The sequence below is a fragment of the Brachyhypopomus gauderio genome, chromosome 14 (genome assembly GCF_052324685.1).
Source record: "Brachyhypopomus gauderio isolate BG-103 chromosome 14, BGAUD_0.2, whole genome shotgun sequence".
NCBI lineage: Eukaryota > Metazoa > Chordata > Actinopteri > Gymnotiformes > Hypopomidae > Brachyhypopomus > Brachyhypopomus gauderio.
In genome coordinates this window covers 13,087,980-13,209,875 of record NC_135224.1, presented here as the reverse complement: position 1 = coordinate 13,209,875, position 121,896 = coordinate 13,087,980, and the positions used below count along the sequence as shown (strand labels likewise).

The following is a 121,896-nucleotide window of genomic DNA, read 5'->3' as shown; positions in this document are numbered from 1 at the left end:
AGACATTAGTGAGCTAAACAGTGAGCATGAACGATGACCTGAAAATGCTTTTCTAGCACATGGTATGGAATTTAAAATGTCACTGGGATTGTAAAATCACCATATTTCCCCTCATGTGGCTGGATATCCAAGTAACAAACAGACCGCTAAAGCAGCGTAGCGAGCCGCCATGGGCAGGAACGCACAGGCAAAACAGCAATCAAGCAAATCTGAGTGTATCAGCAAAAGTACTTTATTTCACTTACAACTCAGACAATTCTATTATTGCAGATACAGCATTAAATAATACTTGAAAAATAAAAGCGCTCTTTAAGAGCCTTGTACATTACTAGGGTGGGGTTAACCCCAACCCTAGAAATTACTTCTGTAATATTTAAGCCATTGTCCTCCTGTGAAATGAATATTCTATTAAAATGTGTACTGGTACAACCGCATAATTTTTTTCTCAATTATTTTATATTTTTAGATAATTCAGAAATGATGCTTAAACAGAAAAAACACTCAAAAACAGTCAAACTGTGGCTGACGGTGACAGGATGTTCCAGCCATAGTTGTGAGGATGCTCTTCTGGTTAGGTGACTGAACATGCGTGGTGAGGAAGCCATTTTAGATGGACAATGCAGTGTGTATGGATCATGCATTTTTGTCAATTTTGGATTTCAGATGTTCTTTGTAGGCCAAGATGTCCCTGTTCCACTTGGTGATGGTCTGCTTTTCACAAACCCAGATCTCCCGAGCAACCTATGGAGAACAAAAACAAGCTGAAAGTTTGTCTGCATCATTCAAAAATCACAACTACTGTGCAGAACCCGGTGTTCATCGTTTTTTTTTTTAATAAACAAAAGTACCTGCTGGATAAGTCTGAAGTCGTGGCTGACTAGCATCATGCCTCCTTCAAACTCATTGATGGCGTCGGCCAGCGCGTCAATGGTCTCGATGTCCAGGTGGTTGGTGGGTTCGTCCAGGAAGAGCATGTGGGGGTTCTGCCAAGCCAGCCAGGCGAAGCACACGCGGCACTTCTGACCGTCGGAGAGGTTCCTGATGGGACTGACCTGAGATCAGACGCAGTTGCTAGTGTGAGGGGACATTATACCAGCAGACACTTTGGGAGACGTTGCAGCGAATGCTGCAGTTCAGGGTCTCAAATCAAACCAAGTGTTGGGGTCTCTTGGTTTCTGACCATGCCGTATATCTCTGGGCCACAGAAGGAAACTGACCTGCTGTTTGCCAGTGAGTCCGTAGCGCCCGATGATCTTCCTCATCTCCTCTTTCTCTTTGATCTCTGGGTAGCACTTCATCATGTACTCCAGAGGGGACAGATCCAGCTCCAACTGCTCCGTCAGGTGCTGCGGAGGAAGAGACGCTCCAGTTACGCCAACTGTCCAACCCTAACCCACCTAACCATGACCCATGACCCTGACCAACACCACCACTGAAGGCTGCTTTTGGTCCAGTAGTTATTCTGCATCAGTTTAAAACACAGACGACAGAAGTGTGCCGGGCTGCTTGGTTGTACCTGGTGATATCTACCGATCTTTACGTGAGAGTGCTTCCGAATCATCCCGTCAGTGGGGAGGAGCTTAAAGGACAATGAAGACAAAAAAAAAAAAAACAAAAGATCCAGAATTAATCAAGCAAAAACTAAAAATTCCAAGACTCCACACCAACACTGAACTGAGGCACCTTATGCAACAGACCCAGACCACCACTCTCCCCTTCACACACCTCTCCAGTAAGCAGCTTCAGCAGTGTTGATTTGCCAGCTCCATTGGGGCCCACCAGGGCCACTCTGGTATCCAAGTCAATTCCAAACTCCAGGTTTTTGTAAATGAACGGCTGAATTAAAAAAAACATCCAAAACAGAACAAAGAGAAAATTATTTGCACCCAAACATTAGTGTGAGGAGTCTGCTCCAGTACATGGTGTCCAAGGGTGAATTAAAATAAAAATAAAAAAATATATATAATACATTGCTAGGTACTGTTCTCTAGAAAAAACCTTTTGCAGAAAACAAGCAAGCAAGCATGTTTCTAGCATGCTGTGAAATGTAAAACATTTGATGATTGATGGATACAGCGCTGAACAGGCGTGATTGGCGTTCATACCGTATCTTCGGAATATCTGAAGCGAACGTTTTGGACCATGATGACGGGGGGAGGGATCTTCCCACAGGGAGGAAAATAAAACGACAGCGTCTGGACAGAAGAGGCAGCCGCTCTCAACATGAAGTGTCCACCATTTCAGAAGCTGTATTATGACGGGCAACATTCACTCACCTTATCGTTCACTACACGCTCAGTTAGCCCCGACGCCACCATCTTCTGTAGCGTTTTCTCCTTGCTCTGAGCCTGCCGCGCCAGCTTGGCCGAGCCGTGGCCGAACCGCGCGACGTAGTTCTGAAGGGTTCATGAAGAGTCATGTTTAGCAGCAGGAGAAAGATGGAGGGAGTGCGTGTTCTGCTCCAAGAGACCAGTGCAGGACTGCAACCAAAGTAACCAACCATGAGCTCCACCTCACCTTCATGTGAGCCATCTGGTCCTGCTCCCAGTTATAACGCTTCATCTGGTTCTCCTCCATCTCCTCTCTCGTTTTCACATACTGGTCATAATTACCCTTCACAAAGACACAGACATCGTTACAACTTCCCTTAGACCCACGTGTGGGCGTGTGTGGACGTTTGTGTGCATGCACGTTGAGTGTGAGCTCGTTCTTACTGTGTAATATTTTAGCTTGCGTTGGTGCAGGTGCATGATATTGGTGCACACACCGTTGAGGAAGTCTTGAGAGTGGGAGATCAACACCAGAATTCGTTTGAATCTGTAAGACAAACGAGGTTTACGTGCCAAAATAGAGAACGGGGAGTTTTCTAGGAACTCTGTGGCACGGATGTGCCAACAGATCAGATAAACGCTTCGGTGTGGTTTTTGTCAAAGCACCGGCCGCACTGAGAAATGCACTGCTGGGCGTCGGAGCTACAATTCGGCCTTTTGTTCACATCATGTCAGCGAGTTCAAGAATCATGACAGACGTGAGACTGTCAACCCAAGAGATGGAGAGCAAACCTACTCCTTCAGTTCCTCCTCCAGCCACACGCAGGCGTCGAGGTCCAGGTGGTTCGTGGGTTCATCCAGGAGCAGCATGAAGGGCTTAAGGAAAAGGGCCCTGAAGATGAGGGGAAACACACACACACACACACACGCCACCAGGATGAGTTAACACGTATACATACAACAATCACCTGAACATTAAAACAAAGCTGCAGAAATCAGATTTACGCTTCGGATAGTTTTTGTCACCACGCGACCGCAGTGGCGAATTTCCGCCATGTGGCAGCGCTATCATTCGGCCTTTTGTTGCATCATCTTTCAGCAGAACCGAGCTCAGGTACCGTCTCCTGGCAGATAAAGCTTCGTTTGGCTTGGCAGAGGGCGGGGCCTTACCTGGCCAGGGCCACACGCATGCGCCAGCCCCCGCTGAAGTCTTTCAGCCTCTTTCGCTGCATGGCTGCGGTGAAGCCCAGCCCGTGGAGGATTCGGGAGGCGCGCATCTCTGCCTTGTCCGCGTCCAGCTCCTCCAGCCGCTCGTACAACTCCATCAGCTTCTCACACTCCGCTGGGGGCAGAAGGAGGTGCGAGATGAAGAGGTACAGTAAGTAACGTTTCCCCTAATAGTGAGGCTAGAGACCAAAGATCTGCAGTCTGGTAATGTCACTCAGTGCGTTACCACCAACTCCATCAAGGAGAGCAGTTAGAAAGAGGTCTGTGCTATACCACGCCTAGGAAAGGATGCCATTACGAACAGGACGGCTCCCATGAAAACGTGGTCTTTAATTCAAGCGTGAGTGAGCAGTGCGTTCTGCGGTGGAGCGTACAGTCTTCGTGAGCGAGTCTCTCCGCCTCCTTCTCCAGTCTGATCCTCTCCTGGTCCACCTCCATGACACACTGCAGCGCCGTCTTCTCGCTGGGAGCCATCTCGCGCGTCAGGTGGTAAATGTCAATGTGCTCCGGGATGGGCACCTCTCTGAGGCCGATGGCCGACAGCAGCATCGATTTACCTGGTGACAAAGTGGAGGGTCAGGAAGACGCCCAGCCGCACCACAGATGCCCCGTGCACCCGCCCCCATGCGTTCACCAGTACCCACCCAACCCCACACACTCACCCGTCCCGTTCAGTCCGATGAGACCGTAACGGCGGCCCGAGTTCAGCTCCAGGCAGGTGTCACTCAGCAGCTCCTGGCCGTGGAAGGTCAGAGACAGGCTGCTAATATGCACGTCGGTGCTGTTGGGGTGAGAGGCCAGCACCCCCGTCACCGCACGGGCCTCCATCTTTCTCAGCTCAAACTCATCCAGCTCCTGAGTCAGGCTGTCGACCCCTGGCAGGAACATCAGAGCGGTAACCTCCTCATTCAGGATGCATATGAAATCTTATTACATTTCATATAATAATGGTATGCTTTGTCAAAAAAAAAAAAAAAAGTATATTTTTTTATACCAAATGCAACAGGAATAACTGTACAGTTTCACTATAGCCTGAATCAGTGTAGTGGGGGAACAACTTCACAACATATTCACAGGACAGATGTTCTGCCTCCATTTGAGGAAAATCCTGAGTTTGAGGACAGTCCTCACCGTTAACCTCGGTTGTGTCCTGCTCCTGGCCATCAACTCTCTCCCCATCGCCATTCAGATCTTCGGGTTTCTTGGGCCGTTGTCGGGCCTTGGCCGCCTGTTTCTTTTTTGCGGCTTTTTTCTTCGCCAAATCAGACGGCATTGCAGCTGTGGCACCTGTAAGAGGCAGACAAGACAGACGGTACAGCAAGCAAACGTGTAATATCACACAGTGTGTCCTCACAGAAACACCGGCACCCTTTATTCCAGTCAGTACCGAACACACCGGTACTGAACACACGACACGCTCTCCTCACTTTTACTTTCATGGCGTGAAACCGTCGCGGTAATGTCGGCCAGACATGCTGAGGCGGTGGAGCCGCTACCGACGGAACCTCCAGGAGACCCTCCCAGCTCACCCAGAAAACAGCCGTAGATGCGCCGAACGAGCACACGGACGCCGCGTATTGAACCAACGGCGAAGCTGAGAGGACATGTGGCTAATGCGTAGAAGATTTAACGGAGCGGACACGTTATTAGTGCTCGAAGGGCCCACAGCGACGCTCCTCCACGCTAGCCCCGCTAACGCTAACTACGCTAGCCACGCTAACGTTAACCGCGCTAACGCTAGCCCCGCTAACGCTAACTACGCTAATGCTAACCGCGCTAACGCCAACTACGCTAATGCTAACCGCGCTAACGCCAACTACGCTAATGCTAACCGCGCTAACGCCAACTACGCTAATGCTAACCGCGCTAACGCCAACTACGCTAATGCTAACCGCGCTAACGCCAACTACGCTAATGCTAACCGCGCTAACGCCAACTACGCTAATGCTAACCGCGCTAACGCCAACTACGCTAATGCTAACCGCGCTAACGCCAACTACGCTAATGCTAACCGCGCTAACGCCAACTACGCTAATGCTAACCGCGCTAACGCCAACTACGCTAATGCTAACCGCGCTAACGCTAGCCACCCAGTAACGCCGCTAATTAGTCTAGAAACCTTTGGGTGGCCGAAGCGTCTGACCGTGTAGTGCCCGGTGTGGGATTAACGGACAGGACGCTCGTAATCCCGACGGAGAGCCCGGATTACGCGAGCACATCGCGGGTTCGTGGTCTAACGTCTCCGCCACCGGCCGCGTTGCGCTCCCGCGACATGCTCCTACCGGCCTAGGCGGTCGCGCCGCGCTACCGGGGACCGGGACCCACATCACACCGCCCGGACCGACCCGGTACCGAGTCACACTTTTGTTGTAACGGCCCGGCCGGGTGGTGATGGCGGACCGGTCCTCCTCACCGTTACCTTTTGTTCCTCTTCGTCCCGAGCAGCCGAGCAGCGCTAGCGGCACAGACGCGGTCTCATGGCACACATCACAGCGCGCGTGTCCTCAATACCGGCACGCTGGCCAATCACGTTTTGCGGACGCGATGACGCCCCGCCCCCGGGAGTTGGCGCCGCAGCTGCGTGGGCCTGACGTCATGCGATCGGAATTCATGACGACAAAGGCCATATATGTAATGCTGCAGCCCGGAGCCCCGGTGGGCGTGGGTAAAGGGCGTATCATGTGTCAATCATTTTCGAATGCAGCCAATCAGATACTAGACTTTCGTTGTCAATCAATTTTTATTAAGCCAATTATCAGCCAGAGTTAGCTGTCAATCATTTTTTAATGCAGCCAATCATCTTAACAGATCTGCCAAAAGAAGGCGGAAACTGCACGGAGAAGCTCTTTAAACAGAAGTATATGCCGCTCTTACACAAAAGTAGCTGAATAAAAACATTAGAAGAGCCACGACTTTAGACATTTTTAAATCAAAGTTTAAAATACTTCTCACTTATTTTTCTGGAACGGCACTTTAATGTTTTTTTCCCTTTATTGCACGTATTGCATCATTTACATCATACATATATGTGGCGAGTGTAAATTGTTAGCGGAGGGGAGGTGTAAATGGACACAAATTAAGTATTATATCGCAATCGATCGCAAAGTATAAGCGCCTCCGCCGAGCAGAGCGTTGAGGAGCGATTTCGATTGGAGGATCGTGCTCTATTTTTTATTATTAATTTTTAACTGATGCTGGTCCAGCGTGTCGCGTGCCACTGATTATGCCTCGGCGTGCCAACGGTGGCCCGCGTCCCATAGGTTGCCGACCCCTGCTGTAGAGCCTTTGAATATTAAAACCATTGTCGAAATTAAGCTCAGATGTGACCAGTAATGTAGCGCAAGTAAAAGAAGAACACGATCACACAGTCTCATTGAAAATGTAGGAGTTAATGAATAAAGTGCACCAACGCAAAACCCGTGACATAATCCAAATAAAGTTTGAAGACCAGTATTGTTTTGATATAATCAGGCATTGCTTTTAATCCTCATAATTATGGAGAGCTAGCTATTGTATGCTCACCGTGTACATCTTTCGCCAAGAGAAATTCGTGGGCAGAGTTTAATTACATCTTTGCGGGAGTCATTGAGTTGGATTAACTCTGATTTGATCAACTCTGTCCGATAACTCCCAACACTCCATCGTCATTTGATTATATCAAAACAATACTAGTCTTCAAACTTTATTTGGATTATGTCACGGGTTTTGCGTTGGTGCACTTTATTCATTAACTCCTACATTTTCAATGAGACTGTGTGATCGCGTCCTTCTTTTACTTTACTTGCTGAGCTTAATTTCGACAATGGTTATAATATTCAAAGGCTCTACAGCAGGGGTCGGCAACCTATGGCACGCGGGCCACCGTTGGCACGCCGAGGCATAATCAGTGGCACGCGACACGCTGGACCAGCATCGGCAAAAAAATTATTAATAAAAAATAGAGCACGATCCTCCAATCGAAATCGCTCCTCAACGCTCTGCTCGGCGGAGGCGCTTATACATGGCGATCGATCGCGATATAATACATAATTTGTGTCCATTTACACCTCCCCTCCGCTACCAATTTACACTCGCCACATATATGTATGATGTAAATGATGCAATACGTGCAATAAAGGAAAAAACATTAAAGTGCCGTTCCAGAAAAATAAGTGAGAAGTATTTTAAACTTTGATTTTAAAATGTCTAAAGTCATGGCTCTTCTAATGTTTCTATTCAGCTACTTTTGTGTAAGAGCGGCATATACTTCTGTTTAAAGAGCTTCTCCGTGCAGTTTCCGCCTTCTTTTGGCAGATCTGTTAAGATTGGCTGCATTAAAAAATGATTGACAGCTAACTCTGGCTGATAATTGGCTTAATAAAAATTGATTGACAACGAAAGTCTAGTATCTGATTGGCTGCATTCGAAAATGATTGACACATGATACGCCCTTTACCCACGCCCACAGGGGCTCCGGCCTGCAGCATTACCCTTCTCACAAAGGCGGTCGCGAAATTATAAAGTGACGCTTAAAAGCGGATTTCTTTCTACGAGATTGAGTGTCAACAGTGGAAGGATATAAGCATGACCTTTACCTCAGACTGGAGCTAGGCTGATTATTCAAATTAAGATTGTTTTCTTGAACACAAGAAATATACACGATAGCTGTATTAAGTAATAACGTAAACATTAAACATCATTGTCCACCAAATATAAACTGTGTACTTGGAAGCAACATCTAACTTAACAAGGAATACAAATAAGATCATGAATTTAAAGATGTAAATGTTTTGTTCAAAACAATATCAAGTACTTGAATTGTTTCAATTAGTCACAAGAGTCTCAGGAACATCTGGGACCAGGTGCACGGAATAGTTTACACCATATCAATAACACCATAGTTATTTGCTCCAGTCATTTGCTGATGTAACTGTAAGGGAATTTCCCTCAGACCTAGTTGGGGGGGGGGGGGGCAAATTTCAGCTACTGCCGCCACACAGCGGTGTGGGTACCGTCCTGTGCTGTTGGCAAAAGAGTTGCAGGGTTGTGACCTACATCACGTAAGGCGTTCACTGCTTTCTGCAGGGAGGGAGCCCTGCCTGTCACAGGATCTAATCTGGCTGAATAGTAAGATACTGGTCACAGTACAGTACAGTATGCAGTATAACATCATGTGGTTGTACCAATACACAAGTCATGCAACCTTGCTTCTCATCTGCTGTTTGCATGAATGGGAGATCTAGATTAGGCACACAACACGTTAGAAAATGTTACAGGTACGCATGACCTGCCTGCAGGCATGCAAAATCTGTTTGCTTACGGCCATCAGCTCAGAAACAGGACACCCTTCAAGGATGTAGCTGCAGGAACGCAGAACATCTATCACAACTTAGGGAAAATTTGACATACCACAGTGTCGAGGCGACACGTGCCAATGCTCACACAGTCCGAAGGGCACAACTGTAGGAGTTCCACAGTGCTAAACTACTATGATTCTAGGCAATGTCACAACCAAATGCTCAGCCATACACAACAACAGGACGATTGTTTTTCCAGGTAAAGTGTCTCTAGAGACTTCGGCAAGTTACATGTGGGCATGCGGACGACATGCATACCACCATCTTCCAAAGAAGTGGCACGGGTGCTGTTATCCAGTGATGATGGCGCCCGCCTTTCATTCAATGTTAGGGAATAAAACAGAACACATACAAGGCACCCTGCAGAGACAAAGGTGATCATTTTTGGGTCACACACACATGCCTGGGTAATACCACGGTTGTCATCTTTGGGACCTGTGGACTGGCCTGAAGACAGGAACAGGGCTGTCACTTGCTTTCTCAACAGGGGACCCAACATCATTTAAGATTTTCACAACAATATCTCCAGCATTATAGAGCACACGAAACAGGCAGTCTCTGCCCCACTTGAGACGGGTCAGGTCCCTGGGTGATATGGCAGAGTATTTGTAAGAACTGGCGAACTTGGCTGGTCACAGTATGCACCCCTATACTTATAGGTTTGATCTTGTTATTTGTTTGCGAGCCTTGTCTCCTGACTCTTCTAAGAGTTGGGGTAGCACGAGCTACCCCTTTTCGGGTGATTCTCATGAAGCTGCAGGGAACATGTCCAGGACATTTTTTTTTAATCAATACTTAATTCATAAAAACTCTGATATTTTGTGTAAATCAAATAGGGAGTACTGTATGGATCAATTGTTTTCATCATCATATAAAATGATTTTTATATAAATTGAATAAAAAATATATGGAAATTCTCATTACCGTTATGTGTCCGTACCCCTTCTTTCTAATTGTAAGTTAAACCATATAAAAATTATTAATAATATTAAATAAATAAAATAGGGTAAAGTCATTTAAAATCTCTATATTTATACATAATATAAATATTTTTTGTGTTGAATCAAAAAAGGTACTTGATTTTGTACAAAATAAGCGTGTCCGAACCAATTTTTTCTCATTACCGTTTCATGATTTCACCCCCTATAAAAAGAACACTGTGCCTTTTAAATTGATCAGCTATCCCATGATGTATCACTTCAGAGACAAGATTCAAAATGGAGACAAAGTCAGTTGGTCACTCTTCTCTCCCTTTGTGAAATTTGTGTTAATATTGATAAATCTGTCCTCAGTTACACTGTCTATTATCATCACCATTATGGTTTAATACTTATTACTTTTAAAAATATAAAAACATATTATTTCATGAATGGTATCACAATATAAGGCTTTGACATCTGGAAAAGTTATAGGTTGCTAGCATGTTAGCATTTTAAGTTATTTGTGGAATTAGCCAAGAGCATCTCATTACCGTTACTCCATATTCTCATTACCATGCATTGTGAGGGCCATAACGGTAATGAGAACCATTGAGCTGGTAATGAGATTCTTATGTAAGACTGCTAAAAAAGGCATTTAACACATTTTATATAATTTATATTTATTTATTATTAATTATTATTATTTATTTATATCTTTTCTGCCACAAAGTACTAATATTTACTATATCTTGCTCCAAGTGCATAATAAGGTCAAGTCATTGACTCATGCTTAACTTTTAATTTATATATTAATAGTATAATGCTGGAGTTTAAAATGTTATGTTTATGTTAACATTTTTACAAGCATATGCACAAGTTTTGCTTTACCTGTCATGCTACGGCCCCTGCCCCCTCCCCTTTGGACATGTGTTTATGTTGTCTACGTCTAGTCATCTGTACAGATAAGTGTACTTGTGGTATACTTTAAGCATACGAGAAGGATATACCAAGTACATTGATAGCATATAGATGAGTATACTAGTTTTATACTATAAAGTGTACTTTTGAAAACTTAAAATGAACTTTAAAGTATACTTTTATAAACTAGAAATGTTCCAATTTAGTCAGAAAAAGTATTAAATTGGTATACTTTCTAGTACACTTAAAGTATATGTAGTATACTTGCTATACTTATACTGAAGTATACTTAATAAAATGAACTTTAAGTATACTACTTTTTGCTAAGGGAAGGGTGAAAGACTGGGGTGACAGCTTCAGCCCAAAGATGATCACATTGTAGTCTTCAATGTTTACTGTTTCTTTGTCATATGTTTCAATGAAATTTGCTTGTTTCTGGTTCCATATTGTGTTACACAATTGTCTTAACTCGGTTTCATTACCGTTACATTTATTCTCATTACCGTTCTATTGTGTCCTCATTACCGTTATGGATCTAAAATGGTAATTTTTTTTAAAGAGTTTCACATCTTATCATAACTTTTGTTCATTTTACTATAGTATATCCCTCACCTGTTGTCCACATGAGTTTTTGATCAAACAAATTCTAAGATCATTTCCATCAGTTAAAAAATTAAAATATATATTACAAATTGTGTATCGGTAATGAGAGTTGCTTAACTATAAATAAATAAAAAAACAAGATCAAAGTAATTGTCAAGGACTGTGCTGTTAAGTTGATGGGGTATGTTGTGGAAATATGAAATAAATCATAAAAAAAAATTTTGAACCATTGATCTAGCTTCGTCATTTACTGTAACGGTGATGAGAATTATCCTGGCAATAGACATTCTATTTTAGGTTCTCAACTTGAAAAAATGCTGCAATGAGGTGAAATTTTTTTTATGTTAATGTGAAGGTCTTCGTGAGAATCACCCTTTCAGTTTTCTGTACAGGACTAAGGAGTTCCAGATGGTGACCAACGTGACGGAGGACTTTGATGAAGATCTACCGGACCAGATGATGATTAGGGCTGTGACGGTATGGATTTTTTCTTACCGCGGTGAAAGAGCAACGTATAACCGCGGTAACCCGAAAAATAAAATAAAATGAATAAATTATAGTTTATAAAAAAAACATGCACTTTTAAATTAACAAAAACTTAATTTGTCGTAAATACGCAAAATTATGGCCATAATATTGTTAATAATGACGTGAATAACGTTAACTATAAATATCTTATTTTTCCGTCTTCATCATGTAGGCCTACCTTGCAAGACAAACCAACAAGTTCATTTTGTCCGGTTTAAAGTACGATCTAAACGAGGTGGCAATGTTGCCTGCCGTGCTGAATACACACCCCGATGGAGTGCTCGTTACACAAACGTCATATATTTTCTGGCAATGTTTGACAGAAGAGGGAATCCATTTTGATTTTTCCGCCACCGGGCAAGTGGGTCCGAATGCGAATCGAGGGCTTCCTCCTACAAATACGTGGCGAGTTCAGTGTCCGCACCGGGCCAAAAGCCACGTATATCTACTAAACTGAATACATTTAACTGAACTGGGGTGAGTTTCCCAAAACGTTCTTAGCGCCAAGTACTTCGCGTACGTAAGTACGAGGTTACGAAGTACTTCGCGCTAAGAACATTTTGGGAAACTCACCCCTGATCAGTTTGTGTGGAATTCCGACTTGTCACGTTATTCAGCACATAAATACGATACAGATAATATTGTCGATTTATGTTTCTATGCATAAATAAGAGATTGACTTTAATTATCCATCACGGCAAACGGCACGGCATTATCATATGTCCAAAGCCACACTGGCTCAAGGGTGTTAATTATTTTAAATAAAATACGCACTGGCTGTACCGAAGTTCACCTCTGACCACATGACTTCGCAGTATTACAGCAGTATTATGTCTAAATATCTAGTTAAGACAAAACTAGAGTGCTCAATGAACTAAGTTAATCACTGTAACTCCCGAATATCATCTGTAGCGTCTTTATGCGTGTGCAAACGAGGGGAGTCGGAATTCGGCACAACACATGAAAAAAACTCCGTCGTGCCTGCTGCTCGCGTGTGCTAAATGAAAATGAGCACTTTCTTCTTTGAGTCACAACTTTGTCCTACCACCTGATTAACTTTCTGCTCCACCCCTGACGGGTGAAGAAATCTACAGAAAAGCTGCAGCCCATTATAAACCGCATGGTTCAAATCGTGGGGGGAAAAGTAGCTTATACTCCGGAAAATACGGTAATCACGCACAAAAATCCAGCACCCCCCCACCCATCCCCCAAACCCCATTTATTTAATGGACTGTTCCTCTCGTGTACACAGCGATCGCAATGAAAATGTTTTTCCATGTTTTTTTCGCAATGGAAACGATTCCTTTTATAGATAAATAAACCACGGTAATGAGCTCAACACCGCGGTAGGCACTACATAACCGCGGTATTGCCGTAATGCGGATATCGTCACAGCCCTAATGATGATGGGCACGAACTGTGATTCATTCATGTTTCAACATCTGGACGATAATGTGTTATAAATCAACAGGAGTTTTCATGTACCCTCTGTAATGATGTTATGACTGAAACCCTGAATGGTCGTGGTCGGTATTTGATGTAATTTGTCCATAAAGGACAAAAAGGGAGTGTCAGGGCAAAATGTATTTGGTCTCTCAGTAATCATATTCATCAGTATTCATATATGTATTGTCCACACTTAGTAATAAGTGGAAAGCAAATCACAAATTCCCTTACAGTAACTAATTCATTTATTTACACATATCAAATGTTTATGACATGAGACCACAGAATCCTTTAAACATAACATTCTTAAACATCCTGAAATCATGAAAGTAATTATAGGACTAGATGTCCCAGATTCTGGCAAATGACACTTCATAAACAACCATAACACTCATCATATTTTACATGTTTATGGGACTTAAAAACCTTTTTTAGACCACATTAACAATGTCATGATAGCCATCAAGTAAATAAGAAGATGCACCCATCCCAATTTTCTTCCCTTAAAGGCCACAAGATTTGAATTTATGAATACATAATAGATCAATAGTTGTGTCTCCTCAAAAAAACAATGTAATAATGATAGTGATAACTGGACTCATCTATACTTACAGCTTTCGTGAGTGATTTCACCTGTCTAAAAATATTGAAGTATTTCTTTAATGCCATTAATACACTTGCTCACAGCACATAATAGTACTGAAAAAGCATTTCAGTTAAGCAAACAGTGTCTGATCTGAAGTACCAAGACGTGATACACATATCCATAAATGTTTCATTCCAGACTAGTGAAAAAAGACCACACAGTGCTTCAGTTCACAGACACAACAGATGAAGAACCAACACGAGAAGAAAGTGACGCACAACAAAAAACAAAAACATAAACATCTGTTTACACACAGACACATTTGTGTGAGCTACCAAAACACTAACAAAACAAACATTTCCTGGCCAAATCTGCCAGTACACAGGCAGTACACAGCCAGTACACAGCCAGTACACAGCCACTACACAGGCAGTACACGGGCAGTACACAGCCCTTTTCACATTTACATTAAGTGCAGTCAGGAATCATGTTTGGTCTTGAACATGTTCTGTGCACTGTAGCATTAGAATTTGTTGATTCAAAATGTCCTATACATACATACATACATATTCTCTCTCTCTCTATGTGTATGTACACACACGCACACACACACACACACACACACTGCAGGGAAACACCACTCCACAGAAAACACCACTGTTGAACCTTCACCATGATTTACTGTTGAACCTCCAACATGATTCACTGTTGAACCTCCACTATGATTCACTGTTGAACCTCCACCATGATTCACTGTTGAACCTCCAACATGATTCACTGTTGAACCTCCAACATGATTCACTGTTGAACCTCCAACACGCTTCACTGTTGAACCTCCAACATGATTCACTGTTGAACCTCCAACATGATTCACTGTTGAACCTCCAACATGATTCACTGTTGAACCTCCAACACGCTTCACTGTTGAACCTCTACCATGATTCACTGTTGAACCCCCACCATGATTCACTGTTGAACCCCCATCATGATTCACTGTTGAACCTCCAACACGCTTCACTGTTGAACCTCCACCATGATTCACTGTTGAACCCCCACCATGATTCACTGTTGAACCCCCACCATGATTCACTGTTGAACCCCCACCATGATTCACTGTTGAACCTCTAACACGCTTCACTGTTGAACCTCCAACACGCTTCACTGTTGAACCTCCAACACGCTTCACTGTTGAACCCCCACCATGATTCACTGTTGAACCTCCAACATGATTCACTGTTGAACCCCCACCATGATTCACTGTTGAACCTCTAACACGCTTCACTGTTGAACCTCCAACACGCTTCACTGTTGAACATCCACTATGATTCACTGTTGAACCTCCACCATGATTCACTGTTGAACCTCCACCATGATTCACTGTTGAACCTCCAACACGCTTCACTCTTGAACCTCCAACACGCTTCATTCTTGAACCTCCAGCATGATTCACTGTTGAACCTCCACCATGATTCACTGTTGAACCCCCACCATGATTCACTGTTGAACCTCTAACACGCTTCACTGTTGAACCTCCACCATGATTCACTGTTGAACCTCCACCATGATTCACTGTTGAACCTCTAACACGCTTCACTGTTGAACCTCTAACACGCTTCACTGTTGAACCTCTAACACGCTTCACTGTTGAACCCCCACCACGATTCACTGTTGAACCTCCACCATGATTCACTGTTGCACTGTGAATGCACTGTTCTGAGCTGATGGGTCTGCTGAGCATCTTCCACTTTTGAAGTAAAGTAAACGTGATGTGTCTGTCAGCTGACCCCGGTGTCTTCACTCCTCAACCCTGTTTCTTTGTGCTTCTTCAAAAGACCTTGCACAGCTTTGAAGTCTGCCTGGGAGACCTTGCTGGGGCAGTAGAACTACCTTGCTGGGGCAGTAGAACTACCTTGCTGGGGCAGTAGAACTACCTTGCTGGTGCAGTAGAACTACATTGCTGGGGCAGTAGAACTACCTTGCTGGGGCAGTAGAACTACATTGCTGGGGCAGTAGAACTCATGCCTGTCTTGTTGCTCTGCCACAATGTTTGACCCGTGACATGAAACTTCTGTGAGAGAGAGAGAGAGAGAGAAAGAAAGAGTGCTGCTTGAAAGTTTGTGAACCACCCAAACATGGTGGTTTAAACATTTAACCCACCCCCCCCCCCCCCTCCACAAACGAGTGTCTCACATGACTGATGGCAGGAGATTCTGGTCAAGAATTCATTGAAAGTCCTGGGAATTGATGGCCCAGATCTTCACATTTCCATCACCGTGCTTCACTGTTTGGAGGAGATTCTTCTCTTTATATGCAGTGTTGACGGACTTCCAGAAAGCATCTGGTTTGTTCAAGTGCTCTCTGTGTTCTGCGGACTGTGTTCTTTCTTGAGAGCAGAGGCATTCTGCTAGATGTGTGGGTGGTGTGTGGGTGATGTGCGAGTAGTGTGGGTGGTGTGTAGGTGATGTGTGGGTGGTCTGTAGGTGATGTTTCTAGGTGGTGTGTGATGTGTAGGTGGTGTGTGATATGTAGGTGGTGGGTGGTGGGTGGTGTGTGAGTGATGTGTGGTGTGTGGGTGATGTGTAAGTGGTGTGTGGGTGATGGTGTGTTGGTGATGTGTAGTGTGTCGGTTGGCCTTTGCCTGAATTACAATTTTTCTGGTGCTTCTTGGTGTAAGTTTAGCTGGTTATCCATTTTGATGGCAAAGTTACAGTGATGCTGAGTGTCCTCCATTTGTAAATGAATTTTCTTACAGTGGATGGAGCTGGAATCTTCTGGAGATGTTCTTGTAGCTTCCCCAGACTGATGGACTGTCACCACCTTCCTCATGTCCTCAGATGTCTCCTTTCCTCTCGGCATTGTTGATCTGTGTGCTTTACGCCTTTACACACGACGAGGTTTGGTTGGTTTCCTTTCCCTTTTAGTCAGTGTGGCTCAAATCTTTTCCCAAGCGTGTCTCATTTGATTGGTGTGCTTAATTGATTACTTGAGCACTCGTGTTTTCACCCGAGTGTTTTACCTAACTGACTTTACCAATGCAGCTGTGGTTCATTTACTTTGGTTCATTTACAGAAAAATGTAAACTACTCAAGGAGTTTACAAACTTTCAAGTAGCACTGTTATATACTTTATATATATATTCAAAACCACATTAGAACAACACGTACAAACTATACATTACACCTTTTTGCCACCAGTGTTTCTTACTGTTCAAAGACAGTAAGCTCATTGTCCAGTAGATTAACAATGAGCTTACAGTAGTTGAGTCCAGTAGATTGTCCTGTTTACTTGGCTAATGTGCGGCTTAGACGTTTCAGTTCCCATGGGAACGGCGGGTCTTCTTCTAAGTGGTACGCATGGTCAAAGCTTGGTCCAGCTCCTGTCTCCGCTGTTGAATCTGGATCAGAACAAAACACAACAAACGCTGATTAAACTAGTACCCATTACACAGTATACATAAACGACTGCACATTACCCAATACAAATATACTAGTACACATTATCTAATACAAATAAACTAGTATACATTTCACAGTACAAATAAACTAGCACACATTACATTGTGTGTGTGTGTGTGTGTGTTTGTGTGTGTGTGCCTGTGTGTGACACAACAGAACTGTGTGATACAACAGAAAACTCAGGATGTGTTCAGGGTGTGCTCATGTAACACTCCTTTTTTCTGTAATGTTTCACTTAGTATTATCCATTAGGATTATCCGTTAGTATGATCCATCAGTATGATCCGTCAGTATTAAACATTAGTATTATCCATTAGGATTATCCATTAGGATTCTTTGTTAGTATTATCCATTAGGATTATCTTGTATTATCCTGGGTATTTCTACTCTGTTTTTCCCTTTTTAGCCTGTGCATTTATATACTGTGTATTTTACCCTATGTATTTATACCCTGTGTATTTCATGTTTTTGACTTTGTGTACTACAGTATCCAAGTATTTTTCCTAGCTTTGTAGTTTTGGTTATTTCTTGTGCATTTCCTATTTTTTGTGCTTTTTGTGGTATTATCCATTTGTATTTCCATTAGTATTTATCTATTAGTATTATTCATTTGTATTATCCAATAGAATTGATCTATTTGTATTATTTATTAGTTACTGACTACTTTGTCAACTTCATTGTATACATCATTAGTCAGAGCTACAAACCTACATAAAACCTATAATGAGAATTATCTTAAAAACAGTGTGACCTAAAAATGCTACGTCAGTTTAACCTAAAAATGCTACAAGTTTAATATAACCTCACAATGCTACAAGGTCAATTTAACCTAACAATGCTACAAGGTCAATATAACCTCACAGTGCTACAAGGTCAATGTAATCTCACAATGCTACAAGGTCAATATAACCTCACAATGCTACAAGGTCAATGTAATCTAACAATGCTACAAGGTCAATATAACCTCACAATGCTACAAAGTCAATGTAACCTAACAATGCTACAAGGTCAATATAACCTCACAATACTACAAGGTCAATGTAACCTCACAATGCTACAAGGTCTTACAAAATACTCATTTCATTTTAAAGAGCAAGAGGAAGCTATGCTTGTGGAGGTCAGAGGTCAGGAAACTATGATCTTAACCCTAATCCTTCACACTCACCTTCCAGTAGAAATAGCGGTTGACTGCCTCCTGGGACCAGGGTTGGGTATAAAACTCCGCCCTCCGCTCCACGTCGGGATTCTCCACCACGTCAGTCATCAGCTGCAACCAGACAAGGTGCTTCAAGACTGAACCATTACAAAATTTATACAGTCTCTTCAGTTGATCTAAATTAAAGCACATAATACTGAATTTAATTTAGAGAACCATTACATTACATGTAATTACATACATACAGTTTAATTACATTTTATTTAAATATAATGAAATATTATTTAGGCTTAATGTAAATTTAAACAATTAACAAACAAAATTTCAGACAGCAAACAGCTACGTCACTCACACGTGACCAATCAGCATCTCAGACCAAGAGACGCAGCATCTCACTTGACCAGCCAGCATTTCAGACCAAGAGATGCAGCATCTCAGACCAAGAGATGCAGCATCTAACATGACCGACCAGCATCTCAGACCAAGACATGTCTTTGTACTGTATTTTAACTGTTCACATAAAAAAAAAGAAACATACCTATACAGCCTGTAAACTTTCATATATTAGAGAGTCAACAGGGGCTGGGAACCAATTATTTCTATTTCCTTTATTTCTTATGGGGAAAATTGTTTCGGATAGCGAACATTTCGGGTAGCGTCCAACTTTTCTGAACGGATTGTTGTCGTTAACCGAGGTTCCACTGTACTAATAACCAGACGTGGAGATCCATGGGGTCCAAGTATGAGCAGATGAGTGTAGTTTGTTCAGCAGGCTTCGAATAAACGTAGTCTCACCTTAAGGTCCCGGTTCTGGGAGCAGATCCAGTCCTGAATGTAACCCTTTGGATCCCTAGAGAAACTAAGCATGAAATCTCTCTGAATCTTCAGCTGGTTGATGGACTCAATGGTGTCGTGGATCTGAGGAGACATGGAGTAGTGCAGAACAAATTGCAGGGGCAGTTAAGAGGATCCTTGGCTGACCTTCCGGCAGTTAGTGAGGGTAAGCAATGTCTGGCTAAGAAGGACAGAAGTATTCCCCCAGTGTGCTATTGTTTTAACCCTAACCTCTGACCTCTAACCCTAATCCTAACCCCTAACCTCTAACCTTATTGTCATGACGCTCACCTTGTTCTCCAGCGATGCTATTTCCTGTTGATTAGCAGTGGACAGCAGAAATCCCCTCATTTGAGTCTTCAGAGGATCGTCGACCTCAACATCTATGTCATAACAGGCCGTCTTCTTGTGATCACTGGGGTCCACGCTGTTTAATGAAGGGTTAGGGTTAGGGGTTAGGGGTTAGGGAAAGAATTAAAGCCTCCAAGAGAAAGTGAATGTGATTCCTGCTTCCACTCAGGACCCTTCAGTACCTGATCACATGATTGATTACAATTGGGTCGGGAGGCAGCAGCAGGTTGGTGAGCCGTTGTGGAATCTCACAGAACTTCAGACGTGGGCAGTCAAAGATCTAAGAGAAGAGCCACATGGTTGAGCAGGCTGGCGCAACAGTGCAGAGACGTCTAAGCCTAACCGCAACCCCCAACCCCTAACCCCTAACCCCAACCCCTAACCGACATCATTTAAGCACACAGCAGGGGTCAAACATGCCCCATACCTGCTGGAAGTACTTATCACAGTTGATGAACTCCTTCTCATGCGAGTCCTGCAGCGTGTTGGTCTTGACGTACTGCCACAGGGCCTGGACGATGCAGGACCGCGGCTGTGTGTGGACGCCCAGCAGGCGAGCCAGGCGGGGGTCCAGTTTAAACTGGGGCGGCTGCACACGGGAACACACATCAAATACAACTCAACACCGCGAGTACTGGTGCCACCGCGAGTACTGGTGCCACCACGAGTACTGGTGCCACCGCGAGTACTGGTGCCACCGCGAGTACTGGTGCCACCTCGAGTACTGGTGCCACCTCGAGTACTGGTGCCACCGCGAGTACTGGTGCCACCGCGAGTACTGGTGCCACCACGAGTACTGGTGCCACCACGAGTACTGGTGCCACCACGAGTACTGGTGCCACCGCGAGTACTGGTGCCACCGCGAGTACTGGTGCCACCACGAGTACTGGTGCCACCACGAGTACTGGTGCCACCGCGAGTACTGGTGCCACCGCGAGTACTGGTGCCACCGCGAGTACTGGTGCACCCGCTACAGTCCCGACACATTCATGCTTCTCTCCTCACTGTCAGATCAGACAATAACACCATCACCTGCAACCAGGACTGAATGTAAATTTGAGCTCACAGACTTACCATCAGAATGGTACTGGTAATTTAACCATGGCTACTGTACACAGATGTAAAGTCATTGAAACTTAATGGTTCAACAGTTGAGGTTAACCGTCTTTCACGCATAAAATGATTATTTAGTGACAAATCCATTTAGCACGGAGATGGATTTCTGAGGCCTTTTGCAGAATTGCCCTAAGGGATCATAAGTGTGTCATGAAGTGCTCTACAGAAACAATGTCCCTCCTCATAACCTTTTGGCTTGTGAGCTGTGTATCTGTATCATCTGCAATAGCAGCATTGCTCTAGATTGACATGAGGAATAATTAATAATAAAAAGGTTCATAATAATAAAAGGTTTCTGCACACACCTGGTAATCCAGCATAAGGAGCAAAGTGCAGCGTACATTCATATCTCCGGGTCTCTTCACCTGGAAGCCGTCGGTCTCCTGCGTCGTAGGAGTGCGGTGCCACTGTTTTGCACACAGACAACAAAACACACCAGAATTACATTAGGAATGATCTGAAGCAGCTTGAGAAAAACACTTGATGGAGTAAAAACACCTAGTTTGTTTACATGCTGTGCAATGCCAAGATCACAGCAGTTTCAAACAGCACTTTGGGTTTTGGGAGTCTAATTACAACATACTGTTATTAAATGGCTCTGGGATTTTAGATGTAATTATGAGATGAGACTGTCCACTGCTCAGTATGACCGAGGACACAGACGGTTCTTCTGAACTACGGAACGTCGTCTGGGTCGGCCCACTCGGCGCTGGATGGGAACTTGACTCAACCTGCAGGATGTTGGGACGGTGTTCAGAGCCTCTATGTGAGTAAATCAGTCTTAACACATCTTGATGGTTTAAAACAGCACTGAGTGAGAGAAAAGAATCACAGCACAGTGTCCACATCCTCACACATCAGGACAAACACACAATGGAGAGAGGAACTGTGTGATGCGCATGGTGTGTGTGTGTGTGTGTGTGTGTGTGTGAAGGACGACGCAGCAGGTGCATGACCACAAAAAGCTTAAATTATTCAGCAACAACACTCAAACCAAGTGCGTACTAGCTGGTCCTCACCTCCACTAAGTGGTTATCAGGGCCGTACAGGTCTTTGTCAAGCTCGATCACCAGACTCTTGAAGAAGGACGAGAACTTCCGCTTTTGTTTTCCAGGCTACGGAACAGAGATGGACATGAAGATCATATCAGTTTATAACTAATAACACACAGTCACACACACACATACACACACACACACACACATATGTATGAACGAACACACACACACGCACACATATGTACATGTATGCACACACACACAAACATGTATGCACACACACACACACACACATATATGTACACATGTATGGACACACACACACACACACACACATATGTACACATGTATGCACACACACACCCACATGTACACATGTATGCACACACACACAAGTATGCACACACACCCAAACATATGTACACAAGTATGCACCCACACACACACACACATGTAAACAAGTATGCACACACACACATATGTACACATGTATGCGCACACACACACACACACATGTACACATGTATGCACACACACACACGTACACATGTATACACACACACATACGTACACATATATGCACACACATATGTACACATGTATGCACACACACACACACACACACACAAATATGTACACATGTATACACACACACACACATGTATGCACACACACGTATGCACACACACACACACAAATATGTACACATGTAAGCGCACACACATACATATGTACACATGTATGCACACACACACACACACACACACATATGTACACATGTATGCACCCACACACACGTAAACAACTATATACACATGTATGCACACACACACACATATATAAACATATATATACACACACATATGTACACATGTATGCACGCACACACACACACACACAAATATGTACACATGTATGCACACACACACACACACATACACAAATATGTACACATGTATGCACACACACACACAAATATGTACACATGTATGCACACACATATGTACACATGTATGCACACACACACACAAATATGTACACATGTATGCACACACACGTACACATGTATGCACACACATGCACAAATATGTACACATGTATGCACACACACGTACACATGTATGCACACACACGTACACATGTATGCACACACACGTACACATGTATGCACACACACGCACAAATATGTACACATGTATGTACACACACACTCACGTATGCACACACATGTACACATGTGTGCGCACACACGCACAGATATGTACACTTGTATGCGCACACACACACATGTCCACATGTATGCACACACAGATATGTACACATGTATGCACATACAGGTTCAGACAAACATGCATGAACATACACACGCACACATGTAAGTTCAAACATGCAAACATGTATGTACACACACACACACACACACACACACACACACACACACACACATGAACACACGCACACGTGTATGAACACACATACACATGTACGTACACACATGTGTAATAGACACGGGCACATTAATTGGAGCTGTGCCACAGTGCAGCAGTAACGCAGGGGAACGCCCTTTAACACATACTGTCTTCACTCACATCATCCAGGAGTTTTCCTTCTACTCTCAGTTCCCAGGATGCAATGCTGCCCTCAGAGTCGTCGGAGTCAGGTCTGGCAGGGTGGAACGTGTTGGAGATGTACAGTCGGAGTTTACGCTTTTGCTGTCCACACAGAAGACGATGTTAACGCAGACAAGAGTAAGATGTTAAAAGCGTCGTACCCCTAAAAACAGATCTGCTAATCCGGTTAATATTTCAATTATCTCACAGCCAGACTTCATAAAGCTGTTGCAAAGTTTTTGTTTATTCTGACCTTCACACTTGTGTTACAGCATAAACATAAGTTGAAGTATAACATTAATCCAATTCACCAAATCAATATCAGCTTTGTTGTAACGGTTTTGTAATGTTGCTTTGTTTAGGCCACTTATACAATAATGTCTGAGCGAAGCCGACGTTATGCGCCAAATCCGCCAGATCCTGCCCAACCCTCCCCGACCTGAACAAGGAGGTGGTATGTACCTTCATGGGTCTTTTCAGGACCTCTTGAATGTCCACCCGTTTTCTCATAATGGTTTGGTCCAATTTGCGCTCAAAAGCCAGCAGGTCCATATACGCCTGGGACTCAGGTACCAACTCACGAATCTAATGACAGAATGTAAATTAAATGTGAATAAAGGGGCGGGGCACTGTTAATTATGTTAATGAATTTCCTACGGTCTTAATTATGGACTTGTGAACGCCATCACTTTGAACGGCAGACAAACCGGATCAATTTCTCTAGAGGCAGAGCCTGTGCCTCTCCCAGGGCTTAATTAATTAACACAGATTAAGGACTAATTACTCTCTGCTGTCAGCTACCAATGCAAGGATGAACCAATGACTGCCCAGAATTCAGGAATAACACGCATAATCCAACACCCTACAGGCTTTCATTGCATTGCATCATTCTGTCTTACCCCTTTGCTGCACCTCCCAAAAATTTACAAACAAAATCACAAAAACCCAGAGCACAAAAATAGAGTGTGAAACCGAGAGCATGTGCAACATGCATGCCAAGTAACAGCAGGACAAAAAAGAAACACACACACACACACACACACACACACACACACCCCGTCACTAACAGCTGTGCGACGAGACACTCGCTCTGCAGCAGCATCCCGCCTGAACCGTATCATCTGCACCTCCACCTGACGGAGGCGCTCCACCTGAGTCCACACCAGCTGCACTTTTCACATCAGCTGATGGGTCGTGGTGTCTGGGGGATCAGACGAGGCCCCTCCTGTCCATGAAGGCAGGAGCACCACCCGGGACACTGACCCACTTTCTGCACACGCACCCACGCTGGGCTATCTCCACCCTGCACCACCTCTACCCCCACCCTACACCACCTCTACCTCCACCCTACACCACCTCTACCTCCACCCTGCACCACCTCTACCTCCACCCTACACCACCTCTACCCCCACCCTACACCACCTCTACCTCCACCCTACAACACCTCTACCCCCACCCTACACCACCTCTACCTCCACCCTACACCACCTCTACCTCCACCCTGGACCACCTCTACCCCCACCCTACACCACCTCTACCTCCACCCTGGACCACCTCTACCTCCACCCTACACCACCTCTACCTCCACCCTACACCACCTCTACCTCCACCTCTACCTCCACCCTACACCACCTCTACCTCCACCCTACAACACCTCTACCCCCACCCTACACCACCTCTACCCCCACCCTACACCACCTCTACCTCCACCCTACACCACCTCTACCTCCACCTCTACCTCCACCCTACACCACCTCTACCTCCACCCTACAACACCTCTACCCCCACCCTACACCACCTCTACCCCCACCCTACACCACCTCTACCTCCACCCTACACCACCTCTACCTCCACCTCTACCTCCACCCTACACCACCTCTACCCCCACCCTGCACCACCTCTACCCCCACCCTACACCACCTCTACCTCCACCCTACACCACCTCTACCCCCACCCTACACCACCTCTACCCCCACCCTGCACCACCTCTACCCCCACCCTACACCACCTCTACCCCCACCCTGCACCACCTCTACCTCCTCCCTGGACCACCTCTACCCCCACCCTACACCACCTCTACCTCCACCCTACACCACCTCTACCCCCACCCTGCACCACCTCTACTCCCACCCTGGACCACCTCTACCTCCACCCTACACCACCTCTACCCACACCCTACACCACCTCTACCCCCACCCTACACCACCTCTACCTCCACCCTGGACCACCTCTACTTCCACCCTACACCACCTCTACCCCCACCCTACACCACCTCTACCTACACCCTACACCACCTCTACCCCCACCCTACACCACCTCTACCTACACCCTACACCACCTCTACCCCCACCCTACACCACCTCTACCTCCACCCTACACCACCTCTACCCCCACCCTACACCACCTCTACCTCCACCCTGGACCACCTCTACCTCCGCCCTACAACACCTCTAGACCCACCCTACACCACCTCTACCCCCACCCTACACCACCTCTACCCCCACCCTACACCACCTCTACCTCCACCTCTACCTCCACCCTGCACCACCTCTACCCCCACCCTGGACCACCTCTACCCCCACCCCACCACCTCTACCTCCACCCTGGATCACCTCTACCTCCGCCCTACAACACCTCTATCTCCACCCTACACCACCTCTACCCCCACCCTGCACCACCTCTACCCCCACCCTGGACCACCTCTACCTCCACCCTACACCACCTCTACCCCCACCCTACACCACCTCTACCCCCACCCTACACCACCTCTACCCCCACCCTGCACCACCTCTACCCCCACCCTGGACCACCTCTACCTCCACCCTACACCACCTCTACCCCCACCCTACACCACCTCTACCCCCACCCTACACCACCTCTACCCCCACCCTGCACCACCTATACCCCCACCCTACACCACCTCTACCTCCATCCTACACCACCTCTACCTCCACCCTACACCACCTCTACCCCCACACTGCACCACCTCTACCCCCACCCTGGACCACCTCTACCCCCACCCTACACCACCTCTACCTCCATCCTACACCACCTCTACCCCCACACTGCACCACCTCTACCTCCTCCCTGGACCACCTCTACCCCCACCCTACACCACCTCTACCCCCGCCCTACACCACCTCTACCTCCACCCTACACCACCTCTACCTCCACCCTGGACCACCTCTACCTCCACCCTACACCACCTCTACCCCCACCCTACACCACCTCTACCTCCACCCTACACCACCTCTACCCCCACCCTACACCACCTCTACCTCCACCCTACACCACCTCTACCTCCACCCTACACCACCTCTACCTCCACCTCTACCTACACCCTACACCACCTCTACCCCCACCCTGCACCACCTCTACCCCCGCCCTACACCACCTCTACCCCCACCCTACACCACCTCTACCTCCACCCTACACCACCTCTACCTCCACCCTGCACCACCTCTACCTCCACCCTACACCACCTCTACCCCCACCCTACACCACCTCTACCTCCACCCTACAACACCTCTACCCCCACCCTACACCACCTCTACCTCCACCCTACACCACCTCTACCCCCACCCTACACCACCTCTACCTCCACCCTACAACACCTCTACCCCCACCCTACACCACCTCTACCTCCACCCTACACCACCTCTACCTCCACCCTACACCACCTCTACCTCCACCTCTACCTCCACCCTACACCACCTCTACCTCCACCCTACAACACCTCTACCCCCACCCTACACCACCTCTACCTCCACCCTACACCACCTCTACCCCCACCCTACACCACCTCTACCCCCACCCTACACCACCTCTACCCCCGTCTTGTTCTCCCAGGAAAGAAAAAGAGGTGAGGGGTGTGGAGATGGAGGGAGGGTGGGGATGGAGGGTGGGGCAAGGGGATGGAGGGTGGGGATGGAGGGTGTGGTGAGGGGATGGAGGGTGTGGTGAGGGGATGGAGGGTGGGGATGGAGGGTGTGGCGAGGGGATGGAGGGAGGGGCGAGGGGATGGAGGGTGTGGCGAGGAGATGGAGGGAGGGGTGAGGGGATGGAGGGTGGGGCGAGGGGATGGAGGGAAGGGCGAGGGGATGGAGGGAGGGGCGAGGGGATGGAGGGTGGGGCGAGGAGATGGAGGGTGGGGCGAGGGGATGGAGGGAGGGGCGAGGGGATGGAGGGTGGGGCGAGGGGATGGAGGGAGGGGCGAGGGGATGGAGGGAGGGGCGAGGAGATGGAGGGTGGGGCGAGGGGATGGAGGGAGGGGCGAGGGGATGGAGGGTGGGGCGAGGAGATGGAGGGTGGGGCGAGGAGATGGAGGGTGGGGCGAGGAGATGGAGGGTGGGGCGAGGGGATGGAGGGAGGGGCGAGGGGATGGAGGGTGGGGCGAGGAGATGGAGGGTGGGGCGAGGGGATGGAGGGTGGGGATGGAGGGTGGGGCGAGGGGATGGAGGGTGGGGTGAGGGGATGGAGGGAGGGGCGAGGGGATGGAGGGTGGGGCGAGGAGATGGAGGGTGTGGCGAGGGGATGGAGGGTGGGGCGAGGAGATGGAGGGTGTGGCGAGGGGATGGAGGGTGGGGCGAGGGGATGGAGGGTGGGGCGAGGAGATGGAGGGTGTGGCGAGGGGATGGAGGGTGGGGTGAGGAGATGGAGGGTGTGGTGAGGGGATGGAGGGTGGGGTGAGGAGATGGAGGGTGGGGTGAGGGGATGGAGGGTGGGGTGAGGGGATGGAGGGTGGGGTGAGGAGATGGAGGGTGTGGTGAGGGGATGGAGGGTGTGGTGAGGGGATGGAGGGTGGGGTGAGGGGATGGAGGGTGGGGTGAGGGGATGGAGGGTGGGGCGAGTGGATGGAGGGTGGAGATGGAGGGTGTGGTGAGGGGATGGAGGGTGGAGATGGAGGGTGGGGTGAGTGGATGGAGGGTGTGGTGAGGGGATGGAGGGTGTGGTGAGGGGATGGAGGGTGGGGTGAGGGGATGGAGGGTGGGGTGAGGGGATGGAGGGTGTGGTGAGGGGATGGAGGGTGGGGTGAGGGGATGGAGGGTGTGGTGAGGGGATGGAGGGTGGGGATGGAGGGTGGGGTGAGTGGATGGAGGGTGGAGATGGAGGGTGTGGTGAGGGGATGGAGGGTGGAGATGGAGGGTGGGGTGAGTGGATGGAGGGTGTGGTGAGGGGATGGAGGGTGTGGTGAGGGGATGGAGGGTGGGGTGAGGGGATGGAGGGTGTGGTGAGGAGATGGAGGGTGGGGTGAGGGGATGGAGGGTGGGGTGAGGGGATGGAGGGTGTGGTGAGGGGATGGAGGGTGGGGATGGAGGGTGGGGCGAGTGTAGCTCACCCTCTGAGGGAGAATCTTGTCTGCCATCTTCCTTCTCTTGGCACTATGAAGAATAGACAGAAAGACCATGTTACTATGGTGACTGATAGCACAGTCTACAGTCCATCTGCCTGTTCCAGCTGTGTGAGTGTGAGAGAGAGAGATAGAGAGAGAGAGAGAGAGAGAAGAGAGAGAGAGAGAGAAGAGTGGAGAGTGAGAGGAATCAGGAGGAACACTGAAAAAGAAAGATTTTTTTATGCATGAGTGGTAGAAAGATGAAAGAAAGTACGTGAGTCTGAGAGAGAGTGTGTGAGTCTACTCAAACCCACGCAGGCACAATATGAAGTAAAATTACTAGAAGGAAATGAAACAAACCCTAACACTAACACTAACCCTAACACTAATACTATCCCTAACACTAACATTAACACCAACACTAACCCTAACTCAACATTAACACTAACCTTAAATGAAATGAAATGTGCCATATTTTGTCAATTGTGATTTTTTACACCCCAATCGAAATTTGTCCTCCGCTTTTAACCCATCTGTGCAGTCAGAACACACACACACACACTAGTGATTACTAGGGGGCTGTGGATCACACGTGCCCAGAGCGGTGGGCAGCCCTAGCCCGGCGCCCGGGGAGCAGTTGGGGTTAGGTGCCTTGCTCAAGGGCACCTCAGTCATGGCCTGTCTGGGAATCGAACCCACGACCCTCCGGTCACAAGACCAGTTCCCTAACCGTCAGGCCATGACTGCACTGAAAAGCCCACTGGAGCTTTTCAGTGGTTTTTCAGGTTAAGTGAAAACACTGGTGAGTCTAGTCCAGAGTCTAGAGTGAGTTTTTCAGGTTAAGTGAAAACACTGGTGAGTCTAGTCCAGAGTCTAGAGTGAGGTTGTCTGTCCTTCCTATGACCTTGTAGTGAGATGATGACACAGACGTCCTGCGTGTTCACATGCACACGTGTTCTACATTCTCCCAGTCCACGGCACACCGAGGCCAATGCTTCACATCATGTGTGTGGACACCGCACATCTCCACACACACCCACACACACCCACACGTCAACATCTCACAGTGCTTCGCCTGCTGAGATGAGGCCAACTCCTGTGATCCAGTGTGACCGGGATCCCACGGTCCTGATGGCCCCGCACGCGTTAGTCCACCCCAACCCCCATCATCTAGAGCGGGACTTTCCCATGGTCCTGCTCTTCCACCTCAAAACCACACGGTTCCTCCGGGAACGGCTGGTGGAGCGGGAGTGGGGGGAGCCAATGCTTCATGCTTTTACCTCTGGGAAACTGCACCACTGCGTTGTGGACCAGCGGTCTAAGCACTGACCCCATCATGGGGTGAGTCTGTCCCTGGAGATCCCTGGAGCACCACTAGGAGAATGAGAGGCTCCTCCACTAGAAGGTCCAAGCAGGAGCTCTGGCCCTTTCCCTGATGCATCAGGACGTTCACAGATACAACAGTGTTAAACAGAACCGAACCTGCCCCAGAGCAGAGGAAGGCATGCGAGAGTCCTGGACCCACTCTTCCCTTGTGAGAGGGGAGGTTGTTATGGAAAAGCACATTTTATTTATTGCATGTGTGTATTCATGGACACGTTGTAGAGACGCGCTGTGTACCCATGGAGCTGTGCTGGAGAGACAAAGTTCGACTTGCTGAGCAGGTAGGCAGTACTGACCTTCTGGGGCGGTTCTGGGCAGAGGGTGCTTGCACGGGTGTGGTGGGGTTGGGGCATTTCCGGATGGGGTCCAGTGGGTTGGGCATAACCGTCCGGACTGGGGGTGTTCCTCCATATGGTGGGCCTGGGGGGCCCATAGGGGCTCCCTGATGCGGCATCCGGGCCCCTGACATCATGCCTGGACGCTGTGAGAACAATAAGAAATCAGAGAAAAACTACATATAATAACCATATAATAAATCATAATGCCACTTGTAGACACGTGTATGTGTTCCCAGATTATGTTTCTCAAAAAAAAAAAAAAAAAAAAAAAAACCCACAAACACACACACACACACACACAAAATACTGTGCAATATACAGTTAAGGCAGTGAAAACATCAGTCCAGCCACTGCTGTAGGGGCAGGGTTTTGGTTAGGATTAAGGTATGGGTATAGGTTAGGTTTTGGTTAGGATTAAGGTATGGGTATAGGTTAGGTTTTGGGATCTGTCTGAAACCCAAATCCTCCAATAGCAGCAGCCGATCCACTTACCGATCCATTTTCCAGTCCGCAGTTTGAGCTGGACAATAAACGTGCCGTAACGTTAACACGAAACGCACCAGTGAGCCGGACTCCACAGTTTACCTTCAACCCCCAGCAGCTTCAATCTGCAGCTGGCTGGAAAATGTCCGTGATGATGAACTAAAACAGTGATTCTCAACTGGTGGGTTGCGGACAGCTTGTAAAAAAAATTAACTACTCTTCCAATTTTGTATTCGTCTTTTATCTTGAAAAAAGACAGAGGCACATGCCAGGGCTGACAGACTCTACACTCTACACACCCCCTACACCCTGATCTACACTCTACACCCCCCCTACACCCTGATCTACACTCTACACCCCGATCTACACGCTACATCTTGAAAAAAGATAGAGGCACATGCCAGGGCTCCAGACTGCGACTAAAATAAATATTAACTTGCAAGTAATATAATTATTTCAGCATTATTTTTTTATGGGTGAGAATTTTTTGTCATTGTAAAAATATCCACATGTTTCTTTAGAACAGATTTTGCTTTACAAGTTTTCAAATCATGTCCTTCATGCTCTCAAGTTTCGCAACAGATTCACCTTCATACTCCACACATTAATGGTTAATGGTTTGTGCCTCCCCCCAGTAATGGTTAATGGTTTGTGCCTCTCCCCAGTAATGGTTAATGGTTTGTGCCGAGCTGGTTGAGAGGACAATGACAGCTGCAGAAGCTCAAACTCAAAGTCACAGGCCCGTGCGGACGTCCACGGGAGCTGCAGACGCGTGTAGAAGTGCAGCCAACAGCGGGCAGCTCCAGCTACGCTCCCGTGCGGCGCCACGACCCGTTCGACCCGCTCACCCCTCCCAGACGGGGCCCAACCCCAGGGCTCGCGGGCCTGGCTCAATCCACAGTGCAGGAGGGGCAGAACTGGGACGTGAACATGTGGACACAGCGGGGGGACACGAGGTCTGCCTGCCAAGCCCCCGATCCTCAAGGTCACAGTGGAGGTCGGGGTGTGAGCACGAGGGGGGGGGCTGCAGGTGTCACGGAGACGCACCAGGCTGTCACTGAGGAATTGATAGAGAAACAGTGCCAAGTGTAGTTTTGCTCTAGCTGAGGGTGAAAGTACAAACCCCAAACTGGGGGAAACTGGTGTGTTTGAGGCGCAGCGTACGGCACACGGTCATCCAGATCCACTCACAGTGTTCTGTAGTCTCATCACCCTCAAAGGCTGACCCAGATCAGGCATACATACACTTTACATCTTCCCTACACCCTGATCTACACTCTACACCCTGATCTACACTCTACATCCCCCCTGCACCCTGATCTACACTCTACACCCTGATCTACACTTTACATCTCCCCTACACCCTGATCTACACTCTACACCCTGAACTACACTCTACATCCCCCCTGCACCCTGATCTACACTCTACACCCTGATCTACACTTTACATCTCCCCTACACCCTGATCTACACTCTACACTCTGAACTACACTCTACATCCCCCCTGCACCCTGATCTACACTCTACACCCCCCTACACCCTGATCTACACTCTACACCTCCCTACACCCTGATCTACACTTTACATCTCCCCTACACCCTGATCTACACTCTACAACCCCCCTACGCTCTGATCTACACTCTACACCCCCCTACACCCTGATCTACACTCTACACCCCCCTACGCTCTGATCTACACTCTACACCCTGATCTACACTCTACACCCCCCTACACCCTGATCTACACTCTACACCCTGATCTACACTCTACACCCCCCTACACCCTGATCTACACTCTACACCCTGATCTACACTTTACATCTCCCCTACACCCTGATCTACACTCTACACCCCCCTACACCCTGATCTACACTCTACACCCCCCTACGCTCTGATCTACACTCTACAACCTGATCTACACTCTACACCCCCCCTACACCCTGATCTACACTCTACAGCCCCCTACACCCTGATCTACACTCTACATCCCCCCTATGCTCTGATCTACACTCTACAACCTGATCTACACTCTACATCCCCCCTACGCTCTGATCTACACTCTACACCTCTGATCTACACTCTACATCCCCCCTACGCCCTGATCTACACTCTACACCCTGATCTACACTCTACATCCCCCCTACGCTCTGATCTACACTCTACACCCTGATCTACACTCTACATCCCCCCTACGCTCTGATCTACACTCTACAACCTGATCTACACTCTACACCCCCCCTACACCCTGATCTACACTCTACAACCTGATCTACACTCTACACCCCCCCTACACCCTGATCTACACTCTACACCCCCCTACGCTCTGATCTACACTCTACACCCCCCTACACCCTGATCTACACTCTGCACCCCCCCTACACCCTGATCTACACTCTACAACCCCCTACAACCTGATCTACACTCTACATCCCCCCTACGCTCTGATCTACACTCTACACCTCTGATCTACACTCTACATCCCCCCTACGCCCTGATCTACACTCTACACCCTGATCTACACTCTACAACCCCCTACAACCTGATCTACACTCTACATCCCCCCTACGCTCTGATCTACACTCTACACCTCTGATCTACACTCTACATCCCCCCTACGCCCTGATCTACACTCTACACCCTGATCTACACTCTACATCCCCCCTACGCTCTGATCTACACTCTACACCCTGATCTACACTCTACATCCCCCTACGCTCTGATCTACACTCTACAACCTGATCTACACTCTACACCCCCCCCTACACCCTGATCTACACTCTACACCCTGATCTACACTCTACACCCCCCCTACGCTCTGATCTACACTCTACACCCTGATCTACACTCTACACCCCCCTACACCCTGATCTACACTCTGCAACCTGATCTACACTCTGCACCCCCCTACACCCTGATCTACACTCTACACCCACCTACACCCTGATTTCCACTTTACACCCCCCCTTACACCCAGATCTACACTCTACATCCCCCTACACCCTGATCTACTCATAACTCCTACACTCTGATCTACACTCACATCTCCTACACTCTGATCTACACTCACACTCTGATCTACACTCACATCTCCTACACTCTGATCTACACTCACATCTCCTACACTCTGATCTACACTCACATCTCCTACACTCTGATCTACACTCACATCTCCTACACTCTGATCTATACTCACATCTCCTACACTCTGATCTACACTCACATCTCCTACACTCTGATCTACACTCACATCTCCTACACTCTGATCTTCACTCACATCTCCTACACTCTGATCTATACTCACATCTCCTACACTCTGATCTACACTCACATCTCCTACACTCTGATCTACACTCACATCTCCTGCACTCTGATCTACACTCACATCTCCTACACTCTGATCTACACCCCTCTCTTTCTCATCATAATCTCTCCCTCTGCATCTCTGTCCTTTTATATCAATTGTAAACAGAGGTGACAACAGTACACAAAACAACACACACACCTGCACCACCCGGGACCCTTCAGAGTAGCTACACTGTGCAGCCAGAATGCCTTTGTATGTTCAAGCAGCATGTACACACACTCTCTCTCTCTCTCTCAGACACACACACTCGGAGGATAAGCGTGCCCACTCACCACTCCATGGACGAGGAACTCAAACAGTTTACTCTTGGTGTTGTTGTGAGCCCCACGGGCAGAGTCCTCCGTGGCCATAGTAACTGCGGTAGCCCCTTTATTTCACTCCCCACTTTTCTCTCTCGTCTGAGTCCCAGCCTTCCCCCCGTCTGTCTCACCTTCTATTCTCTCCACATCCCCTCCTCCAAATAAGAGAGAGAGAGAGAGAGAGAGAGCACTCCCTCCCCAACATGCTCGGTCTCTCCTCTCGTTTTTAAAGCATGTCAGCATGTGGCCAAAGTCAAGCCTTTTCCCCTTTCTCTCTCTCTCCCTCCCTCTCTCTCTCTCTCCCCCTCCCTCTATCTCTCTCTCTCTCTCTCTCCCTCTCTCTCCCCCTCCCTCCCTCTCAGACTCAGGGTAGGGAGATCGGTGGGTGCACATGGAGGCTGCAGTCGACTCCTTCAGCCTCATGCACATCCTTAGAATTCTGCTAACTAGGCAGGAACTGGGTCAGAACCGTTCCATCATCAGCTCTAACACCTCACATGGGCTTCTCTCCATCTCTGGAGCCTTTAGAGGCCCAGGAGCAGCACCTCTAGAACAAGACCTCAGGTGTGCTGTTCCAATAAGAAATGAACAGACAGTCACACCTCAACTTACACTTGGGTTAGGAGGGAGGGGAAAGACAGGGGAGGAGAGAGACAGGGGAGGAGAGAGACAGGGAAGGAGAGAGACAGGGGAGGAGAGAGGAGAGAGACAGTAGGAGGGTGTTGGGGCTTTATTATTTTATAGTGGCAGGATGCAACTGGATATCTGTGCTACTCAGATGACATTCTACGTTTGGATTATAATGTTCCTGGCAGGAAACAGCCCCTGCATTGGAGACGTATTATGGGGACATATACCATGTCATCTCTCTTCTGTGTGTGTTTCTCAGAAGCCAAACACCATTTAATTAAACAATTAAAGAAAGACAATTTTCACATGCACTGTGTATTGTATGTGCACTACAAATTACAATTTCTAGCAATGATCTGGCGGTTAGGGAACTGGTCTTGTGACCGGAGGGTCGTGGGTTCGATTCCCAGACAGGCCATGACTGAGGTGCCCTTGAGCAAGGCACCTAACCCCAACTGCTCCCCGGGCGCCGGGCTAGGGCTGCCCACCGCTCTGGGTACGTTTGATCCACAGCCCCCTAGTAATCACTGGTGTGTGTGTGTGTGTGTGTGTGTGTGTGTGTGTTCTGACTGCACAGATGGGTTAAAAGCGGAGGACAAATTTCGATTGGGGTGTAAAAATTACAATTGACAAAATATGGCACATTTCATTTCACATTTCAATGATCTGAGTGATGATCTGTTCTGAACCGCCCACATGAAGGCAATACTATATACTATAGAGTAGCAAAGACCCATTCAATCAGAGCAGAGGTGCTAGACAGGAACCTAACTGTTCGGAAAAAACACTCAACTATTTCTAACGTTTGATGAGAGACCTGTTTAAACATATATATGTTTTTATTTCTGTCGCTAGTTTTGATACATTAATGACGCAGTTATGAAGGAAGTTTGTTTATTGATATGTCTACTTATACGTGTTTAGCACGGTAAAAAGTTCGAATGGTTTTAGTGATAGAGCAAATTAATTACAGCACCAGGACAGAACAAAAAGTAGGCTAGTAATTACTGAAGAACGCGTTCAGCCAATCAGACTCAGCAGCGCCTCTGTGTGGAGGCTTCGCCAAGTCAACCTGTCCGGTATAACGTTACCGGAGCAGAGGGCGGGTGCTCCGCCTTCAGAAGATACGGCCGTGTCGGTATTTGAATATGACAGATGTTACCGGTGCTGTACGGGCCTCCTGTACTCGGCGCCAGGAGACCGTGGGGTCCTCGCTCCTCTGTTGTGGACAATAAGTTTTGCCACATCGCATTGTTCCGTGCAAACTTCCCCTCCCATCTGTGCCACTCGTTTGTCATATATAAACATCTGTAGATGTCTGACAGGTCTCAAGAAGATGAAGATGAACCTGTGTGTGTGTAATCACCGCGCTTTGGAAAAACGCCACATTTCATGGACGGAGTGACACGCGTCTCAGGTGAAACTGCAGGGTGAAATTCACAAAGTGAGGAGATGTGGTGTGGAAATCACGCCAATGCGTAATACATCTCCACAGGTGCCTATATCTCATATCTCCGACGTAACAATATTGGTTATGTTTATGAATGATGATGGTTGAATGCTTTATAGCGCTGGAAACGGGGAACCGGCCGGTGGGCTGTAACGGACGCGGTGGCGCCGCGCTCCTACCTTACGGTCCATGGGAGCAAGTTTGATGTATGCAGTGTCCGGAGGGAAGTGCGCTACGGGCGGGCTGGTCCGTCACTGGAAACGTCTTCGGTGTTCCGGACAGATTCTCGGATGCTCCCCCCTCCCCCGGGAATTAGACCTGGACGGATGGAGGCTGGTGAACCAGGCCCGCGTGCGGTGCAGTGGCGCTTAGTGCGGCAGACGGAGCGGCGCACGCGCGGGACTCGTCAGACACGAGCGGAACGAGCGTGTAAGGGAACATCGACAAACTACAGTAGCGACAGACACGAGCGGAACGAGCGTGTAAGGGAACATCGACAAACTACGGTACCGGCAGACACGAGCGGAAGAGCGTGTAAGGGAACATCGACAAACTACGGTACCGGCAGTACAGAGCACGCGCTACACCAGTTTACATCCACCGACGTGTTTTTCCAACGGGAAACCTGCAGTTTCTGAAGACGTGCCACAGAGTGTGGGCTGCAGGACTGCTTTTTAGACCTGGCATTGAAGGAGCTTTTATTTGCTACTGTCAGAACTAGACAAAGGAAAAATATTTAACATCTTTCACTTGGCATGAAGAATATGGGTTATTTTGTACATTACATACTGTATAATTAGTTTGATTTGCACTCTATTAAGTCTAACCAAGCCAAAATGGAATTTGAGCAAGTTCATTCCAAAAATGACATAACTCAGTAATAAATAAAAGAATGATTTAATAGATTATTTCTTTGTTTCAAAAGCCTTTTTTACATGAAGTACTTCAAGAGTCCCAACATATAACAGCAGTGCTGTCTGCTCTACTTTACAGGTGTGAGACAGACAAATCTGGCTGAAGCTCGAACATAGTCATGTGACTATCCAACAATGACCCATCCTACAAGTAGTGCCTGCTACACACAGACAGCCTGCTGACCCCCAAACGAGAGAAGTATTAGCACAGGCACCATGAGTATCTCTAAACCTTAAAAAACTAAATATAGTTTTCTGTCTGTGACGAGCATAAACTTGCAGATGCAAGATGAAAAAAATATGAAGGGAGGGAGACAATGCTCTGAAAACACATCCTTCAGAGAGCACCCTCTGTCCAGAGAACCGAGACGCAGCACACACCGCCTCTGGTGCACGACAGTACGTGTGAGTGCCAAATCTGTGTGTGGATGTGGGCGGGTGCATGTGTGTGTGTGTGTATCGCCAGGCCACACCCCCCTCAGCGCCGGTACACTCCGAACGCAACAAAACTGAAGAAAACGGTGATGCCCACGAGGGACGCCGTGGCAGGAGCAGTGAAGAACTGGCGATACTGGAACTGGAAGTACCAGAGCACGGAGAGCATGAGCACGAACAGAGGCACCATGAGGCTGCCCACGTTCAGGGCCACGTGCACCTGGTCCGCGGCGTGAGCGCCTGGGGCTCCGCCCCGCGCCGCACGCTGGGACAGGTGGCAGTGCAGGACACAGTTGTCGGCCAGGTTGAGGGAGGCCAGCGTCTGGGCGTCGTCCTGGAGCAGCTGGCCCTGATAGATCAGCCGCACCTGATGCTCCTGACCAGCAAAATAGGTTCTGCAGACACACACACACATACACACGGACATCAGTGGAGAGCCAAGACAGCATCCAAAGCATTTTCAGGGTCATCTGAATGGCAAATATGAAACGTTTATGAATATGTACTTCACATCTGAGAAGACCTTGCACTGCTAACAGATCATAAATAGCAAGGAGAAAATGCCTCCACAGTAAAGACAAATACACTGCAGTGAACATGACATAAAAACTCCTACTTATGGAAGGAAAACTACTAAGGTTTATGCCTTAAATTTTGAAAGTGACAGCCATGTCTGTCATAGCCATGAAATTAATAGTCAAGTAACCAAGGGAATTAGGACTGAACTTATCTTGTTTTAGTATTACCTTTTAATGTAACCAATGGTATCATCAGGTTTGACCTGCGCTACTCGCTCTGTGTCATTGAGGAACTTCAGCCTCAACACCATGGTTCTCGCCGTGTCACTGGGAGCTTCACCGGAAGAGGACACTTGAGTTTCATGTGAGGAACTGGCCGTTGGCTGCGTGGTAAGTGACGGACCCGCTCTCCCTCTGTGTCGCAGACAGCTGTCCCCTGGCAGGTCCGTATCCCCACCTCTGTCCCCGCCTCCTTCTTCACTGCTGCTGCCCTCAGCTCCTCCTCCAGCTCCACCCTCAGCCTTGCTTTCTCCCAATCCATGAGATGGCGCAGTGATGTCACCAGGTGGGAGGGCCTCCTGGCTCTCAGTGTCTGAAGAGGGGGCAGGGCCTGGTGAGAGGAAGTGCTCAGGGGGCTCAGAGGTGTGTGTGGAGGCCCAGGCCAGCACCAGCAGCACCAGAACCAGCACCACTCCGAAGAGCAGCGTGACCTCATCGCCCACACCCTCTATCAGAGCCATCCCGGCCTGCTGGGACTGGACTAAGGCAACTTCAAACTAGGCACCTACAGCACAGAGACAAGGTGATCATTCGTATTATCACACACTAAGCAGGTTTACTAAGTTCTATATATAGGGTTTAAAGACTCAAAGATTTGTTTAAGACTCCCCCAAAATAATTTCAGATGTCAAGTTTATCCCAACAGATGGAACTGAGGCAGTAGGTATGGGACCTGTGTTTTCTGTACAGTTAAGTTACACTCAGCTCAAGCTGGTGAGAAGCAGCTCATCACTAACTGTACAGTTACACAGATGAGGTGCATGTATGGGGTTCAACACCCCCCACCCCCGATATTTAAACTCAGCACCTTCACACCATCAATATTAGTTTCTCATTTCTGCACAGGGCTGTACTTAACATCAGCGATTCCAGTTAATATTGTTAATAAATTCTATAAAGTAATGTAAGGTGGATTTGCCTACCGCATGTACACTTTTGGAATCTAAGAAACTCAGCTATTAATGTTATGCTTTCAATCTTGACAAAATGTTAGAATATCAATTGGCTTGATGTCCTGCAGTTTCAGGAAGCTAGCCACCACGAAATTGATTTGTTGTTGAGTGATTATTTAAATATTGCACTTGTGACATCGATAGCTAAAACGGCCACATAATGGTACCGATCATCAAACGTCCAGCGAACATCCCATGTAGGACGTGGTGTATTGTACAGTTTCCCCTATACTGTCTCAAGTTACTCAACCCTATGGACAGAAACTTTAACAAGCTGCCTACACAATCATCATTCGTACAGGTAATGATGAAACCAGATCTGAATTTGCTCATGTCTTATGGGACAGCTGGCTAGCTTACCAAGCTAACGTCGACTAACCGGGCCAGCGAGCAGGAAGCGCCGCCTCTGAGACGGGCTAACGGGCTAGCTTAGCCGCCTAGCAGCCCGGGTCGTCACATCACCGAGTCGACGCCATACAAACAACTTGGTTTCGATTAAACACTAAAGGTAAAAGTGAACTAGGCTGTCTGGTTCGGTCCTGGTTAATTCGGTGTCTTTGACAGTTTGACGGTTGAATGTCACACCGCCAGCCGCAGCTAAACGGGTTAAAGGGCCGTTGGGCTGTGAACGGCCGCGCGAGCGCGAGCGCGCGAGCTACACTTCAAAACACCGCCGAGCTGTGGGTTCAAGATAGCTTCAGTCGACACATGCGATTATTACAAACGAATAAGTCAATGTGTTTATATATGTATGTGTGTGTATATACATATAGATGCTACAACTATATAAAAGTGTAGGAAATGTACAGCAGCTACGGGGGGAAACTTACTGTAGACGCATCACACCCCATGATGGTACATGGCTGATTTACTCCGCTCGACTGTCGGACGTATTTCCTGATCGCTCGCGGACGGACTGGGCGCGATGACGTCAAACCACTTCCGGTGAGAGCCGCGTCGGTCTGAACCATGTTCACGTCACTGGGTCTGAAACCGAATCTAATAGGGGGGTTGTGTCTCCGATTTTATGTCTTGTATGTCTAGGTGTGCACTTAAACCTGCATATTTATGAAATATTACAAAACGACTATTTTATGCCATTTCTGCGAAGAATGTAAGTTTGTCTAAATCCAAATAATTCCGTAAAGTCGTATTTTTATTCATGTTTTAGTTCCAGCTCTTATACAAAAGCATTGTTGCCTCTGTCTGACACAGGTGCACCTCACAACGGACTGTGTCACGGAGCTGTCACTTCCATATGATCCATCCACAATAAATACATCGTACGTTCTCCTGTAGGCTTGACGGACCCTATAATGGTCGAAATCGAAAAAAATAGGACTCAATCCTCCCTGGCAGACCCAGGTACGAAGGTAAACAGCGTTTCAGGGGTAGAACCCCCATCATGGATGGCTGAATGGTCATCATTAGCAGCGTGCCCATGAATGACAGCACACAAAACACACAGCGCTGGAAAAAAGACTCCAACACGTATGCTTTCTAATTTTTTAATAATGATTTTATATAGACATTTTAATATGTATATATAAACAGATTTCCATCAATTTCCCACCTCCACCCCAGCAGACATCCATTCTCTTACATTCAAAGGACCACCTGCCATAATAAATAATCTCTCTCAAAAAAGAGCAAAGCAAACGCACACAGCGACAGCACCACAATCTTTCTTTCACACACACCCACCACAGCCCTCACACACACCCACCACTGCCCTATCGTATCCACTTTTGCCAAAATGTGCACAAAACCATAACAATCCCCCCTGAAAATACTTTTCCCCTTTATATATGTTAAAATTTCAAGACAAACTTACTTTTTTTTTTTACACAAATGGTAATTGATCTGTCTTAGAAATCCATTTCCAAATCTTTGTTCTCCCACTAAGGCTCTGACTTAGTTTTGGACCAGACACGCTGTTCTTTAAAACGCAGCTCTGATGTAATGGGGCACAGCCACGGTAACATGCTCAGCAGGAATCGGACAACACAAAAATGACTCAGCTGGGAGCATTGCTTTGCATTCCTTTAAATGATAAAGTACATACATCATTCTGAGAAAATAAAATAGAGATATTATACCCAACTCTCTATACATGTATCATAATCCTCTCAAATTCTTTTCACTACTGTCACTCTGTGGGACTCTTCCAAGTTGGACAGGTTTTGTAAGTTAACATTAAGCGGTCATATCCTGACCTACTGTTTAGGGTCACACCACTGGTGTCAGCAGACCCTCACCAAGTGTCTAGGGTCACACCGCTGGTGTCAGCAGACCCTCACCCAGTGTCTAGGGTCACACCGCTGGTGTCAGCAGACCCTCACCCAGTGTCTAGGGTCACACCACTGGTGTCAGCAGACCCTCACCCAGTGTCTAGGATCACACCACTGGTGTCAGCAGACCCTCACCCAGTGTCTAGGGTCACACCACTGGTGTCAGCAGGTTCTAGGTTCCATGGTGGCATCTGAAATACAGAAACAACTTTGCATCTGCAGATTTACACACTGCACCTGTAGTTTGGATATTCCATAAACGTCTGCCACAAACAGGGTGAAGTTAGTTTCTCTTAGTGTAGTCCCCTGAATTGTTTAAAACACTAATGAGACCATCAACATGTGAGACAGGACCTCCACAGATGTAGTGACTGGGACAATAAGAGACCTCACCATGCCTAACCCTGGATAGCCAATCAAAAACAGCAAATATACCAACAATCCAGACAAAATCTAAAATGGTATGAGAAGCAGACGAGGGCGTAGCCTCCCTGTGCGGAGTAACATGCTCTCAAATGCATCGTCTTCCAACAACGTATGTAAGCCCAAGAGGAAACTCGAGCTTCCCAAGGTGCAGAGCAGCCATTCGTCCTGAAGAGCTCTGCCGTACATCCAGGACAGGAGTTTGGTCCAGGAAGTGCTGAAGTCAAAGGGTCAAAGGGCAGACAGGCATTTTCACCACTTCCCCACCTATAAGGCTTTGCTCAATATACAGTAAAGATATGGCAACAAATCAAAATAAAATCCTTGCTAATACATGTATCAATGCAGGGGCACTGATGCTTCTTTGATGTATTTGGCTATGTTTAACTACCACTGTTAACATTGGATGGTGACATCTTGTTTATTCTCCCTAAATTTATGGTGTAATGAGAACTGTGTGTGGCCAGTTCAGAAGCTGCACAGTAAACACCAGTAAAGGCAGCAGCTGAGCATCTGAACACGCGGTGGCAGGAGCCTCTAAGCAGAAGGTCCTGGGATCTTCACACACAGTGTAGATTTTGCTGAATGATCAGTTCCTCTGCACGTCAGGGACTGACATTCCCACCCACTGGGTTAGTGTTACTGTGAACTGTCCTAAAAACTAGGGAGTGCTCATGTCTTCTACACCCCACACACCAGACTCTCCTCAAAACAGCAAAACCGCATGAAACTGAACGTTGCACATGCTTGCAAGCACACACAGAGACACACACACACACACAGACACACACACACACACACAGACACACAGCTTGACGTTTCCACTGTCATAACGGAACTTCCAGGAGCTTGTTGTGGAGATACTGCTTCACTTCCTCGATTCCATTCAACTTCTCCAGCTCCAGATAGGGTAACTGAACACAGAAACACTCACACTCAGTGTACTGAACACACTCACACTGAACAAGCGCATCTCCCAAAATTGCATCATGCTGCTCACCTGCAGGATGACATAACCCAGCAGCTGCAGGTGTCGGTCCCGCATGGTCCTAGAGCCCACCAGCACATCGGAGTTGTGGCAGTAGTGCCACCTATCATTCACGGACATGATCACCCTGCACAGGGAGGAGGACGTGTACGTGTTAGGAGCGCCTCACACAGCCCTGCATTAATGGGCCAGCTCCGGCAGTGCTGGGATATTTACACTCAAATGAACAACTTTATTCAAAAGGACTGTATTTTGTATATGCATATTATATAGTATATGAAAATTATAAAATATCTGAACTGGTTCATGTCCACTGTGTCTTGCTGATGGCTAGTGTCTTGCAGGACAGGACTTGTAGTCAGAGGTAAGTGAACATCACTGTTGTTGCTGTCAGTTTGCTCAGTCAAACTGCTCGTTAAAACTCTACGGGACAGTCAGTCCATTGAGCTTGTTAATGCTCGACAGGACAGTCAGCAGAAAACTAATGTAAATCGATGCTGAATAAGGGCGAGACATTCTTCAGCTTGGTGAAAGCATTCAGAACCAGTTATACACACACATAATACACTCATCAGCCTGAGAGTTTCACCCCTGTGAGCACTGGGCTTACGGTACACGCGAGTCATTTCTAACTCATTACCGTAACAAGCGTATCGAGCATCAGACTGACCTCTTCACGTGCTCCCCGCCAGCTCTGTCCATCTCGGGGGGGTCAGAGGAGTGCAGCCGGACCACGCCGCCCTCCCCAGTCTCGTACGTCACCCCTTCGTAAAAGGGCACGATCTCGCAGTCCGGCCCGGGGTCTGCCCTCGCCGCAACGGACACGCATCCACCCTCATCCTCCAGGATCTTCCCGATGGAGAACTGGAAGAGGGAGTCGTGGGCGGAGGTGGCCCCGACCGCCGCGGCCCCTCCCTGCGCCAGGCAGTCCGACGGGCTGCTCAGCGTGGAGCTGTCCTGGCTCTCCAGGGAGTGCTCCTTGGCCAGCGGCGCGTAGTAATCCGAGGCGGCGTAGTAGGCGCTGTAGTCCAGTGCTGCTCCGTCAGCACCCGCCCTCTGCGCGGAGGGTGCCGCGGGACACATGTGCGGAGGCAGGAAGGCGGAGTCGTCTCCGGCCTGCTGGCTGGCCGCCTCCTCCAGGGGCGGAGAGAAGGGAGAGAAGGTCTGGAAGTCGGATGTGAGCGCTGCAACCGAGCTGTCCGGCGATTTGGGGTTCGGGGCGGCGGACGGGGGGGCGTCCACCCTCAGAGGCACCGCCGGCACTCCCGCACGGACGGGGAGGACGCGGCCCGCACCGTCCAGCCACAGCAGGAAATCTGGGGGAGGGCAAAGTGTGCGTTAAAGATATCAGAGGCACAACAACATGCACCGAGCAGCTGTAACACTGCACTACACACACACATGGACTGTGTGTGTGTGTGTGCACAAATATTTCATCATCAAGGGGTCAAAAAGGCTCTCTGGACCTGTGTAATATCCTGGAGCAAGAACTTCATCCTGCTTGTAACCGTGTTCCCCCACCAATTGGCGCAAGGCTTCTGCCACCAGTCCTTTGTAACTACAACACAAAACACAGTCGGAGCTGCACAGAGCCTCACAGACACAGAGATGAATTTCCCAACACAGGTGGGAGGACTCGCAAAAAAATTGTTTTTTTCATTGAAGAATAAGAATAACGTGAAGAATAACGTGTTATATGCTGCTATTACTCTGTAGATATTTTAGACTACGAGTGGCAGTAGAATTTGCTCTATAATTATCTCATTCATGATCATTAAACTTCACTTACTGTCAGAAAGACCAGCGCATGTTTGGCATTTCTTGGTAGGATTAGTTCTGAGAAAATTACAATTCCGCTAAACTACTTTATTTGCTCCATATAATTTCCATCATCAGTATCCTCACTCTCAGGGCGGATTGAATGGCTTCTCCCGCCACACAGTGCTGACCAATCCCATGTGTGCCTGTCAGCGTGGGCGGAGCTGTGGGCGTGAGTCTCCTCACTTCACTCTTGCCTGTGTCCCTCTACTCTTTCCTTTAAAATGTCAGTACTTATCTCCTGCCCCTGGACGTCACCCCTGGAGGTGATACGGGTGGTCCAGCACTGCTCTCCCAGCAGGTCATGGCAGGAGCAGAAAGCATTGAGCAGGTACAGGGCTTTCAAGCACTTATGGTCAAAAACAACTTCTGTCAAAGGTCTAAAGGACGTTCATAAAACGTGGGATACTGCCTCCAACTAGACACCCAAAATAAATCAATCAAAATGTATTTATATAGCACTTTTTACAACAGTTGTTGTCACAAAGCAGCTTTACAAGCGAGTTTTATCTACCAAGTGAGTGTTGTAAATGAAGTTCTCATGAGAGCATTTGCTAGTTTTTAGCCATTTACCATCCATATGTGGTTACCCAGGCAGTGGACCGGGTCATTTGGTCCACGATAATTCTGGACATGTGTGCAGAAGCTCCGCCCACCTCTGCAGGTGCCACTCACCTGTACTTGCGGTTCACCTCATCGGCGGTGAGGGCGTGGTCAAACATCAGCACTTTATGCGTGTCCTGCAGTCGGGGTCCCGCGTAGTCCCGGTGCTCCAGCTCCACGGCGGCATCCAGAAGGGACAGATAACGGCGCACGATCAGCGCGTACGGGCTGTCTGCACGACACGGACACAACGAAACCAGCTGACGATCAGCGCGTACGGGCTGTCTGCACGACACGGACACAACGAAACCAGCTGACGATCAGCGCGTACGGGCCGTCTGCACGACACGGACACAACGCAACCAGCACACTGCTGCGGTCTGGTGTCTTAACTTCAGTCAACCTAACTTCACATCGCATTATATTATTCCATTATCTGACCCATTATTATCTATTTAACACATCTGTAGTGTGCGTTCGATGCCCATAGACACAAATCCTGAAGCAAATTATTGTTTTTCAAAAAAGCACAGAAAACACCGATGATGGATGTTTCTTCATCTCACCAGGGACCTCAGGGCTCAAGCTGAAACCCACATGCCTAAAGTTTCACGGAAGACAAAACTCAAAACTATTTTCTGTCCTGCTCTGAGATGGTGGAACGATCTTCCACTTACTGCTCTGACTGCAGAGTCTCTTACCATCTTCAAACATAGACTGAAGACTCATCTGTTTGTTGAGTACTTAAATGACTAATAACACTACAGATAACACTTGTCCTTGTTCTTAAATTGTATGTCTGTCTGTCTATGCACTTCGTGGTAGAAGATTAACTAGTATTTAAGTGAGCCTGTTTTAATCTAAATACTAGGTACTGGCATTGATTCCTGTAGTTTAGTAGTAGTCTGGTTCAAAGGTATCTGGCCTGTCTGTGCAAACATAGGATGAATTCTGTCAACAGATGCAAAACACTTTGTTAGTCACTCTGGATAAAAGCGTCTGCTAAATGCCCTAAATGTGAATGTGTTTAAGCAGGCAGAAAACTGTCCTAGTGCTTGAGCAGGGGTCACCAACCTTTTTGACACTGGAAGTGTGCGAGTGTCAATTGCTAAGCGGGAAGACCGCTAGCAACCGCGGACAATTTATAATAAAAAACAAACGATGCAGCGCTTTGGTGCATGGCACTATAGTGAGCTAATTTTAAAACAAGCCCGCGGGCGACTCGTGATGTCCTCGTGGGCGACATGGTGCCCGTGGGCACCACGTTGGTGACCCCTGTGCTAGAGGAACACGGCCTAGTCCTAGTGGAACACAGCCGCACACATCAGCACCTCTACAAGCAGTGCACAGGTGTACAAGTCATATTAAAAACAATCTGCAAACTGTACAGCACCAGCCTATTACAATAAGTGCAGTGATTAGCCCAGTTGAGGTGTGGTTCCTGGGCTTGGCGCTGGGGGGCGCTGGAGAGACGAGGGACTCACTGGTGACGTTGCTGATGAAGGAGGGGGAGAAGACCCTGTGCAGCACCAGGCTTGGGAAGTGGCCCAGCTGGAAGAGAGACATGAGGATGTTCACGGTGGCCAACGGAGAGCTCAGGGCCTTCAGCTCCAGCACCATCTCCAGCTTGGAGAAGAACTGGGTGTCGTTCGCAGGCCTGTAGCTCATACGGCTGAAGGGGAACACAAGCTTCTGGATGACCTGCGCAGCAAAACACCACCAGAGACGCCCTCGTCAGGCCAGGCTTGGTAGGACACCCTAGGTGCCCTTTCACCACACAGCCATCGTCTGTTTCTCACCCACCCTGACGCAGGTGTTGGGCGTTACCTTGCTGTCTAGGTACTCGCCCTTACGGACGAGGAAGTCCGCGATGGTGTCGAGCAGCCTGGTCTCACGCAGGCGGTGCCGGGCGATGTATTTGGCGATAAGGGCCATCGTGTACGGGGTGATGCTCTCCACCTTCTTCGGAAGCTCCTCTGGGAGACAAAGCCAGACACACGTTCAAAACTACCACCTTAAAGGCGAACAAGACCTCATGAATGCCAACCAAGCTGCAAACCAAAGTTCCCCTGCACACCACGCCTAAGCCTGGTTGGTGTGGTGAACTCACCCGCCAGGCTGCTCACAAACTTCTCCTGCCGGTTCTGGTAGAAGAGGTGCGAGCTGAAGATGAGCTCCAGGCTCTTGTTGCTGGCCTCGCGCGCGCACACCGCCAGCATCTCGTCCAGCAGCGCCATCTCGTGGTCGCGCACGCAGCTGACGCTGGCCAGCGTGTGCTTGGCCAGACGCAGGATCCTACGGCTGATGACCAGCTGCTCGGCCAGCGTGCCCTCGGCCCCGCGCCAGCGCCCACGGTAGTACGACAGCAGGAGGAAGAGCGTCTGCGGGTGGCGCTCTCGCTCGATGTTCTTCTCCAGCGCGGCCAGGCAGGACTCGATGAGCGGGTGCTGCTGACCGGAGGGGTGGAGCTTCATGCAGCTGCTGAACACCATGGAGACGTCCTTCTGGTTGAAGTGCGCCAGCCGGCCCTGGGACTCCGCCTCCAGCACCTGCACCACGCGGGACTCGCTGGGCAGCCCTGACGAGACACGTGTACAGCACAGCTGAGACTTTCAGCTCATATACGGGACTCAATTTTCACAACCTCTTTTCCTTACATTCTGAATAAAGTTTTGCAAACATGTCACATATTAATCAAAATTGCTGCTAATAAAAGGGTTATTCTTTACTGTAGTATTGCCATTGTCAAAACAGAAATGTCTGGTTCAGATCAGAACAATACCTTGAGTGCTCTTCCTAATGAATTCATGCAGATAAATTTAACCAGATCTATTAATCCAGATTTACCTGGAGCATGATGTGACCACAAAAGAAAAAGTACAAATTTATTATTATAATATTGTAAAAAATGCTCAAAGGTATTTTTCTTGTTAATATCAAATAGTGATAGTAAAAATGGGGCGTGGGGAACTCCAGACAAACACTCTCCAAACCGCGCAGGCTTACCAAGCGTAGCCGCAGCATACAGACAGTTCACAATGCTGAAGTTGTCGAACTTGGAGCAGTCGCTAACGATGGCATCACAGAGCGTCTGGAAGTCCGGGAGCTCCAGGATCGAGCGAGAAGCGCCGTCACCCAAGCCAGCGGGGGGAGCGGGCAGGACTCCATCGCCGGGCCCTGCTCCGCTCCCCACGGCCCCTACCCCGGACCCCGGCACAAGTCCTCCGGCCTGCTGGAGAACCAGCAGCTGGCCGATCTTCTGCAGGGCGATGGGGTAGTGGTTGTGCGAGATCTTGCCCGGGTTCTGGGTGACCCAGCGGAGCACCTCATCCACGCTGTGTGAGCGGTCGATCAGCCGTTTCATCGTGAAGAAGGTGTCATAGCTCATCTTCTCGTGGATGAAGTTCCACGTCTTCTTCTTGCCATGGTGCAAATGGGCATGAGCCTGATAGTGTGGTGGGGGCAGGTGGGCATGTTGCTGGGGGAGAGTGTGGTAGTGGGGCCGCTGGACCTCCAAACGCCCCTGGTAGGGTGGGGGGTAGCTCGGGGGCAGGGGCAGGTGAGCGGGGTGGGGGTGGTGATGGTTCTCCAGCAAGGGCTGCCCCCCGATCACGCCCACGCGCCGGCCCGACTTGCTTCCACCGCCGTACAAGCGTGCAGCGTACATGCTATCCAGAGCGGCAGGAGCCAGGAGGCAGGACAACTGGGGAGGGAAGGACAATCTTCCACAGGTCAGGAGGCCCAGGCGGGAGGGCAGGAGCCCCTGCATGGCACACGGGGTGGACGCACACTCAGGCTCAGGGCTATACACCTGCAGACAGAAATACTGAGCGTTATAGCAACATCCATGTTTATAGTTTACACAATTACCACACATGACAAATCATCTTGCAATTCTTAAATAATGTGGAAGACAAAGTTCACAACCGCTTGGTTTTCAAAGTTGACACACAGCCTATTGATATACAACACAGGGAATACTAATCATAGCTCCACTAATGGGTAAGTGCAGATGTAGCTGAGGCTGTAAATTCACTCATGCTGAACATTCACGAGATGTCCATGCTGAGGGACAACTCACTTACACACCTGACACATAAACCAACACAACTCACTTACACACACGACACACAAACCAACACAACTCACTTACACACACGACACACAAACCAACACAACTCACTTACACACATGACACACAAACCAACACAATTCTTTGGCATCACTGTAGAAAACAAACACTCAAGCTTGTGACTGTGACTTTTAAGAGCATGGAATTTGAGCTAGGTAAACATACCAATCAATACCCTTTCAGACCTTGAGAGAAACACAGCCACACCGGTGAGCAATCTTACATAAGGCTCTACACACTTCACAACACCACATCCAAAACCCACAGTGCTACGTGCAGGTAAAGTGGTCACGGTGAATTAGACTGCATGGATCCTTAGTCTATATTTTGACTCTACTACATCAAATCGAGAGTAGTTATGAAACATCTTAAAGGGAAAACCCATATATATGCAGTTGCATGGACATGTGTTTCTGTTCCATTATAACTTTGTAAGCTGGGTAGGTAATGTAGTGAGGGGGTTTGTAGAACCGCCACCACCGTTCAACGCAGACATATGTAGGTCGCAGTAGCGCCGGTTCGTGGTCCAACACCAGCCTGGTCCTTGTTCTCCAGAAATCAGAAGTTTTACTTACATGTTTAACTTAAAGGAAGGCGGACGGATGCCGAGGGCGCTTCCGATCATCCGTGTCGTGTGATGACATTGGCGGTGTAGGAGAAGCTACGACGGGCGGGCAGCTCCAAACCCACCACGACCCGAAACAGCAGCCTCGCTCAAGAACTTCACAACAACCTCATGAGTTCATCTCCGACTGGACAGTTTATGCCACCCGAAACACCCCGAGGCCCCACACAGGCACGGATCACCAGTATTACAGGGCGATGAGACGCGCCGCTGGGCTCCCACAGTCGTGGGGCGGTTCGGACGGGCGGGTCCAGACACACGCACCCTGGAGGAAGACTCACAGCCAGGTACGTGAGGAGAAACACAGTGTCGGACCTCCACCGAGGGGCTGCCGGGTCAGCTGCAGCAGCCCAGCGAACATGGCCTCTGCGACGGGGCTGGTCCGGTTCGGTTCGGCTCACGCTGAGCAGACGGACGCGCAGGAAACGCCTATAACGACCCGGCCGGTACCGCCAACTCACAAGAACAGTCTTCACTCTCCACAAAGTACGAGCCCGACATGCGAGTCGTAATATCAGAGCCAAGGCCTCTTGCTACGGTCTCCTTGCAGGTTGGCAGGACTCGTCCGCCGCCCCGGTCTCCGCCATGTTCCCGGAAGTCAACAGAGACACACCGGAAACACGTGTTTAGAGACGGGCACGAACTCCTGTTTGTTATTTGTTTTCTTCGGGGTATTTAAACATATTTTAGCGTTTGTGATTTTTTAAACGCTTTAACGTTAGTGTGAACAATCTGAACAAGGTACAGATTCGTTGATTTGTCAGTGCTAGATATCAGTCCATGTTGCTACGTGCTATTAAAAGGTTGTTTTAGTCCAGCTTACATAATGTCTCTGTATTTCTAAGAACTACTTTGAGCAGAAACCCTGTTTATTAGGTATTTACAATAGGGATCAAATCTAAAAAGAAACTAGAGAACGTCTGGTCACAAGGCTTTCTCCATGATGAAAACAGTAACACGAACCCATGAAATAACAGTCTAAGAATTTGAGATTTTATACAGCTTATTTTTTTTAATAAACAGGTGAAATTGTTGATGTGGATATCATTACCCCAAAATACATTATGATTTTAACAGTCCAATGCTGTTTTGTATAAAAAAATGTAATAGTCCTTTAGACGTCATCAGGGTTCATAAGCAGGATTATGAAAATGAAATAAGTGTTCAGCCCTCAGTGTTCTGTAACTGGCACCAGGAGGTTCACAACACACGGGTGTCACGAAAGAGTTACCAAGATTAATGATAATACATCTAGTTATAGAAGAAAGAAGATGTGTCTTAACACAACTGGGTAAGAATAATAAAACATGTATGATTGGGGTTCTTATCAGGAGAGGAGGTCCAGTGGACTGGATGCAGAGTAATAGAGAGAGAGAGAGAGAGAGAGAGAGAGAGAGAGAGAGAGAGAGAGAGAGAGAGAGAGAAGTTCTAATAAAGGGGCAGACACAGTAAAAGGAGTGAACTGAACTGACTCACAGACAGTAAATTCCCTCACACGTTCTTCTAGTGCTGCTAGTGGTCTGGATGTTAGTGATGCACCGCAAAAGCAAAAATTGCTTTTGAAGTTGCTGCCACACTCCAGAAATGTTTAAAACTTCATCTGTCCTGCATATGACCTCATACAGATCTAATTTTCCCTGTTTTATTTTCTCCACATGGCTGCCCGCCTACCCGTGGAACACTGAGATGAAGAGAGATGAGCCTTTCCTGAGATCCATCCTGGGCCAACCACCTCCTGCCTAACCAGATATGATGAAGGATCAACCCATTGCCCTGACTAACCAGTGTGGATGAAGGATAAACCCACTGCCCTGGACCCTCTCCGAATTCTCCTCTGCTATGACATGATCAACATGGTTGATGTTAGTCATCCTGCTATGACTAACACCAACCATCAAGATGTTTAGGACTGAACAGGAATTACATAAAGAACTCATGTATACACACAAAGATGGAATTTATTTATCCCTCACATGTTTTCTTCGTTTTTCTCTCTTAACATTGTTGTCATGGTGACCGGTGTCCAGAGGAGGATGGGTTCCCCCCCTGAGTCTTGGTTCCTCTCAAGGTTTCTTCCTCATGCTCTTAGGGAGTTTTTCCTTGTCACTGTTGCCCTTGGCTTGCTCACTGGGGGGCTTGGACTCGGACATTTGTAAAGCTGCTTTGTAACAACTGTTGTAAAAAGCGCTATTTAAATACATTTTGATTGATTGATCACATTCCTTTGGGTGTGGTTCAATATGTGTGTGTTCATCTGTCTCACCTGTGTCTCGTCTTGTCAACGTCATGCGGTTCACTTGGGTCTTGTTTATTTATATACATGTGTGTTGATGTCGTGACCGTTGCTCATCTTTGTTGAGTTTACCTCATGTTTAGTCTCACTCCATTATGTGCTAAGTGTTCTTTGTGTGCTAAGCGCTAACTGTGCAGCAGTATTTAAATAAAGCTAAATTGAATGTACACTCGTCTCAGTGTCCTGTCTTTCTCCCCCGCGTCACATACAATGTAGTGCAATCCGCCGATAATGATTGAACACAAAAACACTTTTTAAATTTGTACAATTATTTATTCATTTATTTTTGAAAAACATGTCAGGTTCAGTTTGAACCCCTTTTTTTCAGAAGTGAACTTTGCATTTATTTGGATTCAGCTGAGTGTGAATTCATCACTGGGACATTTGTTATTCATCAATGGAGGCAAAAGTGTGCGCACCTCCAGGTAAGAAATAAATACATTTCCTACTGCGATACTCTTCTCTCTGAAATAAGAACCGTTGTTATTAACATTAGTGCATAAATTCACTTTATATATTTAGTCAGTGACTTAACTGCTGTGATATGTAAACACACAGTAGTGTGGGTCCTGTATGTGATATGTAAACACACAGTAGTGTGGTCCTGTATGTGATATGTAAACACACAATAGTGTGGGTCCTGTATGTGATATGTGTACTTACCTTACGTGCTTCATTCTTCTTTACACAGTCAACAAATTCGTGTCCATCCTCTTGTCGACACACAATACAATCAATTCTGGGCTGTTAAAACCAGAATGTTTATTTCTAACAGAAACACACACCTCAAGTTTTTATATTAGCAAATAAATTACACAAATAATATGTGAATAGACATTGCAAAATTAGTGTAGGACAGGGGTGCCCACAGTTTTCAGCTTGCGAGCTACTTATAAGATGACCAAGTCAGAAAGATCTACCGGGGTGGCGGCGAACGTAATTTGTTGAGCGGGGGGGGGGGGGGGGGTGGCGAACGTAATGAACGTGAATGTCAATCAAAATACAACCGTCAGTGCAGATGTGCGATTCATCTACTACTATTTTATGTGACGCGATCTACGCACATTCCTTCGCGATCGACCGACACTTCCTTCGCGATCGACCGGTCGATCGCGATCGACGTAATGAGCACCCCTGGTGTAGGATATGAGCTAAAACTCCACCCTTCCAGCCTGCCTTTAAAAGCACTCGCCCTGTCTTTAAAAGCACTCAACCTGTCTTTAAAAAGCACTCTTGTCTTTAAAAGCACTCAACCTGTTTTTAAATAGCACTAACTCTGTTTTTAAATGCACTCAACCTGTCTTTTAAAAGCACTCACCCTGTCTTTAAAAAGCACTTGCTCTGTATTTAAAAGCACTCACTCTGTCTTTAAAAGCACTCACCCTGTATTTAAAAACACTCACCCTGTCTTTAAAAGCACTCACCATGTCTTTAAAAGCACGGACTCTGTCTTTAAAAACACTTACCCTGACTTTAAAAAGCACACACCCCATCTTTAAAAGCACTCACCATGTTTGTAAAAACACCCTGTCTTTAAAAACACTCACCCTGTCTTTAAAAGCACTCACCCTATCTTTAAAAAGCACTCTCTCTGTCTTTAAAAGCACTGACCCTGTCTTAAAAAATCTCTCACCCTATCTTTTGAAGCACTCACCCTGTCTTTAAAAGGCACTCGCTCTATCTTTAAAAGCACTCACCATGTGTTTAAAAGCACTTGCTCTGTCTTTAAAAGCACTCACCCTATTTTTAAAAAGCACTCACCTTATCTTTAAAAGCATTCACCCTGTCTTTAAAAAGCACTCACCCTATCTTTAAAAACACTTACCATGTCTTTAAAAGCACTTATGTCTTTAAAAGCACTCACCATGTCTTTAAAAACACAGTCTTTAAAAAGCTCTCACCCTGTCTTTTAAAAGCTCTCACCCTATCTTTTAAAGCGCTCACCCTGTCTTTAAAAGCACAATCTTTGCGCTGTGTGAATTCAGTTGCAGGTTCGGCCACATCACAGGTGGTGGCTCTCAGGATCGCCCTGATGTAGTAGTTCTTAGTCATCTGTAACAGGAGGAAAAAACATTTGATTTTTCTACCATTGAATGTAAAGCTTGATAGTGATCATATATTGATCATATAGTGATCATATAGTGGTGACAGAGGACATCACTATAAAGAGCATCAGTAGCTCATCAGTGGCAGTTTTCTGTTATTTAAGTATTACTATTATTAATTTCTATCAACCAAGGCAGATATACTATTTGTTGAAAGTCCATATTTTTAACATTTTTGTTAAAAAACTAAACAACACATACCACTGTCTTTTCAAATTTAAAAAAATTTATGTGCCTTCCGTTCTGTCTAAACTCCTTATTGGCTGCAGTGATGACTTTGTCAGCATATTGTCGTAGTTGAGCATTGAAGCTGTCATATGTTTCCCAGTTTTGAGCAGAACCCAGCAAAGGCACCGCAGACAGGAGCAGGAACACCAGCACGCTCATCTCTCTTCAGGACTCCAACACTACATGTGTGTTCCAGGGTCTCACTGTCATTCTCTGTGGATTAAAGATTGATTTGGACTCTTTCACCTGTCTGTGCTTTTATTTTGTAATGGGCAGAGGACTGCTGTTAGACTTACTGGTGCAGTGATGTTTACTTAACTCAGAAATTGAAGAAGATAGCAAACAATGGAGAGTGAGATATAGAGTGAGATATAAAGAGTTAAAGCATGAGATATAAAGAGTTAAAAAAGTGAGATATAAAGAGTGAGACATAAAGCCCAGTGTAATGCTTTATTAGTGGTATGATTAGTAGTTGCTCTTTGGAATGAAAGCAAACAATCAGTTTTTTTAAGAAAATATTTACTTGTAAGTTCATTTCAAAGTCCAAGATGTGTTTGACAGCAGCTCATGTGATTGGGCACAGTGCCAGTAGGTTTTTCTTTTTTATAGTAACATAGTTACATTTTTATTTCTGTCACTAGGGTCTGTCTTGAACCCTAACTGGTAAACTGGTCTAGAGCACTGCTGAAGTGAAAACATTGTAACTTCAGTCAAATAATGGAGCAAGTAGACACAGAATAGAAAGAATCTCAGACTTTCACTTGCACAGAAACATTTTACTATAGCATTTCAGTACAAACATCTAGCAATACAATTTGCATTTTAGAAAAATGAGTACTATACAGCTGAATTATTTTCCTTACCATTATACTTGAGTATCTGTTTAATGATTTGAAAAGACAAAATGTTAAATGTTTACTGAAGATGTAATTAACTGATACTAATCTGTATGCAAATGCAGCCACAGCTATAACAGGTACATTATTCATTAATCATGAAGACACATTGGAAATCATAAATGTCTGACAATAAAATGGTTTTGCACTTACTTTGTTAATGATGAAGTTCAAAGAAGAACATCAAATATTTCAATTTATATATATCAATGTCCAAAGCATGTGTGCTGCATTTCCTCCAGGTACTTTAGTCAAATATGGAAATAGATTGACCACATGTTTATTACTTATCAACAGGACATTTCCCACTTAAGTGTTGTTCCGTTTTCAAACGTGCAGTTTTTGTCAGACACAACCAATACACCCAATCTGCTGATCATAGATGTTGGTTTTCATGGCCAGGAAGGTTTTTTCCCCAGCGTGGTGCTGATCTGTTTTAGGGCACTGTTTTCGACTTTCTTTTGTCTGAAATTAAAACAGCACACAATTATCAGTGTGATTAAGAGCCCTAAAATGTCATTAGAGTGGTAAACAAAGAACAGTTTACAGTCACAGTCAAGTTTCATCAAACTGTTCACATTTAGTTAAGGAGAGCTGAAGCACACACACACACACACACACACACACACACACACGCACCATTTACTCAGATCCACACTCACACACACTCAGATCCACACACACAGACACACACGATCTACTCAGATCAACACACACACTCAGATCCACTGACACACTCAACATCTTCACATGATCCATGGTGTCTTAACAACACACATGTTAAAACTTTGCTAATACCCACAGCATACAGCAGACCTGGGCATCGTACAGCCCGTGGGCCACATCTGGCCCTCTGACCATCTCTGACCGGCCCGCCTGAGATAATTTATAAATTAGAAGTCAAAGGTAAATGACTGTGATAGGTGCACAAAAAAGAACTATACTGCTTTTATTTTGAAGGCAAATGTTTACTTAAAGTTTTTACATTTGTGTCTGTCTGGTCCGTTCACTCAAGCACCTTCACTCAAATGTGTCAGTGAATCTGTTGGAGAGCTTTCAATAAATCAGCTCAAATATGTCAGCTAATGGTAGAAAAGAAAGATACAGAATGCTGAGTTTTTAACAACCAATTGACTTAAAATGTATTTACTGATGTAAAATGTAAAGCTGTGTTCTTAGTTTGTGGAGAACAGTAACCTGTGTTAAGAATTGCAGTTTGAATCACCCCAAAAGCAGGGTTCTTGCAGGTTTCAGTGAGTTAAATTTAAGACTTTTTTTAAGACCTTTTAAGACCATTCTCAGTGAAATTTAAGACCAACACAACATATTACCAGAAACAATCCAATGATCCCAGAAACTCTTAAAACATTTTATTTTGATTAATTTAGTTACAGGATTCCATTAATTCAATATTAAAACAGATAATCAAAATAGTAACATTCTCAACCCAAGCAACCTTACCAACAACACTAGCATATCTACATACATATGTACACCCTACATATGTCTGCATTCTTCCTTTTTAGTACCAATCTCAGTTTCAAGGATTCTGACTTGGGCAAGCTTTTCTTTGTATGCCCTTCTCAGGGCATTTGACTTGGAAAGGAGCTGAGCCATCTTGGATCCAGCCTTGCCCTCAGCCTCTTCTGCAAGAGAATCTGCCTCTCTAGCAAGACAGGTGGACACGTCTTGCAAGCTTTTCTTCCTTTTCTTAAGGTCCTCTAAAGACTGCTCAGTCAGCTTTCTTTTCTGGCTCTGGGATTCCTTTTCTTTCCTGATTCGTTCCTGATCCAGAAAAAGTCAGTATTTTGATTGGGCTGGATCCACAGATGCTAAGAGTTCCTTGGTGAGGGGAACCTGTGACACCTCCATGCATTGTGACAGTCACATATGAGTCTGTGTTTGTGACATAGTCACATATGAGTCTGTGTTTGTGACAGTCACATATGAGTCTGTGTTTGTGACATAGTCACATATGAGTCTGTGTTTGTGACATAGTCACATATGAGTCTGTGTTTGTGACATAGTCACATATGAGTCTGTGTTTGTGACATAGTCACATATGAGTCTGTGTGTGACAATTGTGTCCTCTTGCATGTTTTCTGCCTCCACCTCCTTGTTGGAAAATAAGAAATAAAAAGATAGAGGTACACCATCAAATTAAATAATCATACACACATTATACATTTAACAACATGTAGACTCAGCCTATCTTCCAGTATGTCTAAGGCATGGTTTGACCAAAATCCTCACACCCTGCAGCTGATAAAATGTATTAAATGTTACATTTTGTTTAAATTACTGAAATAAATGAAATTATAAAATTAACTAATTACATAAAGGCTCAGAATTTTCTTTCCCCAGGCCATCTGTATCTTAAAACACACAAAACTTTTTAAACCCCCTACCTTATTTTCTATTTATTATCCCGATGAAACCAACTTACTTTGTCTAGCCATGCTGAATATGAATTTTAATGTTAACATTGAAAACGTTGGGACACACTACCTGTTTTTATCCTATGTATATATGCCCACTAAAAGGCAATAGATCAGTACAATCAATGTAAATAAAACCATGTGCAATCCATGAAACAGAGCATGGGACAGTGGAACATGTTTCAAAACAACATAACCCATCTACAGGGCGTAGTTGTTTTTTTGTTTGGTTTTTTTTTTTTTTTTTTTTTTTTTACATTTTACATGATTTAACACAGTAAATATATGTTTATTTCCTCTAGCTGGGATTTAGCATGCATTGAAAAATTTCTCTAACTTAATGCCATGGACAGTATGGTTCTGAGATGTAGGCTACTTGTATTGTAGCCTAATTGTATATAAATGGTTAACACATTGAAAAGTGGAACATAAGTAAGGATCACTTACTTTGATAAGTTTTAGTAGATCCTGCGCCGTTTCATGGCCCATGAAACGAGAGCCCATGTACCTCGATTGCACATATCCATTGCTCCAGAACCGAACATGAAGATCCAGCTGTTTGGATTTTGTGGTTGAATTAAAGTTTTCATCGAACATTAACACATACGGTCCGGTAAGCGCGCGTATCAACTCTCACTTGATGAAGTCTGCCAAGCCAAATCTAGCTATATATGCGAGTTTGTTTGGTCCACACGTAAGTTTTCGCGATATTAGAATCAGGGAACACTGCCATCACTGGATCCTAATGTAGCCCGAATATCATTAGCCGAAGCGCTAGTGATACTGCGGTGGAGTCCGGCGGGACCCAGCACTGACGATAGAGAAGACGGCGGGGATGAGGCACAAAATTGCGTGATGTCTTGAGTCCGCTGAAGGCTTTTCATGGCAAGGGCCGTTTCCTGCCTGCGGTTATTATGGGTTTTGTAGTTTAATTAACACGTGCACACCCCGCACAAACACAGACGACACAGAACTGACTTCCGGACGTTCCGATTAAACTACACTTCTCTAAAATTAACTAAGGTAAAAATTTAAGACCTGACTAAATAAGATTTAAGACCTTGGATGAAAATCTGGCTGTTTTTAAGTCTTTTAAGGCCTTAAATTTAAAGTTTTGAATTTCAGACATTTTAAGACTTTTTAAGACCCCGCGGGAACCCTGTAAAGGAGTAAACATGCAGACAAATACCAGAACTTCACTGATGCAGAGCGGCACGGCGTTTGAAGATTTGTAAGCGAAACTGTAGCAAAGATTTTTTTTTTACAGAGCTGCTCTCATCCAGGGATATAGCAGTCTGGACCAGCTTTGTCATTTCCCACAAAATTGCCAGAAACGGTAAACCATCCTCTGATGAGAATGTTTGATGAACTTTTCAGCGCTAATTTGATCGGGAGACCTTGGGGGCCACTCAACTGCTCAGACCTGACACCCATAATGTGGTGGTGCACCATCTTGCTGGAGAATCTCAGGGAATGTGCCAGCTTCAGTGCATAAAGAGGGAAACACATCATCATGTAGCAATTTCACATATCCAGTGACCTTGAGGTTTCCATTGATGAAGAAAGGCTCCACAGCCTTTGTACCCCATATACCACACCATACCATCAATTTTTGGGTTCCAACAGTCTTAGAGGGATCTATCCAATGTGGGCTAGTGTCAGACCAAAAGATGGTGTACCACCACGTTATGGGTGTCAGGTCCGAGCATTCACACACACACACACACACACACACACACACACACACACACACACACACACACACACACGATCTACTCAGATCAACACACACACTCAGATACACACACATACACACACACACACCATTTACTCAGATCCACACACACACACGCACACACACACTCAGATCCACACACACACACACACACACACACCATTTACTCAGTTTTCACAAAACTGAAGACTGGGATACAACTAACACATCTGGACACATCACTGTTTCCATGCTGGCATATCATGTCATTTCCATGGAAGAAAATTAATTCCTACAAACATCAATTTCTGCATTTCAGCAGTGATGGCCTGTTTTCAGTATGACTGATGCTCTGTTCAAGGGACCTCCCCCACGTCCCTCAACCTCACACAGGTTCAATGCAGGAACCTCCCCCACGTCCCTCAACCTCACACAGGTGCGGTGCAGGAACATACCTCTTCCTTCTCCAGATCCTTGAACCTCACACAGTGGACCAGTTCCTTACGATCATGTTTTGTACACACAACACAGTCAATCACCATCTGTGGAAAACTGGGTTTATTTCAGATTGGAGGAGCAGAAAGTACATGCTATCCTCACATTTTTTTTTTATATGAATTTATAGTATCAACATTGTGACAGTGAAAAGTTAGAGAATATAACTTGGGAACTCTGGTCAAAAATAAATAGGCGTTTGAAGCCAACTTAACAACGTAATGTCAAACACTGTCCTGCTAGTGTGGAGATAAGGTCCTAATGACGATACTCACCGTAACCCTGGGAGGAAACTTACAGTCGTTGCGTTGTCTCATTTCAGATTCATTATTTGCTGCAGCACACGTGGTGGGTCGTAATCTCACCCCGACATAGTAGTTATGAGACGTAACCTATTATGAAAGGAGAAACACAGGATTTATCTGTGAATGTCAGCTGAAACAGTACTATTGCACATTACGGAAGACACTAAGGGTCGTGTGTGTGTTTTGGTTTGTGTGTCCGTCTTGTCTACATCCTGTTTCAGAACCTCTGTACTATTCTCCAAACGTATACGGCTCTCTCTCTGGTGAGCTTTCGCTTTAATCTCTTTTGATTAAAAGTTTCGTAAATGCCAAAATTTTTAAATCTCATTAAAAAAAAGTCAATGCTCGTGAAATATAGAGCCCTCTGCCTACATTGCTACCATTTATTTAAACATTAATTAACTCGATCACACACTGAAGAATTAAAAACTTTTGCAAAAATATGTGTACTGTAGCACTGACATAACATTACTGTTTTCGTCTGTCTGTCTTTATATATTTGCACTCACAGACATCCCAAGTTGCAAAAGTTGATTTCAGGGAGGTGGCGAGTGTAAGTTGTTGAGCGGCGGCGGTGGGGGGGGGGGCGTGTTTTAGTTTTCGCTCCCATTTCTGCTAAAGCTTTAAACGTAAAAACTTGTGCTCACGAACGCGCGCGCACACACGCACGCTGCGGCGTTATGTAAACCGGGACCGGAGAGCAGAATGTCCTCGCGCCGTACGACTCACTCGTGCTCATTTTTTTTTTACATAAAACAGGACTTGGGAATGTAATGCTTATTTTAATATTATAACTGAATTACACATTAGGTAAAGGACACACATAAAAACAAATAAATAGCTTTGCGCGCGAGCAGGAAAGTTCCTCTCGCGACTGAAGGATTATCAATAATTTCTAGCAACTACATCTCAAATAAGATGGTTAGTGTTAGATATTGTTATTGAAATACAGATCACTTACTGTTGGGGTACCTTCAATCTTGAAATAATTCACGTGTTTCCCTCCAGTAATGTTTTCCTTATTGGCTGTGATTATGGCCTTGTCGATGTGTTTCTTCAGATGTTCATTTAAACTGTCGTAATTGTCCCACATCTGATCAGAACAGGTCACAACCACAAGCAGAGATAACAGAACCGCACCTTTCATCTCGACCGTCAGGACACAACAGGACTTCAGGGTCTCAGTTTTCCCGTGTTGTGTGAAAAGTATTCCTATGCTGTACTGAAAACGTGATGTGAGAAAGAGCGAATGAGTTCTGCGGACGTTTCCCCAAAGCTTCGCACCCTGAAATTTAACGAATCGGTTTAACTTTCCTTGACTCCGCCCTTGGACCAGACGGGGAAGAGCGAGGCTGGTTGAAAACGGATCCATCAATTAAGTAAATAAATAAAAGCTGAATAAAGCCAACCTAACGTGTTTATTCATTTATCTGAGTGTTTTAGGTATTTACTTTGAAGAGGAAAAAAGTCCTGAATGAGAACGGGATCCCGTTTAAGGTGCTCTAAAAAAAAAAATAATAAACCCGATTCGACTATTAGTCGACTAAAGGGAAAAGCTGACGAATCAGATTCGACTATGAAAATCCTTAGTTGAATACACCCCTAATTTCATGTAACAACTAATGCTTAGCAGCATCCTTGGGCACCCCCATGCATTTAGAATGGTACATTCGACTATGATGTTCATAGTTCAAATCTGGCCCGCAGAAAAATATAGTTGAATAGTCCTGGACTAGAGGTATAGTCAGAGCCGGAGTGGCTAATCGGGAGATTCGGGAGGATTCCCGATGGGCCGGCTCATGTCAATCTCTAGTTTGGGCCGATTGGGAGGGGAAAATAATTTTGGGCCGGATTTGGGCATGAAACTCCCGGGCTGAAAAAGTGTCCCACTCCGGCCCTGGGTATAGTCGACTATAGTCGAATCAGTGACTATTGCAGGTCATCCCTACTTTTTAGCGCACGTGGAACACTTCATTATAAAAAAATTCACGCAAATGTTGAATGAAATTTGACTTTTATTTGTAACATTCACTAAACGTGAGTTTTCAATGGAAAAAAGTCACACCACCAACTGATAAAATCCATATCCAATATTAACTATATACAGTCATTGTTAAGTCCTACAGTTAACTACTGTTTACCCTCCACTGTCTGCAGGCCTTGTTGCATATATTTTGCAATTAGTAAATCAATATAGGCCTACAATTAAGACAGTAAAAAGACCAAAAAGTACGAGAAGGAGTTATAGGCTACTGAGTGTTGTCATTACACGAATGCAGATGGGCATTTTTCACAGGTAATGGGGAACTTCCCGTTTCTTCTTTCACAAATGAATGTGTTAATTTATGTTGCCTAACAAAACCTATACAACAGAAAATGTTCAGCTTAACACACAGATTTGCAAACTCTTAATTCACCCTTAATTATTTGTATGTGGTCATCCTCACATTATCTATCATTGATTTTGGCTAGAGCGACTAGTTTATCAGGTGACCAGTCGGCTAAAAATGCTTAGTAGTTTGGTGGTGTATGAGACATTTTACTGCACAACAAAATTATTTCACGTTGGGCTTAGAGGTCAAACGGTATGATTTTAATTGATGTGTATGTAACCTGGCTGGTGGGGCATGGGAGAAGAAGTCTATCTGTGACCGTGCGTGCTGTGCTGAAGACGCTTCCTTCCACTCACTGAACTGAACTGCTGCTGCAGCGCATCTGGTGTTAAAGGAAGAGAGAGGTCGGGTGTGTGCGAGGTGGTGGCTCATTTCAGGGCATTGTTTTTAATCGCTCAGGTTTTCAAAAGATCATTTCAAACCGACCTCAGTAAAATGTTAATAATAATTATAATGTAACCGAGCGGTTTTACTTGGAGAAATAATGACAGAGACAATGATGCAAAACAGTCTTCCACTCTTTACTTAGAAAAATCTCCTCCCGCTCACAGGCGCTCTCCCAGAATTCCCCTCCAAAACTAGTGCAACCCCCAGGGGACAAAAAGCATTGTTAACTCTTCCCCTGTCAGTTTTCCTAAACAGAATACAGTCTGCTACATACGTCCCCCCCTTTTAAGAATAAACGTCCCCGTTTATAACCAAAAGATACCTAACAGAAAAAAAACCTTCAAATGCCAACAGCATTATACAAATAACAGTTATACAAAGAACAGTGCTTTTCCTTTCTCTCATGTATTGCTCATTTCTTCTCGTTACTCTTTTTTTTGTTATTTTACTCTAGTACAAAGTCTTGTAAGTGACAGGGAACCTTGCGTTCCCTCCTAACCCTGTTCCCCGTGGTACCCCACATATCTGAGCTCCCCATTTTCGTTGGTCCCTCGGATAGATCAGGCACCCCAACAGGGTCAGTGTGTGTGGACATAGCCTCTGGGGAGGCTGAGGAAGGGTACAAAGAGCGGTCAGCATTCGGGGCCTGCTGGGGCACTCGGACTGGTAGTGTGTACGGACGCAGCCTGTCATAGTGCACCACCTGGCGTCGCTCCGTGATATCAAATGGATTTGCTATGCGGTACGTGAGACCTGGAACACCCCCCGAGTCCATCACTTCCATGACCTGATACGGCCCTTTCCAGTGTGGGGCTAGCTTCATGCGGCTCTCCACTGGGTTGTTAAGCCACACCATAGCACCCACTATGTAGGGCTTGTGCCGAGTCTTCTCGTCATGATACAGCTTTTGACGCTCGTGTGCTTCAGCACCCTGCATTCTAGCCCTGCTGAAAGCAACTCCCAACTTCTCCTTCAGTGAGGAGACAAAATTAGAATAAGACCCCGATCTCTGTGAGTCCACTGCCCGGCTAGGTATCAGTACTTCAGCGGGCACCCTTGCCTCCCGTCCATGAGTGAGAAAATAAGGAGTGAAGTGTGTGCTAGCGTGTACAGATGTGTTGTAGGCAAAAGCTACTTGTTTCACATACTCATCCCATTCACCCCCACAGTGCAAAAGAGTTCTTGTTAATTGTTCGATCAGGGTCTTATTAAAACGCTCAACCATCCCATCTGATTTTGGATTGTAGGGTGTGGTACGCGTTTTTGTGATCCCAAGCAGTTGACAGAGACATTGTACCACTTCTGCCTCAAACTGCCGCCCCTGATCACTATGCAGTCGCTCTGGTACCCCATGTACTAACACATAGTCCCCAAATAGACACTGTGCCACAGTTTGCGCTGTTTGATTTTGTAGTGCATACAGATTAACAAATTTAGTGAAGTAATCCTCCACCACTAACACATATCGATTCCCTTTGGTTGTCACCGGTAACTCCACAATGTCCATTGCCACTCTTTCAAATGGCGATGTTGCAGGGGAGCTCCCCATGGGGGCACGATGTGGTGGCACTGGGGATCGGCGTCTTTGGCATGCTTTACATTGCTCACACCAGTCCCTTATATCTCTGAACATGGACGGCCAGTAGCAGATTCGCCGTGCTTGTTCCCATACCCGCTCTGTTGCGAAGTGAGCTGAGGCTGAACCCCCATGAAGCTGCTGCAACACCTCAGGAACCAGAGTGGAGGGGACCACAACTTGTGTCACCCGTTCTCCTGTCGGGGAAGAACCCACTTCATGACATAGTAGTCCGTCTTGTACCTCGAGGCGGTCAAATTCGGTCCAGAACTTCCTTAAGCACCTAGAGGCCCCCCTTAGTCTAGCGTTTGGTGGCTTTTGGGCGTTCTGCACCCAGTCCAGTGCTACTTGGATTTCCTTGTCAGCTTCCTGCGATGCCCTTATGCCTGTCACATCATGTGCCAATCCCTAGCAGCAACGTCAGGCTTTCTGGGTCCCCCCTTTCATGCGTAGCTGCCGTCCAGTCCTTGGATGAAGTACTAGTTTCTTTGTTAGTTGGAGTTCCTCGCGTTCGTGGGTCTGAGGGCGTTGCCTGTACGGTGTTTACCACCAGTACACTTTCCTTGTTGTTTGATTTACTGCTACTTGGGCACTCTCGATCAGGACGCCGGGAAAGAGCATCAGCATTCAGGTGGCGCTGACCATCCTTGTGTGCAATCTCCCAGTTGTATGGCTCCAGTTCCAGAATCCATCTGCCTCTCCTTCCTGTGGGGTCATTATCAATGGCCATGCGCCGTAGGCTCAACAGTGGGCGATGGTCGGTCACTATGGTAAAAGGAGCCAGTCCAATGTGGTGTCGAAACTCCCTCACAGCCCACACTATAGCCCACAGTTCACGATCAAAGGTGGACCAACGACGCTGAGTTTGATTCAGTGACTGACTAGCATATGACACCACGTGTTCCACTCCCTCTCTTTCTTGTGCTAGCACAGCGCCCACAGCCTCCATGGATGCATCTGTGAACACCTTAAATGGCACTTTGAAATCTGGCAGGGCCACTACAGGAGCTGATGATAGGACATTTTTTAGATAATTGAATGATGCTTCACAATTCACCGTCCATTCGAAAGGCACATTTTTACCCATCAGCTGATTCAGAGGAGCTGCATGTTTTGCAAAGTTCTGCACAAAACGCCTGTAGTATGAGCACAGACCTACGAATGCCCTTACTTCAGATGGAGACTGTGGAGTGGGCCATTTCTTGACTTTATCTGTGTTCTTTGGGTCTGGTTTTAGTCCATCCTAAGAGATCATATGACCTAAGAACAGCACATGATTTCGGGCAAGGTGGCACTTTGAGGGGTTTAGTTTTAGTCCTGCTTGTTCTTCAAATGAGCCGTTATAGAGCAATATGTCATCTAAATAAACCATGCAAATGTTCCATGGTAGACCCCTTAACACTAACTTCATCATCCTTTGGAAGGTGGCCGGTGAGTTAGATAATCCCATGGGCATCGACCGCCACTGGTATAAGCCCCGCCCCGTGGTGAAGGCTGTTTTCTCTCTGTCTTCCTCTGCCACTTCGACTTGCCAATACCCATTAGAAAAATCCAAAGTGCTGAACCAGGCGGCCCCTGCTAGGGCATCTAGTGTGTCATCTATGTGTGGCAGAGGATGACAATCCTTCACAGTCACGCTGTTCAAACGCCTATAATCAACACAGAATCTCCATCGCCCACACTTTTTTTTCACCAGCACAACTGGGGAGGCCCATGGGCTACAACTTTCCTCCACTACACCATCTGCCAGCAATTCAGCTACCTGTCTTTCAATCTCCGTTCTTTTTTCTGGCGATGTCCGATATGCTCATTGCTTGATTGGGGGATGATTCCCTGTTCTGATATGGTGCTTGACTAGTCTACATTTGCCTGTATTGCGATCTGACGTGTTGAAGATGTCTTTATACTGTAGCAGTACTGCAGACAGAGCTGTTTTCTGTGATGATGAGATGGGGGCATCTTCTAAGGACACAGGTGGAACTGCTGAATCTGAATTTGAGGTAACTCTGTCCCTTCCTTTGGGAATGGCAGTGTCTCTAGATCAGACTCATCCACCGGGTAGAATTCCCCCAAATGAGACCCTGGCTGTAACACAATGTCATTCTTTGTAGGGTTTAGCACCCGAGCACAGGTTAGCCCATTCTTGACTGTGGTGACTGTGTGAGCTACCACCAAGTTTGATGTGTCTGGAATATTAGGCTCTAAATAGCCAACAAAATATTTTGAGTAGGCTCCTGATGGGCCAGGTGAGCTGACGATAACAGGCACCACCACCTCACTAAGAGAGGGGAATGCCATAGCAGTGGCGACAGACACATTACAGCACACAGGGGTTAGATCTTTTCCTGTAAGTAGCGGAATGGCGGCACCCCATAGCTGCAATCTAGCGTTTGCAATGTCTAGTAGAGCATGATTTTTCACCAAAAAATCCCAGCCCAATAACACTGCTTGCGTAGTTTCTCTCAGCACATGGAATGTGTGTTGCCATGAGTCAGAGCCTAGGCAGAAAATAATCGAAATAGTGCCCAAGGTGTCGAGCATCTGTCCGTTCACTGCTCGGGCAGCTACGTATTGTTTCTTAAGGGGGCGACTGCGGAGTGCTGGGACGGACATGCGAAATTCGGCACTAATTAGTGATACACTGGACCCCGAGTCTATTAACATGGGGACTACTGTGCCCTCAATTACCCCTTTTACATACGACACTGGTTCGTCCCCCTCGACACTATTTACAAAATCATTCATGACAAAGTCATTCTCACCCTCATTCCTTGGTGGGCCCTGCATGGGGATAACTGATGTTCGGGCCGCAACCTCAGTCATATTCCGTTTCCCTGATGCTGAAACCGCTCCTCACTGCGTGGCGAGGCGAAACGCACCCCTCTTTTCCTGTTCGCCTCCTCCGAGTTGATGGTGCACCGCCCCAGGCTGGGGCTACGCTGCCTTGGGTACCAGTTTGATGCCAACTCGCCGTAGTACTGAGACTCCATAGGTGGTTTGCAGTCCTGCTTGGACATGGTACCGCTCCTGTCAGGTGAGCGGCCTCGTTGCCTCATAGGTGGTGCTTGTGATTGACATCCAGTGCCCCCACACGTACAGTGACATACTCTCCTCTAGGGATGTGGAGATTCACCGATTCACATCGGTGAATCGGTACACATGTCTGCGATACGACTGCATCGGTAGATTCAACGTGCATCGAGTTTAATTTGCGGGCGAATTCACGATGCATCGCCTTCAGTGAGGCGGTCACGCAATCTGCAAACAATGCCGTGGGGCTAAATACGTTAGTAGCACAACGAACCTGGCGACACGCATGAAAAGACGGCACGGTGTGGACATCTCTGCGGCCGCTACCCCCTCGTAACCCCCCCGCTCAACAACTTACGTTCGTGAGTGTGTCGCATCGCATCGCATTTGTATCGCATCGCATCGACAAGGGGTTTCAGAGTATTGCAGTTATATCGCATCGTTGGCAGTGTATCGAGATGTGTATCGAATCTAGCTTAGTGGTGACGATATACATCCCTACTCTCCTCCCAGGTGGCCGGGGTCGATGCCACTCAACGCTGCCCCCTGCCTTTTCTCTCCATCGCTGATTTTCCCCTGTCAGCATTTTCAGTTCCATTCTCATGTCTCTCATCTCTTCCGTTAAGTTACTCACCACCCTGTGTAGTCCACCCTGGTCTGAGGCGTGCTGGACGGCAGCTACCGGTCCTCCTCCCGCGATCGCATAAGTTGCCATACCTCCGTGATCCATATAGTCCATTCGGATAGCCTCCCTCGCATGCTCGCACCGTTCCGCAATGAGCAGTGCCTCCTCCATGTCTGTTGCCCCTTGCTCGTGACACTTTGCTCTCAGTCCGGGGTCCAGACCCGCGAGGAACCGGCGAAATTTTTCCTCTCTGGTTGCATTTTTACCATAGTCTGGAAACGCTTCCCGTACCAGCTGACTGATTTCAGCTGCATACACCACCAGACTTTCATTCCCTGCCCACGGACGAGCAGCCAGGTTTGCTCTAAAACGGCCCAGGGCTTGTTTATGTCCAAAAGCCTCTTTAAGTCTTTCTTTAATTGCCTTGTAATCTGACTGTACTGTGGCGGGAAGGCTATCCCATAACAAAAATGCTGCTTTGCTCAGACGCGTTGGTAGAAGTCTCACCAGTTCTAGCTGCAGCGCTGTCTCTCCGCTCCCTTCCACCAGAGCGTGAACAGCCACTTCAAACTGTCGGACCCAACATGAGAAGCTCTGCTTGTCGTCCTCGCCGGAGAATGGAGGAGGCAAGTCAATCCTCGCTCCTGTAGTGGGATAGTTTCTGTCATACCTATGACAAAGCCCTGGTTCATTGTCCTCTTCTTCCTTGAACCACATGTTCGTTTTTTTTTTTTATGACTGTCCGCGAACCCGCTAGCTTTAGCTCTACCGCGCTAACCGCCAGGCGACTGAAGTTAATTCGCTTATACTGAACAGATTGACCTATAAAACGACTATTGCATATAAATCACGAATGACTTCGCTTAATAAGATCCCACCGCTGCCACCAATGTAACCGAGCGGTATTACTTGGAGAAATAATGACAGAGACAATGATGCAAAACAGTCTTCCACTCTTTACTTAGAAAAATCTCCTCCCGCTCACAGGTGCTCTCCCAGAATTCCCCTCCAAAACTAGTGCAACCCCCAGGGGACAAAAAGCATTGTTAACTCTTCCCCTGTCAGTTTTCCTAAACAGAATACAGTGTGCTACAATAATAATAATAATAAATATAGCCGCAAGCGGCGATTGGCGGGTTCACACACCAATAGGCATTTTGGCCTCAATAGGCAAAAGGAAGCCCAAAAGGTCCTTTAGACCTAAAAGTGAAAAAAAGCTGTTTGGGTTTGGCCAGTGTGTGCTCTACAGATGTAGAGTGTGATGACATCTGTGTGTGTCAGAAAGGGAGACACAAAAATAGCACATCTGGCTAGAGCTGCATCTATGTGAACAGTATAGGAAGGCCTGCACTTGTCTATATATGATTGGGCCTCTATATTACTGACAGAGAGAGATTGAGGGAGCCAGAGACTATGCTTTGTTATTTCACTCCTTGTACACGTAGCACGCCTAACATGACTGCCTGTGTATTCAAAGTATGAATGTAGTCTGCAAAGCCTGGCATGACTGACATGACTGGCATTACTGACATAACTGATATGACTGGCATGACTGGAATGACATCACTGGCATGACGAACAAAATTAACATGACTGATATGACTGACATAACTGGCATGACTGTAATGATTTGAAGATTTGACTGACATGACTGGACTGACATGACTGATAGGACTGATATGACTGGACTGAAATGATTGGCATGACATGGCTTACATGACTGGCAGAACATGACTGGCATGACTGGCATCACTGACATGACTGATATAACTGACATGACTGGACTGGCATGTCTGATATGACTGACATCACTGGTATGACTGACATATACTATACATATACTATAGATATGCATACAAACTATACATACATTTAGGTAGAAGTGTGTGTGTGTGTGTGTGTGTGTGTGTGTGTGTGTGTGTGTGTGTGTGTGTGTGTGTGGTAGTATATGTATTCAAACTATGACAACATATACTAATACATACATACATAAGTATACATAGAAACTATACATACATATAGGTATAAAGGTGTGTGTGTCTGTGTGTTTGTGTGAGAGAGAGACAAAAAAGAAGCCAAATGTCAGTTTGTATGAGCATGTGTTAGTCACTGGGATATGGGTGGGTATGGCTAGGGAAGTGTCATTGTGAATGCTATAGGAAGGCCTGCTTGCGCCTGTATGTGTGTGTGCCTGGTTAATAGACACAGAGAGATCTAGGTAGCCAGAGCAATGTTTACTTAGGGCACAGAGATGGGAGGGGGAATGTGGGTGAGAGTGTGAGAGAGACTGAGAGTGTGAGTTTCAGCTTGCGTGCGTGCGAGAAGGAGAAGGTGACAGAGGGACTTTACATGCATTTTTATGCATTGTATATAATACTGCACTGTAGAGCCATACGATAACCGATTTAGATGAAACTTGACAAATTAGTTCAGGATGGGATTCTGAATGGGCTTGTGCATTTTGGTCAGAATTGGATAAAATATGAAAGAGCTTCAAGAATATGAATATTATATGTATCGATGCTGTCCGTTAAAAAAATATTTAGCAGGTATAAGTGTCCTAAAATCCAAAATCTTTGGATTGTTTTTTGATTTCACACTCTGTAGAGTATTATAAGACTTTGCTTGACATGATAGTATGAAAATCCTAGGAGCAGTATGAAAAGTGATGATTTCAAACTGTTATTAACTGTAAATAAACTGTGCATTTTTTAATAGGACTTGTAATGGGAAAGTTGTTCGCACTATTGCAAGGAATCAAAAGAGTCCAATTGCATGTTCCCAAGTGGAATTATGTAGGGGATACACTTGCTTTTTTTGCAATAGCGCCCCCCAGTGGCCAATCGACACCCGGCTGGATTATGTCATAGGGGGCGTGCACTTGTCCACACCCAAGAGGTTTCGTGCAGATCGACCAATGGTAAGCCTGTCAAACGCGTGCCGATCACTGATTGGCCGATTACGTCAGCCATTTTGGAAGTATGGCATGTCTGCTTTAGGACCTGGTTTCCAGAGGCCCATAGATGATGTCTGTCAAGTTTCATGTGGATCGGCCAATCTGAGTGCATGGGGCAAATTTTTGCATGTTATAGCGCCCCCTAGCAGGTGAGGTATGGCAACCTCTGCGAGCTGCCCCAGACCCTCACACAGAAGCTGTCTGTGAAGTGCCATCTCATTACATGCAAGTTTTCTTAAGTTAGAGCTCCATATGTGCAAAATTTACTATTGAATTTACGCCCCCTCATTTGATTGGCTTATACTGACTAGGTAGTGAAGAAATGAGCATTTTTGTTGGATACATTTTAAAGTTCAGACTCTTCTGAACGTTTTGATACCACATATGTGCATGTATGTGAAAAATCCAGGGACTAGTTCGCGCTCAAATATGTGTGTGATTTTGCACATTATGCAAATTAACTCGAAATCTAAGTGGGCGGAGCTTAATGGTTGTATATTAATTGTCCTATTGAATTTAGTCAAGGAATGTATAGGAACTGGAATTTTGGTTCTAGGACCTACGGTGTAGGAGATATGGACAAAAAGTCAATATGGTCCGCTATAGCGCCACCATCAGGCCAATTTGGGTCCCTGTATGGGAATCTGATCCTTGGAGGTAACTGAACCTTTTTGCCAAGTTTGGGGTTTCTAGGCATTACGGTCTAGGCTGCACAATACGTTTTAGGTCGAAAAATGGGACAAAGAATAATAAGAAACAAGCGGCGATTGGCGGGTTCACACACAAATAGGCATATTTTGACCTCAATAGGCAAAAGGAAGCCCAAAAGGTCCTTTAGACCTAAAAGTGAAAAGAAGCTGTTTGGGTTTGGCCAGTGTGTGCTCTACAGATAGTGTGTGATGACATCTGCGTGTGTCAGAAAGGGAGACACAGAAATAGCACATCTGGCTAGGGCTGCATCTATGTGAACAATATAGGAAGGCCTGCATGTGTCTATACATGATTGGGCCTGTATATTACAGACAGAGAGAGATTGAGGGTGCCAGAGACTATGCTTTGTTAATTCACTCCTTGCACACCTTGCACGCCTAACATGACTGCCCGTGTATTCAAAGTATGAATGTAGTCTGCAAAGCCTGGCATTACATGACTGACATGACTGGCATGGCTGACATAACTGATATGACTGGCATGACTGAAATGACATCACTGGCATGATGAACAAAAGTAATATGACTGATATGACTGACATAACTGGAATGAGTGACATGACTGGCATGACTGTAATGACATGACTGATATGACTGACATGACTTATGTCTGACATGACTGGACTGACATGACTGATATGACTGGACTGATATGACTGGACTGAAATGACTGGACTGACATGACTGTTATGACTGGACAGATATGCATACAAACTATACATACATTTAGGTAGAAGTGTGTGTGTGTGTGTGTGTGTGTGTGTGTGGTAGTGTATGTACTCAAACTATGACAACATATACTAATACATACATACATAAGTATACATAGAAACTATGCATACATATAGGTATAAAGGTGTGTGTGTCTGTGTGTTTGTGTGAGAGAGAGACAAAAAAGAAGCCAAATATCAGTTTGTATGAGCATGTGTTAGTCACTGAGATATGGGTGGGTATGGCTAGGGAAGTGTCATTGTGAATGCTATAGGAAGGCCTGCTTGCGCCTGTATGTGTGTGTGCCTGGTTAATAGACACAGAGAGATCTAGGTAGCCAGAGCAATGTTTACTTAGGGCACAGAGATGGGAGGGGGAATGTGGGTAAGAGTGTGAGAGAGACTGAGAGTGTGAGTTTCAGCTTGCGTGCGTGTGAGAAGGAGAAGGTGACAGAGGGACTTTACATGCATTCTTATGCATTGTATATAATACTGCACTGTAGAGCCATACGATAACCGATTTAGATGAAACTTGACAAATTTGTTCAGGATGGGATTCTGAATGGGCTTGTGCATTTTGGTCAGAATTGGGTAAAATATGAAAGAGCTTTAAGAATATGAATATTATATGTATCGATGCTGTCCATTAAAAAAAATATTTAGCAGGTATAAGTGTCCTCAAATCCAAAATCTTTGGATTGTTTTTTGATTTCACACTCTGTAGAGTATTATAAGACTTTGCTTGACATGATAGTATGAAAATCCTAGGAGGAGTATGAAAAGTGATGATTTCAAACTATTATTAACTGTAAATAAACTGTGCATTTTTTAATAGGACATGTAATAGAAAAGCTGTTCGCACTACTGCAAGGAATCAAAAGAGTCCAATTGCATGTTCCCAAGTGGAATTATGTAGGGGATACACTTGCTTTTTTTGCAATAGCGCCCCCCAGTGGCCAATCGACACCCGGCTGGATTATGTCATAGGGGGCGTGCACTTGTCCACACCCAAGAGGTTTCGTGCAGATCGACCAATGGTAAGCCTGTCAAACGCGTGCCGATCACTGATTGGCCGATTACGTCAGCCATTTTGGAAGTATGGCATGTCTGCTTTAGGACCTGGTTTCCAGAGGCCCATAGATGATGTCTGTCAAGTTTCATGTGGATCGGCCAATCTGAGTGCATGGGGCAAATTTTTGCATGTTATAGCGCCCCCTAGCAGGTGAGGTATGGCAACCTCTGCGAGCTGCCCCAGACCCTCACACGGAAGCTGTCTGTGAAGTGCCATCTCATTACATGCAAGTTTTCTTAAGTTAGAGCTCCATATGTGCAAAATTTACTATTGAATTTACGCCCCCTCATTTGATTGGCTTATACTGACTAGGTAGTGAAGAAATTAGCATTTTTGTTGGATACATTTTAAAGTTCAGACTTTTCTGAACGTTTTGATACCACATATGTGCATGTCTGTGAAAAATCCAGGGACTAGTTCGCGCTCAAAGATGTGTGTGATTTTGCACATTATGCAAATTAACTCGAAATCTAAGTGGGCGGAGCTTAATGGTTGTATATTAATTGTCCTATTGAATTTAGTCAAGGAATGCATAGGAACTGGAATTTTGGTTCTAGGACCTACGGTGTAGGAGATATGGACAAAAAGTCAATATGCTCTGCTATAGCGCCACCATCAGGCCAATTTGGGTCCCTGTATGGGAATCTGGTCCTTGGAGTTAACTGAACCTTTTTGCCAAGATTGGGTTTTCTAGGCATTACGGTCTAGGCTGCACGATGCATTTTATGTCAAAAAATGGGCAAAAGAATAAGAAAAATAAGAAAAATACCAGCAATTACAATAGGGTTCCCACACTGTGTGTGTGAACCCTAATAAAACCAAAGTTTCAAAAGATCACTTTCATTGATAAAGGGCAGAGTAGGTGGTGCTTTAGCACCACCTGATGTCTATGTTTGCACGCCTATGCCTTGAGGTTTCCTTTGATGAAGAAAGGCCCCACTGTCTTTGTACCCCATATACCACACCATACCAACAATTTTTGTGTTCCAAGTCTTGGAGGGATCTATCCAATGTGGGTTAGTGTCAGACCAATAGCGGTTTTGTTAGTTAACTTCACCATTCACAAAAAAGTTTACCTCATCACTAAACAAAATGTTCTGTGCAAGATGGTGCACCACCACATTATGGGTGTCAGGTCCGAGCATTCCTTGATGACCAGTTTCCTAGAAAGTAGTTTGGTCATTGTGGGTCAGTTGAATGGCCCCCAAGGTCTCCTGATCTGACTCCTTTAGACTTTTATCTTTGGGCTCATATGAACGCAGTTGTTTATGCTGTGAAGATACGAGATGTGCAGCACCTGAAACTACTGAGACTGGAAATCTGTGCCAACATTTCTTCTGTGGTGTTGCTATCAGTGTGTGAAGAGTGGGAGAAGAGGGTTGAATGTTATAGAAAATACTGAAAGTCTACTTTCCTAAGAGTATTTTTAAACATAGCATGCGACCAAATGAGGAAGTTTAAGGTCACCCTCTGGGTCAAGGGGACTAGACAGGAAGAAGGCGGGAATGAAGACATGTTCCAGACAGAAGACCTGTGCCCGACAAGAGCAAGTTTCCCTAAGAGTGCAGAAATTATTCTTATATTTGGTACTAACATATATATATATATATATATATATATATATATATATATATATATATATATATAATGTAGGACTGTAATCATATGACTTTGTAACACATGACCAGCCAGCCCTCATCCCTCATGGTATATAAGGACTGGCGGCATGAGCAATAAACTAGAGTGATTTTGGAGAAGTAACCATTCTGTGTGCGTTTTGCTCTCACTGACTGACACTCTCCGAGCGCTCGTAACTCTTCTTACAGCGAGACCCTGGTTGTTGTGATGGAGATGTTCCACATGACTTGACAATCCAACACAATGGGCAGCACTTTGAACTAGGGGTGTGACGAGATCTCGCGAGACGCAACTCCGCGAGAGTTCTCGTTGTGTTAAAAATATCTCGCGTGATTTGATGACGTCAGAATGATGTCGGAAAATACAGGTATTACTATTGAAGATGCACCCGCCACTTTCAAATCGTTTGTTTGGCAGCATTTTGGGTAGCCGGCAGAAATGATAAATGGCAAGAGAGTGACTGATAAGACACGGACCATATGCAAACATTGTATGAAAATAATGCCGTACACCGCGACTAATACGAGCAGGATGCAGAGACATTTAGGGCATACTTACACTAGGGTCTGTGATCTGGGCAGGTTCCGAAGCAGGTTCGTTTGGCTAGTGTGAGCGCTCCAACCGTGCCCGGGCCCGGCCCAGTTAACCGTGCTCGGGCCCGCTTGAAGAGGTGGGCCAGGGCACGGTTCGCTTCTAGTGTGAGCGCTATCCGTGCCCGCTTGGTGCCTCGTCTGATTGGTTCATTTCGCTGGAACTCAAACATGACGTCAGTGATGCAACGCTCACGTTAAACAGTCATGGCGGCAAAGCGATTAGCAGACAATCGTTGTGTTAAATTATCGATAAATCTGTGCTTGCACCGTGTTTCTGCACTCCCAAAACGACTCCAAAAATACAATACAATAGGGTTCCCACACTATGTGTGTGAACCCTAATAAAAAGAGAATCGTGAACTCCATAGTGTTGTGCGAGCGCGCTTTTATTCCAAATAAAGTCACGTTGTGATGACGTAAGCGTGCTCGGGCCGGCTTGATGAAGCCAGTGTGAGTGCAGGCCAGAAGGGGAGTGGGGAGGGGGGATAACCGGGCCCCAGCACGGAACCAGCAAACCGTGCCTAGTGTGAGTACACCCTTAGATTGAAAAGTCCGTCGTAAAGCAGTTTTCATCGTTAAGCGCGTAACGATGAAAACTGCTTTACGACGGACTTTTCAGTCTCTTACATAATGCATGTTGAGTTATAATAAAACATTTCAAAATGCATGTTTAAAGTTAAATAAAAGTCTGTTGTCCAGTCATATAATTTGTAATTTTAGTGTTCTTAAAATCTCGTCTCGGATCTCGTGAACCCAATCTCGTGTCTCGTCTCGTCTCATGAGCAGAGGTGGGTATTCAACAATTTTACTCAAGTAAAAAGTACAGTTAATTTTACTCAAGTAAAAGTACAGTTACTTTAACCAAATGTTACTCAAGTAAAAGTAAAAGTATGCATCCCAAAAAATTACTTGAGTAAAAGTTAAAAAGTACTTTGATTAAAAGCTACTCAAGTAGTGAGTAAATGCATGAGTACTGTCTCGTGTCAGTAAATTACATCATGGGAAATTGAATTACGGGAAACAATGACTTTTAATGATAAAAATAATTTATTATAAATATTATATATATAAATTATTTATTATAAATAATATGTATTTTAGTTTGTTCCTAATTATTAGGCCTGTGTAACTTTAATGTGTTCCAAAAAGGCACTAACTGATGAGACTGTCAGCCAATACGTGTAGCTACAACTTGACACCAACTGAATCAATTTGTAGCAGACTTAATCATCATATATTGCTAGTGTATACACTCTATACACTGGTTTTTAGTATTGCACTGCGTTACATTTAATAATTACATCATACAAATGTTATGCCTCAGAGATATAGCATTACACAAAATTATACATCAAACTTAGCGCATCGTGTTTCCTCATATTTGATGTTGAGTTCTTGTAGGCTGAAATGTCCACACGTTTGCAGTCACGATTGGTGTAACGTCGGGGTGGTGCCATGATCAGGGGGCGGACGCACTGGCGCTAGAGAGCGGGACTCCAAGCCACTGGAGTAAGCCATACTGGCTAACCGTGTTGTACTCGCACGGAGCGCTTTGTTCTTACGTGGCATGCTAATAAAGCACCGACAAACAGACTACAGATACTCACAAAAGGACAACTGTATTACACAAAGCACATCAGGATGAATACATACAAAAAACCAAAACATACGATGAGGCAATACGGAAACGAAGACCATAAGAATACTATACGACACCCTAAACCAGGAAACACAGAACACGTAACCTACTAGAACTAAACACAATCACAACTAACCGTGTACAACACCAGGCAAACCGAAACTTAACTTAAGACATCAACATACAAACGGTAGAACTCACAAGAACCAGATGGAAACATAAACCACATGCACTACAAGACTCTGATTTCCAAACAAACATTGACCCACAACGAAATACCCGAAACACAAAGACTAAATACAAACCTTAATGAACACTCAACAAGCGACAGCTGACATCAATGAAACAAAACGAGAGGTGGAACAGAACTGAAGACCAGGAGAGGAGGAGCTGGGCTAGACAGACAGAGAGGGGGCGGAGCCAGACGTGACAGAACCCCCCCTCTAAAGCGCCACTCCGGGGCGCTAAGAACCATACAAGAAAACAAACAAATCACGCAGAAACCGGGGCAAAACCAGGACGAACAACACGGAAACCAGGAAACAAGACAGGAGACACGGAGGCAGGCCCAGACGCAGAAGTCGGCGAACACCTAAAACCAGGACAAAACATAGAAGACATGGAAGAGGCAGGGGACACAGGGTCAGAGAAAGGAAGCGAAACACTGGACACAGTCGGCACGCCACCGGACGGCACAGGCCCAAGCGACCTAGAGGCAGAGAAAAGACGGGATCCCATTGGGAGCATTCCAGAAGGCGAGGCTGTGGAAAAAGAAACAACACCGGGTGTGTGAATGGGAGGGGATGAGGAACTAGCCGAACCTTCAGAGGGAGAAGAGGCAAGTGCAGTAGCGGATCCGGGGAAAAAAAACAGACCGGATGAACAGGAGACAACAGAGGTGAGTATTTGAAGAACCAAGGATATATGAACCGGAACAAGTCGAACACACAGACAAGGAACCGAAACCGTATAGGGCACAAAAACACACGAACCTGAAACAGACACGGGTACAGAGACTACAGAGGAACAATAGGAGGTCACAGGAACAGGCACAAACACGTATTCAGGGACAGGAGTCCAGAACAAAAGTTTCATGTGGGCCATGTGTTCCAGGAGTTCCCACATTGTGGGGGTTATGTTAACCCCTGTGCCATAGTCATAGACCCCTTGGGTGGCTGTTCCCAGCAGTCCCTGTGGCTGGGTAGGCGGAATAGGCTGCGCAGGTCCTGGCGCAAACTGAGCAGTCTGAGGGTCAGGCAAAGACCCCTTGCAGGACACCGGAATGGGCGGCGACGACCACCTCCCAGCAGCTGGAACAGGTGGCGACAACGGCAGCCACCATCTCTGGAACACGGGGACGTGCGGTGATGATGGCGGCGACCCCTTCCAGACAGCAGGAACCGGCGGCGGCGACGGCGGCGACCCCCTCCGGGCAGCAGGAACAGGCGGCGGCGACGGCAGCGACCCCCTCCGGGCAGCAGGAACAGGCGGCGGCGACCCCCTCCGGGCAGCAGGAACAGGCGGCGGCGACGGCAGCGACCCCCTCCGGGCAGCAGGAACAGGCGGCGGCGGCGGCGGCGACCCCCTCCGGGCAGCAGGAACAGGCGGCGGCGACGGCGGCGACCCCCTCCGGGCAGCAGGAACAGGCGGCGGCGACCCCCTCCGGGCAGCAGGAACAGGCGGCGGCGACCCCCTCCGGCGGCGACCCCCTCCGGGCAGCAGGAACAGGCGGCGGCAACGGCGGCGACCCCCTCCAGAGTCTCCATTTCATGGGCTCTCCGCGTCATTAGGAGCTCAGCTCAGAACATGAAGTTCAAAGAAAGATTTATTTAAGATCTGTTTTGGAGTTGAGTAGAAGTGCTAACATCACATTTTAATTTTTAATATTAACATGCAAAGACTCTGTCACAGTCAGATTTGGTCAAAAATAAACCGGACTTTTGGCAAATATCAGCAGACGAACTGAACTGAAACTGTCCTGCTGGTGTGGAGATCAGGACCTAATGACTAATCTCACCATAACTCTGATAGTTGTTGCACATGTGGTGGGTTGTAACATCATGGCCCTGACATAGTAGTTATGAGAAGTAAATTATTATGAAAGGAGAAACACACGATTTATCTGTGAATGTCAGTTGAAACAGTGCAACAGTACTATTTCACATTACAGATGACACTAAGGGTCAAGCAGAGTAAACAAACCAAACCAATCCCCAAACTAGGATGGATGGAGGCTCAAATGCCAATGGGTCAATCCAACAAACATGCAAAGGAGTAGTACACACTGGGAATAGTACACACCGGGAGTAGTACACACTGGGAATAGTACGCACCGGGAGTAGTACACATGGGAATAGTACGCACCGGGAGTAGTACACATGGGAATAGTACGCACTGGGAGTAGTACACACCAGGAGTAGTACACAACTGGAATAATACACAACAAACACAGAATGGATTAAAGCACTCAGCACACACAGGACTAGTGGCTCTACTTCACAAAGATCAGTTCAACATCAGCTGTGAGGAGACGGTGAGTGAGAGTAAATGACCTGAAAAATCTGCTCATCCCACATGTACCACAACCTCAGTGAGCTCCTTCTCTGCACACTATGATGGGCTGCCCAACCTCAGTGAACTCCTCCTCTACACACTATGATTGGCTGTTCAACCTCAGTGAGCTCAGGACAAGTATTATTTCTTTTCAACCCAGAAAACGATGGAGACACTAGTGATGATGACTTACTAGAACACTTTTTTATCACGCATATTCCTCCACAGCCTTAAGTTTTTTCTTGAACTCTTTGGACTGATCTGTCCAGAGAATGGACTTCCAGAAAGCCTGTGGTGTGTCCAAGTGCACTTTGGCAAAGTTTTAACAGGCAACTTTGTTCTTTTTGGAGATGGACTTCCTTCTAGCAACTCTCCCATGAAAGCCACATTTATTGATTTGTTTGCCTGATTGTAGATGCATGTACATTTTCCCAGATGCTGCCAGTGAGGTCTGTCTGGAGGAGATGTGGGTGGTGTGATGTGTGGTGTGTGTGTGTGTGTTGGCCTTTACCTAACATTTCTGGTGCTTCTTGATGTAAGGTTTGATGGTAGTTTCCTTTAACTTTTAATCAGTGTGGCTGAAATCTTTTCCCCAGAGAAGGTCATTTGATTGGTCTGCTTAATTGATTACTTGTGTTTCACCTGAGTCCTTTATCTTTACTTTTGCACTCTGCTCTGATTCCATGTTTCATGTAGTCTGCTGGCAACACACATATTTCCTTCAAAACAAGTAAATGGAACTGATGAACATAAACTTAACATTTCATTTATAAACACCAGGGTTGCCAACTCTCACGCAATGAGCGTGAGACACACGCATTTGTCTGTCTTCACATGCTCACACGCCATACATACATACATGCTGAAAAAAATCTAGTTTATTTATCCCTGATCTACATCTATGATTCAATGAGTTACTAGTTCGCTCTGGCGCCAACCACTGGTGATCGATCGCTTTAGGCGCTGCACCCCCCCCCCCCCCCAAGTGATTTTGAAAAGTTGGCAACCCTACAAACACTGCTGATGATAAAATAAGAGAATCATGATAAAACAGAAGCATCTAAACTACTCAAGTTCACAAACCTTTCAGCAGCAACACTTCAGAATCACTTGTGCTACAAATAGTTAAATGTGTTACACAACATGGGTGTGTTCGTTATGTTCCACTGTTTCAGCATGCTTACATTTTATTCAGGACAATTAGACCTGATGTGTACATGATCATCGTCGTGTGTCGAACTAGCAGAGCCACAGTTACATTAAGAATGCTGAAATGCACCAAAGCATGTTTAAACAAGTCGGTGTGATTGCTCCCATCACCTGGTTAATTCTGTGATGTCGAGTGAGTTTGCTCTATAAACCCAGTCAGCTCCAGTTCTTTATGTAAGGTGTTCACTTTCCACGATTATATAATACATAACCTTGTCAGTTCAAGTAACTCCAGGACTTCACAAGATGACAATACCGTTTGTTTGTTGCACAACACTTGTGTGAAGTAACTCTGTCTCTCTCCTGTCCTGTATGTAGAAGCTGTTTAGCAGAGGCCCATCATAATGTAACCCCATTATGGACCTACAACACTTAAACCTGGATTAACTACACATGAAAATAAGGACAGCTGATGGGGATAGAGGTCAAGATGGCATGACCCAAAATATAAAATTTTTTGTGGCAGCGAAAATAAATGTTCAGTCAAGATAGGCAATGTGGGGATATTCTGCATCTCACTCACTCACAAACAAATCACAATGAAGCATTTAGACAAACAAGGAAACAAAAAAATACAACATCCGTACAATTTCAAGAGAAAATGGTATTGCTGTGTTGACAAATTCAACATTTCAGGATGAATCAGAGATTACAAATAAAACAAAACAGTGTTAACTGCCTTTCTAATATTTAACATAAACGTCAGTTGATTAGTTAGAAACCACCAAACGAAAGAATTGTATTTGAAGAATTTATTGTTCTGGGCATTTGAAACCAAGGGCTTTATAACAAGATGATGAATTCTTTGAGGAGTAAATTATGGTAAGAAAAAAAAAAAAACCAAAAATAAAAATGTTGCAACCAAATCAAAACTAATAGAAGGGGAAGGAACAAAACTGATACAAAACAAATATCCAGATATCAAGTCCTTCACAGTGGGCAACAGTGATAAGATAAAAAAAAAACCCAAACAAGACCATGAACGTCTGCCTTTGTCCCTAATGGGATCATTAATAACATTAATATCAACATCGATAAAAAATAATTACAAGTTAAAAAGAGGCCAGCACCACTGTGAATGGTGGCCAGCAGCGTTATCTGTAAGTGAGAGACAGAAGCAAGAGGAAGGTCATGGAAGGTCATGAAAGGTAGGGAGGGTCGCATTTTCAAGTCTATGCAGAGAGGTCGCTGTTGTCAAACCGCTCCTGATCGTACACCTCAGCAACGACCTTTCGACCTCCGAACCAGCGGTTGTTAAGTGCCTGAATGGCCTTGTTCATCTCGGACGCTGCGGAGAACTCCACAAAGATCTTGACGATGACCTCGGCGTCCTCCTCTTCTCCTTGTTTCTCCTGGTAGATGATCACTCTGTTCACGGCGCCAAACTTGCCGCACTCTTCCGTCACCTCTCCCTCCAGGTCGTCATCGATGTCCTCTGGACCCACCATGTTCCTGAGCACCATCACCGTGGACTGGAGGAGAGGAGCAGCACATTACAAACAGCCAGCAGCACTACCGACAACATATCGTCCCCTTTGGTATCAATAAAAGTATCGATCCATCTCCAACTACAAGCCCACACCAGGGCACAGCAGCACTTCTGAAGTACTTGAAGAAAAAACTAAAGATTGTGTTCGGAACAGATTTTTTAAAACTTGTGTAAACACCAACACCTTAGACCCCCCATACTCAAATAGCGGCCTATCTATTTATGGCCCGCGAGCTGTTTTGAAAAGTGTTTTTTTTTTAGGAATCTTTTTTTTCCCCCAATCGTGCTATCCGCTCTTATTTTTACCCTGCCTTAGACCATTTCCAGAGTACTCACATGTGCGTGAGGGAAAGAAGTCCAGTTCCTAACCATCTCCCCCATCAATACTTCCATCTTGGACTCCCCAAACAAATGAAAACTGTACCATTAACCTTCTTAAAAATCACATTAAAATGTGTCAGAATTAGTGGACTGTAACAAAGTAAACGTAATTCGTTAATGTACTTAAGTAAATTTGTTTTTTTTTTGTTTTTACTTTACTCAAGTATTTCCCTTTTTTGTAACTTTTACTCTACTACATGTGAAAGCTGTCGTTACTTCAGGCTTCATGTGTAACAAAGTAACGTCAAAACAAAAGAAGCGCAAAGCCCGTGCACCAATCAGTGTTCAGTTCAACAGCGCTACAAGCGCATCAAGCAGCGTACAGTTAAACGGTAATGCAACAGCATTAAAGGGAGGACTTCTACTTGTACTGGTGTAACTGTGCGTTCACACCGAAAGCGATAAAATCGCTCTCTGTCGCCGAGTCGCCAGCATCGCGTCGCGTGGGGGCGTGTCCAACAGCACGCCTGCATGCAGCACGTGACAGATATGCAAATCACGTTTTTAAAGCAGGAAGCAGTATTTATTTTAATCTATTGATTACAGGACACACGATTATAAAGGAGTGCGTGTATAAAACATAGTGTGTGTATAAAACACATAGTATATAAACCTAAAATGTTTATGTATTTTTTTTTTTACTTTTTACCCCAGACCCGAAGATCAAACAGGAATTTAAAAAACCATAACCAATAATAGGGTATACGCTAATTTATTGCAGATGTTTTTTAACAAATGAACAGTATTCCCTCCAAAAATAAACATCGTAAAGTGCGGGACATCCAGAGACAGCCACTATTAATCTCTCCTCCATTTTGCAATCGGAACAAATAATCTTCCATCTTGGACTCCCCAAACAAATGAAAACTGTACCATTAACCTTCTTAAAAATCACATTAAAATGTGTCAGAATTAGTGGACTGTAACAAAGTAAATGTAATTCGTTACTGTACTTAAGTAAATTTGTTTTTTTTTTGTTTTTACTTTACTCAAGTATTTCCCTTTTTTGTAACTTTTACTCTACTACATGTGAAAGCTGTCGTTACTTCAGGCTTCATGTGTAACAAAGTAACGTCAAAACAAAAGAAGCGCAAAGCCCGTGCACCAATCAGTGTTCGGTTCAACAGCGCTACAAGCGCATCAAGCAGCGTACAGTTAAACGGTAATGCAACAGCATACAAGTTTGAAAGAAAATATACCACCCTACTGATTGTAATGCACCACACAATCCATGGGCCTTTTTTTTTTTTTTTTTTTTTTTTTTTTTAGGTAGTCAAGGAAAAAAAGACATTCGTTTTCAAGTGCCTTCTCTGCCTGCCTCAGTATCATACTATTTCTTCCTTCAAAAATTCCCCATCCAATTTAAGGAAGCATGTAGAGGTAAGAGAATTTCATAGGCCTACTGGTCATTTAACTTAATGAGAAATCTAACAATGTCTAGCAGCAAACCATTTCTTTGTGTATGTTAAAATAAGTGCGACATTATCATTGTTTACATGTTTAGCTAGCTAGCTAGCCAAGTAGGCTATTGTTAGTACTCAACCGAAAACTGCCTTAGCAACTCACTCAGCATGTGGCTAGCCAAGTTACTTATTTTATCATAGTTCATAATATTGAGCTTCCAGCTAAATGCATTGATATTGTGAAAAACATTTGAACATAGCATTTTACGTTAGAAAACAAATTCTATTTGGTAGGTTTTACATGCAGAGCATGGTGCTAAAACAGTTAGCAGGTCGCTGCTAGTTGATATTTTGTCTTTAATTTTGTGCTTTTGCATATGCTAAAATGATCTAAAGTATTCTGCAATAACAATTATTCTGTATCCTATTTGTATGGTGCAGTAAAATACAGGAAATATTAATTTTATTCATCAAATAGAACAAGATCGATATTTGGATTTGCAATTGCAAATAAATCTTTAACCAAAATATTGCTTGTTCGCAAAAAGTTACTTCATAACCACTTGGTCCTACCAAATAGAAATTACATGGCTTGTGTTTTCTGCTTATGATAATTTTCAATACTTATGTACATTTGAAGGCCAATACTTTTGTATTTTCTAGTAGAAGTCTAAAGGGAGGACTTCTACTTGTACTGGTGTAACTGTGCGTTCACACCGAAAGCGATAAAATCGCTCTCTGTCGCCGAGTCGCCAGCATCGCGTCGCGTGGGGGCGTGTCCAACAGCACGCCTGCATGCAGCACGTGACAGATATGCAAATCACGTTTTTAAAGCAGGACGCAGTATTTATTTTAATCTATTGATTACAGGACACACAATTATAAAGGAGTGCGTGTATAAAACATAGTGTGTGTATAAAACACATAGTATATAAACCTAAAATGTTTATGTATTTTTTTTTTTACTTTTTACCCCAGACCCGAAGATCAAACAGGAATTTAAAAAATCATAACCAATAATAGGGTATACGCTAATTTATTGCAGATGTTTTTTAACAAATGAACAGTATTCCCTCCAAAAATAAACATCGTAAAGTGCGGGACATCCAGAGACAGCCACTATTAATCTCTCCTCCATTTTGCAATCGGAACAAATAATCAGTAGGAACCAAAGTCAGAGGTGCGGTTTCGGAGGAGGGTGCAAACATACTTTCTGATTGGTAGTCACCGCCGCGCGTCACTGCTCATTTGCATAAAGTTGAGCCGAGCTCAACTTGTTCGCGTCGCTCGAATCGCTCACTTCGCGTCGCGTCGCTGGGTGTCGTTCACTCTCATTGAAAATTAATGACTTCCGGTCGCCGTGTCGCTCTCGTCGCTTTCGGTGTGAACGCACAGTAATGTTTTACCTTGTGCATCTGTACATTAACTCAAGTGTGTAGTTTGTGTACTTTGTCCACCACTGCAGATAGCATCTTGCTATACATTCTGCTCATTTTGACAAATGTAGAGATCTTTGAGTAGGTCTTCCGTTACATTTTAGGGGTTAACGGACGAACAAGGCAGTTCTGTGCTATGCATCAGTGCTGGATGGAAGAAGCAGCAAGACCCCGCCCCCCTTCCTGCTTCAGCAGCAGAGCTCCGCCCCCCTTCCTGCTTCAGCAGACTCACCTCCTGCTTCCGCAGCAGTTTCTGCATGACCATGTGCCTGGCGCTGCTTCCAGAGATGCTCATGTGCTCCTGCTCGCTGAGCATCTCCTGGCCCGTGCCGTCCTGGGCCGCGTCCTCCTCCTCTTTATCCAGCTTCTCCTTGGCCTCCTGCGCCGCAGCGACCGCGGCAGAGAGCACCGGTGGAGAGGCCAGCACAGGGTTCACCAGGCCAACCTGGGGGATCACCGGCCGCGCTGGGGTCACACCTGCACAGAGAGGCAGGGGTGAGTGTGGTCGCTCGGCCCATCAGGGGAGGGAGAGACAGCACGGAGCCCCGGGGCTTCTGGGAAAGCCCCGTGTGGTGTGGCGCTGTTTGCCAGACCACTGGGGCTCCGGTACAACTGTCAAACTTAAAATCATCCTACTCCCTTAAAAATGCATGGGGTTGTAGACATGACATTTTTCACAGGCATTTCTTGAACATTGACCAGATATGTGTAACAACTACGTTTGTAAGGCAGGGCAAGCTGACCAGTTCCTTCATATTTTCAGCTCGTTTTTTAAAAAATGCTTTCAGATGCACCAGAGGTATTAGGTCACCAATGTAGATGTCTAAATGAGTACTGGCTACTTGCCTCTGTGAACACATGGTCAGTCATTACTGGAGCACGAGTGCTTAACATGACATTGAGAGAGAGGGAGTCGCTTAAATGGTGGTTTACAAAAGTGGGGTGGAGAAGGTGGTGTGGAGAAGGTGGGGTTCAGTCTTCCTCCGGGTGGACTGATGAACACCACCCATCACTGCTCTTAGAATCCTTTGCCCCTCATGTCTGTCAGTTCAGATGAAAGGTTACCAAGATCAACTCCACAAAGACACACAGGATCTGAGACTCACTGGCCAATGGTAATGAGAGATTTGTTTATGAGGGGAGGGGCTAGAAACAGTCCTCTTCACACTTGGATGGTCAGTGTGCAGCAAAGGGGAGGGGTTAAGAGGCCACGGTCAGGGCGATTGTTGAGAGTAAAGACAGGGAGGGGAAGAGAGGAGAGAGAGAAGGAGAAAAAGAGAAAGAAGAGAGACAAGGAGAGAAGAGAAAATAAAAGAGAATCTATTAGTGGACAGGTCCCACGACAGGCTGTGTTAAACTATGTAATGTGTAGGAGACAACAGAAACCTGGGGGGGGAGAGAGAGGGGTTAGCACAAACTAGCGTGGCACACACTGCGATACTGAAGGGTTCGAGAAACAAATGCACAATGAGGTAAACTGCATTTCCTCATCAGACTATGGGTTGGTGCAAACTACACTGATAAAGCACCAACATCAATAGCCAGTGTTTCAACATTAATCTGAGTGTAAAAATCGGTCAAATCTTCAAGGAATCAAACATATGATCATCTGAAACACACACTGCATGTCTGCTGTGCTCAACTACACTGTCACCTGGGCAACACACACCACCTCCATGCCCCACACACACACACACACACACACACACACACACACACACACACACTCTAGGTACTAGGCCCTCAAAGCGCCCTGCAGTGGCCCCGGACCCACGGCCTACCTGTGATGACCCCTGGGGCCTGGGCAGCCATGACAGCCTGGGGCATGGTGCCCAGCTGCTGGGGCAGGTTGACAGAGCCCGCCGTCATCGCCCCCAGGATGGATGCACCCGCAACGGCTTCCTGCAACAACACAGGGGAACATATAGGAACACCGCCCGGACCGCGCCCGTTAGCTAGCACACACAGTGACGTAGACGAGACAGGACGAGGGACAGGACAGAGACACACGTGCGCAAACACACACGCGTTTGAGATAGACCTGGGCCGGCTGCATACAAGTCGCTGTGTTAAAGACGTGGTGCGACATCTGGGCAGCACTGACATTTTGGCAAATATTGTTCGGTGGCTGCGTCTACAGCCGACGTCTCTAGCATTAATCAAAATTAAGTTTGTTTTTGCCAGCAGGTTTATTTTGTTCATTCATCTGCTCAAACTCTGATGTTCACTGATGATATTTGTAAACCTGGGCAAACGTTTAAGCCTTTCGGACCTTTTGTTCTTTCATCTACAGAAGTGAAATGCAGAATGACGCACTCAGTGCAACAGTGCCCTCTGCTGTCCACCTCCGTCATTACATCCTCAGTCACAAAGGCCAATTTGTGTGACTTTGCGCCATTTTGGAACGTCTACTTCCATGAACTACCATTACACACGGCTGGAGAGGCTGTGGCCTCTCCGTCACACACAAGCCCCCTTACAAACACGGAGCCTGTGGGACACGCCGACGAGCCAAGCATCCATATAACCTTCATTTGCCAAAGTGTCAGGCTGGTCACCTCACTTCTAGCCTGAAGCCCTCGGGACGTTTGTCCTGCTGAAGTGAGCTTACGATAGTCTCGGGTTCAACGGCTCTGACGGGCAACGGCTCCCAGCAGCCAGATGCAGGCTTTGGTTTGAGGAACACACCTGGTTCTCAGAATCTACACCACAAGGGTGGGTTAAACGAACAAGATCAGGTGTGCAAAACTTAAATCTCTTCTGTAAATTGTCCTCACCCAATCAGAGAATGACATTCCACCCAGGTAAGGTGAATTATTGATGAACCAAACATTAATGATTTTGGCAACACTAAAAATATTAACATAGTGTAGGTGCGTTATGTTCAGAAGAGTAAACATGGTTTACTCAACACAGCTAAATGGATCTGAACAGACGGCAAAGCAACAGCGTGCAGGATTAGCAAATATGCACAGACAATCATGCCTTGATCTGCTTTCATTTATATAATAAAAATGAAAATGTTAATGTACATATGCACCCCCACCTCCACATTATATACCAGTTCCATGTAATAATCCAAGTAAATCTGCTCAAATTTTGCTTTGCACTGTAAACAGTTTCCATTTTCATGGCCGATCATTCACCATAATTCACAGAGGTCGGCCGTGTGGCCCCCTCCTGGCTGAACCCTCCCACCCAGCTGGGTCAGGAGTGAGGGGCGCCCCCACCTGGCCACATAGGAGCGTTGCCCTTATATACAGCATATACAGCTGCCACTGCCAGGTATTACTTCACTACTGTCTGTATAATCAAATGCAACCAGGCCCAAGCCAAGAGACACAGAACACCCAGACAAAACAGAACCAAATCAGTCTAATTGTTCAGATTAAACAATCATACGTGTACATTTTTAACTCGTTTTAAAGTTACTTCCCTTTTTTTTTAATTTATTAATTTTTTTTTTTTTTTTTTTTTTTAACTTTCAGTATACTTAAATGACAAGTATGAGAACACAGGACAAAGTCACTGACTATATTTTCACAAGATTTAAATATGGCAACATGTTAATGCTGCAGCCCAGACTTGATCAAATTACTATGACAGTGAATATCCAGAAAATGAAATCCACAGCAATTAACTTAAGTTTTTTATCTACAGTTTGTAAGGACTAAAATGTAATGTTACAGATTAAGTGGACATCCTGATGCGTCCACTTATGAAATGAGGAGTTAAGCCTGAACACATGCATGTCTTTACCAAACAAACAGAATGTGCAGGTAACGCTTCAAGATCCTAAGAGCCCCGTTCAACAAATGACATAATTCTGCCTTTGACTGTTAGAAACGAGGGCTACTTGGGACCTTGAGACACCTGGAACTACAGCCGCCCAATCAACATCCAGTAATTACGTGACTGTCCAATTAACATTCTCTATCTGGCAGACTGGCACAATGATTTGTCAGCATCACTTGGAGGTCCTGAAGACAAGTCCCTCCCCCACACTTATAAATCTACACAAAACAAAAAGGCACCAGCGTGCTTGGAACAGAATTGCCTGAAGGATTTACCAGACAGTTGAGGAAGTCTTCTGTCCGATTCTCCGGAGTGGAAAGATTCCATGCCATCTGTTTTTGGAGTTTACACGCTATGTTATCTTTCTGCATATAAAAGTCTCTGTCTCATTTAAGTAATGCTGTGTCATACTGACTCTTCATGCCACTCAACAGCTAATCTGACTTAAAGCACAGCCCTCACACACAGCACCACCTCTGCACTAGCCTTGCTATGCCATTAAAAACAACAAAAATTAAAACAGAAAGAAAAGAAAAATCACGCTGCCTTATTTTACACAACGAATCTAGTGCCAAAGGAAGCACTGCTCACACACACGCACACACTCCCTGACTAGCCATACGTGGTAGAGGTCAAAGGTGGCTCACCTGGGCCGTGATCTTGGCCGTGGCTGCGGCGGCCGCTACGGCAGCGGCGGGGGGGAGTCCGCCGGGCGTCGTGGGCGTCAGGAGAGGGATGGGGGGGGTGACGGCCTTGCCCACGCGCAGGTACTGCCCGCCCAGGTCGAACAGGTTCATGGAAGACACCGCGTCCTGCGCCGACTGGGCCTTGTCGTACTCTGCAGGGGGGGGGGGGGGACACGGCGGCATGAGACTCCGACGGGCCTGCACGAACGCTCAGCGTAATTCTGCTAGCAGAGCTCGTGTCATTTACTGTGTAATTACCAGAGAGCACTTATGGCACAAACTGTCCGCAACTGAGCCTACGAAAAATAACGACAACAACAAAAAACAAAAACTTACTATGAAAGCATGTGAGGAACCCCACCCTCCTCTACCCCTGTGAGACATGTAGAGAACAGCATTCCGCCATGACTGACCGCACGCTGGCAGCCGCACACATGTATTTTCAACCTGACCAGAGGGGGCGCCGGTCCTCACCTATGAAACCGTATCCTTTGTGTTTCCCCGTGGTGGGCTCTCTCGCCAGCGTGCACGACTTGATCCTCCCGAAGGCCTCAAACACGCTCTTGATGTCCTCGTCCGACAGGTCGGGGTGCACGGACGCCACGTAGATGCGGTTGAAGGCGCGCGCTTCCTCCGCTAGCTGGTCTATGATTGGCTGGGCCTGTCCAATGTTGCTCGGCCGACCCACCTTAAGAGGCACAGTGGGAGGTCAGCGCGGACAAACAGGGCTGCTGTTTTTTTAATTATTTAATTTCACACAACAAAAACCCTTAAAGTTATACATGTAATCTAAACTCCATCCACCCCCTTTGAGACGACCACTGATGGTCTTGCTTAGCTTCTACATTTCTGCTCTGGGTAACAGAGCTGCTAAAAAACAAAAGCCACCATTAAATAATGAAACCGAATTCAACTCACTTTAATGTTCCTTCCTCCCAGCATGACGGAGTTCATCTGCTCCAGGGCCAGCTGAGCCGCCTCTGGTACCTCATACTCCACAAATGCAAAACCCTGCAGGGAGAGAACGGGGCTTCTGGTTAGGGCCCAGCAACAGACCCAGCGACAGACAGGTACAGGTGTGCGCACAGACCTTGTGCTTCAGTGTGACGGAGTCCCAGGACATGTCGATGCTCTTGATGGGGCCAAAGGGAGCAAACGCCTGTCTGATGGTGTCCTCGCCCAGCTCGTAGTAGATGGAGCCCACATACACGCGGCACATGATGGCTAGCGCCCGCTGCCTCTGGGCCGCCACCTGAAAACACCTCGCTATCAGACACCAGGCCGTTTCCCTGGCAACCACACCCACTACCCACAGTGCTCCAGTGACTGACAGCTGGTCTGGCACCAAAGACGTGTGGCTGGTTTTGCCACCCGACGTGATGCACGTGAGAAGACAGACAACAGACACGCCCAGAAATGGAGGAGAACGCATCCCTGCTGCTACATCAAGAACATTAGGACTTTGCTTACCGACTGTAGGGGTGAAAGTGCATCTCCGAAACCAGCCATGCTCAGTGATGCCATCTGTATGGAGTTCGGGATCTGGGTGGGAAGGACATGCATCTTGAGAAAATGGTCAACAGCCATGACTTCTCCCTACTACAGTTTACACAGGCTTCATCACCTTGAGAAGTGCACTAGGATTAGTCAACACATGCAGAGTCACATGAAGAAAAAAACAAACCAATAAAAGACATCATAACCTCCACGTGTGCACGTGGATCCGCTGAGAAAAACTGCAAACGCACGTATGACTGCATCCCGCGTGCACGTCCATGGATAAGACGACGCTCAGGAGAAACACCTGTGGCCTATTACATGGAGACTGTGGAGTCTCATGAAAAGGCTCACGTGGCTCGTTGCCTAGCGACGGCTCACGTGGCTCGTTGCCTAGCGACGGCTCACGTGGCTCGTTGCCTAGCGACGGCTCACGTGGCTCGTTGCCTAGCGACGGCTCACGTGGCTCGTTGCCTAGCGACGGCTCACGTGGCTCGTTACCTGGAGGTTATTGAGCTGCTGCTGTTGCTGCTGGGCGATGCTCTGCTGCTTGACCAGCACACTCTTGATGCTCTGCTCCATGGCGTACTTCTTTGCCTGCACCACAAAAACAAATGACAAATGCAGCGGTCGGTCAGAAGGGCGGCTACGAGCCCGTGAAGAAGAGGGACGACCGGTGTGTCGAGTGGGTCACCTTCTGCAGCGCCTCCTGCTGTTCGGGGGTGAGGGGCGGCAGGCCGAGCTTTGAGGCAGTGCTCTGTCCATTCTCCATCGTCAGAGCCTCGCCTCCCTGTGGAGAACACGTGAGGACAGAGTGAGCACACGTGAGCACCGAGCGTGAACGCATCCAGTCACGCTGCCGTCTGCAACATGCGCTACACAACACTCAACTTTACGGCCCTCTCCTGATTTCAGAGCAAGTACAGTCTCGTGTCCAACAGCCCAACTCAGGATGGAGGCACAAAATAAGCTACACGTTAAAGCTTTGACAGCGGACCCACCAATTAATGTTAAGAAAAAATTTACATATTCAATTCATGTTAATTAAATATCGTGCGGATATATATACACGTTTCAAACTACTGTGCATGCTCTGGAACCGTTCACAAAAGTGATTTACATGACTGCAATCTAGCCTAGAAATGTATGAAGACATTAAACTGCAAAGCTAAGGCCATTAACATGTATGAAGTCTATGGTTTGGGAATTTTAACTGCAGCACCCAGCTGTTTTCAGGACACGGCCTGTACTGCGACAGTAAAGTTTATGAAAGGGGAAACCACGCAGTCATGGTAGTACATGATACCGTTTCCCCTCAGCAGAAAAGGGAGAAAGAAAGGAAAAAACAAAAAGAATGATTAACGGTCAGGAGGGGGCGCTAGCCACTTCCTTAAAGTGCGAATGCTACGGTAAGTATGGTGAGGTGAGCCCCCTTACTCAGTACTACACAGAAGAAAACTGAGGTACCTTTGCTCAAATGAACTCCAGTGGTGCAGTGCCCCCCCTTAAGGAGGTTTGAACCCAAATGGTTCTGCCATTGTCTTTGGAAATATAGTACAGTCAAGAGATACGCTCTACAGCACAGACGACACACAGAGAGAAACGACAAAAAAGAAATAAAAAAAAATAAAGAAAAGAAAAAACACAAACCTACTTAGAACAAGAGATACTGGATAGGGAGACAACAATGTGAACACTGACATCCAAACTTGGAATGCTTCACACATTCAGGACATAAAGTCCAACATGCCATCCCAATACAGACGGAACGTTACTAAAGCATTTATATCACTTCAGAGGAACGCTTAAGATGATTATGAGGCTTAAAAAAAGAAAGCAGTCTCTCTCCATTACAGATGGCATGGTGAAAAAACAAGAAAACCTGTGTGCATTAGCGCCCCCTAGCTAGCAGTTATTTAACAACTAGTATACTACAAGCATGGCACACTTGGGTGATGCTTCAGATCATGAAAATGTGCAAACTTGTTTTAAAGCTACATGCACCTGACAAAATGAATTACAACACTGACTAAACAGGGTAACTTGGTACAGCTGACAGTATACAGAATATCGCACTGTTGGACCTTAGGCTAAATCTTTCTTTTGAGATGCTTAACTTTTCCCAGCGCTGTTTTCTGGATATGTTGAGGGATCTCTCCAGAAGAGGAGGAGATGGGGAGGAGGAGGACGAGGAGAGGGGGAGCGCTGATCCTGCCAGACAAACTCAACACGCGCGTCTACACGTGCCGCTCCGCGCGCGCGGTGGCCGGGCCGCCTTACCTAGCGCCTGCTCTTTGCTGAGGTGTCCTGATGCAGGGTTCACTGAAGAAATAACGCACAAGGAGAGCTTTGTGTGTTCAAAACTGAGTCTGGAAAAACAAAGAGTGCATCCATCAGTTTAGAAAACAGGAAACACCCAGCTTTAATACTCAAAAAATACTCTAAATACTTAAATACGCGTATGGCCCAGTTAGTGTAGTCCGCTACTTCGATGAAGCGCGAACGCGCAAGGACGCGGGCACGAGCACTAATGAATGTGTGGGGTAAGCCCTCGTCCGGTCTCCGCTGAAGCACAACCCGCCTCAAATGAACCGGTCGCTGGTTTGGTACCGGTACTTGGTACGAGTACTCGGCCCTCTCCACGCCGGGCGGCCCTCTCCGCCCCGCTAGCCGCTTTCCTGTACGCTCAGCTCGGACGTGTAGCCCGGCCGGCCACACGGGACCACGTCTATGGAACCGAGCAGCTGATACGATTTAAAACGACGGAAAGGCCGTTGGCGGAGCGGCGTTAAAACCGACGTGCGCGCGACCGCGTGAAAACACGAACGGCAAAGTTGAGGGAGCCGCCTAGCCTAGCATCGGGGAGACAATGTAAAGACGCGAGAGGAAGTTAGCCGACTCGCCCACTAGTTTAAACGTGTACGTAGTGAGAGGACACCCTTCAGGCCTGAAAGTTATATTTCAATGAAATATTCGAAGCAGGCTGCGTGGCGGCCAGCCGTGTAAGTGTAATAACCTTAGCGAGCTAACCGAGCTAACTGAGCTTAGCAGCTGCACGCGAGGCAAAAAAAAAAAAAGTCTCGCGGAGCAGCAGGCCACGAGCAAAAACCCGCTCGCGAACAGTAGCGGGATAAGCTTAAGTTCTCCAAACATAGCTTGTTCTACGTAAATATATTTAAGTATATATAAATACGGTTAGGCGATATGTATTCCTACACCGAATGCCAGACAAATATGTATTAAAACACAATTTACCGCAGAAACCGCCACCGCCATGAAGCACACCGTCCCGTATATAGCTAAGTCAATGGCGACGAAGACTGTGAAATATCGCGATGTTGTGACCTCACTCGTGCGCGGAGTGCAACTTGTGCTCGCGAGATTTTTCCAATGAAACGATTTGCTGCTGCATCATGTTTCCAGACTTTTCTCCCAGAAAGACACATGCTCTTATTTTCGCTGTCCTATTTCATACAACTAGGTAGCTAATACAGCCTATTAACATGTCGAAGGCGAAAAAGCCCTCAATACTTAGCGCTTCAGCTGTGATGACTGTGAATGTTACTAATGGAAATAATCGGAGGATTAAGGCAGTGAAATGAAGTCTGTTTTACTGACACACTCACGTTTCATTAAAAGAGTGTGGAAGGCGGATCGCCTCATTTGAGAGGTTTAAGCCACACCAAAAGACAGATTTATGCATTAATTCAAAGCGTAGTTCGTAAATGCGGCCGTCTTTTCTGCAGTGCATGTGGAGATGAAAACACAATGACACTCCATTCCAAAGGAAAGTATATAATAATAAGTATAAGTATTATTATTATTATTAATACCACAAGGATCCACAATTGGGAATCTTATTGGTTACATGCTTTTGTGCAGGTAGAAGTCCTTGCTCTCTCTTTTGCCTTCACCAGTGCTAAAAGAACACAAGATCTAAATTAAACTTACATAAAAAAATATTCAGTGAAAGCTTCCCATGTGTCATTTTCCATTCTGAACATTTTAAAGAGTTTGAATATGTACTGCTAAATCATGTTATTGTACATTTTGATAACAATGAACAAATCAAAATGCCAGATGTGCAGCTAGCTTATTAGACTTCAGGTATTCAGAGGTTACTGAACAATAATTTTTTTATGTTTCTACAGCTAGCTTTTCAATGGGAAGTAGAGTAGATTACTGTAATATTGTGAAGAATTTGCCAAGCTCAGTCCCATTCATCTAATCTCGGATTACTGACAGGAAGTTACAATTCCATCAGAGGATCTTATAGCTGGGGGCATCTAGTATGTTTGCTATTCTGTTTGACCAAAAATGTGGTAAGAACATTCTGGTTCTGATAATGCAAGCACATTTTTATTGAGATGTCAGGAGTCTTTGTTTATAACATTAGTATTGTATAGTATAGCATTAGTATTAAAACATCTTTGCAGTTCCAGTCAGGAATAAACTGAGCCATTAGGACCCCATGATCAACAACAAGATGCATGTGACATTTAGACGCTCCATTGCTGGGGTTCTAAAGGTGGAGCGCCCCCTCTAGGCAGTTCTGCGTAGTGTTGGAAGAGACAGCATGCCAAAGACTGATCATGCCCACAGAACGAGGACTGGGTTACACACGAGACAAGAGAATCATCAATGGGTCTGGGTAGGATACAGCGCTGATGTCGTCTTCTTCTTAGTCTTCTTTAGATAACTGCCCCATCTGCCATCGCTACATCCAGTGATTTTAACGAGAGTTAATGAGAGTTACATCTTTTGGCATTAAGTGCATGTAAACACGTCTTTGACACAAAATTAGAGTTTAATAGAACAGAAGGTTCAAATAGTGCAGCATGACACATAAGCTCAAGACAGCCCTTTGTCCCTTAATGGAGGGACTCCTAGTAGACCTTTACACAAAGGGTTTGCTCATCTAACATTGTAAAACACCAATAGCTCCATCACATACTGCACGACTTCTTCAAAGAGCTGCTCTGAAATTCTCAAGTGCCAGTATGTGGTGTCTGCTACACTAGTTAGCTTCTGTTCCATGGTGTGATCATGCCTGTGTTTGATAGTGTGATGCTACCTGCCCAAAATGGTGTATTGCACTTTTACTACAAAGAGCACATCAAGCTTACCTTAAATACGTGCATGGGCATGGAGAAATGGACACATGGGCACACAGACCCAGGCACAGGAACTCACACACTGGCACAAGCACACAGGCACGCACACACGGGCATGAGCACACGGGCATGTGCCCACTCCTTAGCCCTGGCTAATTTAAGGTTTTGCCATTATTGCCAAACATTTAAATGAATGAAAATGCACCACAAACCTGTATGAATCAAACTCATTGAATAATTACAATAAAGGAGGAAGCAGTACCATTTACCATCTACATCTGATATTCTTTTCTCACATAGGCACTTTGTGCTTTGTAAGAACCATTGTGAACGAATGGCAAGTGTTTCAGGGTTATGGTAGGATACGGGGCTGATGGGAAGTGTTTCAGGGTTATGGTATGAAACGGGGCTGATGGGAAGTGTTTCAGTGTTATGGTAGGATACGGGGCTGATGGGAAGTGTTTCAGGGTTATGGTAGGATACGGGGCTGATGGGAAGTGTTTCAGGGTTATGGTATGAAACGGGGCTGATGGGAAGTGTTTCAGTGTTATGGTAGGATACGGGGCTGATGGGAAGTGTTTCAGGGTTATGGTAGGAAACATGGGGCTATAACACAAGTGTTACAAGCAGCAAGGCTCCTCTGCTGTATTTTGGTACATTAATAAATTCACCATTAGGGTTTTCCCAGCTTTACTAACCAGCTAGAATCTTTCATTCGTATTTTTACAAGAAAGTAGAAATAAACATTTGGACAGACTTCTCTCACTGCGAGATATTAAAAAGTCACTTTATAAGTCACGTTTAATAGCTGAAAACAATAAATAGACATTTACTGCAGGGCTGTTAAAAATATGTTGACAGTTTGAGCCAACATGTAGTCTTGACGGTCCCAGAATATGCACTTATTCACAATGCCAGTCTCATTCTCCTCCATTTCTGGGGCCTTTTTCCATGCCAGGAGCTTCTTAAATGGGGAATAAATATTGCCAGAAGGTGAGACAGCATTGGGAACATACACAAAAAATCCATAAAACATACAAAGAATGTATGGAATTGTGTCTGTAGGTGCCAGAGCTCCACAGGATCACGAGAATGGTCAGATTCCCAATAACTGATGAGCTCTTTGAAGCCTTGGACTCAATGGGCCTGAATGGAATTCTGCGATTGTGTTGGCCTCTTCAAGACACGCCCCTCTTCAAGACACGCCCCTCTTCAAGACACGCCCCTCTGCTTTGCTTCTTCGCCACCTCTTCAGCTCCCTCTCTGCTACGAGCCACTTCTGCTGCTCCACGGCGGAGCTCAGACGGCCTCAGTTCATCAGCACGACTGTGGCGGTAGACGGCCCCGCCCAGTGTTGACCCAGGGCCTCCTCCAGGAAGGTCGTCAGTTTGTCACAGTCCTCCTGTGAAACGGCAGAGCCCCATCAGTCACTGCCGTCATCATTTACACAGCAGCCAGCACACACTGGTGCCAAAGAGTTAAAAAAATGTGCAAACACAGTCAGCAGCAGCGGTCAGCTGTCTGTGAGGAGTTCAGAGGGTTTGTTGTCAGAGTGCACAGTCTTCCCAGCCATGATTCACCTACCTCGCTAATGAAGGCGTGGTGGACAAGTTCACCAGCAAGGTCTCTGGGACGGTCGGCTGAAAGACATCACATTGTGTTTAGTTTCTTACTGTTGTACACTGACATTAACATCCAAAATATGGATTTAGAAGATTCTGTTTAAACATGACGCTGATCTGCAGTGGTACAAATGGACCTCAGTTCCACCAGTAAATGTGGAAAAAAACAATATGGTCCAAAGAAATTTGTGATGACAGTTTAACCATAGCAACTACAAAGCAACATGGGTATGACAAGGAGGAGACCACCCCGCCCCCCTGGAGGAGACTCCACCCCCCCCGGAGGAGACCCCGCCCCCCTGGAGGAGGCCCCATGTCACCTTACTTGGCAAAACATCACAGCTAAGCTGGCGGTGCAGTTTGTCATCCATCTTCAAAAATAGAGAGAGCTACAGAGATGGAGGAAACAGAACAATAAATATAATAAAGTAACTGAATAAATACACAGTAAACACCAAATACAACACAACCATAGCTGGACACCATGGACACACATTAGGTTAAGGTACCCTCAGAGAGCTAGGGTTAAAGCAAGGTGTGCGTTACACTCACATGGCTCCTGGTCCCCTCCTCATTAGCCTCCAGATTACAGTGCATCTGGACAACCTGCAGAAGATAAGAAGCAGGACCTCAGACAAGCAGAACTGCACAGGAAGTACTGGCTCCGCCCTCTCCCCCAAAGAGAACTGCACAGGAAGTATTGGCCCCGCCCTCTCCCCCAAAGAGAACTGCACAGGAAGTATTGGCTCCGCCCTCTCCCCCAAAGAGAACTGCACAGGAAGTATTGGCCCCGCCCTCTCCCCCAAAGAGAACTGCACAGGTAGTACAGGCCCCGCCCTCTCCCCCAAACAGAACCGCACAGGTAGTACAGGCCCCGCCCTCTCCCCCCAACAGAACCGCACAGGTAGTACTGGCCCCGCTCTCTCCCCCCAACAGAACCGCACAGGTAGTACTGGCCCCGCCGCTCCTCAAACTGCTCAAGCATCTCAGGTTCAGTTTACATAGCCGTTATTGTACTACGCGTTAAAAATACACCAAGTGTGAATAAGGCTGGAGATTACAACTCCATCATTAATGATGAACACAAAAACCTGAGAGGGCTGCTTACCTTAGAGACTCACTACCTACATAAAGTCCACCTGAGAACAAGAGCAATCTGAACTAGTGCAAAAGACAACCCTGAAGGCTGCACCCAATTACCCACAATCCCCTCCGCTTCCCAGAACACCCTACCTTCCTGGTCTCAGTCTCTTGGGGTTCAGGGGTTGGAGTCTTCACCGTCTCCATGTGCTCCTGGGACAGGGAGAGAGCACGTGGGAGTGGGTGTGGCCTCTGGGACGCAAAGTTCATCAAGGGGTAGATTCCATTCCTGAACAAACATGAGGGGTGAAAGGTCACTGCATCATCACACACCCCTCAAGGGACTGTAAATATAGTTTAAAAACAACCCCAGATGTGCCCGACTGGTCACCTCTGGACTTACTTAACATCCTCAAGGAACTTGTCCAACTCCAACGGAGAGACATGAGAGTACCTTTCAAATGCCATAGAAAAGTCAGTGAAGACAGGATGAAGGCAGTGAAGAAGGATGTCAAACGTAATAAACAAGCCTAGACATGAGGAACCTACTTTAACTGGATTCCAGGCCGGTCACCATGACTGATCTCTGCCATTATGCCATTTGGGTCAATAGATTTGGTCTTCTCTTCCACGCAGTTCTCAGGGAGGAGATCTGTATCATCAGGGATTTACAGTCTATTAGCTCTTTAAAGGGAAAATGGTGTGGGGATGGTGTGTGGGGAAGGTGCGTGGGGATGGTGTGTGTGGTATGTCCTCAGCATGTCTTTTGTTCAGTCTGCATGACCAGAGGCTTGGCCAGCTCTGATAAACATGTTACATCCAACATAAACTTCCAACCAAAGAATCAGCTCTCCTGCTAAGCTCTACACACCACTCAGGACACAGGGCCCCTCTACACACCACTCAGGACACAGGGCCCCTCATACACACCACTCAGGACACAGGGCCCCTCATACACACCACTCAGGACACAGGGCCCCTCTACACACCACTCAGGACACAGGGCCCCTCTACACACCACTCAGGACACAGGGCCCCTCTACACACCACTCAGCTCTTTATCTTTGTATAGGACACGGGGCCCTTAGCTAAACGAACAACCTGACATACATTGCTGGCTACTCTGTATCTAAAGGAATCTTCAAAACCCATTTTAGCATCATTTGCTAGCAGCTTGAAACTTGAACTTAAATGTGTGTTTCCTTATGTGTAAGCACTAGTGATGCCAAGCACGTGTGTAATTCTTTACTGTACTTAACACATATTTTGTATTTAGATTTTTTTTCTTTTGACTCCACTATATTGTGTGAAATCTGTCGTTCCTTCAGGCGCGCGAGTTCTTTAAAAAAGTAACGGAACAAAAGAAGCGTGAAGCACGCACACCAGTCAGCGTTGAGTTCAATGGTGGCGCAGCAGTGTAATGGTTAGAGAGAACAGATCCCCACATACAAATGGACGAGACTGTAACTAAACCCACGGCCTTATCTGAGAGAAAATATGAAGTACTCAAAAAGAAAAATGACTCCTGTGGTGGAAAATCTAACATTTTCCATGATGCTATGCTTTAGTAGTATATGTTAAACATAATAGTGTGTGTGTGTGTGTGTGTGTGTGTGTGTGTGTGTGTTAATCATGCAGGTAGGGCACTGAAGCCATTCAGTGTCTGGTATGGCTCAGTAGGCCTTAAAATTGTATTGTCTTTCCCCTGGACGTCCTCAGCCCATTCCTAGAATGAGATGTTCCTAAACTGACCTCGCCGGAAACGCCAGCTGGTCTCCTAGTCTCAACTTGGAAGTCGCTTCTCAGACCATCACGAGACTGCCAAGCGTAGATGGAGCATGAGGGGAGGGGCCAATATACATTTGTCCAATCATGTGTGAATTATGCCAAGTTTATCCAATCATATTTTTAATCACCTCATGTTCACCTCATGAACACCTTGTGTGCTTATGGATTGAAGTATAAAAGATGAGAGTTCCCAGTGTTCCCAGTTCCTTGTGCGTTTGTAACAGGGGTCTCTGGAATTCATCCATACTTGCTTAATACATTCATTTTACTTTATTACCTTACACAACTGCTTCTGACTTTTATTGACCTCACCATTTGAGGTTTACAGAATTTCAACCACACTCCTTCGCTTTAAAGTGCCTTTTCTGCCTGCCTCAGTCCAATTAGATTTGTTCTTATAAGAATTCCCCATCCAGTGTTAGGAAACACGTAGAAGCTATTATCACAGGTCTACTGGTCATTTACCTTAATGAGAAATCTAACAATATCTTGCAGCAAACAACGATTTCTAAGTCCGACATAACACTTTATGTTAGAAAACAAATTCCATTTTGACAGGTTTTATAGGCAGAGCATGGGGCTAATATTAAAGCCTTTACTTTTAGTACTTAAGTACATTTGAAGGCCAATATTTGTACACTAACTCGACTAGAGGACTAAAGGGAGGACTTTTACTTGTACTGGAGTAATGTTTATCTTGGGTATCTGTACTTTAACTCAAGTTCATGGTTTGTGCACTTTGTCCACCATTGGTAAGCACTAGTGATGCCAAGCCCAGGTGTGTAAGCACTAGTGACGCCAAGCCCAGGTGTGTAAGCACTAGTGACGCCAAGCCCAGGTGTGTGAGCGCTAGTGACGCCAAGCCCAGGTGTGTGAGCACTAGTGTCTGTTGGTATCCGCTTACACTGGTTGTTGATGAAACAGTGTGCAGCGAGCAGCTTTAAGGAGTGGACCTCAAACAGCACCCGGTGGAAGAGCAGGTCGTGGGCGCTGGGTCTGAAGGAGGCCTCAGTGCGAACGCAGGACTGCGTGAACTCCTAAATACAAGCACAGGAAGGAGAGAACACTTCCACTCAGTACTCCACCCAGCCCAGTACTCCACCCAGTACTCCACCCAGCCCAGTACTCCACCCAGTACTCCCCTCACTCAGTACTCCACCCAGCCCAGTACTCCACCCAGTACCCCACCCAGTACTCCCCTCACTCAGTACTCCACCCAGTACTCCCCTCACTCAGTACTCCACCCAGTACTCCACCCAGTACTCCCCTCACTCAGTACTCCACCCAGTACTCCACCCAGTACTCCCCTCACTCAGTACCCCACCCAGCACTTTCTATACACTGCATCTCCACATGCACAACACATATCAAACGCCTACGCTGTTCCTTCACCTCCAGGGTTGAATATTCTTCTACAGTGTTTATTTGTGTCTAGCTTTACTGAAACACTACAGGCACGCAGCCCACACTGGGCATTTTACTGTGTCTATATACGCTTTATAAACACAATCTGTGTGGACCTAAATGAATTTGAGCTTTTTTGTGCCAGCTTAAGGACAAATCTGATGATTATTTTACTGTATTCGTTTACTGTACTGGAAAAAGGGCAGATTCGAAGAACAGGAGTGAAGTTTACCCTCATGAGAGGGTCCTCCAGAGACATCCCAGCATGCACCACAGCCTCTTTGGAAACAGCAGTGTCACCATTAGCCTGGATTTCCAAAACAGCCATCTGAGTAACACACACACACACACACACACACACACACACACACACACACACACACACACACACACACACACACACACACACACACACACACACACACACACACACACACACACACACACACACGATTGGTGAAAGAAGAAAGAATGGAACACATGGAAGTATATTTCTGCTGCAGTGGTAGTACAGAATTGGGTTTTGTACCTCCAAAGCACAGATGCCAAAGGAGTATATATCGATAGAATAGTCATCCTCAGCAACTGGAGAGGAAGAAAAACAGACTAGAGTGAGAAAGTATTGCAAAGGGGAGAGAGACGGGGAGATGGAGAGACGGGGAGATGGAGAGACGGGGAGATGGAGAGACGGGGAGATGGAGAGACGGGGAGATGGAGAGACGGGGAGATGGAGAGACGGGGAGAGGGAGAGACGGGGAGAGGGAGACAGGCGGGGAGAGGGAGACAGGCGGGGAGAGGGAGACAGGCGGGGAGAGGGAGACAGGCGGGGAGAGGGAGACAGGCGGGGAGAGGGAGAGACGGGGAGAGGGAGACAGGCGGGACACTCACGGCCATACTCTGGGGCGAAGAAGTGCTGGTTTCGCAGTTCATCTCGATGCTGGTGGACATTTCCATGGATGGCCTCCGGGAACACTGGGAAAAGACAAGCTCACAGATTCAACAACAAACCCCCATCAAACCTCAACAACTAATCTCATCAGTTCAGCAGTGACCAGGACCCTTTCTGCTCTAGAAAATACAAACAACCATAAGTTATTGTTTGGATTCCAATATGGCCCAGCAGTCCTCAAAGTGCAGCTGCAGTGACCAAACGCAGTGTGTGTGTGTGTGTGTGTGCGTGTGTGTGTGCACCAGGGGAGCTGCTCACCAGGCACAGCGCGCACTCTTCACACTACTTACAACCTTTTGGTTTCTAGTATGTATAGACGGAGTTGGCCTATCCAGATGTCCCAGCGTCCCCGTCCGCTGGACATGGTAGTATGTACAGGCCCAGTGTGGACACACCTGACTGAATCTACGTGTTCAATAGTAATTAAGGCATTTTAATCTAATGGATTATGTGCAAGTTTGTTTCTAAGAGATTATAATATGGGCAGCGCTAGGGGTGCCTTGATTAAAGATCTTCTCTTTCTGAGCGTTGGCTCCTTCCCCTCGTGTGTGAGAAGGTCTCCAGGACTGATGGAGACACATCACAGGGGACTTCCCCATGACGCTGCTTCAGAGAACACCAAGAGTGTCCAATGCTGTTATCAAACGAGAGGATTCTTCAAATAATCCAGATAGTCAATATTAGTTTATTACAGCAACATCACATACGTGATAAATAGACCTTCCCAGTCTATTTAAGAGAGAAAAAAGAGTATGTGTCCTAACTTTTGACTTTTATTGTGACTTTATTAATAATGTATTTATTCATAGTGTATTTATTTATAATGTATTTATTCATAATGTAATAATTCATATAGGATTAGCTCCTACTATAGAATGCTAATAAAAGCCAGGCAGCTATAAGCCCCACCCCCAGAGGGAATAATACAAATGAGGAAGTTGAAGAATGCACACAAGCAACTAACAGCTGTAATTCAGTAAATACAAACAGAGCTTCATGGAATGAGCATCTGGAAATCACCGCTGAGTTCACAGATTCACCAGGACAAGCTTTTTACGTGCACCCAGAAGACGAGGAGAGGACTTACCATTGACGAAGAGTCTGTGCCAAACTGTGGAAGAAGTCAGAAAGAAAGATGAACTGCACCTGCATAGGCTCTATAGCACTATAACAGTGTTACACTACAACACCACTACACCGCTGTACTACAGCGCCTCACTGCACTACAGCACTTCACTGCACTACAACACCACACTGCACTACAGCACATCACTGTACTACAACACTACTACCCTGCTGCACTACAGCACCTCACTGCACTACAACACTGCTACACTACAGCACCTCACTGCACTACAGCACCTCACTATACTACTGTACTACAGCACATCACTGCATTACTGTACTACAGCACCTCACTGCACTACAGCACCTCACTGCACTACAGCACCTCACTGCACTACAGCACCTCACTGCACTACTGTACTACAGCACATCACTGCATTACTGTACTACAGCACATCACTGCACTACAGCACCTCACTATACTACTGTACTACAGCACCTCACTGCACTACAACACCTCACTGTACTGCTACACTACAGCACATCACTGTACTACAGCACCAGTGCATGTCACTGCACTACAGCACATCACTGCACTACTGACTTCACTACTGCACTACAGCACCAGTGCATGCCACTGCACTACAGCACGTCACTGCACTACAGCACGTCACTGCACTACAGCACATCACTGCACTACTGACTGCACTACAGCACGTCACTGCACTACAGCACGTCACTATACTACTGTACTACAGCACATCACTGCATTACTGTACTACAACACATCACTGCACTACTGACTGCACTACAGCACCAGTGCATGTCACTGCACTACAGCACGTCACTGCACTACAGCACCTCACTATACTACTGTACTACAGCACATCACTGCATTACTGTACTACAGCACATCACTGCACTACAGCACCTCACTATACTACTGTACTACAGCACCTCACTGCACTACAACACCTCACCATCACTGCACTACTGACTTCACTACTGCACTACAGCACCAGTGCATGTCACTGCACTACAGCACGTCACTGCACTACAGCACGTCACTGCACTACTGACTGCACTACAGCATGTCACTGCACTACAGCACGTCACTATACTACTGTACTACAGCACATCACTGCATTACTGTACTACAACACATCACTGCACTACTGACTGCACTACTGCACTACAGCACCAGTGCATGTCACTGCACTACAGCACGTCACTGCACTACAGCACATCACTGCACTACTGACTGCACATCACTGCACTACAGCACATCACTGCACTACTGACTGCACTACTGCACGTTACTGCACTACAGCACGTCACTGCACTACAGCACGTCACTGCACTACAGCACGTCACTGCACTACAGCACGTCACTGCACTACAGCACGTCACTGCACTACAGCACGTCACTGCACTCAGAGGAGCACGGCACATCATACCTGAGCCAATCTTGATGAGGCCATTGTGCTGGATGAAGATGGTGTCACAGGTCAAGTTTCCATGAATGATGGGCGGGTCACAAGAGTGTAAGTAACTGTATGGGATTGGAGGAGCAGAGGAAGTAACTGTGTGGGATTGGAGAAGCAGAGGAAGTAACTGTGTGGGATTGGAGGAGCAGAGGAAGTAACTGTGTGGGATTGGAGGAGCAGAGGAAGTAACTGTGTGGGATTGGAGGAGCAGAGGAAGTAACTGTGGGATTGGAGGAGCAGAGGAAGTAACTGTGGGATTGGAGGAGCAGAGGAAGTAACTGTGGGATTGGAGGAGCAGAGGAAGTAACTGTGTGGGATTGGAGGAGCAGAGGAAGTAACTGTGTGGGATTGGAGGAGCAGAGGAAGTAACTGTGTGGGATTGGAGAAGCAGAGGAAGTAACTCTGTGGGATTGGAGGAGCAGAGGAAGTAACTGTGGGATTGGAGGAGCAGAGGAAGTAACTGTGTGGGATTGGAGGAGCAGAGGAAGTAACTGTGTGGGATTGGAGGAGCAGAGGAAGTAACTGTGTGGGATTGGAGGAGCACAGGAAGTAACTGTGTGGGAGGAGCAGAATGAGGCCATCGGCTGGACGGCAACAACACAGCAACCGGTACCGAACCATGTTGCTGAAAAGTCCCACATATTGTCTGACCCTGAAACCCCTAGAGTGGCCTCACACTGAGCAACCAAGACAGCAGTGAACACCCACCCAATATTATTATTATGCAGCACTGACAGAATGTCGTGTTGTCAGTAAAATGCTAAAAACTGCCCCTCACTGCCTCACTGATTCCCTCACCCAACCTTCATCCCCCCACTCAACCCCCCAATCCCCTCACCCAACCCCTGATCCCCTCAATCAACCCCCCAATCCCCTCACCCAACCCCTGATCCCCTCACTCAACCCCCCAATCCCCTCACCCAACCCCCCATCCCCTCACCCAACCCCCCATCCCCTCACCCAACCCCCGATCCCCTCACCCAACCCCCGATCCCCTCACCCAACCCCTGATCCCCTCACCCAACCCCTGATCCCCTCACCCAACCCCCGATCCCCTCACCCAACCCCCGATCCCCTCACCCAACCCCCGATCCCCTCACCCAACCCCTGATCCCCTCACCCAACCCCTGATCCCCTCACCCAACCCCCGATCCCCTCACCCAACCCCTGATCCCCTCACTCAACCCCCCATCCCCTCACTCAACCCCTGATCCCCTCACTCAACCCCTGATCCCCTCACTCAACCCCCCATCCCCTCACCCAACCCCTGATCCCCTCACCCAACCCCTGATCCCCTCACTCAACCCCTGATCCCCTCACTCAACCCCTGATCCCCTCACTCAACCCCTGATCCCCTCACCCAACCCCCCGATCCCCTCACCCAACCCCCCATCCCCCCACTCAACCCCTGATCCCCTCACCCAACCCCCCATCCCCCCACTCAACCCCTGATCCCCTCACCCAACCCCCCATCCCCCCACTCAACCCCTGATCCCCTCACCCAACCTTCATCCCCCCACTCAACCCCTGAAAAAAAGTACACAAAAAAAAAATACATGAACTCATTTAAATGCTTTGATAACGTTTAAACTTCCATGTCTGGGTTTTCAAATGTTTCCAATAATGTGATGGTGACACCATTAAAAGCTTTTTATTCAGTCTTGGGGCCCAGGAGTGTGTATGTGATTAGGTGGAGATTACAGTGGAGGCCGGTGCTGGGTGGAGAGACCCTTGGCAGGCCAAATCACAGAAACTACATTCATGCAGATTTACTGAGATTAACGAGTCAGCTGTGCTGCAACATCTAAGATGGCGTCCTACATCCTACCTGAGGGCAGACAAGATCTGTGTGCACCATCTCTTCCATGCCTAGAAACACACGCACGCACACACACACGTTACACATGCACACCACTAGGGGGTGCTGTACTGCATGTTAAATCATAAGTGAGAAGTACATGGCACTGGGGCATTCCTACCTTCACATTCATCGTCTTGTGGTTTTTCTTGGTTTTCTTCAAAAACTGTTTGAGACTTCCAGACGACATGTACTCAGTGATGAAAATCACCTGTGAAATGAAGATGACGAGGTTAATATATACTGCACTTTGGCATATAGCTGCTGCAGTGATATTAGTGTTGTACTAGGGGTGTGTGTGTATGTGTGTGTGTGTATATATATGTGTGTATATTTGTGTGTGTGAGAATGTGTGTGAGTGTGTGTATATATGTGTGTGAGTGTGTGTATGCGTGTGTGTGTCCCACCCTGGCCCGGCTCTCCCTGGTGTCCAGCCAGTATTTGTGAAACTTGACAATGTTTGGGTGCTCCACTTGCATCAGGTTCTCAAACATCTCCCTGATTCTGTCCTACAAACACACACACACACACACACACACACACACACACACACACACACACACACACACACACACACACACAGAGTACAATCTCTTAGCTTCCTGTGTTGCCACAGTGTTTCATTAGCAATGATACATTCCCACTGACTAACTCCATGTAACTGCGGAACGAACATACACTAGTGAGTAACATGAAGTTCTGACAGCCTCCCCCAACCCCACCCCGCCGACACCCCCACCCTGCTTAGGGTGTGCGCATTGGTGTGATTAAATTGTAGTGACCATATACCTCATGTGCCTTGAAGACCTTCTTGTCTGAGAACTGCACCTCGTTCCACACGACCTCCACGCCCTCCTCCGTATCCATGGCCAGGGAGGCACTCTCGATGCCCGGGACGTTACCCTGGCTGACCTGGGGGTGAGGAGCCGAAGAAGAGGAAGCACCATGGGGTGAGAGAGCTCAGAGTGTCTGCCAGATCTCCCACATGATTACGGCATGAGCAAAACAAACCAGACTTATGATGAACCTGTTTACAAATGTTACTTACAGGATGAATCCAAATTTAGCAAGAGAAAGGATGCAGTTTCACCATTTCACTTCCCGATTCAGCAGAATTCCTCAACAGAAGCTTATCATGTGCTTGTCAGGACTCTCCCTCTCCCACATTGCAAATACAGCTCACAAAGCAAAGAGGAAGGAGCCGTCTCACTCCGTCTCACTCCATCTCACTCCACTCCGTACTCCACCACAGTGACTCCTGAGGTCAGTGCACATGGGCCGTGAGTGACACCAGCGTCATGTCTTACTTGCCAGGGTCAATGTTAACACCAAACCTAACTCTAACCCTAAACCTAACCCCTAACCCTTAACCCTAACCCTTAACCCTAAACCCTAACTCCTAACCCCTAACCCTAAACCGTAACCCCCGACTCCTCTATACAGTCCCGCCACTAACTGTGAACTTGTGCAGGTTGCGTGAAACAACCAGTCTTTGAACCGTTCGTTTGCAAAGTCCTCTTAGTCCCTCGTCTCTTCCTGCCTGGAGACAAAATGTCCTGAACAATCAAAACACGATCTGAAGAGTGCCCCCCCCCCCCTTTCCATCGCAAGTCTACAAGAGCATTTATTTATAAACAAAGAGTGGAAGACACCCCTGGCTGTGCACACACACACACACACACACACACACACACTCATGCTGAGGAACATCTGTTCCTTCAAAGCTGAATTTTTCCGTGTCTATAACCAAAGTTCTACTTTCTTGTCCATTATAGTGACCTGTGCAGGGCACAGACCGGTGCAAATGTTTGCACAGTGCTTTTGCACATAAACGAAACAGAGTAAACACACTACAAGGCCACAGGGTCCATTAAAGGCAACTTCGCAGACACAGAATACGGCCATAGTGGGGGACAGTCAAGACTTTCCTAGAAGGGCATGTTTACTCATTGTCTAGGGTGCTAGAGCGATGTGCGGAACAGTACAGTTAGACCACAGAACAGTCCAGTTAGACCACAGAACAGCTGCTCACAAAGGCCTCACATGCACCCCCCACCACACACACACACACACACACACAAACAGAGTGGGGGTAGTTATTTAATTAATCCTGTGTCGAGTGAAATAATGCTCTTGGCCTCTGCAATTTAGTTAATCACGAAGAGCTTGAATGACTGTGCTGTATTTAGCAGTAGTGCTGCAGCACAAACATGCCGTCTGTGCTGCAGCAGAGAAAACACATGCAGCTTGAGACTCAACGGGGCCATTTCCACAGAGGGCATTCTGAAACGTACAAGGTGATTTTAAATTACCAAGCAGTACAACCCCCCAGTGGGTCCAGTTCGTACCCCCCAGTTCATACCCCCCAGTGGGCCCAGTTCGTACTCTCAACAGGCCTGCAGTCTTGGTTGCAGCCAGAGTCTTAGTTGCTCAGCCAAAAGACACTCAAAGCCTTGGCCTCCTGAATCTGGCCTTAAACAATTAATGAATTATATATACACCACTAACATAACTGGCACAAAAGGATCAGTCATCATCACTCATTCATCCTCATCACCACAGCAGGAGTTGGCTATTGCATTACAAGAGAAGACTTGCTGATGGATTTGTTGAACACCTTTGGACCATCATGATTAAGGATGTCAATTCCAGTGTTGAGGCATTTTAATACTAATGTACATTGTATTAAGTTGCATTAAGGACATATCTGTTAGTACAAACAGTTGCTGCTATGGCAAAAATGAAATTAGGAAACTAGGAAATTAGGAAAGAAAATGAACTTTGCTTTGCTTGCACAGCTGATGAAGGACCTCTGCCCAAAACTGTAAAACTGTTTCTCGTTGTGTACCTGAATCTGCACCAAAGACTTCTCTCAAAACCTGTTAAAAACAGACCCAAACTCCAGAGGTTCAATAACCAAGAAACAATAAACTCGTAAATCCAGCCCATTCCAGAGTCTGTAGCTCTCCACGCTCGTAAATCCTGCTCCCATGAGCCTGTGCTGCTGTTCCCCCATGGAAACCACCACTGCTGCAGATATCTGCCCTGACTTGCTCTCCTCTCTTAGAATCACAGGTTAGCTTCGACAGTCCCCCCCCTCCCTACACCAACACATCAGACAGGTGTTCCTGAAGCTCTATCATGGAAGAGAAACCATCAGACTATCAAGCTAAAGGAGGAGCTTAGGAGTAGATCAGGCATTGGTCACAACTTTGCAAAGTGCTCACCATTCTGGAAAGCTAGGAGACCTTCTGGTAGTACCTAGATTTGGCATTACATGGTTCTCAACTTTGTGATGATGATGATGATGGGTGTGGGTGTGTGTGAGAGACCCGCCTCCCTGGTGCCACCTGGTCCACAGAGGCCTGGTCCTGGCTGATGCTCTCTCCGTCTATGGCTGCACGCTGTCCTTGCTCGGAGACGTCAGAACAATGCAGGTTGTGTAACGGCCCAAGCAGGACAGCGACTTCGGAAACTCCGTTTCACATATGAAAACAAACAGCCCATTGTGAAGCAGCAGTGCTGCTCAAGCCTGGCCGCCGAGATCAGACAGCCGAGATCAGACAGCCGAGATCAGACCCCCCAAGGGCTCAGACTGGGTGTACAGCCCCCCCAAGGTCTTCAGCTCTGGGTCCTACAGAACAGCGTCTGATGGTGTGTTTGTGTGTGTGAAGCATCATCACTGCTTTATACCAATTAGCACACAGCAGCCCAGGAATGGAGTCATATGTGCAGGAGGCAACAGTTCACTTAGTATATCATCAGTGCCTCTTCATCCTCATACTCTTCATCCTTTCACCGAGTTCAGTGTCAACATTCCGTCACTCTTCTCACGGAAAGTGGTGAGGAATTAGAGGCTTTTCCCCCACGTTTGCCTGAAGGGCTTTGGCATTCTCAGAACTGTCATCTTTCATCTTCTCCTTTATGTGGAAGTAGAGCTGGGCGATATGGGAAAAAATCTTATCACAATAACTTCTCATATCAGCCGATATCAATATGTATCATGATATAAATCAAATCACTATTTGAATCACTATAAAATCACCTTTATACTTTAAGTGAGAAATGAACAACACAACTATAACCCAACTCTTGTTTCTGGCTACAACCTGCAGATTGTTATTCACAAGAGTTGTTATACTTTGTAAAAGTTTTGATATCGTCTTCAGACATAGATCATAGCCACCAAGGTTCATAAATAGCATTATAAATTTGTTCAGTACAGTGTGTTAACAGATTCACAACAGACAGTTGTCAGGAAAGAGTTCCAAAGTTTAATAATAAGAGTTGTAACTGAAGAAGAAAAGTTGTAACTGAGGGGCAGAGACACAGATAAGGGAATTAACTACATTTCAGAGTCTGATTGAGCGTCATAGACAGTAAATCATAAATCCCCTTACATACAGTCTCATTACGTTTAATGCCGCCGTTTCGACTCCTCAGGAGAATCCGAATCCCCTCGTCTGCACACATATAAAGACGCTACAGATGATATTCGTGATTTCTGTTGTTTGTATGCATAAATAAGACGCTTTCTTTAATTGTTCATCATAGCAAAACAAAACTACAGTGCGCAATGATCCACTGTAACCGAAATGTCTGATTAACGTCTTTTTTTTGGTGACTTATCTGGATGTGTAGGCTATTCCACATAAAGCATATGTTTGTACGTTCAACACACAGTGTCTAATGTAATAAACCTTTTAGGGCGTACTCACACTAGGCACGGTTTGCTCGTTCCGTGCTGGGGCCCGGTTATCCCCCCTCCCCACTCCCCCTCTGGCCTGCACTCACACTGCCTTTATCAACCCGGCCCGAGCACGCTTACGTCATCACAACGGCGCTTTATTTGGAAAAAACTATGGAGTTCACGATTCTCTTTTTATTGTATTTTTGGAGTCGTTTTGGGAGTGCAGAAACACGGTGCAAGCACAGATTTATCGATAATTTAACACAACGATTGTCTGCTAATCGCTTTGCCGCTATGACTGTTGACAAGTGAGTGTCGCATCATTTGCCGCTATGACAAGTGAGTGTCGCATCACTGACGTCATGTTTGAGTTCCAGCGAAATGAACCAATCAGACGAGGCACCAAGCGAGTCCACATGAATCGTGCCCTGGCCCACCTCTCCAAGCGGGCCCAAGCACGGTTAACTGATCCGGGCCCGGGCACGGTTGGAGCGCTCACACTAGCCAAACGCACCGTGCTTCGGCAGGGAACCGTGCCCGGGCCCGGATCACAGAGCCTAGTGTGAGTACGCCCTTAGATTGACCCTTTTAATGGAGGGTTTAATTTTAACCCGAATATCATGCAATTCTGCGAAGGAGTCAGAATTCAGCACAACTGAAATTAATTTCTAAAACTCTTTTAAATGTGCTAGATAGATAGCGGTTTAGATGAAAACTACGGGTAAAGGTATTTAAATGTACATAGCTATGTATTTAGATGAAAACTAAAACTTTTTCAGGCTTAATTACTTAGCAAGCTACATTAAAGACCTTTACTAATTCAGTCCCGTGCTACATACTGAGATCCTGTATAATACAACTCTTGTTTCTAGTTAATAACCTATACTGTTATTCCCTTCGTTTTACTAGGTTATGTTTAGGCTATTTTGTAGAATCGTTTTGAGACATGGCATCATTTTTCTTACACGTGATAAAATCGCTTATCACTTTATTTCACATGTAAGCCAACTGCAAATGTAGCAAGCTAGCTAGGTATTCCGACAGAAACTGAGGCTTAAAATCCCATTTAATACAACGTAGTTTCTATCTAAATAACTAGCTAGTTTAATTAATACAGTTGCTACATCTAAAGAGCTTTACTACTTAAGTCCCGTTCAACGTAATGAGAAACTGTATAACACAATAGTTGTTTATGGCTAAAACAGAATGCCTGGGTAAAAGCATTTGTCCAGTAAAAATGCTGTTGTTTTGTGGCTGGATTTGCAGCGTTTCTGAATTTGTGGCGCGTTTCTGAAATGTAGCGCACCTGTCCTCATTTTAATGAACTTGCTTTGCATATTTATTTATTATAAGCCGCCACCATTCCTACATTCAGTGCAGTGTGCTTCAACCAACCCTGAAATGGTTGGAAATCTAGTTCATCCGCTTGATTGGTCTGGGCGGCGCTATTGTCATTGGCTATTCATGTTGTCTGTCAAATCATGGCGGGAATTTAATTTTATCGATTTCTATCGAATGCTTCTTATATTTCTATCAAGACAACGTTATATCAATATAATAATCATCATCATTTTATCACCCAGGCCTATGAAGAAGATTCAAGGCAGCCAGACAGCTGACAGAGACGAGGGGCTCCGGGACTGTCAGCTGGTCTCACTGTGTGAGCATCCTGATTAATCACTGCATTCCCATGATGCATCAGAATAATCACGCAGGTCACGTTTTTTTTGTTGATGCAAAATACATACAAACACTGTAGCAGCGTAACTCCATTCTGGTATTGTGTCTATGTGAGTGCTGACCCATTGACCACGCCCCCCACGAAAAGCGCATCTGTGCTCCAGCATGAGTGAGCAGAGCACCTGCCGTAAGCTTCTCCAGTAGACACCACACACTCTGGCTCAGAGGGGTAGACACTGGCTACCTCACACTCCCACACTCAGTGCTCTGGGACCGGCAGACAAGTTTTCAATGTGGCAATATTTGTGGCAGCACTGTGAACATACAGCCCTGCCAAACCTGTAACTCCACGGATATCACCATGACAGCTAGAATGGCTCCCCCTTCCTTCTCCTCCCTCCCTCCTCCTCATTCTTTCTCTCTCTCTCCCCCGACACTACAACGCTACACTCCATCTTTCTATGACCTCTAACCCTGCAGTAATGATGACCACAGCCAGGAGAGGCTGCAGGTGAAGACCATGAAATAAAAGCATACATAGCCCAGCGTCTGTTACATCTTGAGTGAAACAGGCGTAAATTACACACCTTCATTTAGACAATGTCTCTGGCCATGCAAATACATGGATTTGGTCCAGATTATATATAAAAGATTAGATTCTTTTATAATCTGTGTGAGGGAGATAGAATTTTAGGCCCGAACAGTCGGTGTGGTTCCAGTGGTTATATAAGCATGGGCACCCTCAGATTCCACATGAAAGAGGATTTTTTTTTCAAGTTAATCCTCCTAAACTAGAGTGAGATTGAAGTGTACTCAAGCATCACACAGGATTATGGTCACATCACCCAGGATTATGGTCACATCACGCAGGATTATGGTCACATCACGCAGGATTATGGTCACATCACCCAGGATTATCGTCACATCACCCAGGATTATCGTCACATCACCCAGGATTATCATCGTGTGCTACAGGTTTCCTGTGAGCATGATGCACTGTGTTCTTAAGATGTTCTGATTTAGTCATTCTTGTGCTTAAAGTTTCTTTAATTAGATACACAAGAGAGCTGCTACATGTTGTCTAGTTCCATTAGCCTGTGTGGCTAACATGGCCTTGGTAAGAACATGAAACGAGCACAGAATCATTCAGTCTGTCATCACAGGGTAATTCTCTCATACAGCCCAGACGATACCGAGCAAAGCAGCTTTGCTGTTTTAGGAAACCTATGAAAGAAAAAAACACGTTCAGGTTCCTCGCGTGTCAAAGCAGATGAGCCTGACAGCTGTATCAGGGCACTTCACGCTACAGACCGAGGTCTTGATACAGCATGCTCAGAGATGCACAGGACTCTGGGTAAATTCCCACCTTCATACTCTCATCTCCCTTCTCCCGAGTTTGTGAATACAACATCCATAATATCAATACATAATCAAAAACCTGGGGGTTGAACGTTGGGGGCTCAACACTGTACGCCGGGGGCTGAACGCCAGGGACAAGCTGTTCGGTTTCTCCACGGTCAGCAGAAGCTGCATCAGAGGGCAGAACTGCACATCCGTTATGCCTGTGAACGTGGTGATGCAAGACCTGCAGCGGGACTCACGCAGCCGGGACTCACAGGACGAGGAACTCTCACTGGGCTTTGCTATAACGTCTCACTTCCTCTCACTGAGCTGTCCTCCAGCCTGTCATCCTGCAGGCGGTGTCAGTAACCAACCCCCCCCCCCCCCCCCAGAACCCCGGACACAACAGACCTGGATCAACACACTCCTGACCTCAGAGAGGGACAAAGGAGAGATGTAGTCAGCACTTTAAACACCCATCTGGAACTTCAGGCCTGTGCAACCCTCAGTTGTCTTTCTACAATGTTCTTCATTAGTTCCTCTCCACTGCACCAACATCAAACTCCTACTGCAGGTGGGAAGTGTAACGTCACCTGAGCAGATTTCATAGGTACATCTCATAATAGTCAAGTGTCATAAGATTTAACCAGAAAGGTCAGACCAAATTATTGTCTCAGTAACCTGCCTTCCCACCACAAACAAAATGGAGCTGACTGACATCGTCGAATTTAGAGCTTCCACCAGTATCTCCACTACACAATCACACAATCCTGGGAGAGGAGATGTTGGCAAACAGGGGCTCAGTGGCAGCTGCGCAGGAGATGAACTTCCTCATCACCACAACTCGTCACCTGCTAGTCACATGGTCTGATGGCATGTCACAACACAGCAATAACACCACCCCACTTAAAAAGACCATGACAGACCTGTAAAGGTGTGGCGCACAACACCACGGCTCTTGAAGGAGGGGGCCGACTGTAGCTCAGTTTGGAGTTGCCTGCAAATGACCTTATACCTTTCTATGACCAAGCACAAAACCCTTACCAACCTGAACCAGGGAGAGGGGACATGTACTCATAACATCTCCCTTTCTCCTGGAACACAACAGGGAGGAGTTCCAGGACAACACGAAGGGAAGGAGTTCCAGCTTCCACTGCCCCAGAGCCATGGTCACTCCCCAACCCCTCATTTAAGACTGGAGGGGAAAACCCCACGTTGAAGAGAAGTCTGGGTTCTGTGTCCTGCGTAGTCTTACAGCACCGTGAACACATGAGCAATGATGTCTCTGTGCAGACGCAGCAAAAAAGGAAACTCCTCAGTTTACAATCTTACAATGGTGGCGGGGCGGGGCCTTTCTGATGCCACTCAGGTGGTGGAGGGGCGGGGCCTTTCTGATGCTACTCGGGTGGTGGAGGGGCGGGGCCTTTCTGATGCCACTCGGGTGGTGGAGGGGCGGGGCCTTTCTGATGCCACTCGGGTGGTGGAGGGGCGGGGCCTTTCTGATGCCACTCTGATGCCACCTAAAACATTTACATCCCATTCAAAGATGACTGCTTAACAGACATTAGTGCAGTCAGGTACACGGTCTACAACCCAGTAGGGTAGCACTGTGCAGCAGAGCCACCTAGACACAATCACACTGTAGCTGCTATGACCTCAGACAGAGCCACCTACACTCACACTGTAGCTGCCGTGAACTCAAGCCTCTCTGAGAGGCAGGGGTCACTTTTAGGGGGCAACAGAAGAGCTCAGGTTCTCCTAACACAAAGAATGCTAAGCATCCACTTAAAGCCTTAATGCAGACACGCTCATTACTGAGGCAGGTTTGTGCAAGATCCTTCTGAAGGGCCAGGACTACTGCAGGAGAGGATGGCAGCGGGCACTGTCTGCAGCTGAAAGATACAGTGAGGAACACCTGAGCTTAAATGATAGTGAGGAACACCTCAGCTTAAATGATACAGTGAGGAACACCTGAGCTTAAATGATAGTGAGGAACACCTGAGCTTAATGATACAGTGAGGAACACCTGAGCTTAATGATACAGTGAGGAACACCTGAGCTTAATGATACAGTGAGGACACCTGAGCTTAATGATACAGTGAGGACACCTGAGCTTAATGATACTGTGAGGACACCTCAGTGAGGCATCTCTACAGAAAAGGCAACCATGGCATTGCGAGCGTGCCAGGAATATTATGAATCAACATTATTGATTCACAATATCAAGTGTCTTCAAAAACCAAACTTCCATTGAGTGCATATTACATAGTAAAATGATTTAACATTTGTTTCTTATTAATCATTTGATGTATTATTCCACAGTAAACATTCAACATTTGAATAACAATTACAGAACTTGTAATCAGTTACAGTAATCATTATACTGGGTGTGGCTTTGAAATAACAGTATCTCCCTAAATGCTGGAGGCTTCACCCGGGCGGACTGGAGCTCTGACTCAATGGTTGATCACGGATTGCCAAGGACAAACTGCCGGCAAACACACATTCTTATCTCTCAGTGCAAGTGTGTGTGGCATAAAGAGAGAGCCCAAACAGGAGAAAATATCATATCATACATCATAGAAACAAGCTCAAATGCTATATATATTATATATATATATATATATATATATATATATATATATATATATATATACACACACACACTTTTAGTATATAAAGTACAATTTTACATTGTATTTCTTTGCCATCCTGTCTTTAGTATAAATAATTCTGTTCATTAATTCTGTTGGGGGGGCGGGTGTGAACTTCAAAACGGCTGTTCCATCCAGAGGCGCGTGCGTGCAGCCCTGTGATCTCATTCATGTTCTCGCGTGGCTGCTGCTCTTCTCAAAGCATCTCTGAGGACAACACTACCCCCCTTATTCGTTCAGTTCGAGCAGCCTGCAGGGGCTGACGCCAAGACTGAAGCTTCCTTTATCCAGCTTCTATAGACTGTTGGCAGAGGGCCCACGGATACATTAGGTACAGGGTTAACGTTTCAGCGAGTGGTCAAGTGTCAAACCTTACAGAGAAACCGTATGAATGCCATTTTATGTCTCGAGACAAACGCTCAAATGTTCATGCCTGGCTCCCGTGGTTGCCCCCAGAAAGGATCCGTCAAATCCACTGCCTAACAGCTAAAAAGGTGGAAACTATTGCGCAAGAAGGCCCAGTTTAACACGAGTGCCAAGTTGGCTGTGATTACTGTGCACTCCAGTAACATACTCTTTCTGCTGCCTCGTAACCGAGCTCGCGCCCGTGAAGCCCGCCGCCGTAGTCTCGTGCGAAACCCGGACGAGGTTAATTACCGCGTGACCTAGAAAGACGAGCTAAATCCCAGGATCGGTGGTGCACGGCACGGAGGAACGACACGATCGATACAACAGCTTCACTATGGCATACGCGGCCCTTTAGCCGTAATCGCTCGATCTACGAGTGTCGTAAACAATTGAATAAACACAACCCAGAACCGCGATAGATGGTACGGTCCGCCTGAAGTATTGCTGAGACTATTCACACAGCGCCGAGACTCATTCACACTTTAGTGCTTTATATGAACCCAATAAGAACCCTCACTCCAAATCAAACGAAGATTACACTTACAGTGCACTGAGGGAATAATCCCGAATAGATGGGTCAGCCACCACCATTAATCAAACTATGTGGAGATTTTAATAAAAATCAAATGCATTATTTGAGGAATGTGTACAAAACAGCATGTGCCTCCGGGATAACGGATCTTTGGAAGCATTAACCGCAAACACAGAACATACAGGGACAGGAAGACAGTAACCTGCAAAGTGAGGACACTTCGCTTCCAGCCCACACCTGTTTGTGGAAAACATGCAACTATTGACAACCGGGAGCCGAAGCGTGCAACACTAAACAAAACGCGGCATTCACCTTAACCACGCGGCCTCGGGCGCATTCAAATGCAGAGAGGCAAAGCCGTGCAGTAACGCCACGCAGCTGTTACAGTAACGCCACTCAGCTGGTTTATAACGAGCAAATAATTAAATTGTTGCTCCCTGCAGTCTGAGTTTCCCCGCTTATCAAATGTCTTCAGCGAGGAGCGTCTTGGGAGATCACCCTAACAATGTAACATGGAAAAACCGCCGAGAACAAAGCAAGTTATTTATGACCATCTGCAGTAGGCTATGCCCAGAATAACTGACGATCAATGATAGGATTCGTTACACATTAACCGCATGCTGACAAGTCCCGAGTCGGAGTTAACAGGTCTACTTGTCTTGTGTCTGTGAACATGTGTCCATATAGATAAGGCTTTAATACTTTCTAACGAACAGTTATCTTGAAGTGAAGGCCAGAAACAGCAGCCCACCACAGTGCATCACCGGATTAACTTCCAAATGACACCCACACCCATGTTAACTTGCTGTTAAACTCCCCAAACGCACGTGCACGAGTGTGGGGGTTGTTGTGCGTGACCTTTGGTTTCGTTTGTGTGCTGCGGGAGGGAGTTTATACCATTAAAAGCATGCACTGGCAAACATCCATTCCGGCTATAAAACGCACTTTTCCAATATCCGCATAATCTATAGTGAATCTGACCACCCAATATTGGTCCCACGTCCTTGCCATGATGATTTTTAATCAAATATCGTCATGTCGCTGCTCTCGTGGTGCTCTTTGCAGACAGCTAAACATTAGCATTCATTCCTGCGTATAAGCAAGACTGTTTGGGAAAAAATCCTTAGGGTTTCACGCATGGCGTTGCGGGAAACGACCCTACCTGTTCTTTTCGCTTCTGCCAGCGGCCACACGGGCTTTCTTCCAGGATTTCGCTCTCATCCTCACTCTCCTCCTCTTTCCCTCCGGACTCCGATATTCTCTCCGGGACAGACATGGTCATTTTATCCTTGCGTGGTGAATTCTCCCTTACTGGCCCGTTAAGCCCGACTACGCACAAAGGTTGTGCAGGGCTGCGATTT

The 121,896-nt window shown here is 46.3% G+C and overlaps 7 protein-coding genes across 23 annotated transcripts in view; all 7 read right to left on the bottom strand.

Annotated features, from left to right (window-relative positions):
* Positions 1 to 216: 216 nt before the first annotated feature.
* abcf2a (ATP-binding cassette, sub-family F (GCN20), member 2a) lies at positions 217 to 6,069 on the bottom strand. Of its 3 annotated transcripts, none has more exons than XM_076973036.1 (15): positions 5,917 to 6,069; positions 4,629 to 4,784; positions 4,160 to 4,372; positions 3,872 to 4,054; positions 3,441 to 3,612; positions 3,067 to 3,162; positions 2,715 to 2,817; positions 2,518 to 2,613; positions 2,277 to 2,396; positions 2,106 to 2,195; positions 1,726 to 1,836; positions 1,517 to 1,579; positions 1,218 to 1,346; positions 849 to 1,052; positions 217 to 741 (listed from the first exon to the last, which is right to left on the bottom strand). In XM_076973036.1, exons 2-15 carry the CDS (start codon positions 4,768 to 4,770, stop codon positions 634 to 636), a joined length of 1,830 nt encoding a protein of 609 aa, XP_076829151.1. In that variant the 5' UTR covers positions 4,771 to 4,784; positions 5,917 to 6,069; the 3' UTR covers positions 217 to 633. The 3 variants fall into 3 exon arrangements, with proteins under 3 accessions (XP_076829151.1, XP_076829152.1, XP_076829153.1); XM_076973037.1 differs by having other exon boundaries at positions 5,911 to 5,994; XM_076973038.1 differs by lacking the exon at positions 5,917 to 6,069 and adding an exon at positions 4,925 to 5,089.
* Positions 6,070 to 13,475: 7,406 nt separating this feature from the next.
* smarcd3a (SWI/SNF related BAF chromatin remodeling complex subunit D3a) lies at positions 13,476 to 37,384 on the bottom strand. Of its 8 annotated transcripts, XR_013121102.1 has the most exons (15): positions 34,526 to 34,722; positions 30,366 to 30,550; positions 28,693 to 28,735; positions 23,817 to 23,939; positions 23,334 to 23,456; positions 21,766 to 21,861; positions 21,052 to 21,153; positions 20,058 to 20,219; positions 19,813 to 19,910; positions 19,571 to 19,706; positions 19,241 to 19,363; positions 18,455 to 18,556; positions 15,509 to 17,228; positions 15,389 to 15,460; positions 13,476 to 15,340 (listed from the first exon to the last, which is right to left on the bottom strand). XR_013121102.1 is itself a non-coding variant. In XM_076973641.1 (13 exons), the coding sequence occupies exons 1-13, from the start codon at positions 36,821 to 36,823 to the stop codon at positions 17,175 to 17,177; spliced, it is 1,359 nt and encodes a 452-aa protein (XP_076829756.1). In that variant the 5' UTR covers positions 36,824 to 37,384; the 3' UTR covers positions 13,476 to 17,174. The 8 variants fall into 8 exon arrangements, 2 of the variants coding, with proteins under 2 accessions (XP_076829756.1, XP_076829755.1); XR_013121101.1 differs by having other exon boundaries at positions 13,476 to 14,548; positions 14,597 to 17,228; XR_013121097.1 differs by having other exon boundaries at positions 13,476 to 14,764; positions 14,837 to 17,228.
* A 129-nt stretch (positions 37,385 to 37,513) lies between these two features.
* Positions 37,514 to 40,715, bottom strand: tmub1 (transmembrane and ubiquitin-like domain containing 1). 2 transcript variants are annotated; one of them, XM_076973642.1, is made up of 3 exons: positions 40,562 to 40,715; positions 38,728 to 39,283; positions 37,514 to 38,376 (listed from the first exon to the last, which is right to left on the bottom strand). In XM_076973642.1, exons 2-3 carry the CDS (start codon positions 39,237 to 39,239, stop codon positions 38,025 to 38,027), a joined length of 864 nt encoding a protein of 287 aa, XP_076829757.1. In that variant the 5' UTR covers positions 39,240 to 39,283; positions 40,562 to 40,715; the 3' UTR covers positions 37,514 to 38,024. The 2 variants fall into 2 exon arrangements, with proteins under 2 accessions (XP_076829757.1, XP_076829758.1); XM_076973643.1 differs by lacking the exon at positions 40,562 to 40,715 and adding an exon at positions 40,092 to 40,342.
* Positions 40,716 to 41,511: 796 nt separating this feature from the next.
* Positions 41,512 to 51,232, bottom strand: fastk (Fas-activated serine/threonine kinase). The gene is made up of 10 exons (XM_076973639.1): positions 50,562 to 51,232; positions 48,861 to 49,665; positions 47,965 to 48,432; positions 47,682 to 47,830; positions 47,339 to 47,555; positions 45,927 to 46,086; positions 44,900 to 44,991; positions 44,104 to 44,749; positions 43,446 to 43,560; positions 41,512 to 43,359 (listed from the first exon to the last, which is right to left on the bottom strand). The coding sequence occupies exons 2-10, from the start codon at positions 49,621 to 49,623 to the stop codon at positions 43,273 to 43,275; spliced, it is 2,697 nt and encodes an 898-aa protein (XP_076829754.1). The 5' UTR covers positions 49,624 to 49,665; positions 50,562 to 51,232; the 3' UTR covers positions 41,512 to 43,272.
* Positions 51,233 to 55,998: 4,766 nt separating this feature from the next.
* Positions 55,999 to 62,395, bottom strand: LOC143475151 (cystatin-like protein). The gene is made up of 4 exons (XM_076972900.1): positions 62,047 to 62,395; positions 61,056 to 61,172; positions 60,741 to 60,827; positions 55,999 to 56,598 (listed from the first exon to the last, which is right to left on the bottom strand). Exons 1-4 carry the CDS (start codon positions 62,230 to 62,232, stop codon positions 56,479 to 56,481), a joined length of 510 nt encoding a protein of 169 aa, XP_076829015.1. The 5' UTR covers positions 62,233 to 62,395; the 3' UTR covers positions 55,999 to 56,478.
* Positions 62,396 to 82,917: 20,522 nt separating this feature from the next.
* Positions 82,918 to 96,251, bottom strand: puf60a (poly-U binding splicing factor a). Of its 6 annotated transcripts, XM_076972135.1 has the most exons (14): positions 96,119 to 96,251; positions 95,144 to 95,232; positions 94,331 to 94,437; positions 93,558 to 93,653; positions 93,365 to 93,460; positions 92,837 to 92,908; positions 92,457 to 92,618; positions 92,285 to 92,377; positions 91,841 to 92,054; positions 91,328 to 91,518; positions 90,956 to 91,012; positions 88,667 to 88,787; positions 87,118 to 87,362; positions 82,918 to 83,648 (listed from the first exon to the last, which is right to left on the bottom strand). In XM_076972135.1, exons 4-14 carry the CDS (start codon positions 93,633 to 93,635, stop codon positions 83,349 to 83,351), a joined length of 1,629 nt encoding a protein of 542 aa, XP_076828250.1. In that variant the 5' UTR covers positions 93,636 to 93,653; positions 94,331 to 94,437; positions 95,144 to 95,232; positions 96,119 to 96,251; the 3' UTR covers positions 82,918 to 83,348. The 6 variants fall into 6 exon arrangements, with proteins under 6 accessions (XP_076828250.1, XP_076828249.1, XP_076828251.1 ...); XM_076972134.1 differs by lacking the exon at positions 94,331 to 94,437; XM_076972136.1 differs by lacking the exon at positions 95,144 to 95,232 and having other exon boundaries at positions 96,119 to 96,143.
* Positions 96,252 to 97,218: 967 nt separating this feature from the next.
* The window catches only part of nrbp2a (nuclear receptor binding protein 2a), a 25,125-nt gene continuing 447 nt past the window's right edge, over positions 97,219 to 121,896 (bottom strand). Inside the window, exons 1-18 of one of the 2 annotated variants that reach the window (XM_076972327.1) lie at positions 110,279 to 110,458; positions 110,020 to 110,142; positions 109,638 to 109,739; positions 109,352 to 109,441; positions 109,201 to 109,241; positions 107,343 to 107,437; positions 105,908 to 105,931; positions 104,760 to 104,843; positions 104,401 to 104,456; positions 104,104 to 104,199; positions 103,372 to 103,504; positions 101,229 to 101,331; positions 101,083 to 101,133; positions 100,833 to 100,968; positions 100,152 to 100,205; positions 99,925 to 99,988; positions 99,562 to 99,617; positions 97,219 to 99,379 (exon numbers count right to left, since the gene is read on the bottom strand). In XM_076972327.1, the coding sequence (XP_076828442.1) occupies positions 99,287 to 99,379; positions 99,562 to 99,617; positions 99,925 to 99,988; positions 100,152 to 100,205; positions 100,833 to 100,968; positions 101,083 to 101,133; positions 101,229 to 101,331; positions 103,372 to 103,504; positions 104,104 to 104,199; positions 104,401 to 104,456; positions 104,760 to 104,843; positions 105,908 to 105,931; positions 107,343 to 107,437; positions 109,201 to 109,241; positions 109,352 to 109,441; positions 109,638 to 109,739; positions 110,020 to 110,097 (1,356 nt within the window). In that variant the 5' untranslated portion in view covers positions 110,098 to 110,142; positions 110,279 to 110,458 and the 3' untranslated portion in view covers positions 97,219 to 99,286. Of the gene's footprint in view, positions 99,380 to 99,561; positions 99,618 to 99,924; positions 99,989 to 100,151; positions 100,206 to 100,832; positions 100,969 to 101,082; positions 101,134 to 101,228; positions 101,332 to 103,371; positions 103,505 to 104,103; positions 104,200 to 104,400; positions 104,457 to 104,759; positions 104,844 to 105,907; positions 105,932 to 107,342; positions 107,438 to 109,200; positions 109,242 to 109,351; positions 109,442 to 109,637; positions 109,740 to 110,019; positions 110,143 to 110,278; positions 110,459 to 121,697 lie in introns of those variants that run through there. The other variant, XM_076972326.1, reaches the window with a different exon arrangement.

What these genes read in the sequence shown, in the direction of transcription:
- abcf2a (XM_076973036.1), bottom strand. Translation starts at nt 4,770, where the DNA reads ATGCCGTCTGATTTGGCGAAGAAAAAAGCCGCAAAAAAGAAACAGGCG. An exon ending in GAGACTCGCTCACGAAGACT is followed by an intron (nt 3,613 to 3,871) that starts GTACGCTCCACC and finishes TTCTGCCCCCAG; the next exon opens with CGGAGTGTGAGAAGCTGATG. An exon ending in AGCGTGTAGTGAACGATAAG is followed by an intron (nt 2,196 to 2,276) that starts GTGAGTGAATGT and finishes TCTTCTGTCCAG; the next exon opens with ACGCTGTCGTTTTATTTTCC.
- smarcd3a (XM_076973640.1), bottom strand. Translation starts at nt 34,603, where the DNA reads ATGGCCACGGAGGACTCTGCCCGTGGGGCTCACAACAACACCAAGAGT. An exon ending in ACAAGATTCTCCCTCAGAGG is followed by an intron (nt 23,940 to 28,692) that starts GTGAGCTACACT and finishes TTCTGTCATTAG; the next exon opens with ATTCGTGAGTTGGTACCTGA. An exon ending in TCCTTATGCTGGATTACCAG is followed by an intron (nt 20,220 to 21,051) that starts GTGTGTGCAGAA and finishes TCCCGTGTGCAG; the next exon opens with CCGCCCCAGTTTAAACTGGA.
- tmub1 (XM_076973642.1), bottom strand. Translation starts at nt 39,239, where the DNA reads ATGGCTCTGATAGAGGGTGTGGGCGATGAGGTCACGCTGCTCTTCGGA. An exon ending in ACCATTGGTTACATTAAAAG is followed by an intron (nt 38,377 to 38,727) that starts GTAATACTAAAA and finishes GTGTGTCTGCAG; the next exon opens with AACCTATTTTGCTGGTCAGG.
- fastk (XM_076973639.1), bottom strand. Translation starts at nt 49,623, where the DNA reads ATGCAGGGGCTCCTGCCCTCCCGCCTGGGCCTCCTGACCTGTGGAAGA. An exon ending in CTTCATCAGCAACGTCACCA is followed by an intron (nt 46,087 to 47,338) that starts GTGAGTCCCTCG and finishes CGTGTCGTGCAG; the next exon opens with ACAGCCCGTACGCGCTGATC. An exon ending in GGCGGGGAGCACGTGAAGAG is followed by an intron (nt 43,561 to 44,103) that starts GTCAGTCTGATG and finishes CTCCCTGTGCAG; the next exon opens with GGTGATCATGTCCGTGAATG.
- LOC143475151 (XM_076972900.1), bottom strand. Translation starts at nt 62,232, where the DNA reads ATGAAAGGTGCGGTTCTGTTATCTCTGCTTGTGGTTGTGACCTGTTCT. An exon ending in AGATTGAAGGTACCCCAACA is followed by an intron (nt 61,173 to 62,046) that starts GTAAGTGATCTG and finishes CTTTCATAATAG; the next exon opens with GTTACGTCTCATAACTACTA. An exon ending in AGGATCTGGAGAAGGAAGAG is followed by an intron (nt 56,599 to 60,740) that starts GTATGTTCCTGC and finishes TTTTAATTTCAG; the next exon opens with ACAAAAGAAAGTCGAAAACA.
- puf60a (XM_076972133.1), bottom strand. Translation starts at nt 96,139, where the DNA reads ATGGCGGTGGCGGTTTCTGCG. An exon ending in CAAAGGATACGGTTTCATAG is followed by an intron (nt 91,519 to 91,840) that starts GTGAGGACCGGC and finishes CCCCCCCTGCAG; the next exon opens with AGTACGACAAGGCCCAGTCG. An exon ending in AACTGCTGCGGAAGCAGGAG is followed by an intron (nt 83,649 to 87,117) that starts GTGAGTCTGCTG and finishes CCTCTCCTCCAG; the next exon opens with TCCACGGTGATGGTGCTCAG.